This window comes from Psittacula echo, assembly GCF_963264785.1.
Source record: "Psittacula echo genome assembly, chromosome: 17".
In the NCBI taxonomy this organism is placed as follows: domain Eukaryota; kingdom Metazoa; phylum Chordata; class Aves; order Psittaciformes; family Psittacidae; genus Psittacula; species Psittacula echo.
In genome coordinates, this window is record NC_137753.1 from 3,809,439 (window position 1) to 3,931,334 (window position 121,896).

Here is a 121,896-nt window from a genome sequence, read left to right on the forward strand (position 1 = left end):
GCAGGATTAGCCCAGCTGTGTTAGGGAAGGGAGGGCAGCCCAGGGTGGGCAGGGGGGAGTGAGACAGGCAGCAAGAGTAAGTGGAAGTGACAGGGTCAGGCCGGGCCTTTGTCCTACAGCCTGATTAGAGAGTCTGCCCCCAGTTTCTTACACTTTGGGATGTTGTCGGACAAACTGGAGCTTAAATCTGTCAGAGCGCAGCAGAGATTGGAGTTGACATCCCGGGAACATATTCCTTGCTGTGCAGAAATCCAGCCCTGCTGGGAAAATGTAAAATGCCCATCCCAGCCCCCTCTGAGCTGGAGGAGATGTGAGCTCAACTTCTTCCTTCAGCTATGATGGGCAGTTGAGGCTGAGCAGCAGAGAGGCTTGTCCAGAAGCAGGTATCTGCCATGAGTGCTCTATGTCCGGTTCCAGACTGGTCTCTCCAGCTTCATCCACCGATGGAGGGGAAGTGCTGGAAGGCAGATTCTTGCTCTCATGCTGAAATCACCAGGCTGTGTTTGACGTGGTGGCAAAGGTACCCACCATGTGCGAGGGAGAACACAGCAGGAGATCCCTCTTCCTGCAGGGAATCTCAGAGTGGGCAGAAAAGCTCCTTTGTAGGCAGCGACAAGGGCTGAGGCTGCAGGGAGTGGAGGTGCCGAGGACTTCTTTGGCTGCTGTTGTTGAGGAAGACCCTTAGTAGAGGAGGCAGAGCAGGGAGGTCTTTTCCAGGCAGCATTAGCCAGACTCAAGCTGTGCACTGAGGAACGTGCTTTGCAGTGTTGTGGGTGTTTTGGCAGCCCTGAGTATGCTCCATTCCCCAACCTTGGGTTGCCTGGGGTGTGTGTGGGGCAGTGCCCAGGAGCTCCTGTCAGCCCTCATCTGCCTGCACCCTTGGGTAGCAGAGGGAACCCTTCTGCTGCAGGGCTTCTGAGCCTGCAACCCCTGAAATGACTGTGAAAAATATAAATAACCCTGAGGAGTGCATGCCCGTTCCTGTAGTTTTAAAGCAAGAATATGCAGTGGGAAGAAGAACAAAGACTCGAAGTTTTCACCTAGGTGTTGAACAAGATGAGCTGTGGGTGATTTCAGCCATGTTCTGGTGCATCATCTAAAGGTGTCCTGGCAGTGCGCTCTGGCTTCCTCAGCTGCAGTGTTTAATGCTCCCTACACAAGGCAGGAGAGAAAAGGGCCCCATAATCTTCTGAATTCATCCTTTAACTCTCACCATTGCTCCCTTCTGTTCCTCTTCAACTCACCTGGGCTGCCTTTCCTGTTACTTGCTTGGGAAGTTCACCACAAATCCCAGGCTCTTTACATGTATCTCATCCCTCTGGGACACTGCAGTTGGATAAGGACTCCTGCAGAGAGAGACCCTTCAGAGCACTGTGGGGAGTCCTGCCTGGAGCAGGAGAACCAGCACAGCCACTCCAGATGTTCCTGGACACAAGGCAGGAGCTGTATGGGATGCAAACCTCCTCCTGGAGCCTGAACTCCACTGAGAAATGCCTTCAGAGCTCCAGAGGTTGCAGAATGTGTGAAGGGGTTTTTCCCTTTACAGCTGCCTCTACTGTGGATGGGCTGGACTGTTTCCCAGCTGAGAGCATCCATCTATGGACCAGCATCTTAAAAGCTCTAGGATCTGGCAGTTGTTTAGGAAGCACCCCCGTAAGCATCAACCCCAACCCCAAAAAGAAAGAAGGAAAAAGCCTCTAAGATGAATCCAAGATAACTAAATAACGAGAGCACTGTCCTCTCCAGGCTCGGGTAGCTGCATATATGATTGTCAACTTGATGAAATCCCCCCGGATGTAATGAGCTGATTTTCTGCTGTTAATATTGCATCTGCTGATGAAGGATTCGTTAGGATAATGGAACGAAGCTAAAATATAAATGACTCGCTGTCAAGAAGCAGCTTTTGCTTGTGTTCTCCTGACAGTTCCTCGGCCATGGCGAGGGAGTTTTGTGTGCTCCGCACGCGTTCGCGAGGTGTGCGCCGTTATTTGGTGCTGCAGCAGGGACACACGTGTCAGCGCGTGTTCCCTCCCAGCCGTTCCCTGGTAGCCTGGAAGCCCATGGCATGTGCCCATCCCGACCGGTGCTCACCACGGCTTTGGGGACCCAACGGTGCTGCCAGCACAGAGCATCAGCCAGAGGAAGTTGCTCCTTTGCTGGGCTGAGGCTGGCAGGAGAGGTGAGGGGAGATGTGCCAGTGGGAGAGGATCTGTGCTTTGCTCCATGTCATTTTCCTATCTGGCGCGCTCCTTTTTCCATGCTGTTTTGTTGCCAGACTTCGGTGGGTTTTCATTCTGAACAAGAGAAATCAGTTGAAGTGTGTTAGAGAGTGGAACTGATTTTTCCTCACAAGGCTTTTAGAAATGTAGAGCATCATTTTCATTGGAAAAATGCAAAAAAGATTTTGATAGAAGTGATCTTCTAATTGCTGAGTAGCAATCTGACAGCTCTGCAGAGCTCCTCATGGTTCCACTGTCTGCCTGGAGAGATGGGGTGGGTTTTCCTTGCAAAAAGTCGAATGGAGGGGATCTCAACTTTAAGACACGTTTCACACACGTGGCCCCAGCAGCAGCTTGCTAATTCCATTCCAGGGCTGAGCGCTTGCATCCGAGCGGGGGCACATCTTGGTTATCACAGGAGGAAAACCTGAGAGTAGGTTCATAAGGATCTTCCCTGTCTTAGACCTGTGCATTTCCTAACAGCATCAACCAAACCAGAACATTGCCAACCCCTGTGTCTAAGGCCTTTTGGTGTTTTCCCTTAAAATCCATGTTTCTGGACACAGGAGACCCAGTGAGAATCTCAGGTTTCATTGTTTGGGTTCTTTTAGTTTTTAATCACATTTCCCACTCTTGTGATTACCAAGGAGAGAAGAAGAAAGAAACAAATCCTTGTAATGGCTCAAAAATGAAATTAAAAAAGCCTGGTTTTCAAACCACATTTTTCAGGGGATCAGATGTTGATCTGATGTTGATGAATTCACGTGTCGGGGATCAGAGCAGTGGGTTTGGGTCTCGAGCTGACACTCCAGATGTGCTGTTCTTCCAGAGGTGTGAGGTGGTGGTGTCCCGGCCCCTCTGACCTGCCCATCTGTGGTGGACATGAACACAAAGCCCTGCCTGGCCCAGCTCGAGTTGTGGGGAGTTCCTCTCACTTCTGAGTCTCTTCTCCTAGCGAGGAGCAGGGGTGGTTTAATGGAATCATTCTTCACAAAAGACCATGAATATAAATGATGGGGGAGGGAGGAGACACATGAATATGATGCTTGAAATGTTGCATTGAAACATGTTTGATGGAAACCAGCTTCCTGACAAAGTGAACTTCAGAGCGTGGGCCTGTGGCTGTGTGTAACGTCTATGGACCACTTCTGCAGCCCTTTTTGTGAGATCTCTTTGCTCTTCCTCATGCTGAACACTGCATGGGAGAACATTTTGAGCTAAAACATTGCTTTCCTCAAGATACTTGGCAGGAAGAAGAATCCTTTTCTGAGCAGTGTTCATCTGAAGCAAGCATAAGGAAAGGAGGGAGGTGGTGGAGGCACTGGAGGCAGAGTGCAAGGGACAATGAAGTCCAGGCCTGGCTGCCCTGTCCCTCTGGGATCCCTATAAAGGCAACTCTGCATCAGGACTCTGTTGTGCCAGGAAAGGCAGAGCAGGGACGCTTCCCAAGGGATTAAAGTTATTCCCAATGGAAAGGTGGTTCAGAAAAGGTGGAAAGCCTTTTGTGCTTGTGTGCTTTCCATTGCACAAGTTTTAAGGTCCTGGACTCACAGAGAAAGAAGCTGGTGAACAATTTGCCATTCCTTTGCTGCCTCTTGGCAATAGTAACAGCCAGTCCTGGGCGACTGAAAGTCATGAGCTGGGCTCCGAAAATGTGAGCTCATCCCTGAGGTTTGGAGATGCGGGTAAATGCCAAAGGGTATGACATCCTTGGACTTGTTTTCTGAGTCCTTCAGCCTTCCTGGGCTTTTTCCTGCAGAATTAACCTTGGCAAGGGGGAGGAGGTGGGCAGGGAGCTTTGACCAGCATCCTTCCCTCTTGGCATCTCCCAGGCTTTTTATACCAGTTGCTTAAAGGCAGAGAGCCAGGCCCCGAGCCAGCATAAAGCAGCACAGCTCCATGGTGTCAGCAGGGCCTCCCTGATGCACACCCATCGGGCTCTCCTCCCGGCATCCGGGAAACTCTGTTGAGGAATTTGGTTGCAAATTCAAGCACTGCTTGGCTGGGATGGAGCATCTGTGGCGCAGGACAGACCCCCTTGGCCCTGGGGCTTGTTGGTGTTGGGCAGGCACAACCTCCAGCCACCAGCCTTGTGGGGAAGCAGAATCCCAGGCTGGTTTGGGTTGGAAGGGAGCTTAAAGCTCATCCAGCTCCAACCCCTGCCACGGGCAGGGACCCCTTCCACTGGAGCAGCTTGCTCCAAGCCCCTGTGTCCAACCTGGCCTTGAACACTGCCAGGGATGGGGCAGCCACAGCTTCTCTGGGCACCCTGTGCCAGCGCCTCAGCACCCTCACAGGGAAGAGCTTCCGTATATGTAACCTGAACTTCCCCTGTTTCAGTTAAAACCCATCACCCCTTGTCCTGTTGCTACAGCCCCTGATGAGAACCCCTCTCCCCAAATCCTCCCCTTCGGTTTCTCCTCCATTTCCACTCTTGTCCAGGTACCCCCAGTGCCTTGCAAGCTCCATCAGCTCTTCCCACGTACTAGCTCTCTTGAGCCATCACTTGGAGCATAGATGTGAGTTTCTGTGTGTCACACTTAGTTTTTCTTCTGGGGTCCCCTGCTTCATCATTATCTTAATCACTGTTGTGTTAAGTTTCATGCTTCCTTTGACCTTTATTTTTGGCCTGGTTATGCTGTTTATCTGCCTCTGACACTTGTCCCCTGGTGCTATTGCCAGGGAAACCCAGCGCAGAGGCTTTTCCCTTTCCTCCCACCCCCTTGTCCCTTTCTGTTTAATTTTTTTTTCTTTCCTTTTTTTTTTTCTTTTTTCTTTTTTCCTTTTTTTTTTTTTTTTTTTTTGTCTTTTAACATGGTTTTCCTAAAAAGTTTTTTAATCAATCAAATTTGAGGCAGAAAATAGGCTTGGTCACGCCTGGTCCTTGGGTCGTGTGACACTCACTCAGGGTCCTGACAGCTCCTCAAAGGGGGCACCCGGGATGAGGAGGGAAGGGGGGGGGGGGCAGCAGCGCGATTCCCCAGGAAAGGGCCCGTTTCCATGGCACTGCTCCCACCTCTCCGCCATCCGCCAGCCCCGACGTGGGCCTGGGGCTCTTCAAAAGGGGCGTTGGGAAGCGCGTGCGTGCGTGTGGGGCTGGGGAACAAAACGGGAGGCGCTGGCAGCTGCTGGGGTTCTGTGGGGAGCTCATGGGGAGCCAGCGGGAGCGGCAGGGCCGGGCCCCGCGTAATCAGGAGCTTTGCATAAGTGCCCCATTTTTCATCCCCATCCAAGGCATTTGCTCCGGGAGAGCTGGGAGCCCTGATGTGGAGGGGTGCATCCTGGTGCGCATCCCTGGTGCGCATCCTCCGCGCTTGCTCTGCTCCCGCTACACCTTCCTCTGCCCTCCTCTCTGCAGGTTGGCAAGTGCCTCATCTGCAGCTCATGTCCCTCTGGCTATGGGAGAGCCTGGATGGTGAAGGGAGCATGGAGCTGGCCTCATGGCTATGTCCATGGTGCTGGCTCCTACCACAGCAGGATGTGGTCTCTCCATGTGCCTCGCCATCCCTGTCGCTTTCCCCTCAGGTCCCCCCTGCTCCCCTCACCTCTGCCTCTCCCCACCCTGCCCTAGGAGACCACTTGCCCTTCTGCAACCTTCATCCAAGGCTCTGTGCTGGGGGTTTTAAAGCCCTTCTTTCTCTTCTTCTTTCTCTCTCCTTTCGCTCTGCTCCCTCCTGTCCTCCTTTTCCCCATGCCCTTTCCAGTTCTCCATTTGTGCAGGGTCTTTTGCTCTCTCTCTTTTTTATAATTAATGATTAGTTTTAATTGGTTTGCTTAGGCAGCCTGACAGCAAATTAGCAGGAGCCAGCCCAGGGCTGCTGAATGCCAAGTTTGGGGACTGCTGTGCTTTACACATGTTGGGCTGGGAGGTGAACTCCTTGGGATCCTCCATCGGCACCTCTCCTGCTGCACTGGGCAGTGCCATAGCTCTGCTGTGAGATGAGGTCTGGGGCCTTTCCTGGTCCTGGATGCCATCAGGGAAGCTGGGACCAGCAGTGGATTGGGATCTACACGGCTGCTGTCTCCCATCCCTCTGTCCTGTGCCAGGCTCCAGCACTCCAGAGGTTTGCGATGGGCACTGAGCTGCAGGGTGGCTCCTGTCCCCTTTCTACTGCCCAGCACTGGTTTTCCTCCTCCTTTCTGCATCACCTTTATTGAGCTGGACTGGGCTATGCTCAACAGGCTTGAGCAGAAGGGGAAAGGGTGAGAGGCAGGGCAGGATTTCCGTGGGGAATGCTGTGCCGAGGGGGAGTCCTCAGGAGCAATAAGCAGGCAGCTCTACCCAGTGCTAAAAGGCAGGTAATGGGGATGGGGTGGGAAGGGGAGGGGGACTTTGCTCTTTTCTTCCTTCGCACTGATTTCCCTTTGCTTTGCTTTTCTTTTCTTTGCCTTTTTTATAGCTCCCATTTTTCTTTTTTATGAGAGAGAAACTGCAGGGTTCTCCCAGGGCTGGGAAGAGCACTCGGTCCCAGGCTGCTCCCAGCCAGATGGAGGGGGAGAGGAGGGGGGCAGTGGGCCTGTAATCCTGGCAGGAGAGTTTTCCTGGTTAAAGAGGATTGGGGATGGAGTCTAGGACATCTGAACATGTTTCTTGGGGAAGAAGGGGCAGACCATGACCTATTTGGGATGCTTCTTACCCTCATTTTCAGCACAAAACTTTGCTGAGAGCCCTGGCAGCCCTGACAGTGAGTGAATGTGGTTGGTTTGATTGTGCTACTGGTATTGCCTTGTAATGGCAGCCAAGAAAGGGGAAAGAGGAGATAACGGGAGCTTCCCTCTCCTTCTGCCCATGGGATCAAGCAGGAGGTGATAGCTGGGTGTGATGTGTGGACTCTATCCTGGGAATCTTGGGATGTGCTTCAGCTGCCCCTCGCTCTGCCCTGTTGGTTGTGTTGGTTCCTCTCCGTGTCTCACCAGCTTCTGCCCCTGCTCAGGACAAGTTTGGGACAGTCTGGGGACGTTTCTGTACCACTGCCCCATCCCTTCACTCCTGAGAGAGGGGGTGAGCTTGCATTCCTCTTGGCATCAGTGCCCAGAGAGGGGCCATGGGTCCAGAGCCCAGCTGGGCTCACAGAGCGAAGAGATGGGGTTTTTGTCTGCCTTTTGTTCTAAAACATCTACTCAGCAGATGACAAGGCCCAACTGTATCTATAGAGCAGCCAGGATATTCCAGCCCTTCTGCAAAACCAGGAATATTTGTCAGGCTGGTGGTAGTAGGTGGTGTTTCTTGTCCCAGACTATCTTGGACCTTCTCAGTTGTCCTTGCTTTAAGTGTTAATGGATGCTTTTGCCCTTTGTGGACACCAGTCCAACCATCCAGGTGAGTGTTAATATCTACATATGCCTTTTTATGGGATCCAGAGCACATGCAGAACTGAAATCAGAGAGATCTGGTGTCTTCCTGGGATTTCTGTCATAGAGAAACAGCCTTTTTGTCAGTCACAGAGGTCCCTGCTGCATTCCAGACTCATGAAAGATGGAAGCCAGCACAAAGACGTCTGCCAGCAGATCCGTGTGGTGTTCAGCTGTGAGTGCACTGGCAAACACTGTGCTGTGATACCTTGCTGCAGCCTGGCCCCATTCCCAAAGACTCGTACCTTTAGGGCTCACCCAGGTGAGAACACTGATAATGCACATACAGGCTGATGCTGTGGAGCAGCCCCAAGGCTCAGAGGCTTTCGTTGCAGTGCTCGCTTGTCTGTCCCTGTTCAGGACATGCTGCGCACACCCACACAGCTCAAGTGTCACTCCTCAGGCCTGATGTGACCCTCAAGAGGGTCCTTCATGTGGCTTTGCCGGTGTTTTGTGCCTTAGTTGAGCTTTGGGCCTCTGCAGAGCAAGGTTAGGGATGAGTCTTCTTTTCCTAGAGAGAGGGATGAGGGGGAAGTGTGGAAAAATACCTGCTAGACAGGCATTGAGACCTCACAGCTCATTTCACTTTGATGCGATCTTGCCTTATTCTCACAGCTGATGTCCCTGCAATAGCAGAAGATGCATTTTGAACTTCCATGTTCTGGGCACTTGGGAAGTCCTCCTTTCCTTTTGACACACACACACACACCCCCCCAGGAGGTGGTTTAAGACCCTTGTCCCTTTCTTGTAGGCTGTTTACATTTCACTGCGCTCAGTGAGCCAGAAGGGGCTCAAGGTGTTGGCCGTACACCGTACCCCTTCATGTGCCAACAGGACTGGGGCAGGTCCAGCTGTTTGTCAGTCCCATGTTGGCCAGTGCTGAGGAATAACTCATGCTCAGACCTTTTTATACCAGGGAAGCTTGGGCCAGGCCTGACGTGTGACCATGTGCCCAAACCCTGTGCAGTAGCTCCTGTTGGAGAGGCACTTGGGGCATCAGTAGAGACCTCACGGATGGGCAGTGATGTGGTGGCTCTATTCCCATCCGTGGGGCTGAGCTCACTTGCTTTGTGCCTTACAAAGTTTATTGCTGATACTTGATGATCAGGACAGTTTCAGAAATTGGTAGTGCCACTGGAACATCAGGTACTGTGCAACACTAAAGGAAGGCACAGCTCCTTCCTTCCCTGTGAGAGAAGCCATTCCTCTCCTTGGTGTCAAAGCTTATCCTTCACGTCTCATTTTAGAGATGTGGGGGTCAATATGTGACTTCTCCTTTGCAGTTCAGGGGATATGGTTCTGGGCAACCTGATCGAGTTGGAGATGTCCATGTTCATTGCAGGGGGTTGGACTAGATGACCTTCGAAGGTCCCTTCCAACCCAAACTATTCTATGATTGTGTAGCTCTTACAGTTGAATAGCAGCTGGGGGTCACCAGCTCTTTCACCATAGAGCTACAGGGGGGAAACTGAGTCATGGAGCTGAAAGATGCCCTTGGAGTTCCTGGAGTGACTCGCTGAGGTATTATCCCATTGGGGTCTTCAATTGCACATCCCATGTGCTGCCAACACAACCCATCATGGCAAATGAAACCAAGGGGAGCAGAAAGGCAGTGATGCCTCTTGCCCTGCCGTGCATTTGGCTTGGCTCGCAGCCCTTCCTCTCCTCTTCCTCCCCTGGCACCCCTCGCTGCCAGCACGTGCCCTCATCCTGGCTCGGCCGGCAGCTCGAGCCGGCTCCTTTAAGGCAGGCACAGCGGGAATTGTGTGCGGTGCCAGCCTGCGCTGCCAGCGCCTCTCCCGCTTCCCCCTCGGAAAGTTTCCTGCCCAATTGTTATGTGCGATCCGATCTGAAAGTTGCTCTCTAAGCTTCTTGTCACATTTTGACTTAATGAAGTGCAACTGGAGTGGGAATTGGGGTTCATCACGCCAGTCTCACTGCGCTCCCTTGTTGTCAGAAAACAGGGGCGGTTGGGGACCGTAATGCAACGCTGCAAGTCGTTATCATTCCGGTCAGTCTGTTTAACACAAAATTAAACAAAGAACTAATTAGTGCCTCATGAATTAATAAATGCGCAGTTGCCGGGTAGGAAGGGGAGGAAGGAAAAAAGGTTGTTGAAGGAAAGATACTGAAAAAGTCGAATTAGGATGCTGTGTCAAGGGGAAGGAATAAAAAAGAAATCTGAGTCCACTTTGGCGAAGAGTTTGGATCCATTGGTTTCCATGGGATAAGCTTCCCTCCTCCTCCTGCCTCCTGCTTGTCTGCTCTAGAGCAGGGCTGAACAGCAGGCACAGGGAAGAGGCAGCCTTTGTGACTAAAGGGAGCTTGTAAGGAAGACTGGGGGCAAACTTTTTAGCAGTGGCCGTTGTGACAGGACGAGGGGCGATGGTTTGAAACTCAAAGAAGGGAGATAGAAGGAAGACATTTTTGACACTGAAGGTGGTGAGGCCCTGGCATAGGTTTCCCAGAGAGGTGGTAAATGCCCCATCCCTGGAAGTGTTCAAGGTCAGGTTGGGCAGGGCTCTGAGCAGCCTCATCTCATGGAAGATGTCCATGGGAGGTTGGACTGGATGACCTTTAAAGGTCTCTTCCAACCCAAACTATGCCATGATTTCTTCATAGTGCTCCCCAGAAGCCAGAGCTGGGATCCTCAGGCTGGTAGCCACATCCAAAGAGCTTCATGCCCGTATGTGGGACCCAAGAGGCGTGAGGTGAAAGCCCTCCCTTGGAAAGGAGGAAGGCTTTGAAGATGCTCATGGGGAGCACATCTCTCTTTGTTCGAATGCTTTGGAGCTTTGTACTTTCTGGTGAGGAGCATTGTGTTGAGGTTGGGCCTGTCTCCAAAAGGTTCATCTCCCTCTGGCTCTGGCAGGAGCCAGCCCTTGGTCTCTTGACACGGAGCAAGTGAAAGGGGAAGCCCCATGGAGGAGAGCAGTGAGGCAGGGCCGAGGTGGGGAGGATCAGGCGGAGCAAGGGCGGCAGTGGGGTAAGCAGGGCGAGGGGCAGGGTGAGGTGACACCCATAGCTTTAGATTTGGCAACCCATTGCTCATTTTCTGGACAGTCCATGATTGCACAGGAGCAGTGTGTAATCCCAGATTAGCCGTGTCCCAGCAGCGCTCCCCCTGCTCCTTGCCCTGTCCGTGCTGGCTGTGCCTGCTTCCCGCAGGGAAGGATGCAGCGCAGGCTGGTGCTCACACAGTGGAGCTGGCTGTGTGGGCTGTGCCGGGTGCCCACCCAGCCACCAGCCCCGCTGTGCTGTGCCATGCCGAGCCGTGCCACGCTGCGAGCTCTGCTCTGGTGCATTGTCAGGCAGGGAAGCAGGCAGAGCTGGGGGAGGGAAGAGTCCATCTTTAAGAGGACATGTCAAGTACAATTAGCGTTATCTGTCTAAATATGTACTGGGAACACAGAATACAAGAGGAGGCCTGGCTGGCTTTAATGGAGACATATGCAAGGTCATATTGCCTCATACAATCCCCCAATCTGATTTGGGGATTACACATTCTAAGTAAATTGGCGTTATTCCTCTTGCATCATTGATAAGCTGCGGCCGAAAGAAGGGGAGTGAAAAAAACAACAGAACAACAAGTAAAAACTCAAACCTAAGAACTGACCGTGCACAGGGCGAGGGAGTGAAGCTGGGAATACGGAGTTACAGCAGAGAGCTGGGGAAAGGGGGAGAGAACAGGAGGGAGGGAGAGAGAAAAGAGCAGGACAGAATGGCAGAGACAGCGATGGAAAGAGCAAGGAAGAAAGGGAGAACAAAGGGAAGAAAAAGGTGGGAGAGGGATGAGAGAGCCAGAAGGACAGAGGGTGCCAGGGCGGGAGAAGGACCTCGAGTGGGGGAGCTGTTACTCCAGCCTGCCCTCAGCCTCCTGAGCACCAGGATTTGAGTGGGGAAGGAAGGACCCGGCTGCTTATGCACCTTCCTCACCCAAGGGGCTCCCTGCGCTCTGCGTCCGTTCATCCATCTGGGCTATCTCACCGGCTCCCTCCCGCTCTGGGTCCCAGCCAGCACCAGGCATCTCTCTCTGGCGCAGTGTGCAGGCAGCGCTGGTGCGAGTGACGGGAGGAGGCTTCCACACGCACCCAGCACCGGGGCCCCAGAGCCAAGTCCCTGCCCCTGCTGCTCGCCAAGGGGCTGAAGCAGGTCCCTGCGGGGTAGAGGGAGCTGTGCTGTGAGAGCTGGTGCACGGCACAGGGGCTGCTGTGTGTGACCGCGGCTTGGTTTCCATTTCCCTGCCACGTCCCAGGCAGTTGCGATGGCTGTTCTGGCAGGGCTGCAAAACAGAGGCTGCAGGAGTGGGCCAAGCACCCGTGCCATAGTGCGTGAAGCCGCTGTGTGCTCCCTGCCACCTTCCGGCCCTGGGAGAGGGAAGTCCCTGTCTGGCTGGCTGTGGAGCTCCCCTCCCACCCTGTCGGTGCAGGATAACCCCGTGCAGAAATCTCCCGGCACGGCTTTTGTGCTCCGTCACATTTTTGGAACATATGGCTTTAAATAATTCAATTTACTTTTCATGTGTTTTGCTGCGACTTCTTTTCCCCTGTCCCTTTTCTCTTTCCTCCTCACTCTCTGCATTCTCCAGGAAGGAAGATGCACAGATGAGTGGATAAAGGGGTTCAGTGGGACCCAGCCCTTCACCCCATCATCTTGTGCCCTGTTGGTGTGCAAGGGAGGCCTCTGCCTTAGCACAGTGGTGAACCTCTGGGAACGAGGGGTCAGCAGAGAAAGGGGGAATGTTGCAAAGGGAAAGATTTGGCATGGAGCAGAAGGCACCTTGCATGTGTGGGCAAAGTGTGGTGCGGATACCTGGGGAGCAGGATTCAGGCCAGGAATAGCTGCTCACTCCATGCCAAAATGTTCCCAGGCCTTGTTAAGAGGCTCATGCCCAGGGAAATGCAGGAGCGCTGTGTGCCCCGTGGCGTGCATGGCACCACATGATGCAGCCAGGAGCAGGGAAGCACTTTGTTCCTGTGCAAAGTCTGAATGCCCCATGCTGGTTCTCACCCCGCTTTTGTGAGTGTCTGTGCCTTGGCTCTTGGTTACATGTGCCCTGTGCGTTAACTGGGTCCTTTCTCTTCCCTCCCCAGGATGAAGTGAATTTAGAGCTAAAAACGAGGCAAGAAACCAGGCCTTGAAATCTCCGAAAGGTAGGAGAGACTTCAGACTGCAATGGGTATGTCACTACGCCCTCCTGGGTTCTCTTTTCCTCCGCGTGTCTCGCACACTTTATGGCTTGCTTATTGTGGCTGTGTCTGCACTGGAACTTCTGGCATCGGACCATTGTTCGTCATAAAGGGAGGTGAAAATGGAAGAAGGTCTAATGCAGACATGCCCTATGTGTGCCCTAGTCCTGTCTTTGTCTTTGTACACCAGTTGTTTGGGCACCTGGTTTTGTCTCTGTGGGATTTCCTTAGTGTCTTCGCTACTGCTTCTATCTTTACAGATAAATAAGTGTGTAAGTGCTTTGGTGATGAGGGTACCGCTTTGTCTGTGTCCATGTGGGCTGGTGGGAGGTGAATAAGGTCCTTTCACTGAATAGGATGCAGTCTCCATCTACTGTGAAGTTTTGCTGAGCTCAGTTCACATAATTTAAGATGGTGATGTGTGTGCTCTCCTCCTCCTCTGGCACATTTTTATCTGTTCAGACTGCAGCACCATGCTGGTATGATGGAAGCAGCTCTCTGTCTCCAGCAGAATCCTACATTTTCTGGGTTTTCCCTTTACCTAAACCCTCTTGACCTAACTTTGCAGTCTCCTAGGGCTGGATAGTCACTTAGTGCCTGTCTGGTAAGAGTCTGAGAGCCCAGAGAAATGAAAGGTGATTGCCTCTCTCAAAAGCCTTGTCTTCATGTGCTGGGTAACACAGTCCCTGTGCCCTCAGGTGATGGTCACTGAGAAGTCCCTGCCACCCAAGACAGCTCCTGCTGTCCTTGTCTCTAACAGAGGCAGCACAGGGCTCCCTTGTGTGTCACCCAAAGAGTCCCCACTCTCTTCCCTATGTCTCCACACTGGGAACACATGGGTACCACGCTGTACCCTCTGCAGCACCACCGAGCCCAGCCTCTCCCATTGCTCCTGGCACCAAGGCAAGGCTGAGAGCAGGCCAGGGCAGGAGTGGTTGTGGCAGAGGGGAAGTTGAGGCATGCTCTGCCCTGAGCAGAGGTGCCAGGAGCACTCACTGCTCTGTGTCAGTGCTCAGAGCATCTGTGCAGCAGTTGGGACCCCGAGCCCCAGCGCTGGGGAACCCATGGGCTGAGTCCAAGCAATACCAGAGGGGCCCGGGCGGGCTGGGGTGGGAGGGGGCCCCAAGCCAGTGTCAGAGGTGACCGGTGGAAGGCCAGTGTTATGTAAATACCACTGCTGAACATGGCAGGCCTGAATGGCCCTGCGCGTCCATCCATCATTGCTGGGGAACAGAAGCCTCCCTGGGAGCATGGGGGGCCGGCAGCGCGGGGCACGCAGACACAGGCAGCATGTGCCCTACTCATAAACTGTTTGTTTTCTTTTTGTCTCTCTCGTTTCGGGGCACCCCGCTGAGAGCAACTCTCTGTTTTGTCCTTGCAACCTCTCCTCCAACCTTCCCCCCACCACTCCAGGCCTTCCTTTTCCTCCCTCCTTCCCCCAGCCTGTAAAAAAAATAGGGAAGGGAAAAAAAAAAAGAGAGAAAGTGCCCAGTTCCCATTGCGGCTTCTTTCTGTGACTTCAAAGGCTCCCCATCATTGTTTGGGATCGGCAGGCAGTGGCCCTGAAAACGTGATCACAGCCGGGCACAGTGTAGGTCACCACCGAGCGCCATGCTCCGAGCGCTGAAAGGAACAGGCAGATTCTTCCCTTTTCATGCTTCACAACCCTGGTTACAGCGCTCTGCCTCGCCCGCGTGCTCCTCGCTGCGTGGCTATTCTTGCTCTTTTCTCCTCCTTTCCCTCCCTCTTTCTCTCAGCTCCCTTATTTCGCCATCCATTTGCTCGCGTTCTGCTCTCCTCTGGGCACAGCATCACTCACTCCTCACACTTTCTTCTCTTTCTTCTATTACTTTTCATCCTCTCTCCTGGCCCTTTTCTCCCCTCTTTGGCGCTATTACACAAGTCACTGTTCCTTTCTCCCTTTACCCTCTCCTAAAGGTCAGGCTGCAGGTTGATTTCCTAACGCTCCCTGTTCCTGTTCAGTAGCAGCCTTCCTCTGACATTTGCCCATGTTTCTGTCTTCCCCTGTGATATCTCATTCACTGTGCCCCAGCCTGCGGAGGTTCTGTAATCTCTGGATTAGCCCCAGAAGCCTGCAGTCCTGTTCTCCCTGCAAGGTGCAAGCTGACTGCTTTCATGTGCAGTGGGCTTTACTCCCCCAAAACGTCGCACAGCCTTACATGGGGAGGCAGCGCTCGGTGCCTGCCAGCAGCCTCAGCTTCCAAACTTGCTCTCGGGCTTTGCTGGTTACCGTGTAAGTAGGGTTGGTGTTGTGGATAATCTGTGAAGCCAGGCACTGACTTCAGATCCATCACAGGGAAACAGGAATCTTATAAGCCTCACATGGAACATGACACTGATGGTAGTGCTGGAGGGCAGAGTTAGGCAGGGGTAAGACAGAGTGAAGGCGGCCAGCAGTTTGAATGGGCGTCCTAGAATACGTTTGCAGTGGATCTTAACTGGGGAACATGACATTGTACTGAAACCTGGGTGTGTTGCGGTAACACTGAGCCACAAAACACCTCCAGTAACCCCTTTGGAGCAGAACAGGACAGGACTGTGCCCCTTCAGCACCCAGCCGGGGCACAGCCACCCTCTCCTTAGCCCCCAGGAGCAGAGATCACAGTGCTTGTGCCTCTGGTGATTTGTGAGGTTGTTTTAATGCCGAGGAGCCCACCAGGACTTGTCTCTTGCTAAATAGGCATATTAAGGAACATTGCAGCAGGGGTTATAGAGTAATAATTTGTCCTAATGAGCTGGTGTCACGTTCTCCTAGGCCGGGCTGAGTGTGAGCAGGAGCTGTGGTAGGAAGGGGCTGTGCTGGCTCTGACCTGTCAGCACAGGTTAATGAAGTATTACACTGCTGGGGGGTCAGGGAGCCATGGGGAAGGATGGGGCTCTCCGCTGAGCTGGATGCTTCTGGGAAATGCCTGTGCCCTGCAGGATGGAGCAGCAGGATGAACACCGGGACACCAGGATCTCCGTGCTGGGCTGGCAGCTGAGTGTCACTGCAGCCTCATCAAGCTGTCTCTGCAGGCAGAGGTGAACCTGCTGCAGGTGGGGTTTGATAGGGGTTTGTCCTCTGGCCTCACAGGACAACCCATGTGAAAGGAGGTGGGAAGAGTAAGAAGAGGTTTCTCCTCTGTTAAGGTGCACTAACACTGGCAGGGCTGAGTTCCCACACAGCCAGGCCAAAATTCCTTGGGACACCAAGGTACAGGGTCAGGCAAGTGGCTGGTGATGAGCAATGTCTAGCTGGGAGGTTTACACAGATGCCATGTCTTCATCCTTGCCTTTCTCCTTGCACAGAGTGTACGAACAGCCAGAGGAGGTTCTCTCTGTCCTTCCTGTTCCCTCTTTCTCCTCCCCTTATCCTTTCTTACGGTGTGCTGATATCCCCTGCATGGCAACTCTAAACCCAAGCAGTTGCTTCCATCCTTTCTTGTGGCTAGCCAGCCAGGGCACAGGAGAGTTCTGCCAGTCCCCCCAGTGAACAGTACTGAGGAGCAGGCTGGTGCTGCGGGTTGAGCAGGGCTCTGCACTCTGCAGGAGAGGACAGGAGAAGCCAAGAAGGAGGACTCCTGTTCCACCTGCTGCCTTGGGGATCCATGGATTCGTGGCGCTGTGGATCCCACTATGCTGGGCAGAACAGTGCCCTTGGCCACACCAGCGCCCTGCAGTCTGCAGCACAAGCTCCATATACCATCTTCCTCCTCCTCCCACTCATCTTTCTTTGCTCCTTCCCCCCTGCTTCTCTTTGCTTTCCTCTGTCTCCATTTCTCTCTCCCTTTCATCTACTCAGAAGGCTTTACTCCACTTCCTTGTCACCCTAATTGATTGCATTAACCTTTCAGCGTATTGGATTTCCCCAGCACCGTGCAGAGAGCACTGTGCAATATGCTTATAATCTGGGCTGTAATGGACAGGCAGCAGTCAACGAGCCCCTGCTCCAACAGGTTCTGCTGACAACTTCTTCTCGGGGAGAGGGAGCAGGAGCATTGGTGGGGGCTGCCCAAGCATGGCCCTCACCCAGTGAGCAGGTGCCACTGTTACCTTGGGAGGGGGATCCAGCTTGGGAAGCGGGGGGGAGATGTCGTATTTGACCCAATTCCTGTGATTTCTCCTTGTGTCTGAGCCCCCCTCTTCCCTGCCTGCTCTATCTACAGTTTTGTTCCAGCTGCTCAATACTAAATTAATGTACACTTTACATTTAGGCACTTGTTGCTAGTGACAGGATGAGAAGACAGTATCACAGAACCCACATGTTTTCAGACCAGGCTTGCCTTTGCTTTTTCCTTTAATTTCAGTGTAAGAGGATGTGAGGGAGGTGGACACTTTTCCTGGGGTTTCAAAGATAAAAGCGTAGGAATATTGTGCTCATGAGGAGGACAGCACCAGGATGCAGAGATATCAGGAGAGAGAAGCCCTAAATTATATGTGTATATATATATATATCTCAAGCTTGGCCTTGGCTAAATCCTTTCATTCCTGGTACCTTATTTCCCCCCAGGGAAGGCGAAGCTGTGATTTCACTACCCCATAAGATGCTGGAGTCTGCAGGAGGGCCGTGGGGAGACCTAGGGCTGTTGCCTCTGCTCTCTGGGCAAGGAAGGGAAAGTGGCTGCAGACAGGCAGTGAAGCCACACAGCCAAGTGTCACTGCTCACACTGACTGCGGGGCAGGAAATAAACCCACAGAGTCAATGGCAGGAGCATGTAGGTCCATTACAGGCCTGGCATCCTGCTGGTGCCCCAGGGCCAGAGCCCAGAGGTGCTTTGGCATTCCTTTAAAGGGCTGCAGTGATGGATCTGCCATGATCTTCTGGCAGTGGCCCCCCTTTAAATTATCCTGGTGTAGGATTCAGATCAGCAAAATGCTTTGAGCACCAGGTTGAGTTTTGCTAAGCCAAAGTCATTTAAATACATATTTAGAAGTTTCATTCAACATGGACCATAGGATGAGACCTAGATCCTTGTGAAGTCCTTTTATAACAGCATTTAGCACAAGGTGGGTCTTCATTTATGGCTGTGGCTCACAGTGTGACAAATAGCAATAGTGGAAGGGTTTCTGTAGGTCTTTAGCTCAAGAGTAACATCATGTTGTTAAAAGCAGAGTTACTCCTGCCTCGCTCACAGGTGGCCCCCTCTGCCCTGGGGATGTTTTAGGGCTGCGGTTTAGAAACCTTGGAAGCTCCTGGGCACACCAGGAGGGGACAGGGCTGCATTGTCAAAGGTAAAGGTAAATCCCCATTCTCACTGTTTTAGAAGGAGAAAAGGAGAAATGATGGGAGATGGAGAGAAGCAAAAACTATTCCAGGTGATCATACTGAAAAGTGGGTGACTCCTTTACAAGCCAGGAGGTAGTTGAAGGGAGGGGCTTTATTTTAAGTTAAATAGAGGAGAAATAAGAGCAGGAAGCAAAGGATGAGGAATTGGAAACAAGCGAGAGAGAAAGAGAGTGATGAGAGCAGCACCTCCTAAATGGAAGAGTAAACAGGCACTCGGAGGCATTAACTTAATTGATTGTTCTGCAACAGGCTGAACGCTGTGTTATTCTGTCACCGTGGCAACAACCCAAAAAAATTGTCAGCCTGTTTGGATGAAGTGAAGCGAAACATTCTCTAATTTGCGGTGATCCGGGTGTTTGTTTTCCTTCCGAAGAGGCGGGGGCTCCATTGATCTATTGTTTGCACAGAGCTGGTTTTTACTGGTGATATGGGGAAGGCAGGAGGCCGGGGGGGGAGTTGCGAGGCAGGTGAGGTGGGGGGGGGTCTCTGCTGTGTTTCCCTACATCTGCCTTTGCAGGGTGGCTGTGTGAATCCAGCAGGAACTCCATAGTAGGAACTGTCCCAAGGAAGGTTGAGGACAGAGGAAAGTGGCTGTGATGGGCTTGTGCCAGAGATACTGCTTTAGTCCTTCCTGTTCTTGTCCCTTCGGGCTCTTGCAGCTCCTTCTGTATCGCAGTCTGGTGGTGGGTAAGGACAGCTACACTGCCTCAGGGGCAAGAGCAGCTCTGTACCCCCTAACTCCCTTCCCAAATCCATGCGATTCCATTTAATGTGTGCAGACCTGTGCCTGTGCACACCCTGTGCTTGGGGGATGCATCTTTGCACATTCAGTGAAGGAGTCATGTTCAAGTTTCATCCCAGGACCGCAGCTGGGGTAAGATAACAAAGTGCCCACTTTGCCCTCTGTTACAGCAGAGAGATGAAATCCCTGAGCCAAAGGATGGGGGATTTTGTGCCCTGGGAGAGGCAGCCAGGTTGCTCCAAGGGGCTGAAGGGGGCAGGAGATGGGGACAGCCACAGTGGGAAGGGTGGATTGCTGCAGGCACAGCTTGGGTCAGACCCTGGGAAACAGTGAGGATGGGAAGATGCACCACAAGTTGGGCAGTGGCTTGTGCTGCATCTGACCATGCACACCCGGGGGGCGAGGAAGGAAGGAGCTCCTTAGGGACACAGCTCGCTGTCAGCACAGGCTTGTTTCAGAGTGAAATGTCGCTGCAGCACTCGCTTCAGCTGGGAGATGTTCAGTCAGAACGGGAAAGCTCGGGAGACCAAGGAACAAGCCCACGTGGCCAGGGGGGAGCAGCAAGGCCTTGGGCCAAAGATGTGATGCCAAGAGATGGGTGCTGTGGCGGTGGAGGGGAAGGCTGGCAGGAAGGTGCCTTGCAGGTCTGCAGAGATGGCTGAGAGCCAGTGGGAGGGTGAGTGGCAGAGGTGGCTCTGGGCCAGTGCAGGAGAGCAGAGGGTTTCCTTGTGACATAGGATCAGTGGGAGGGCCAGGCTGCTGACCTGCCTTGTGCATGGCTCTGCTCGGAGGTTCCACCCTCTCCTTTGGGGTTTCTGCACTCCCAAAGCCTTTGAGCACCCAGTGGGGATCCCCGTGTTTCCCATCCAGGCAGATCATCCCCATCACTCCCTGGCAGTGTCCCAGACCTGGCCCAGCTGCTGCACAGAGGCTGTCTGGTTGACCTGTAAGATTTCAGGGAGAGCTGTAGTATATGTTAGTGTCAGGTACTGGAGAATGGTCTTTATGGGGTGTGCAGGGGCAAAACCCCACAGTATGTTCCTGCCCTCTTCCTGCCTCCATCCCTGCTCCTGTTTCTGTTGTCTTGTGTGATTTTCCTCCTCTGTTTGGACCAGTTTTGCTTAATCACCCTTTTCCCCTTCTCTGCCTTCCTCTATTTCACTCTCTCCATCCATATTTTAACTCTTCTGCTCTGTTGCTCTTTCTCACAGTGTAGATGTGGGTGAGGACAGGAGACTCACTGGCGGGTGAGCAGCGTCCCCAGGCACTGTGTCCTGCCTGGGGATCTGTCCCTGTGCTCCCAGTGGGAGGGGGCACGGTGTGTAGGTGGGACAGGAGTGCTGTGTGTCTGCGGGGAGCAAGCTGAGCTGCCAGGGAAAGTTTGGTGGTTATGGGCGTCAGGAGAAGCTAAATAACCCTGTAACGGGTATGAAGGTGAATTCACGGTCTAGTGAGCACTGAAAATACGAGAGGGCTCTGAGACAGGCAGAGTGTGGAGAGGGGAATTCAGCTCGCTGATGGCTCAGGGCAGTGCTTCGTGTCTGGAGCGATGCAGGGACATGCTGTTGCCATCCACAGAACACCACCTCCTGCGGGCTGGCTGGGATGAGAAGAGTGCTCAGTGCTCCAGGTACAGATGAGGGATGCACACACTGACTTGGCAAGAGGAAGTCTGCACCCCTGGCCATGGACACACGTCCCCACAGTGCCCTGTGGCCGTGCACATACATGTGCAGACATGCAGACAGCCATGCCCGCACAGGATCACATCTCTGCATGTCCTCATCTGTGTGGATGCAGCCACAGCCTTACAAACACAGGGGTGCAGGCACTCACACCCCACAAATACAGCCCTGTTCTGTCTGCATCGGCTCGCAGTCAAGTCAAATTCCTCTCTGGTGTAAGTACACTCCAGTCAGGCAGCACAGACAGATTTATCCCAGCGTATCTTGAATGTCTGTTTGGTTACCTGCTGTGAGCAGGAGAAGAGTTGCAGGAAATCTGTTCTCCTTCCAGCTGGGAGAGGCTGATGCCTTGGGGTACCAGGAGATGCGCAGAGAGGAAACCCCCTTAGCTTTTCACCCGGAGCTGGTAATCTCCTTGCGCCGAATCCCCAGAACAGGGGAACTGCTTTTGAAGCCCAGCCGTTCGCAGAAGAGACTTTGATTAATTCGTAGTAAAATCAAGCAGCACTTGGGTGCCAGCACCACATTCCAGGGTGAGCCGGCGACCGAGGTGCGTGCTGGGCAGCTGCCAGGAGCCTGAGCAATGCCGGCAGAGATGGCAGCGCCATCCAATCCACAGCCTCTCCCTGCTTGGGCTTCACCATTATTAATTTATTTTTCTCCCTTCCTTGGCAAAAAAAGGGTATTTGGTAACGACCTCAAATTGCAAAATGCTGATGATTTGGAGAATGTGTCACAGAAGCTCCAGGGTGATAAAGGGGAGACGAATCCCAGCCAACAATCCGGCTCAGCCAGTTTGCCTATTTATTAAAGAAAAAGCCCAGATCATTAACTTTTTTGTTGTTGTTCTGTTTGCGGGCAACTCCCTGCTGGCAACTTTCGGGCGCCCAGTAAATTAAACCGAGTATCGGCCTGGTTGGGGGCAGCCCAAGCATGGAGTTAGAGCCGTGAAATGGGTTAGAAACCGGCTCTGTTTGCATTAGCGCATGCATAAACCCTTCAGGGTACCAAGGAAAAGTGCTCTCTGGCATAAAGGTGGTGTCGGAAAAGCCTCACTCGCTGCCCTGTGGAGGGTCAGGTATTGTAACCAGAGAGCTGAGCCTCACTTCTCCTCCCACTGCTTGTTCACACAGCTAATTGCCCCTCGACATGTCGCTGTGCCATGTTGGTCCCCGGAGAAGCAGGGCTGGAAGAGAGCATCTGTAGACACAGGCTTTGTTGGTTCCCCATTTGCCTGCTTGGTTTGGTTGTTGAATAAAGAGAAGTTTAGGGATGGGCTTGCCTGCTTGGTGCCTCTGTGAACTCGGAGAGTTCCCTGTGCTAGCAGGGAAGGGTGATTACATCCCCCTCCTCTGGAACATCCCACGTGTTCACTGAAGTAGTGCTTCAAGCTAAATCAGTTTGCTGAGGGCTCCAGCTTCCCTTAATTCAGTGTCAGGACCGGGCTTGCATGGCTATTATTCAAGAAGCTTTATCAGAAGCACAAAGCTAGCATCTGCCCTCCTGCTTCCCTCTGGGCATCACCAGCTCTTCTGCCCTGGGTTTGGCACACGGAGACTCAAGGGACTGCCTCACTGAGCCCATTTGCAGGCAGAACTCGTTTCAGCTCCTCAAGAGTCTCGGCTCTTCCACTGGCTGCAGGAGCATGGTGGTGGCTTGGATCACAGGCAGAGCAGCGCAGAGGTGCGAGAACCAGCTAGAACTGAGGAGCTGGGGTGGGAGAAGGGAGCAGAGATGCGGCTGAGATTGCTTCTCTTTCCTCTTTCAACCCAAGTGAGTTGTAATCAAAGCTGGATTTTAGGTTTTAATCTCAGTTGATGTCCGAGCTCTTTCCTTCAGAGGTAGCCACTTTCTTCCCTCGGCCTGGTTCATGTCCCTCCATAATCACTTCTCTGGTGAAGCCTGCCCAGACGCGAGCTCACGTGGGTGCTGATGGGAGGAGAAGGGTATTTTTCAAGGTTTCTGCTAGGTTTTTTTCTTCTGAAATACAAGGATGTGCAATTTTTTTAGTTTCAATTTAGCATTGGAGAATTTTATAATTTAGTAATTAAAATCTCTGATAGGCTTTAGAAATTGCAGCTAATTGAATTTAATGGGAAGATGATTTTCAATTTTATTTGATTACCCGGACCCCTGGCATTGGTATTTATGGGAAAAAAATGGGAAATGTGCTGTGTGGGCTAAGATGGCATAATTGAATTAGGGCTAATCGGATTTCTTCGTCATGAATTTCACTATAATTTTCCTATAATTTTCCATTAGATATCTAGTTTACAAATATTCACAAAGAAATGAAGCTCTTTCGGAATGGAGATTGCTGGCTAACAGGATTACAGGGACGAGAGCTCGGCACTGCCAGCCCGGGCTCCTGCAGTAATGCAATCGCTGCGTCTGCCTCACACTTACCACCCGCCGCTGCTCCCGCGCCCCCCGGCCCTCTGCCAGGGCTTCCTCTGGGAGCTTTGCTGCCTCTTCACCATGGTGTCTGTGTGCCACTCCAGTGCACACGTACCCTCGTGCAGGGACACACGTGCCCCCGCCGGTGCGGTGCGTGTCACTTGTGTGCGCGCTCACATATCCCTGTGTCAGCACTGGCGATGCTCACGCTGCCTCGTTGCACAGGCAGGGCCAGCCCGTGCGTGCTGCATCATGGGCAGCTCTCTGCGTGCACTTGTCACTGTGTGTTAGGCAGGAGGGGACACTTTGCCGTCCCTTCCTAGTGCTCTGCTGTAACACCGCTGAGGAGGCGTCATAGCCGGTTCCCACTGAGTGCAGTCCAGGGTCTCCTCTCTCTGCTCTTGCTGCCCATTTCTTACCTCCTCCAACATCTCACTTCCTTGCTGTCACTTCTGATGAATGTGTGTCCATCCTGCCTGATCCATCAGGGACAGTTCCCAACATCCCTCTGTACCCACCTCAGGGAAGCAGGGCTAACACAGCCTCTGCCTGTGATGGGGTAGGTATTGCAGAGTAATAATGTGCCAGGCTCCCTCTGCCTTCCTTCCTTTCTGCCTCTTGCTCCTGCCCAAGCCAGGTCAAATCCAGAGTGAATTTATGGTGACCATCCCTACTCCACAGCCTCAGATTCCTGTAAAATCCAGCCTGTCTCTGCTCATCCCCTCTCTGCTGCTTGCTGAGCTGCATGTTCAAAGCCTTTCCCCATGTGCTGGTGTCCCAGACCCATTCAGGACATGGTTGCTGGGAGAGCAAGTCATTACCCTGGGCAGTAGGTAGGGTAGCAGCTCCTCTCTACCCAGAACCACTTGCCATCTCCATGGCATCAATCCTTCCACGTATGTGCAGGGCAGAACAGTCTCTGATGACAATCCAGTCCAGGCAGCATCCTATAGTGTGCTGCAGCAGCCCCAGACAGGACCTCCTGTGTGTGTACACATAGGTGTGAACATGTGTGTGTGTGCGCATGGCATGTGCTCAGGTTTTGTTTGCTTCCGAGCGTGCCTGTGCAGGAACACAAGCTGGCTTGCAGCTCCTCTAGACAGAAATCACCTTTGTTTGGTGCTGGCCCTGTGCTCTCAGGGATGGGTCTTGCCCAGCCTGGGACCTGCCTTTGGGCAGTGGTTTCCCGGTGCCTCCAGAGGCCATCCCAGTGCCTGATGTGCTGAGCTGGGGCTCAGGGGCTCCATGGCACAGCTCTGGGCTGGCTCAGGGTGGCACTTGATGGTTTTGCAAGCAAAGCTCCTGCTCTTCAGTGCCAGGCACATTCCTGGTTGGATGCAGTGCCTGGGCAGGACAATGCCCTTGCCTCCTTGCCCTGAAATCCCCAGGCTGTACTTTTAATCGCTGTAGTGAATTATAACTAATTGTTAGTGCGTTCAAACCCTTGCCACTCCTTCCCCCTAAGTCTTCTGGGCCCCTGTGGAACAGGAGGACATGCAGTGTACGGTCACTGCCATAGGGCCCGCTCCTGGTACAGTCATTCCCTCTGGGCAGTGGTCAAGAGATGAGCAGCATTTGGCTTCCAGCTCAGGCTGTGGAGTGCCTGGAAGAGCAGCAGCCACATGGTGGGGGGCTGGTGTCAAAGTCTTTGGGTAAGGCCGAGGAGTAGTAAAGGGGAGAAGTGATCCTGGCGGAGCCCCACCCGGCACGCGGAGCCTCGGCACAGCGCTTTGGCAATGCTTTCTGGGTGCCATGTGCCAATAATGTGATTGAAACCGAGCTGAGAAGGAAGGAGGGAAAGAGAAGGAAAGGGAAAGAAAGCAGGGATTGTCTGCTCCTGCCGCCCAGGCCCCGAGGCCTGCGGGCGCCTCCCTTGACGAAACAGAAATCAAACAAAATTACAGAAATAGGGCAAGAGCATTTGCCTAATAGACTCCCCGAGCAGGAGCGGGAGCAGGAGGAGGAGCGGGAGCAGGAGCACGGCGCTGCCAGATCTGCAACCTGCAATCTGGGAGCCAGCGCCCTGAGCCCACATGAATCCAGAGCACGGCCCCAGGCCCCCGGGGTCAGCTCCAGCGAAGGAGGGAGAAACTGCCAAGAATATGGGCTGAGCCTAAAAAACAAAGGTAGAAGAGACACAGAAAGGGGATGTCCCACATATCAGCGTGAGTCACCCCCTGCTCAGCCCTGGCACACTGTCTGCGGGGAAAGCATTAAACTGTAATAATAATAATAAATTAATCATCCTTCCCCCTCCCATTGCACTTTTCATCTGAGGATCTCTGAGCACCTGGCAAACATTAATTACCGAGAGCTCCTCATGCCCCTGAGAGGGTGGGAAGGGACAAGGAGGGATCTCTTCATCCGCCACAGAAGGGCAGCTGTGGTTGGAAAGGATGGGGTGGCTCTTGCCGTAGCACATAACATGTTCAGAGCAGGGTGAGGGGTGCTGCTTGCCCTCCAGTGTTCCTCAGGGGTGCAGGAGACACTTGATGTCATGGTATGGTTGGTCAGAGCGGCTTTTCCTCAGAAAGGATCCCTGGAGGGATGGGGGAAGAAGGAGAGATGCTGCCCTAACGGTGGGTACAAGGATACCAAAGGAGCAGAAAGCTCCACAGCCTCCGAGAGAGGGAGGAACACACTTTTCTTGGGTAAGAGGCAAAGGAGGGAGTATGGGGAAATAAAACCGATCCTGTGACTGGAGATGGCTGAGATAGGAAATCAGGCCTGGCCCTTGCGTCAGCTGCAGGGCGTGGGCTTCACCTGAAAAAACACCTTGGCAAGTCGCTCCTGCAGGGAGGAGTGGGAGGGACAGTGGGAAGTCTGCGGAGGGGATCCTCCGGGTGTGTTTGGGTTGTGTGTGTGGGTTCATGTGTGTCATGGCGGATGGGTATGTGTGCATTTGAATGCGAGCGAGCACACAGTATCATTTTCTTTGCCGGGGTGCATATGCATGTTGCGTGTGCGTGCTGGGATGGGAGGGGTGGGGAGCATTTGTATACTGATGTGTGAACGTGCTCAGCTCCCTGCATGTAGAAGAACAGGTATGTTTAGAGGGGCTGTGTGTGTGCAGTAACACATCCATGTTACAGTGTGTGTTCTGCTCATAAGGAGTCAGGAATACAGTGAGCACAGCTCCCACTGCTCAAATACAAAGTTCATAGAAGTGAAAAAGGAGAAGTCCGGGTGACATGAGGTGTGGTGAACTATTAGGACCTGTCAGCAACCTCACATCTGGAAGGAAGCTTTGCGTCCAAACTGAGCTACTGCAAAGGCAGAGACAAACCAGCACCAACACTTCTGGTGCTGTCCATCGCTCACAGGGTAGGATATTCCCTGGCAAGTGCTGCAGAATCTGCCTTGGGTGTGAGGACCAGTGCAGGCACTGGTGAGAACTGTGGTTGACGTTGACTGGGCTGGCATCTGTGCTGGGGCCGAACAAAAAGCAGCCAGGCAGGATGCTGGTGGGAGCCATTGTGTGGTTAGAAACCAGGGGGAGAAGTCGGGGTGATGCTGATAACATTTTGTCCATCTCTTAAAGCTTGAGTGCCCGTATGGGATGGTGAGCTCCATGCTGGGGAGCATGGCTTGGCTGGGACTCTGCTGTCCTCACCCTGCTTCCAGGCTCAGAGGTCCCCATGTGGCTCCATGTCACTAGACTTTGTGTAGATTTTGGCCAAAATACTCGTGGTTTTCCCAAATGATCCCCTTCCCTCTCCCTTCTCCCTGCCCTTGGCCTGGTGCGCTGCCTCTGTGTGTTTACACCCATGCTGAGGTGATGAGTTGCAGTTGCAGTGTGGGGTCTCTGGGCTCAGGACACTCTCTGGGTGCAGCGTGTCCTGGTGTGTGGAGCCAAAGAGACCTGGGCTCCTTCCAGCCCTGTGACTAACCTGTCCGGTCACTTCCCTCGCTACTGCCTCAGTTTCCCCATCCGTGTAGTGGGGTGATGATGCTGGCCTCCTTTGAAAAGCACATTAAGTTCTGCTTATAAAAAGGATTTAAGAGCTGGTGAGTTCATGGACTGCTCCCCAGCCCCAGTGAGGAGCCCTGGCTCTGCCAAAATCCACGGAGCCAAGCGTGGTGTGTTCACAAAAACAGCCTACAACCTGCTCAAAATACCTATTTAATCAGGTAAATAATCTGCTCGTTTGTTTTAAAGAAAGAGGCTTATATCTGTGTTTACCCAACACGCCTCTCAGAACCTCCCTCGCATTCTTTGCTACTTAGAAAAATAAAGCAACAAAAAATGAGGAAATTCGCTGCAAAAGAAAAAAAAAAACAAACCCCAAACCACCCCTCCCGTGGGCTGCCTTCCTGCGGGGCATTGGGCAAGATGCTCTAACGCCGGCATTGTGACACCCACCGGCCACCCCGGCACCGGGCCCCAGCGCTACCGCCCCGACACCGGGGGCGATGGGCACCCCATCGTGTGACGGCTGCGCCCGGGGCAGCTCGCACGGTCCCTGTCTAACCCCGAGGGCTGCGGGTCCTGCCGGACCCCCCGCACCCCCGCGTTGGCTCCGTCCCCGCCCGCTACCGGGGCTCGTGTGTCCCGCGCTCCGCCAGCGGCGGAGCCCGCAGCGCCTCCCCGATGGGAGCGGGGCAGCGCGGCCCCGGTGCGGGGCTTCCCCGCGCTCCATCTCCGCCCCGCCCGGGCCGTGCCCGCCGCAGGTGACCCCAGCCCCGGCCCCGCACCTGCCCCGGCCCCGGCTGGAGGCGTGTCCCGCTGCCAGTGCCCGCCCCCCGCGGCGGCCGGCGCCCGCCCCCGGCCCCGCTGCCAAAGTGACTCGGGGAGGACCGGCACGGCAATGACATCAGTGCTTTAAACAACTTGTTATTCGGGAGCAATCAGCTGCAATTAGGTATTAATTAAGTATTATGAAAGTTGATTATTTAAGTGAATTCGGCTTTCGTCTCTCCGACTATGGTAAGTACAGCACAATTGTCCTTTTCCTGCCCCACAACCCTCTCCGCTCGCCGGAGCCCCCGCTCGGTGCCGGTGCCCCCGGTGCGGAGCGGAGCGCTCCATGCCCCGCCGCGCCTCCCGTCCCATCGCGTCCGTTCCCTCCGCCGCCGCCGCCGCGGGGCCGGGCGCTGCGGGCGGTTTCACCGGGAGCCGGTGCCCGGGGCCGCCGCCGCACCGAAACTTTTCCCGGCGCCGAGGCGGGTGCGGGGCCGGGGCCGGGCGGGCGCGGGGCGGCCCCAGGTGCTGCCGGGGCCCGCAGCCTCTTTCGCTTTTCTTTCACTTGTTAGACGGAAGTTGGCTTCCTCCGCTCCGCTGCCGCGGCCCCGGCCCCGCGGAGCCGAGGTGAGCCGGGGGCTCCGCTCCGCCGCGTCCTGCCGGGGCGAGGCGGGAGAGGATGCGGAGGGGAAGTTTCAGAGGGTTTTGAAATGATTCTGCGTTTATATTTGTTGTGAGTTGTGTGGGTTGTTTTCTCTTTCATTTCTTTCCCCTTCCGAGCTCTGGCGTCTCTCTGGTAAAGGTTGCTTGTCAGGTTCCTGCGCTGTCTAAATGAAAAGGAATTTAATTTATTTGGGACAAGGCAGTGTCAGATGAAGAGGCTGCTTATTACATTTAATGAGTATTGGTTGTTTTTTTTTTCTCCAACCTGGGCATATCTGGGATGGGTTTGTTTTTGTCCTTCCATGTGAGGTATAGGAGACCTCCCCCCACCCCTTCACATCTCGCAGGGAGGAGGAACGGTGGCCAGGCTGGGGCAATGTTTTGGTTTTAGATTACAGGCCCCGCTTCTGGGGCTGGGTGTGTTTTAGGTTGCAGCTTTTTGTGGTGCATCCGCTGGGTTTTGATGGGATATTGGGATGGGGAGAAGGGGTTGGGCTAACCTGGGTGTGGTGGTGGACAGGGCTCCATCGGGCTGGGGTGTGATGTGCTGGTGGGTTTTCCAGCCCTTGGCCAGATTACATTTGACAAAGTGAGTGAATACAGAGTTTGTTTGGAATCCCTTGGGCTGTGTTCCCTTACTTTTTGGGACCCTTCCCACCGCTTTGGGCCCGTATCTGCTAATACAGCCATACCCACTCCTCCAAAATGGTGTGAACCATTCCGTCCCATTTAAAACCTAAACGGCAGTGATGGGCCCAACAGGCCTGTGCTGGCGAGCTGCCACAGTCCAGCTAATTACTGCCGGAGCCAATGTATACGTGTGTGTGTGTGTGTGTTGGTGTTTTTAATAAGGACTAAGATGGTAATAAACTGGTTGATGATTGACTGGGCCTGAACTATGTACTCTGATGCTGTGATTGAGAGGACCATTTTGTCGCCGTTTATTCCCTTTATTTATTTATTTCTATCACTGATCCCAGGAACCGGGCGGCTCTCGGGATCCAGCCATGGGCATGTGGCTGCCTCCCTTCTGGATCAAGGAGCTGGGAGGCTGCGTGGGCAGCCCAGGAGTTAAGGATGTGGTGAAACTGCAGGAGGGCAAATGCTTTAATGAGTAATAAACAGTGATTTACCCCCGATCTCCATCTCCGGCAGCAGTGATGGGATCTGCAGGCAGCTGCCTCTGCCCTTGCTGGCCTGAACCCTGCCCACCCATCGCACTCCCTAGAAAGGGCCTGCAAAGCCAGCACCTTCCCCTTCCTTCTTGGAAGTGTCGTGGGTGCTCAGGCTTTCTGTATGTTTCAGTGCTCCTGTATGGGAACCTGGGGCCGCAGTAAGCCATGGAAATGAGGATCTGGGAGATCTGTTTAAGTCAGCATTACGGTCTGTGTGTGGGTGAACCCGTCTTGTCATGATCTCGAGGCAAAGACCTGCCCCATAATCACCACCTCGAACCCTTATCTCCTTGGGCCAGCTTATCTCCCTCAGTCGCTGGGTCTTGAATCCTCTCCAAGCCCTCGGGCTGGGGCTCCCCGGAGGCAGTGCCCGAGGGCTGCTCGCTGAGCTGCCAGCTGGCACAGGCAGCTCCAGAGGGGTTTCTTTCCCAGAGGGACTTGGTATGTGGGGTCTGAGGCTGCTCTTGCCGAGGGCTTTCTCAGCTCAGTCAGTCCTTGCGTGGACCTTCTAGGGCCAGAAGCTGTTTGTAGTGGTAAAGGGTTGGAAAGAATTCATGGACTGAGTCCGCACAGGATCATGGCAAGATGTTCCCTGCATGTGACTTTCTGCAAGTTTGGTTGTAAATATCTTGAGTGACTGGGCACCTGTCACTTCCTTTGGGAAACTGTTGCCCAACCTAATTATCCTTGGTATGAGATTACAGGAACTGCTTTCGGAATGGGGACCAAGAAACCTATGGTCAATAAGTGGAGAAACACCTCATTTTCCACTCACAGGGTCATTTGGTCTTTGTTTTGTCAAATCACTGTTGTTGTTTGGAACATCCCATGGATAGGAACGCCTTCCCTGGGCTGGTGCCAACTCTCTTTTCTTCTGAGAGTACAGCTTTTTGGAGAGACATTGGCTCAGTCAATGTTGGTGCCGTTCCTGTGCTGAGCTCATGGTCTGCAGCAGGTTCATAGGTGGTTCATTTGGGTGTTCAAGTCACTTCCTAATAGTCCTATGAGATGTTTGTTGGGTGGAAAGTGTTCAAGTGCTTAAACCTACCTAGTGAAGACTCTTCCTTGGGAGAAGGTTTTACCAGGGCAGGGATTAACCTTCTCATCGTGGTGTTAAGCAGGGCCCACGTACTGCTTGAAGAGCATGCTTCAAAGCTGGTTGGAGTCCGTAGGAGTGTTTCTGCTGCTTTGGCGCTGTAGAGAGATAACTCACAAGAAAGACCAGAAAATTGATTCCTGAGATAAGAAACTTCTGTTTCCCTGCCTGCATCTTCTCTTATTCTTTCTAAACCAGGTTTGGTACCCAAACAGTGGGGTCTGCTGGTGCTGCACCCTTCCACTGTGAAACACAAGTGCCTGGGAGGGGCAAAGGTTGGTTTAGGACAGATACTTCAGCTGGAAGGGATCAAGTATTTAATATGTAGCTTCCGTGTCATTGGTTTCTCTTTCTGTTTTCCTGGACTATTTATGCTTCCACCCAGAGTCCTCCTTGCTGCTATCGGAAAGGACTATCCGGGCTTGGAATTTATATAAGGGCTTTTCCTGCACAGCCTCGTCTGTCCCACATCTCATGCTGCCAGAGCTCTTGGCTGCCCTCACAGCCAGAGCCTTTGTGGTCACTTGGACATCAGATCATCCCCCCAGGCTGCTCTGTAGCCTTCAATTTAGGTTTCCCTCTGAAAAGTTGGATGAAAGTTCCTGGAAAGTAATGAAAAGTGCTGTGGGAGGTGCAGGCAAGCAGTGCCTGTGCTGCGTGTCCCACCTCCACCTGGGCTCCTTCCTTCCCTCCCTCCCTCACAGGGTTTGGAGGATGCGGCCGTTCCCAGCGTTTGGAGAGCTCAGGTGCCACCCAGGGCTCAGCTCCCAGAAGTGCTGACAGCGCGGAGGCCACGCTGGGCTTTGGGAGCACCAACGTCCTCAGCTGCACTTTGCAGAGCAAAAAGGGGGTAGAGGAGGCTTGGCTGGGAGCAGGGGAGGGGCAGAACCTCCAGCCAAGAGTCCCACGCGGCCCCGTCTCCTCCCCTCCGGTTCAACACGGACTGGATCAATTTGGACGTCTTCAGCAATAAAAAATGCCGATGTCGTCCTAATTCACCAGGCCCCGAGATGACAGCAAATTTACATTTTTTAATTAAACTAGCAGCCAGTTTTTATGAGAGGGGGCTGGGTTATGCAAATCAAATGGTTGTGTACGAAAGATTAGGAGAGTTTGGGAATAAATTCCACAAATGCTAATAAAAAAAAAAAAAAAGGAGGAAAGAAAATGAGAGGGGGGAGCGAGAGGGACATTGTTCCATTAGCCCCTTTTAGACTGATTTCCCTAGGGAGAAAGCAACGGGGGGTGAGAGATGGAGGCAGCTTTCAGAGACAGGTAAAATCCATTTTGAGGATTGAGAGCACCTTGGACCAGGACCTTGTTGCTCCCTGTTTCCTCTCCCAGGGCTTGCAGGGAAGGCAGAGGCAGACACCACTGGCAAACGAAAACTTGCTGGCTCCTTATCCTCATTCCTGCTTGAGCGGTGATTGCACAGGCTGGAACACCAGCCGGGTGTCTGCAGCCTGGTTGAAGATGTAGAGGGTGCACAGTGCTGAGCTGTCGGAGGGGTCATGATGGTGTTGCAGGAGGGTGGACATGGCAGGGGGACAGACCAGTACCTGGGTGGGCAAAGCCCAGGCTCTGGCCATGAATGAGTATGGGGGGCATTACACTGAGCTGCTCTGGATGGGGACCCTCTTGAGGCTGACAGATGGGACATGGAGCAGGGCTGGTCGCTGGAATCTCTACCCTGGGGCATCCCTCTCTTTTTTTGGGCAGCTTTTGCTTTGCTGGTGAGCTCCTGGTCCCTGGCAGGAGCTTGCTGGTTACACAGAGTAATACCCACCATGGGTACAGGGATGGGCTTCATTCCACATAGGCACAGGCTTTGTCTGCAGAGCAGAGTGTGTTTTGGAGAGGGATGATGATGCTCTTCCCTCCCCCAGCCTGAGGACCCCCTTGTTGCCCATCCATGGGGCTGAGTCCAGCTGTTACCTTCCCTTCCCAGTGCGTTAACCTGGCATCAGTCTTCTCCCCATTCTCAGGAGACTTCCCATCTTTCTTCGAGTGATGATTCCAGAAAACAGAACAGTTTGTCAAGCCTTTTTGAGAACAAACAGTTACAGTGAACCAAAACCATGCACTTTGTTCACATGAAATATGTTCTTGTTTAAGTTTCCCAAAGAATTCCGAGTTCTCATGGTGTTCGGGAGTTAGGTGTGGTGGCCAGGTACCGAAGCAATTGTTTGCTTTGCCATGGAGAAACACAACCAGAAAATTTCTGGAGGCTGGGAAACTGCTTAAAGCTTCCAGTCCTAAGGCAGTTTCATGCTCAGAATAAAAGCTGAACAACCCGTGTAGGTTGGCAAGAGCGAGCGAGGGGTGGAGAGGAGAAGATACAAGGAAAAAAGGATGGGAAGACTCAAGTCACTGGGTGCACTTTAGTGCAATCCCCTGAGGATTTGGGTGCCTCACTAGGGAATTTTGCCACCCGTTCCTGGTTTTGGGGTGTGAAGTGATGATTCACCTTGGTGCACATGTTTTCCTTTGGAGAAGGTGACATTTTAGCAGAGCCTCTTGTGAAATCAGTAAAAACACGGCGCTCCGGCGGAGCGTTTCTGGAGGTGTTCCCCACACCCAACACCTACGTCCCCGTCACCCTGTCCTGTACATGCACATCTGCCCCAGACGCTCGCCCACCTCCCGGACACTCACGTGCCCTGTGTTGGTGTTGGGCTGAACTTGGTGTTCTCCAAGTTGCTCTCTCAAGACATCACCTTCCCCTGCACTCCAGTTCTGCGTGCTTGCATCATTGTGGTGATGAGTGGATCTTTATTAGCAGCAAAAGAAGATCAGTATGGTCCATGCCCCTGTGTTAGGTGTCCCTGTGCGCCCACTGCTTCTGCAGTGTGTCCCCCGCTGTTCCTCCTGCCAGGAATGATGGCCTGGGTGGCGAGGTTGGTCCACAGGCAGGTAGGCGGTTGTATAGGGGATTTTTGTAATGTGAGTTTCTGAGCTGAACTAGGGCCAAGTTCAGCCTAAATCTAACAAAGAGAGCTCCAGAACAGGTCTTTGAGACGTGGCAGAGTCTGAGGATTTGGTGTAGGATGAATAAGTCCTAATCTATAAAGTGGGCATAATCATACTCCCCTGTGCAGCCCAGAGCCAGGGCTGGGCGCTTCGGTGATGGAGATAAGGGAATGAGGCCTGGCTGCTGTCCATGATGGGTGCTGGGTCGGGCAGGAACGCTCCTCCCTCCAGCCGGGGTGTGGAGCTGGGTGTGGGAGAGCCCAGCCCGCTCCCACTTCCCGGGAGCTCCTGAGCCATGGCACCCTCCATATCCAGCTGCAGCACCCGTAGGTCCAGCGTGGGATGTTGTGGACCCTCAAGGGGGGTTCTCCAGGACCTGGGCAAGGGGTGCTTAGTGGAATGGTACCATGGTGTGAGCCCCTCTCCTGAGGGTGGCTGGGAGGAAGAAGCAGGAACTTTTAGCTTCCATACATGGGAAACTGTCAAAAGCCCAGGTAGCAACACCAGCTTTTGTCTGGTATTTCCAGAAAAACCCGGCGGGAGCTGGCATCCCAGGGCATAATTTATTATGGAAAAATAAAATAATAAAGTCCCAATCCCTTTGAGGCCTGAGTCATAGAAGCATCTTCTCATTAAAGCAGCTCCACCTCTCCGCATGGTGTTTGCCAGCACCGTGCCTGGATGAATCCACTCCCCGAGCCGGCTCGCCCAGAGCAGCCCTCCTCCTCCTCCTGCTCCTCCTCCTCTCTGCCAGCGAACCCCTCTCCTCCAGCACCCCTTCCCCTATCTGGAGGAGCAGTTCCACATGTCAAGCCAACTTCTCCCTTCTTCAGGCCAGGGGGTTGTTTTGTTGGCATGTTTTGTAGACGAATGTCTTCATCTCTTCTCCCACCTTCCACCCCCTGTGCTATCAAGCTCCCTGGGCACGGCCCTGGCTCCCACATCCCCTTCTCCCGGGCAGCCACGTGGTGTGGAGGTGTGTGTGTGGTATCTTTCCATGGCTTGAAGCTCTCTTCCAAGTGGCCCTCTGCAAGCAGGGGAAGGAGAGGAAGCTGCTGCTGGAGTAATTACCATCTGCATGTCCCGAAGGCAGGCAGCAGATGTTAGCAGAGGAGGACCGAGTTGGAAGAGGGTGAGGGAACCGAGGCTGGGGAGAGAGGGTCTGATTTTTCCTCTTGATTGCATATGAATATTTGTAACAGAAGCTCGGTAGGACAAGAATCACAGTTTTCAAAGTAGATCCATGCGCTTGGAAACTTTGAGAGGAAGCTCCTTTGCTGGCTCTCGCTGTGTTTTCAGTCATTCACTCCTGCTTTTCTCAGCCTTTTTCTATGCTGCACTATTTAACTTTCCCTGCTAAATAGCTTTCCTTTATATCCTCCTTCCTTTCCTTATTCCCACAGACCTGCCATTCTTTGTCACTCTCCTGGACTTCCCATTCTGCCTTTGATTCTGCCTTGATTTTCCTTTCCTTTCCTCCCCCCCTTCCACCTCCCTTCCATTATCTTACTCTCTTTATTTTTCATTTTCCCATTTGTCTGTGGGCTGATATTCAGATGAACGCACTTCTTCCACTTAAAGGAGGTCATGAATATTAGGATTTTTCCATCAAACAATGAAATATGGCTCAAATTACTCTAAAGAATAGGGCCCTTTTCATAAACCACCTGCTGGTTCTTTTGAAAGCAAGCACAACCACTCGCCTGCGTGCTTCAAGCAGTTGTCTCTCATCTCCACCTCGCCAAGCTTTGCCATTCCAATTCCTCCTTCTGAATTTGTTGCTCTTGGTGGAGTGAGTCTGCTCTTCCCAGGCTGCCAGCACCCAACGAGTCTGGGTTTGAACAGGTTGGGGCAGGATGGTGATTCTGGCAGGATCCTCACTACTTTGAATGATGGTTTGCGATTGTGTTTTATTTGATTGCGGTGTGCTTGTTTGGAGGTTTTAGTTTTGTTTTCAACAGCATTTTGGTGTGAAGCTCATTACCTCTCAGCTTGACTGCAAAGGGGATTTCATATTCAGATGGAGATGCACAGGCACCCACCTTCTCCTTGTCTTGCTGGTGTGGACCAACTCCCTCCCCTCATTGTGAGGTGTCTGGCTCAGGCCTGGACACCAGCCCAGGGCTCTGGTTATACCCTGAAGCCCATGTGTACGCTAAGGCTGAGCTGAGCTCTCGTTCCAAACTGATCTATCAGGACTGATTGTAGTTCACTACTGAGGCTGGGGTGGAATTTGTCTGGCTCTTCCCAGCGACGTGAGGGCCATCCTGCAGCACCCCAAGAAAGAAGCTAGGATGGATCTGTGCTGGAGGTGAGACCCTGAGCCAGGCAGGTCCCCTTCCTGCTGTCTCCTTCCTCCCAGCTACGTGGCTTTGGAGAAGAAGCTGTGAAGCAGCGGCTGCAGACACCCTTGTCCTGAACCTCGGGAAGCCAGGGGTGTGCTCCATGACATCCTACATTGCTTGTGCTCTTGGCTCTGCCCTGCCTTTGCAGCTTTGCTGGTAGCCCATTAGTGAGGATGAGGAGGACCGTGGAGCTGTGCCCTGTGGGCCTGGAGAGCACAGGCAGAAGGGTTTGTGCATTCCCTTGGGAGCTGCCATGAGGCACGCGTGGGCAATGCCAGAGACGGGGACAGCAGAGGACACCAACTTGTCTCAGACTTGTGTTTTCAGTCCAGCCTATTTATAATCCTCCTAGTTGCTATTTTTTCCCCAGTTGCATGGCTGTGTCCTGTCCTCGCTATCTTCCATCTTCCCTGAGCAAACCTCGCTGTTTTCCACGTGCCTCTCCTGGAGGCACACAGCATCATCCCTCTGGGGCAGGCACCGCTCTTCTCCAAGGAGGCATCTCCTGGTGTTGCCGTGCTTCCAGGTGTGTGTCCCAGCCCTCTCCCACCCGGCCCCACGTTTCCCTGGGCACACACTGCATGCACAGCCTGGGCTGTGTGAGCACCGAGTTTGTTTTGCCAGGGTGACCTGTTTAATCATCTCATTTTCTGGTGGCCGTTTATTCCTCGTTTCCACGGTTACAGCCCCATTAAGAGGAGAAGCAATAAGGCAGCGAGTCAAACAGGTAATAAAAACATTAAAGCCATGTGCGCGTTGGGAGGGAGCAGCAGCACTCACTGAGATGAGACGGGCCCTGCCAGGGAGCCTGAGCACAGTGTGGGACCACCCCGTTCCATTCCCAGCCTCTGCAGGGGCCTCGCTGCCCGCACAGCATCCCACAGCATCCCACCCTGCTCCCTTGGAGCGTGCTGCCACTCGGGACAGGATCGCTGCTGCCAGCATGCATTTCCCATTGCTGTGCTGCCAGTGCAGAGTTGAGAGTAGCCAAAAGCACTTGAAATCAGAGTATTTTTGCAATGTATTTTATTCCAACTGTATTTTAAGTCTCTGGCAAAACTTGTAATGTGGGGTTTCTGCTTCATTACTGTGGTGCTGGTGGACCCAAACATCGCTCTGATCTGGGTAGTGATACTCTGAGGAGTGCAGCCCTGCAGACATACGGGCTTCTGCACAGCTCCTATAGTACTAACTGTTCAAAATACTAATGTGTTTACAGCCAGCTACCTAAACCTGGAACATCATGACAGTGGTTTGAGGCTTTCCTAGGTGGAGTATCTGTTTATGGAAGGGCGTATTTCTGCAACCTCCAGGAGAAGGTCAGGCTCCATGGAAACAGGATAGCTGGATCCGTGCTCCCTGGGCTGCCAGCAGGCGACTGTGAGGTGGGAGCTGTTCAACCTGGAGGATGATCCTTATGTCCATAGCTAGAAATGCAGGGAATGCCGTGGAGAGCAGCACAGCTGGGAGTTACCTCTCCTGCTGGGAGGAATCCCCAGATTCCTGTTCTTCCATTAAGAGCTCATAAAAGGAAGGCAGGAACTCCTCTGGAGTGAGGAGCAGGCAAAGAGCCCTGCTGCCTCCAGAATAAGGGAGTGCTTTCAGAGGAGCTCACTTTCCTCCAGGCAGTGTTCCTCAGGGGCCTTTGGTAGGTGAGAGCCCTTTGTTACTATATGCTTGTTATCCCAAACTTGACTTTGTTGGCAACGAATTCGTGGCCTGTCTCCCTTGGGAAGTCGCGGGCTGGATTAACTCTTGGGCATAAAACCATGACCTGAGTACAAAAGCCAGCAGAGTTACTTTTCCTTATCATTTCCCAGTGCCCATGGAGGCACTGGATCTCAGATGGAGGGATGTTAGCGAGCCAATTGACGTTTTTAATGCCTGTCTTTCATGTGAGGACCAGTAGCTGTCTCTGATGGTCAAATGGAGATTGAAATAAGAATCCCTGGACACCGCAAGCCTGAGGTTTGGACTCACGCTGCGTTGGCCAGATTCTGTTTCTTTAGGGTTGGAGGATTATCAAAATTGCCACCTGTGAGCAGTGAGGAAGGAAGAGCTCTCTGGAGACCTGCCCTGGGCTGGAGAATACAGACCTGGTGAGGCTGTTCTTTGTTCCAGCCAGTCTGTAGGACTGGTCTGGGAGCTGACTTGGTAATTCAGGGTGGAAACGATTCTCCAGGGCCCACCCCATCCTCTCTCCATGCTGATACATAGGGCCCCATCCATTCCTCGGAACGGGAAGAGGGATTTGACCTCCTTTGGGTGATCTCTGGCTACGCTGTGTATTACCCAGGGTAGCTACAAACCCTGATGCTTTATTCAAGCTGCTTATAAGTAATGGGCTTAGGCAAAACAAGCAAAGTGCGTAGTTGAAAACTCCCCTGCTCTGGGTGGGTTTGAGCTGCTGGTCACTGTCATAAAGGAGCTGATGCCCAAGGGCTGGAAGGGTTCTGGGCTTTGAATGAGGATGGGTTTCACTGTGGATGAAGAGAGGAGGTTAAATGTCTCCCTTATCCCTAACAGCAGAACAACAATATTCAGAAGAGCAAACAAGAAGAGAGAGCTAGAACCTAATCAGGGCAATGGAGTAAACTAAATCCGAAAGTGTTCCACCTGCAGCTTTCTCTGTGCAATATTCTACCCCATTACAGCCCCACTTTTGTGCTCTTTTTATGTATTTCTGGCATTGTTTTGGCCTTCATAGTTTCTCTCCCCCTGACTCTATCAGAAAGCATATTTGTGGCGAGCGTCTGTGAAAGGACCTGGCTTGCTGAGTAAATGTTCAACGTGGAAATGAGCCGCATGACCTTGAGGGGGGGGAAGAGGGAGGAAAGCTGAGAGAAATTCATAAAAAGCTGAAAAAGAAAAGAACAAGGAGGAGGGAGGGGAGAGGAGGAAAAGATAAAAGGCCCGGCCAGGCTGGATGTAGTCACACAGGAGAGGAATAGTCTTTCTTGTTACAGAACGTGGACGTGTAGGATTAGACATCTCACAGGGGCCCGATTCTCAGCTGTGCCGAGCACTGACACTTGGAAAAATAGGCCCATTTAAGGTGACTCAAGTTGGGCAACAAAAGTCAGTAGTCACTTTAGATCATCCTGGCCTGTGTTCAGAAGGGTGAATTCTGTCCTTGGCGAAAGGCCCAAGGGAGAGTTCTGTGTACTGTTCCCATTCCCAGAATAGGACCTGGGGTGGCTCCTGCACCTAGTGCTGGTCCTTTGGGGCAGAAACCACTGTTCCCCAAGAGGGCTGAGCCTCTGCCTGCACTCCCCTGGCAGGGGATAGCGGTCGCTGCATTGAACTGGGGTTGTTCTTCGGTGTGGAAACAGGGCCTGGATTGATCCATGGAGTTTGGGGGGGGATGTGGGTGTCTAGGAGAGGAGCTGGATGGAGTGAAAGCCCCTGTCCTCATTGCAAGGGTGGTGAGGAGCAGCAGTGCAGGTTTCCCCAGCACCCACAGAGTCTCTCTGGTGTGTGAGATGGAGATGTAGATACTTGCTTTTGGAAACTAGCAAGGATCTCGATCAGAAAACACCATGAAAGCACTGTTCTGAGGAAAACACATAGGGAAATTTGGGTAGGATCATGCTGCCATTGCTACCAGAGACCAAGATGTGAAGTCCAAGAGTTTGGGTTTCCTGAACTGGCTGGTTTGTGCTTGAAGGTTTTTACTTCAGTCCCACAGCTAGTCCTGGGTGATCTAAACTGGATGTTAAAATGGTGTTACAGGGACTGGAGGGAGATGAGCACCGAGTTTCTGCAGGTCTGTGCTTTTTTCTGTATGGGATGTTCTTCTTGCCGGTCCCATAGTGTTGTGATTACACTGGTACCGGGAAGCCTGTTGGTCCTGCAGCTGCAGCCATCAGCTCTCTGCTGCCCATCCATGAGTCACAGGAGGGATCTGGGTACCCAGAGATCTGCTGGAGCAGAAACCTTTGCACTGGTCACCAGGCAGCCGATGGCTTCTGCTGGTTTTGCGTTGTTTGAATGCATGAAAAAGGGTCAGAGGCGTTTAGGATCCCCTTCCAGCCATGTGATTGCTTCAGCTCCCCAGATTCTCTTCATTTCCGACAGGGAAGTCTGACTTCACTGGCATCAGCACTTCAAACCCACTGCTCACTGACAGAAGCATTTCAGAGTGTGGGGCAAGGGCTGTGCTGAGCCTTCATTTGTGTTTAAACAGAGCTGATTGCCATTCTTTGCTTAAAATAAAAAGAGCTACACTAATGATCTTTGCATACGCATCTTTACATGTTCCTTCCTTTAGGTGGGGGGGATGAGTTCTTTCCGTAAGCCTGGAAATTGCAGGATTAGGTTTTCCTGACTCGCATGGCAGAGCCCTGCAGTACGGAGGAGAGCTGGGTTTGATTTCTTTCCAGTTGGAGTGCATGAAATAGTGAGGAAAAGTCTTGTTTAGAGATGACCTCAAAATAATTCCTGTAGCAGTGCAGTGTGATGTCAGCCAGCATGCAGCTGGGTGGAAGTGCAGACAGCGGGGCACAAATGCCTGACACAGGGGAAAACCGGCATAAATACAAGCCATGCATCCAAGGCTTTGGGAGGAACTGGAGTAAAGTCACCAGTGCAGATGCCAGGGCAAGGAACTGTAACTGTACATTTAATAGCTTTGGATGTTTGCTTTTATGTGACAGTTGCTGTTCAGGCAAACAGATTGGAGAATTCCAGACTTGCATGGATTTCAGGGGTTTTATTTCTCTGTGTTCGGCACAGGACATGAGTGGGATGGGAGCACAGAGGGGGGTAAAGCAGCAGGAGGAGGGGTCCGGTGCCCTGCTCCTCCCTGCCCGTGCACCCTGGTTTACCCATGTGTGTTCACTGAGCTGAGCCTTCTCCTCTCCTCCTGTCTCCTGTCTCTGCCTTGAAGTAATGCATCCCCCAGACTCTGCTCCCCACTGCTCCTCGCGTTGTCCCGCGCTCCCAGGAGCATCCCCTGTCCCATTCCCATGGCTGCACATCCTCTGCCTCCCCAGCGATGGACAATGGTGCCTGTCACGATCCTGCTTGGTTAGGGAGCTCTGCAGCCCCTGTGCTGAAAGCCCCATCTGGAAAGCAAGGGGCTGTGTCCCGTGTTCCTGCCCTTCCTGGAGTCCCCTGCCTGGTTCCGGGCTCAGCTGAAGCTGTCCAGAGAGAACAGGGAGGCAGAGGCATGTTTTGTTTTCCCAGTTTATTCTCCAAAAGGAAAGCCTGCAAGGGGTGAGGGGCAGGCTCCTTGCAGCGAAGGTGTTAACAAATAGCAGGTGATTAAACATGACAAGCAGTGACATTTCTGTGTGGGGTTCTCAGTACCAGCAATGCCAAGAATGAAGCTATAAACCCTGACATTTTGTGTTATGCACTGAGGTTTTTAATAGACATCTTTCCCTCCCTCCCCCCTGTTTATTTCTTTTATTCCTTTTTTCCTCTGCTGTCCCTTTCTCCCCCCTCTTCCTGCCCCTCACCCTGCCCTGTCCCAAATGCCCCCACCTCCTCTTCCCATCCCTCCTTCCCTGCCCTTATCTTTGCTCTCCTGCTTTACCAGACCCATTTGTATGATGGCCTTCACTTTTCCTTTTGTTCCTCTCTTCCTCCCTATTTTCTTGTTACACTTTTCCAAGCGTTTTGTGGCGTCATTCCCCCCTTCCTTTACTTTTTCTCTTCCTCCTCTTAACTCCGGTCTCTGCCATATGCACACACGCTCGCAGTCTTTCTCACACATCCTCACTCCCACACTTTATTGCACACACACCACCACTTCCAGCACACTTCCCTGCTCTCCCCCACACGCTCCCGCTCTCTCCTGCACCGTCTCTCACATGCGCTCGCACTTGCTCTTTTCTTTCTGTGCTTCCCTTCTCTTGCTCTTCTTTGTCTTTGTTACTCCCTTCTGCTGTCATCCTCCCTCTTGTCTGTTCTTTTCCACTCTCTCCCCTTCTCCCTCCCTTGCCTTTCTCTTTTTGGGGCCTGATGTAATACCCTAACCATGGGCAGCCAGGCCAGTTGCTTGTCAGGGAGCAGGTGTCCCACCCCTGAGTGATGTTTTTGTTAATAGCACTTTTGCCCTGACTCAGAAGCCGGCGTTTTGGAGATGGGCTGTTGGGGTTTTTTTAAGGCCAGGAGCTGAGGAGGCTGTGCTTTTGGGAACAGTTGCTGGGTTTGTACCAAAAGGACTGCAACAGTTGTTCTGCTGAGCGAGAAACGTTGGAACAACTGCAGATTCCCTCTCTCTCTCTCTCTCCATATCTATCCAAAGGGCATTTGGAGGTGACAACCAATGCACAGGCCCCCTTGCAGCCAGCTCTCATTGGAGCCAACAGGCTGCTGCTGGCTCTTGGCTTTAGGGACGGTGCACTCGTGCCACCGGAGTTGGCCTTCTGTATGAGAAAAGAACTTTCCTTTGCCTTTGTATCTTCTCCTGATGGGGTTTGGGCACCAAATTAGCCAGATGAGTGACCAGAGCATTCAAAGACAGCACAGAGCATTCAAACACGGAGCTCTCCTCCGTATCATCAGGTCACCTCATCTCCAGGGCTAGGAAGTAATGGCCCAACTACACGATCTGAACATAAGAAAGTGGTCTTCAGGCACAGAAACACACAAGGGTTTGGGAGCAGTCATCTCCTCCCCAGTGCATGGCCTGCCTGGCTCACTGTGTGTAACCATGGAGAGGCCAGGGGCAGTGCGTGATGCTTCCCACCCGGCAGCATGCAGTGGTGTGGGCTGGCCCGTCAGAGCCTGTCTGCTCTGCTGAATCAGCCTGGCTGTCAGCGCCGGGCTCTGAACCCTCCCCATCTGGCTGGCCCCGGCGACAGTCACATTGCAAAAGCCATCATGAAACGTTGCTTGGGGACTTGAGGTATCTCCAGAGGCTCTTTGAGCTGCACTGGGATTCCTTCTCATCCTGCTGTGGGAGTCTCAGCCTCTCCCCAGGTCCTTGGGGAGGGTCCATAGGGAGCTCCTGGAGAATTACCACACACACACAGTCTGTGCTGGCCACATCTGTACAGGGAGCATCCAGGCCAGGCGAGAGGGTGGACAGTGAGGACAGGGGCTGGAGCAGTTCCAGTGTGCAGGAGGTCACTGGGGTCGCAGTGTAAAGGGCTCAGCAGGTATTTGAATGGGTCCAACCTAAACCGCAGCTTCAGTCCCAGGATTTTCTCTTCCTTGACTCTGCAGTCGCTCTGAAAATCGAAATACTTCCCCCTCAAGACCCCACCTTCCCATAAAAGTGCCTCTCCCTCCCTGCTCGCCCAGGTCTTATTGATCAAGCACCGCAGACGGTGGCTGCAGCTTCAGCTGCCAAGTAGGGCAGATCAATAGAGATGTGCTATGGGATTTTTTCAGCTGGGACATCCATTTGTTCCTTCTCCCCTCCCACCATCCGTCCAGGAACCAGCCAGCATCACAGTGAAAGCAGGTAGAGCAAAGCCCCATCTTTTCCTCTCACTTTGTCCTTCGTGTCCTGCACCACACAGCCTGAGTGTCCCCCCTGTGCCGGCTCCACGAGCCCCTCTCTGCTGTTACCAGTGGCCAAGTTCGCCCTTTTGTACACTGGGGCAATCCCGTGGGTCATTCCAGCATCGCCAAGAGCAGGATTTGGCCTTTATTGTTCGCATAGTCTTTTTATTTAACAAAGGCTTCTTCCCTGCCTGGATCCCAAGTACCTTCCCTCTGCCCTTCTCCCTGCTGTGGCCATCAGTGCTGCTGTACTTCCACAGATGGGGAAGACAAGGCACGGTGACTTGAAGTGACTTCCTCAAGGCCAGATTGGGATTCAGAGCCAGAGTTGAGGTTGGGAACCATGTTTTTGGCTGTCCTTTGCCAGTCCTTAGCCCTTTGTCTGTGGACCCAGGACAGTGCTGCTTCCCACAGGAGGCTTTCCATGATGCCCCATCTGTGTGGGTCCAAAAGCTGTGGGCTAGTTCATGAACCAGGGAACTAGAGGCAGAGAGGAGCAGTGGGGAGTTATGCAGGCAGCTTCCCTGCTCCGTCACAGCAGGAGAGAGTGGTTAGCTCATGTAAGATGTCCTTAACCCCTGCAAACCTTCAGCCTACCGAACCTCTGGTAGGTGCCGAGCGAGCACCGCTCACAGTGAAGTTAATGAAATGAGTGTTTCGGGGAGGGGGGGTTGTAGGGAGGCTCTGAACTGCACCCTGGGGCCCTGGGTTTATTAATGGTGACCTGCCATTAAAGACTAAAGTGCTAACCTGGTCATATTTAGCAGCTTTCAATGGTATCCCAGTGGCCTCCGCCTGCAATATCAACTCCTGCCTTCCCCCCGCAGCCCCGGGCCGGCAGGAGCTGACTCCAGAGTTTCTCTGCTACGATGAGTCTGGTGGGCAGCACTAAGGAGCCTCTGCGCTGCTGCCAGACAGATTTCCACCCCCTCCTGCTGCTCCAAGCAGCTTCCCCCTGTTACTGCCAGGTCTTGCCAGGGAGCGCTTGGAAAAGAGGACCAAATCCTGGCATCTTCATGACTTCCTGTACTCAGACAGAGCCTGGGGGTCACTAGGAGAGGGAGACGTGCCAGAGTGAAGCTTGCAGGATTTGGCCGTGAAGGGGAAGCGTGCTCAGGCTCTGGAGAGTGCTTCCACAGAGCTCGCCGGGAAAGGGCTGGCAAATTATCCCTCTGAGGTGGCAGGTTGGGAAATGAGGCAGCAGCTCTGCCAGACCCGATTAAAACAGGACTTGAGGCTCACAGCTTCAGGTCAGAGCAGGAGGCTGCTCTCCCTGCCTCTGTCCCTCTTGCTTCTGTCCAAGAGGGACTTGGAAAATCCAAGCATGGTGGGGGGAATGTCCCCCAAGGGACAACAGCAGTTGAATATTGCAGTGATGGGCACTTCAGAAAGATGCTGGGGGCTGCTGCTGGTCCAGGCAGGGTTCAGTGTTAGCAGAAGGAAATAAAAGCTCCAGAGTCTCCTTGAAGCTAATTCTGCTCTTGATGCCTCCCCAGAAGCAAGATCCTGCTGTGCTCTGTGTGCCAACTGAGATTATTGCCTTCCCTGATCACTTCTTCCTGGATTAAAAACTCAACACATAGTTTGCTGTGTATTAGTCCAGGATACCTGCTAGAAGCTCTGCATGGTGCTGACCCTGGCAGAGGGATTGGGCATCTCCAACTCAGGATGCTCAAGACAGGAGGTGGGGATGTGCCTGTCCCCGCACACCCCTGTTTAGCTGGGGGTGAAGGCACAAAGAGCGAGGCCATAAGGGATTTTCCTCTCTCCAGCAAGCCCTGTAAGCTCATCCTCACACCCCTGCCCTCCGTGTGGGCACGTTTGTCGGTGTGGGCTTCAGGCCATTCCCCATTGGAGCCAGCGAGGGCAGGGGCCTTGTTCCAGCGCAGGGCTCCAGCCTCCCAGCAGGACGAGTGCCGGTTTGGCAGCCAGGCTGGGGGCAATCCTCGCTCTCTCGTTTGGCTCTGTGCCCCAGCTGATCCGCAGCCAGGGCTTGCTGTAATCCCTACATCCTGTTGCAGGTCCTTAATCAGCTGGAGCCAGCCTGGAAAAGAAACAACAAAAACCCAAACCCCAAACTGTTGTGGTTAAAGCTCCCCACACTGCGGGGTGGTGGGGACAGCATTCCTGGGCTCCAGATGGGAGCCTGGAAGGAAGAGCTGGGGGAGATTGAGCTACCTTGCCAGGGATGGACACAGAGGAAAGGGCAAGTGTGTGTTTCTGATGGGGGTTCTCAGCAGGACCCACTCCTTGGTGTTCCCCTGCATAGAGGGTCTGGGTTTGAAGCACTGGTTCCTCCTGTTCTCCCTCCATCAGCACAGCCAGGGATGTTCTCCCCTTCTCACTGGGCAGGCTTGGAAACTCTCTGGGTTGTTGTTGAGTTGTTTTTTTTCCTGTTTAATGCATAGAGTAACACTGATGGGTCTGAACAGCTCCAGCCAGGCGACGAGGGGAAAGAATAACAAGCTCCTGAATGTCAGGCAAAATTATGGGCCATTGCTGTTTAGGGTGAGTCTGGTGGATTTAAGGCCTCTCTGTTCTATTGTCCCAACTGCTCTGAGCATTGGAGCAGGCGAGACACAAGTCGGGAATTTTATTGCAGAGCATGTGCAGGGGAAGGCTGGTTGGGAGCGCTTCCGGAGCTGAACAGCAGCGGTGGGGGATAGGGGGTAGTTTCTGTTGGAAAGTTGGTGAGATGTGATACTGGGAGAAGGTGCAAGGCTGAAGTCCTGGAGAAGTGTTCAAGGCCAGGTTGGACAGGGCTTGGAGCAACCTGGTCTAGTGGAAGGTGTCTAGGGGATGAGTTTTAAGGTCCCTTCCAACCCAGGTAGGTCTGTGAGTCTATGAGAAGTGTCATCAAGTACAGCAGAGAGCCCCTTTGCTTCCTGCTCCTTGTCAGGGTTCAGCTCATCAAACTCCCCAAGTCCATCAGACTTGGTCTCCATCCATCAGACCTTGGCTGCTTGTCCTGCTGCCACTCTCTTCCCTGGGCAGACCCTGCTGGTCCCCAGTCTGCGTCTTGTGAATACACTGCTGCTCAGCCCCTCATCTTCTCACCCATCTCTTGTGGAACACGCAGGGAAGTAGTTTGTATGGAAGACAGTCCCTAAATGTGTGTGTTGAACCGGGATTAGGGGTTCTGGTGCCTTCTCTTGGATTGCTTCTGGATGGTGCTGGTGATGTAACCAGGGCTGGCATCATGCTCGTGGCCTGCCATGTACTGGGGGAAGGGCCCAGATGAACAGTGTAAGGGAACACAGAAAGGATGAAGACACTGTTGTAGAGCAGGATGGAGATGGGTCGTCCGTGGGAAAGCAAAGCCTGCACGAGCCCTGTGCAGGGTGTTCCCTGAGCTTCCAGATTTTGGCAAACACATTATGTCCCATGCCAGGGTGGGGAGGAGTTGCAGGGAGTAAGGAAGCCGTTCTTGCCTGGCTGTCTTCACAGGCGTTGAGGCTCGGCAGGGTGAATTCTTTGCTTCTTTGGGGCTCTTTTTATTTGACCGGATTAAAAAGCCTATTTGAGTTTCTTAAACCATTTAATCTAAAATCCCCAGGTAGATGCGCCATTGGATTCAGTTTTAAGCTTATAAACAAAATAGGTCTGTGTTTGTCTCTTCTTCGTTTTGTTCTGAAGCAGCAAGGGTTTGACCTGTCCTCCCTGGAGACCGGGGGGAGTGGTTGGGCTTCTTGTGCTTATCATAAGCACCTCTGGAGCTTTCCGAAGAGTGGGAAGGTGCAGAGACCAGGGCGCCGGTGTGACCTTCCTGCAGCTCCAGGTTCAGTACCTACGTGGAGTGCTGAGTGTACATAGAATCCCATTGCTCTGCAAGTAGTGTGGGGAGATGGGAAAGGAGGAGACCATAGGAAATTATGGGAAATAGGAGGGAACATGCTGCAGTGTGGTCCGCTGGAGTGGTCTGGGTAATTCTCTCCAGTTCCTGTGGTACTTTGAGAGGAGCTGGTTCTGCTCCTCTGCTCCAGTGTGCCCAGCTCCTTTCCAGGGTTTCCTCCTGCACCCATCCTCTCCACCTGCTTGGAGTTCTTGTCTCCTTTCCAGCTCTGTATGGCTTTATTGCTGCCACTCCCTGCTCTTCTGAGGAGGTTTCATGGACGTGAAGCCAGTTGGGACTGCTCTCAGATCAGCCCAAATTGGGGCAGTCCATGATTTGTGTTTGCAGGAGAGAGGTGCTAAAGGTGCCTACAGGAGCTACAGGAATGTCACAGCTCCATGGTCCATGGTGCCGTGTTTCTGACAGTGGCTGGCGCCAGATGCTCCAAAAGAAGGTACCAAACCCCAGAGCATGCAGATGTAAAATGATCTGCCCCTCTGTCCCCTCGATGCCCTTTCCATGCGTCCAGCAGAGAACAGCTCGAGTTAGTGATGCCTGCATGGATGTGTGGGATGACAGTGGCAGCGCTCGGTCCAGCCCAAGTGGGAGATGTGTCCTTTCCACATCCCATCCCCACTGCTGGCAGCCACAGCAGGGATCCCAGCAGAAGGAAGCTGTGTGCTGTCCCAGCTTCCTTGTGCAGCCATGGAAATGCTGGTTCCAGCATGGTGGGAAGAAGGCCATGTGGGCAAGCTGTCCTCACCTCTCATGGTCTGTGCTGTGAGCAGAGAGGCCTCCCAGGTCCAGGGCTCTCAAGGAGCTGCTTTATGAAAGGGGATGGTGGGAACAAGACTGCATCCTTCTCCTCCCCCCCTTCTCCCAAGGAGCGGAGACAGACAGAGGGGCAGGCATCTGTCCGATGGCAGCTTGGATAGGAGGGAGCCCTGTTGGCTTTGCCGAGGGAGCCTCTTTCTATATGGAAATGAAGAATTTAGGCTAATGGAGCTCAACCATCTCTAATTTTGCGATGGCAGGAGGATTTTGATTGAAAGTAATTAAGCAAGCTAGCTGTAAAATTAATTAAAGCAAAAGGGGGGGATTTTTTTATTGGATTGGATAGCGATATAGCGGCTGTCAAATGGGGGACGGATGGGGGTGACCTGAATTCTCTGCCCTCCCTCCTCCCACTCGGGACGTTTATGTCACTTTAATCTCCTTACAGCGGCTGGTGTGCATTTGTTTGAAATAATCAAGGAAATATGGTCAGAAATTGTCAGCTTTCAGATCTAATTTACCTGACAGCCCTGCGCGGACCAGTAAGCCTCTGTGTGCGTGTGTGTGTGGTGCATGCGACTGTGTGGTCACGGAGGACTCCTTGTCTCCTTTCTCCCCCTTTTCTCTTCGTCCTGTCGTCTCTTGATTCCCAGCAAAAAATACTTGTGGCACATCTGGGACCACCCAGCTCCTCCCAGGGAAAAAGGAATAAGTTTGGGATTTTTCCTGCGGTCCTTTCTCCACCCCCAGCTCCCGTCACTGCCTCCTCCCAACCTGCTGCCTCATCCTTGCACCATAACCAGCTTTAGGGTTTAGGCAATATAGGATTATGGGGAGGTGGCTGTAATTCTTTATTCCAGATGGCTGGCAACTGCTAAACCCACTGTCACAAGTACCGAGTTATAAAAATACTTAAATTAGGCCCTTTGTTTCTGCCCATGTCCCTGCCAGGCAGCTCTTCCCATGTCCTACCGGGAGCTCGGCTTGCATGGGACAAGTGGGGGACTCGAGTCAAGACTATAATGATGCTGGGGAGAGGCTTTGGACTCACACCTACCTGGATTCCCTTGCTCAGCTCCATCTGCTGCTTTTTGCCTTTAGCACTTGAAGAGAGATGCTGCAGTAGGAGCTAGGCATGGCTTGGTGTGTGTGTGCTCCCTTAGCAGGTGAAGGTCCTGATCCAGGGACATAAGAATTATGTTATCATACATCTTATTGGGGGATGCACACCTCGGACACAGACCCAGGTTTCCCCTCTGGACCTAACCCTGCAGGTACCTGTGGACCTGAGCTCAGTGTGAAAGAGACTGGGGAAGGAGGGAGGGCAACTGCTGTAGAGTCAGGGTTCCCTCAGACCTGCCCTGGTGCCTCACATCTGTCCTGCTATGTTGGCTCATAGGGTTATTATTTATTATTTATTATTGTTCATTAAGTGCTGACAGAGTTGGGGCTTTTGTTTGTTTTGTTTGGGTCTCCATTTAGAGGCCTTTGCTGAGACAGATTTCAGTGCCAAGACCTCAGGCGCTTTTACAATTACAGCCCGTGATCCTATTGCATTGTTTATGTAATGACTCTCAATCCCAAGGGATTCTGCAGCCTTTCTTAGACCCAGCACCCAGCACCTGGCAGGGAGAGCGTAGGACAAGTGCTGGTCCCTGGTGCCAAGGAAAAGCTCTGGGCTTTACGTGCTAGGGGACCATTAATACGTAGACAGATCAGGCGGGTCTTTGCTGCGAGGATCCACATCCAGGGAAGCTGATGAAGCTGCTTCAGAAGGAGGAGCTGATGATTCATCCCTGCCACAGTCTGCGTGGTTGTGGGGTGTCTTGGTGGCTCAGACCTGGCTGTTGGGGTTCTGCAGCCCTGCCAGTCTGTCTCCAATACAGTGAGCTGAGTCTTCATGGGCCAGCTTGTGTGACCCGTCCCCTGCGTGTCCCAGCGCACCCCCAGCCATCGCAGCACTGGTCTGAGGCTTTCAGCCTGTGATGGAGGTGTGTGGGGGGCACCTCAGCAGCTCTGTAAGCTGTTGGACATCGGTAGGACATGGTCTAGTCCATGGCCAGCTGCATGTGGCTATGCTGAGGTGGGTGATGAGCTCATCACCATGATTCCCGTGTTTAATTCCCGCTTTGCCACCAATTCGCTTTGTATCTGTAGCCATGCGAATGCCTAGCTTTGTGCCAGTGCTTCCTCATCAGGATAATGGGTATAATTAGGCTTCCCTGATTGAAGATAGCACCCAATGCTCAGTGTGCTGGCAGGGTTTTCCCTTTTGTTTAAAAGTCCTTTCCAACAAAAGGAGGTAAGACCCGATTCTGGAGTGCTGGCTCCCAGACTGTATTCCAAAGACATGCAGATTAGAATCTCTGACAGTATCAAACCCTTTTCTTGTGGGATAGGGCTGCCCTGAATGTTGGCTTCCCATAAACCCCAGCAGCAGAGTTAGGTGAGGACCAAGTCCTTGGAAGCCCTCAGTCTCCTCTGTATTTAGCAAAATGTGGGGATTGCAGGTTGTGGAACTTCTGGCCTTCTGTGTTAATTACAAATATAACAATGTAATATCAAGAATAGACTAAATAATTTCATGGCCTGTTAACCAGAAGAGAGCCTGAATTCTGGGATGTGGACCAAGCTACCGCTGATCACGGTGTATAAAGTCAGTGGTGTTTGGAAGAAGGGTTGGACTGTGGTGGTTGCTTCTGTAGATTGCAAGACCAGATGATGAAGAGTGCATTAGATAATTTTCTAACGTAACATTCCCTACAGGCAGTTACTGGCATTGCTGTAGAGGCCTCCTGAACGACGTGTTGGAAAAGGAAGTGCACAGGACAGTCTTTCTGCACTGTGAAAATATTTGAGACCCCCATGCAAAGCTGTGCTCTGTGCTGACTCCCAGGCTCCTCAGACATGGCCGAGGAAAATGCACGTGAGTGCTGACCTGGGGGCACCTTCTCTTGTTCTCTTTGCACCTACTTGTACCTGTTCAACATACTTTCCCTCTCAAGCACTGCCACTCAAATGAGTCTGGAGAGACCCTGACTCCAGCATAGCAAGGAGCTGGAAAACATCCTTGTAGTTGGGTGAATGGGATGGAGAGTTCAGATCTGGGTGGTGTGGCTTTCTCTCAGGTTGATGTGAGTGGCAGTGGAAAGGCATAAGCTCAGTTCTGCCATCACTGACATGGTGTCAGCTGGGAAGATGATTCTTCTGAGCTTAGCACAGCGACATGAAGCATAAGAGCAGCCAGAGAGGGATCAAGCTGGGTGGATCTGGAAGGGGAGAGCTGTGGAGCAGCCAGAGGGGGATCAAGCCTGGTGGGTCTGGAAGGGGAGAGCTGTGGCACTGGGTTGAGAGTGTATTTGATGTATTGATTTTGCTTGCTTGTGCTCAGGACTGGAGATCTTCAGTCTGTGGGGAGGGAGAGTCCTTTGGAAAGCAAATGGGCAGCTCAGCTCACATCAGTGCAAAGAAACCTTGGGAATGTGCAAAGAGATCTCCAGGAATGAGGCATGGTAGGGACACTTTTCCTGGGGAGCAGTTCAGGCCATAGAGCTGCTGGCTCTCACACAGCATCTTGCTCCAGCACTGATTTCTGGATGCTGTTCCTGTGCATCCAGCTGGCTTGGGGCAATAAGGGGAAGGAAAAGCCAGAGCCAGTGGCTCAGCTGATCAGGCAAAGGCTGCCCTGCCTGGCTAGCAATGGATTCAGGGGCCTTGTGTAGAAACTGTGTCAAGGGCAAGTCTGCACAAGCCAGTTACTGTTCATTTCCTTCATTTCCCAAGGAGGTAGAAAAGCCACTGAGAAATAAAAATGTGGCAGTGAAAGGTTTGGGGATATGAGGGCATAGTGTGGCTGGGCAAACAAGGCTGTGTTTGGTGATGTATCTGTCATCCCATTCACATCCCTGGCAGCGGGACCCGAGGACCTCATGGGGATTCAGGACAGACTTTTGTGTAGACACCCTGAGCAGTGAAGTGGGTGCTGAACGGAGCACAGGGCAACAAGTGGGGCATGGAGAGGCAAGTGTCACACTTGCGGATGAGCTTCTGGGGCCCAGTTAAAACACAGCTGTAAGGGAAGCGGGCATCAGCATGTCTCCCACTCAACCTCTCCCTTCCCTTCTTTCCATCTTGCATCCTCCCTGGGGCACCATGCAGGTTGATCAGTTTGCACCAGAATGCAGTAAAATCACCGAGGTTGCCATGGTCTTGGTTTCATTAATTCTGAACCCTATATGCCAGCCTCTTGCCCTGTCTCTCACTTGCAGGGCTGTCACTGCCAGGGCAGGCTCACTTTGCTTAGAATTGTTCAGGTTGGAAAAGATCTTTAAGATCATCAAGTCCAACCATTAACGCAGCACTGCCAAGTCCACCACTAAACCATGTCTTACAGAGTGGCCAAGTGTGCCTGGGCAGGGACTCAATGTTGTTTGTGATGGGAGGGCAGGAGAAACAGAGTAATCAGGATCCCTTCTCAATATTCATGTCTGTTCTCCTGTTGGTGGGTATTTGTCAGTAAGTGATAGTGTTGAGCTGGATACCACTGAGCTGCTGGAAGAAGAATGAGACTTGTTGACTTGGAGGAGCTTGAAATGTGTCTTTGCCCTGCAGTGCCAATATAGCAGCTGCAGAAACAAGCTGGTTAGTTCTCCATTGAGAAAGCAGAAGGCAGAGTTCTCCTTACTACTTTGGGGACTGAAGAGGAGGAATCCATTTGATGGACTTCTCCAGAGTCAGCCCTGTGGCATTTGGAGTATGTTTTCATTGCAGAATGCATTTGCAGCACTGAGCTGGCAGGTTCACCTCCTGGAGGTGTGAGCGGGCACTTGGGTGACTGCTGCTGGTGGGATACTGGGGTTTCTGTGGTCATCTGCTGTGGTTGTTCATAGAGCTGCTGCAAGCTCCATCAGCAGCAGAATCTGGGAAGATTTTCCTCCTCCTGCACCCCAGCAGGGGAGGGAAGGGAAGCTGAGGGCAGGTTGGGAGTAGCTCGTGCTGAATGGGCTCCACATGTGTCCTTGCAGCAGTGGGGCAGCTCCACAGCCTGGGTGTCCCAGCACCAGAGTTGAGGGACAGCTTTATGGGAGAGGGCTCAAGGCAGCACTCCCCAGGTTCACTCTGCACAGGAGATGCACCCTTACGGAGCTGTCTTTTTATTTGCAAACTGAGCAGTTGTACTGGAAGAGATTTAGCAAACATGGGACTGCACAATGCTGTGTGTACTGAGTCACACATCAGGGCTAGAGCCAACGAGCACTGTGAGCTACTGAGGCAAACATTTGAGAATAGTTACAATAGGCACCAAAAATATCTTCAAATGAGATCTTTCTGCATTGCTGCATGTTGGGTAACAGGGAGGGCTGACAACCTAAGCTTAAACTCTACCCACATGCTCTAGAGCTCATCCTGGGCAAGGGAGGTGACTGGGATGGGAACAGAACAGAAGGAAAGCAGTCATGTTCCTATAAAGGAAGCCCCGAGCAACCAATTTCACATAGGTTGGAGAAGTTCTGCTCTGGTGGGAGAGACAAGGTTGTGGTCCTGCACAGCGAGATAGGTTCTAGTGTGTGGTGCTGTGGTCCTGGTTCTGACTGCGTTTCAGGAGGGAATGACTCCAGAATTCCTGTTGGATCTGCAGCTCAGAGCTCCCCACATCAGCACAGGGCCAGGGCAGGATCAGTCCCTATGGGATGTCTTCTGCTATCTGGTTTTAAAGCTCCCAAGCAAGGGGGCTGCGCTTGGGTGCTCTTGCAGAAGCTCTCCCTGTTGCAGGGTTTTCTCAGGGGTTTGCTCTGTGGTTGCTGTTTCCTCTCTGCCACTCTCTTCTAAAGTAAAGGAGCTACTTCCCCAAATCCCAGGTCTGGTTTCAGACACACAATTCCCCAAGCTCAGATTCTGGGGACTTGTGCATCTCAGAGAACAGGGAGGCTCTCAGGGCGGTGTGGCACAGACACAGGTGCAGGGCTGGTGGTGAGCACCAATTCCAAGTGCCCTGTCAGCATCCCCCCTTCCCTCTCACCCTTGCTTGCTGCTCTCTGCACCCTGGTGCTGGGATCATACCTCTGAGCACACCATCTCTCCCACTGGTTTTGCAGGCGTGTTTTCTGCCAGCGCAGGGCACTGAAAAGTGCTGGCACTGCCAAAAACCCTGTGTGCACTACGACTCCCCAAACATCCCTTTATTTTTATTGTTCTGTTAATTACTGTTTAAACTTTAATAAGTCACTTCGTCAGGAGGGGGGACCTGCAGTGAGGTTTCTGTGCAAACACTGGGCCCGGCAGTGACTCTGGTGTAACATAACCCTTTATACAATGTGGGAATGTTTAGACTGTAACAGAAACTTGTTATTTTAATGACAGTTAAAGGGGGAAAAAAAAGAAAGGAGCGAATGAAAAAGGGAAGCAAGTTTGTTGGGGAAATGGCTCATCTCAATCTCTCTGTCTGGCCTCTTTTCTCTTGGCTTTAATGAGAGCTGGATAAGGAGGTTTTATGGCTTCTGCTGGAGCAAGTCTTGTTCCCAGAGATGCCCTACACCAGGCAGTATGTGGTCCCCTCTGTTCTGCAGGGTAAGGCTAACAGCAGAGAGATGCTGATGAAAGCAACATGGCTTGATTTTGCTCAGAGGCAGCAGCAGATGCCTAAAGCCAATTTGAGCTCAGTCTAATTATTCTGACCCACACAAGAGACTTTCCCCTTCTATTCAGAGCTTCTTCCACTGCTGAAGCTGTTAAGTAGCTATGCTGAAGCAGATGCTGGTGTGCCATAGATAAGAGGGTCCAACATCCCATGGACAAGTGGACCTTAAAGCTAGAATTTTCCTTACTTTGACTGGTCACCACTCAAAAGGAGGAACCATTCTGGTTATGAGAGGGGGGAAAGGAAGAGGGAGAACCTGGCTCATACTCTCGACTGGATGGATGGAGGGTTCACAGGCATCCTTGTGTTTGGGTTGTGGCTGCTGACATCTGTATTGCTTTGAGGTAGTGGAGGGTGCCTGTGCAGTGGCGGATGTCCCTGCACCACAGCACTCAAGTCACCTCCAGGTTTGGTGCGGCTATGTTTAGCACTCACTATAGACAACACCATATAGAGTGATATATATGATCTGAAAACCTTCAACTCCTGCTGACCTCTCTGCTGCTACAGTGAAATCCCTCAAATCTATCCTGAGGAGTGATGCTAGACCTGGAGATGGGAGATCTCCCCGCTTTTTCCTGACAGGTTCCATGTTTCCCCCTCCCCACACTGGTCCTAGGCAGTGCCAGTCCCCTGGGCAGCACAGAACTTTGGAGGGGTGGTTGGAGGGATGTGGGGTGTAAGGAGCTCTTGCTGGAAGCAGTGTTTCATAGCAGTAACAACCTTGCTTGGGTGCCAGCTCGTTGCCAGGAATCCTGTTCCTTCATCCAGAGATCCTCTCTTCTCTTTGCTGATTTTCTGACCAAAACAAGCCTGGGGGACTTGCATTCTATAAAGCTTTTTGATGAGGGCGAATGCAGGGTGGAGTGGGAGGGGATGGAATCATGGACCCCCAGGGACTGTGTTTCCCCAGTGGGGGAGCATGCAGGGAGCAGGCCAAAACAGTTCACGCTTTCCTGGCCCGCTGCTGGGTTGTGATTGTTATTGATTGGGTTTGCTGTTCTCGGCACTTTGTGTTTTTCCAGCTGAGCATTGGCTTGCCCCTTGGTTCTTTATTTTCTATATATCATTTTCCCCTCTGCTTTCATTCAGATACCCACAGACATCCCACACGGGGCAGGCTGTGGATGGGGTGAGCCTGCAACCAGGGCTGCGCAGGCTGGGAGCATGCTGGGGTCTGTGTAAGGTATCAGTAGCACGAGAGCCTGCTGTCAGTAGGATTAAATTCGCAGGTCTGTGTTATCTCGGGAAGTGTGGCATACAAAAAGGTAAAGAAATCTGCTCTTGTAGAAGAACCAGCATCAGGGCTTCATGTTGAAGCGAATCATAGGAACAAGCACAGGGACTTCCCACGCTTGGGCTCGTACAGTATGTATCTGGCTCAGGGTGCATAAGCCCCAAAGACAGAGGGCCAAGGGAACTGCTAGCTGGAGAAATAGTTTTGTTTCATTTCCAGTGTGTGGTTGGGATTCCAGACCCCACCAAGCCCCTTGTATTGGCCATTTCAGCCGTGTGTGCTCATGTCCCTCCTCCACGGAGCTGCGCCTGCTCACGGGGCCAGTCCCTTTAGGAATGGCATTTTCCAGGTTCTTATGTGAGGCTGAACATGTCCCAGCTGCAAAAATAACCAGTCTATATACCCTGTGGAAGCAGGAGCAGCAGCGACACATCTGTCGGGTCTGGGCAGAGCCAGCTTGTAACTAATGCCCCAAAGGGGCATCGGGCACTGCAGGCTACTTGTCAGTGTGCAGAAACCCAAAATAGAGACCTTGGGGAGGACCAGCCCGTTGGTGGGGCGAAGCTCTGCAGTGGGCAGAGCAACTGATAGCTCTGGGCCTTTGTAGGTGGGTTCCAGCAAGACATTAACATTGACTGGCTGCTCTAGACCAGCTGCGGGGCACCACCAACCCCAGAGCCGCATCCCCCTGTCCCCTCTGTGCCCCTCTTCATGGCCGCTGGGGTCACTTTGGTTGGAGAGCACAAGCTGAGCTCAAGGATAGAGCCCCCTGGACGAAGCCAAGGAGCCACTGGATAAAAACCGCTGAGGTTTTCCTTTTCTGTACAGCGCGTTTCCCTAAATTGCCTTTGACTGTGTGCATCGCTAATGAAAGTTTATGCCCTTGTTAGAAGGACAGGCAGGTCCGTTCCAGTTAGGGCTGGGTCTATCCTTCTGCCAACTGCCCTCCCCAGCACACACACACACACACACACACACACTCACTCACTCCCGCTCTCCCTGGTGAATAAGTGGAGGCTGTTATAAAAAAAAAAGGGAAAGAAAAAAAAAAAAAAGAGGAGGGGAAAAAAATTTCCATATTTGTGGAAGTTGCTTTAAAAGCATTTTATCATGTCATAAAAAAAAGGGAAAGTACTCTCGGAAATTGATCCTGCACACGAGCCCATTGGACAGAAGGACGTCGGGATGTTAATGGCTATTTTGCTCCAGGGTGGCTTATTAAAAAATTTATACATAAATGCTTAAAATTGCATAAATTATTAAAAAAAAAAAAATAGTAAGCAATTTGCAATCCCGATCCACTTTTCCTCTTTTTTTTTTCCTATCCCTCCTCATCCTTTTCTTCCCTTCTTTCTTCCCCCTCTTCTCACCCGTGTCCCCTCCCTGTCTGCAAATGCGATGTGTCCAAAATTGTCCATGGATGTGTGTAAAATAAATAGGGTTTTAAGTGTGAGCCGCCAGTGGCCAGCGGAGCCGGCTACGAGGGGGGAATAACAGCAAAAAAACAAGAGAGGGGAGAAGCAAAAAGAAAAAGAAAGAAAGAAGTTTGGATATGATGAGTGTTTCTCGCAGGCGTGGAATGTCACCCACATATCCTGGAGATTGTACTGGGGAGGTTTATGATGGTTTCCCATTGATTTGTTTCCCCGACGCAGCTGCCGACCTCTATTGAGGGACAAACATAATCAGCACTGACGCAAATTAGATGGTTATTCGTTTTGAAAATTGACAGAAAAACAATAAAAAAGATGAAATGCTCCCAAATCAATAGATATAATGAAATTCAAATAATCCGAGAGATGAGGTCTCCATGGCAACTGATAATGTGGAAAAGAAAACAATTTAATAAAGGACAGACACACTTTGAAAACAGATTGGGCAAAGGGAAGGCGGGGGGGTGAGGGAGCAAGGGGAGGGGGCCGTGGGCTGGGTGGCGGTGGGAGGGGGCAGTGAGAGGAGGAGGAGGTGGTGGGGAGCCGGAGCCTCTCCGGTTGGTTAGCGGTGCCGTGGTGAAGGATCACTGTCCATCCCAAGGACGCTTGCCATAATTAAGAGAGGCTTTCGGTCCAGAAAGTGCAGATTCAGGTTTTAATACACAAAATTATTTCAGGAGCACTGAATCGGAAAGTCGTTTGTTATGACCTTCCTGAGAGGCCTGGAGCAGGGCATGTTGGAGGCGCGGCGGCTGAGCCAGCTGAGTTATGGCATATTTGTGTTTTTATAGTGCGGAGGGGAGGGGGGAACGGGGGAAGAAGGTTAAACAGTATTTACAGCTCAGTTGTTTTCAGAAAGGAAAGAGAAATAGAGTTCATGAAAAGATGCGAGTGGAAGAGAGGGAGAGATCCCCTGCCCGGCACACACACTCCGCTGGGATGCCAGCTCCAATGAGACACTCACCGATGCTCTTTTTGCCTTAAGGTGTGAGGTGCAGCTGGGCTGGGGGTAAAGAGGGGCTCTGTGGTGGGATGGGGAGCGTGTCTGTCCCTGCTGCCGAGCCTGGCTGCAGTGTCCGGCTGGGAGCCCACTGTCTCCTCATTCCAAGCTGCAGAATAAACCGCTCCTGGCACGCGGGCTTGAGCTGAAAGCGTGTGTGTGAGTGTGAGTGCATGCAGGGTGCTCTGCCTGTGCGTGTCTGCATGTGGGCTGTGTGTCTGTGGGTGCTCGGTGCATTTGGGGCTGAGCAGAGCTGAATGCCTGCGAGTATGCGCTTCTGGGGAGGTGCAGTCACTGTACACCCGGGTGTACCATGGTGTGCGGGTGTAATACTTGTGCAGGCACAGGTACATGGATGTTCGCGTGCATTAGCATGTGTTCTGTATGCAGGCTGTTCCATGAGCATGTGCGCAGACATGCAGTTTGTGTGTGTGCTGGGTCATGTATGCCTCTGCCTCCTGCACGGCCTCATATTTGTACATGTGTGTGTTCACTGTTAGTGCTAGTGCATGGATGGGCTCAGGACACGAGAGGTGAGAACATGAGCCTTAATGACCAGAAGAAAGAGCAGCAAAAGGCAGGACAGAGAACTGGTGCGGTGTGAGCACTGGGAAGTGAGGGGTGAGTGTCCCTCCCATGCAGCTCTGCCAGGACTGCTGAGTTGACAAGCTCAGGGATGTCCCACTGCTTTCACACCAGAGCTCAGCTCTCCTCTGGCCAGCCTGTGAGCCTTTTCCACACAAACAGGATGGACAAGTGTTCCTCCCAACTATGTTGCACAGTATTTGCAGGTGCCAGGCATTTCCAGGGATTAAAGAGCCCCTGAACTCCCAGTGCTGCATGTGATGGATGCTCTTTGGGTTCCAGAAAGACTCCCAGCCCCACTTGGGGTTCATAGAAACCTCTAAGAAATCTGAGTGTCCCCTCTGCATACCAAGCCCAGAGCATTTTACCTGCTTGCATACAGCTCAGGCAGCGGTTGAGGGCTGTGGGGAGGATGTAAAACAAGCTGCAAGGCTAAGATGCTGAAGTTTGCCCTCTGTCATGCAGCTCTTGCTGAGGTCTCATTTCCCTCATGTGGGCTAACACACTGATTTACTTTGCAGGACCTTGAAAGACCACAATAATGAACTTTTCCTGGCCCTGTGTTTCTTAGTGATGCAACAAGCATTCAGGCTCCCAACTCCCATTTAGCTCCTGACTTCCCACTGCAATTAATTAGGAGTCTGCATTCTTTGTTGGGTCTGAGCTTAATAGTGCTGAAAGGGATTGCAAATTGCTCTTAAACCACCTACCAGCTACAGCCAGGGTTTGGAGGGACCCTTGTTTAGGAGGTGGCTCACTTAACCCCTGCCCTTGATTAAGGATTACTCTGAGCCCAGCCTGAAGCCAGGGAGCTCCTCTCCACTGACTTGGGTCATGGTGGGTTTGGATTCTTATTAAAGATAGTCACCAAGAGGAACTGATGAAACTTTGAGCAATTCCCTTCTGAAACTCTCATTTTAGAAACACATTGTCTCTCCCAGGCCCTTTTAATTCCCCAATGTCAGTGCTTACAGCTAAGTCTGGTTCTCTCTTTATCACTTCGATGTTTCACTGCCCCATCTCCTTCAGCATTTACAAAGGGGTTTGTGCAGCATTTCAAAGAGGCTCATGTCTTGGCCTCCTCTTCATTCCTTGGGAGCTGGATCCCATAGCGGAACCTGCTCCAGAGGCTTTCCCAGCCCTCTTTGCTCTCCACCACCTCTTCCCTCCCTCTGTCTGCATCCACCCTGTACCCCTGGCACAGCACCTGCAGCGTGCATGTGTGTCTACAGGAGGTGAAGTTAGGCATTATGTTTGCATTTAGTTGCCCTGACAACATGTCTGGCTTCATAGGGAGTTTTCCAAGGGCCACAGCCAGCCTGCAGGGACCCGATGGTGATGAGCTATCACTCTTCACTCTCCCTTTTGCGTCTTTCCCCTTGGTTTTCTTCACAACCTGTGGGGAGATTGATGGCAGGATTGTGATGTAGATGTTAGCAGTTCTGCTTGATTTATAGAGTTACTTAGGCTGAGTGAGGCCACTTAGGCTCCTCTGGATAGTAAACCTTTTAACTGGACTAAAAGAATTAATAATAAATAAATAAATAGGGCAAGGAGGAGAAACTGGATCAGAGAAGCCAATCCTCTTGGCTTTATGTTATCTGAAAGGAAAGACTGAAAACAGAAGGCTCCCAAGGAACAGCGAGACCTTGCTCACTGCATTAGGCTAGAGCTCTGAGAGCAGGTTTTCATGGGACCAAGAGGAGGAAGCTATTGAAACATCTTATCCTGTATTGACAGATGAACTAGAAAATTGGCAGTGGGACACAAGGAGCTTTTGAGCTTCAAACGATCCTGAATCACTGCTTCTCCTCTGCTGTGACTTGAATTGCAGTAGCACTTAAAATTGCAAACAAGATAACTGGGCCTGCTAAGTTGGGCAAGAAACCTTTGACCATCTGCTGAGATCCAGCAGGTTAAGGGCAGAATGGGAGCCTGGGTGATGTTATTTGCCCAAAGAAAAGAAGTGGGTTCATAGCAGAGCAGGGAGGAGAACCAAAGTTCCTGACTCCCATTACTTGCTTTTTTCCCCTCTTCTTTCCATTCTGCTCCTTTCGTTAATTCTGGAAGTTCCCTGTCTTGCTGCTATGCAGAAAGAGGGGCTTATTTCTTGTCCTTTGGAGGGTCAGGGTATGTCAGTGCAGAGCAAGGCAAGGGAAGGGCAGAGGCAAGGAGCTTTGTCTGGGCACTTGGTGGTGAGCAGCAGAGCCTTGGCGGCTCTCAGAGCAAGGAGGGGTGGACAAGATCAAAGCACGTTTAGGATCATTTTTGCGATCTGCTCAGGAAAAGGTTCAGACGTGCGTTACTAAAGAGCTGTGAAGAAGGATTAGTGCTGTCCTTGCTCGCAGTTGAAGCACTTTCCCCACCAGCTGTGCCAAATGCCTGTGAAGAGCTGGTGGAGCGGCAGCAGAGCAGGTCAGCGGCAGGTGAGGAGGCAGCGTGGAGGCTGTCGTGGGGCAGGGTGAGCAGGACGGGGGCCGTGCAGGCTGGGGTGGTGCAGAGGGGAGGGGTCTGAGGTGGGAGATGCCGCTGCGGCAGCGGAGGAGGCGCAGTGCCGGTGTCCGTCCTGCTCTGCTGCCTGCAGCCGGGCTCTGCTCTCCAGCGGGGACTCTGCGGACTCTGGGAGGACTTTGAGTTGCAGCCCGTTGCACCATTGCAGCAGGAGAGGCTGTGCCTGAGCTGTGCTAGGGCCAGCTCACTCCTAGTGTGAGGTCTGTGCTGCCTTTCTCTCCCTGGCCAGTGATATATGGCATAAATTAGGCCTCTGAAGGGGGATACTGCATCCTTAAGAAGAAATATGTCCTCATTTTTCTTAAACACCGTTTGCACTGAGTGAAATGTTTAGAAGGGACGCTGAGGGATAACTTTATTTCTTACTAGGGAGTTCAGAGCCGTTCAGTTAAACCCATAAAACACTGGGAGTAGGGAAGCTGACAGCCTGCCCGTGCATTAGAAAAGCCATTACTCATCTAAGGGAAATTCATCCCATGCTGGAGCTTGGCGTTACCAATGGGGTGGTCCAGGGGAGGACACAGGATCATCTCCCTTGGCCATCTAAGGGGTCAGCAGGATGCTGAGAGGTGGAAAAGGCTCAGTAAGAATGCAGCACAGTGACAGAGTGCTGATGGAGGTCTCAAAGCACTGAGTAAACATCCAGCCCACAGGGTGGGTAATCATCCTCATTCCTCCTCCTCTGCTTGGGGAAACTAAGGCATGGAAACCTGGGGAGACTGATGGTTACATCACGGCTGGAAACCAGGCTGGAAGCCAGCGCTCCTGGCTTTTAACCTCCAGCTTCAGTCTCTAAAACCAAATTCCTTTCCAGAGCAAGAGTGAAAGTCAGGAGCCCTGACCCCCTGCTTCGTGTTTACTGCCAGGCCATGTTCCCATGGTGGATCAGGAGTCGTGGCTCCACTTTCATTGCTCTGCTGTTCAGCCCTTTCTTCCTAATGGGATTTAGAGAATCCCCTGAAAGATGAAGGCAAGGTCTTCTAGGTGGTGTTAATGGGAATTCCTGTCTCGGATGATGGTTGGTGGTGCAGTGGGCTGTGTTACAGGTACGGCTGGGTGACCTTCTGCTCTCACACAGGCACCTCGCCAGTGCAGGCTGTGGTTGTTCCCACAGCGGGGACAGGGCCACAGGCACCCAGTGTCACAGCAGACAAGGCGTCAGCCACCAGCAGGGTAGGGACTTTCTGTTTGATATTTTATTTTGGAGGCTTGACACCAAAAGATTTAATATTTGTTTGAAATGAGAAACAGTTCTCAAATGAATCTGGAGAGCCTGGGAATTAATGTCAGCCCCCCCCTCCCCTCCCTAAGCACCCCTCCTCCCCGTCAGCTCAGCCCCCCCCTTTCAATTTCTGAAGCCTGCTGATTTGAATATTTATAAATATCAGTAAATTATTTATTGTAGCAATCTGCTGTGCCATTTCACCAATCGCCGTTAACACTTTAGGGCTCGCTCTTCAGGAGGACGAGGCTGGAGGAAACGGGCACCTGGGGGCTGGGAGCACGGTCCGGGGAGGGCAAAGCCGCCCTGGCCGTGACACCAGGAGGGGTTCCCTCTGCATGAGGCACAAGAAGAGTTGGGGGTGTCTGCTGGAGGAGATGGGGACCCTCTGTGCCCTGTACTAGGGGACACTGCAGGGGGATGCGGGGTGAGGCTTGTGTTAGCACAGCAAGGCAGCAAGGATGGGCTCTTTGCTGCAGCACCCTTGCAGGCTTTACCCTGCGCTGTGCAGGGACCTCACTCTGGCTTAGAGCCCTCTTTGCTTGTAGTTTGTTCCCTTGAGGAGGAAAATTCCTCTCGGTTTCTCCTGTCCCTTTCCCTCCTTCTGTAATTACACTTCTGCGCTGAAAATACACACCATTCAGAGATGATGTGGCTATTTTCTGTTGAGGGGAAGGGGGGGCTTCCTGTGTTCATGAGCTCTTCTCCTGGAGAAGCCCCAGCAGCAGCCCGGTGCTTCCCCTCCTCTCAGGATATCTTCTGTCATTCCCTGCCCAGTGTCTGTAGGCTGCCCCTCACCGTCACCGGAAAATCACAGCTTAACTCTGCGGCTGAGAAGGCTGAGCAAAGGGAAGCAGGACAGGCTGAAGGGAACTGGTACTGGTCTCTGCTCCTTTGGGTCAGGCTGTGGGAGCTGGAAATAGGGAGCAAAGTGGCCTCTTGTGTGGCTGGAGGTGTCAGTGTGGCAGGCAGGGGAAGGTCAAGCAGTGCTAAATGCAGGCAGGCTGCACTCTGACATGAGCATGAGAGCAGAGTGCCCGGCTTTTCCTCCACCGTTTACGCACGGGGTGTGTGGGGAGATCCCTGAGGGCTTTGGGGAAGCAGGGAGTGTGTAAGGACACCCTGGCTGCTCGCTTCATTTCTCCTCCCACGTCTTTGATTCTCCTTCTCCTCCTTGGCCGTTGCTGAGCTGGAGCCTGTCAGGTCCGACTCTCGCACCGAGGGCTTCCCCGGCTTCACGCAGACGTGCACAGGCGGGATCCATGGTTGCAGGGCAGAGGAGGTTGTTAAAGAGCCTTTGTGAACTCCCCAAGGTCAGCCAGAAGAGACGGCATCCGCTAATCCAAGGTCATTTCCTGGGCTAAAAGCAATAAAATGTTTTATTGATAAAATGAAGAGGGGAAAATACACACTAAATCCACTCTCACGCATTGTGGGCCATACCCGGGCTCTTGCTGCCTTTGCCTTTGCCCTGGCCCTGTCTGGGATAATGCACAAGGTTTTGTGCTGGAATGGAAATGTTTTCTGGAAGGGGCTGAGTGTTTGGCTGCATTCCCTGCCTTCTCCTGGCGTGTGGCTGGGCACAACCAGGGCCTTGCTCCAGGGAAGCCCAATGCCCCATCAGCCTTCTGCTGTGAAGATTTGGCTCTGTCCTAAGCTCCAAACCTTTGGCTCAAGTGTAAAGGGGCTCTAGGAGCATCCTCACCCAGTGAGCCGTGCTGCCCTCCCTGTCTGGGGCTCCCGGTCAGACTGGAGTCTCTCCAGTCAAGCTTGCACCAGAGTGGTTAAAAGAGAAAAGGACTGTGCAGCATGTCAGCCCTGCTTCCTCCCCCTCCCCGCCCCAAATAATACTGTTAATAATTAATCGAATGAGAGCTTGCAGCTCCTGGAAAGCTGGCACTGGGACCTCCCTCTTGAACGGAGCTGCTCAGCTGGGCTTAAAACTCTTCAATAGGAATATGAAAGCTCCATCTGTTCAACGTACCCGGCCCTCTGAAGTGACAGTGCGCTGGCCCTCCCCAGCCAGCACCCCTCTCCCTGCAGCACCGGCCCTCCTGCCCCTCTTCTCCTTCCCCTCCTCTTCTGCCCCTCCTCAGCCCCATCCCCATCCATCGAGGTCCCGCCTGTACCCCCAGCTCTTCCCACACCACTGAGCTCCTGCACACAGCCAGGGCCCCTTCTCCTCCACCATGCAGGCTGGTTCATCCAGCTCCCACATGCCCCTATTTTGCAGCCAGGACCCTTTCCCACCTCTGCCAGGCTGTGTGTCTTCACTGAGCCCAAGCCAAAGCCAGACTTTGGTTGTCTTTTCCTTTTCCTGCAAAGCCAGACCTTGTCTTCACAGCAGCGTTTGCCCCTTGTCCAGGATGCCCTATTTCTGTCCATGCTGCAAAGCCGTTCATTTCCACACATGCTGTGCCTCCCTCAGCCACTCTTCTCCCTTGGGGGGAAGCAGAGCTAAGCCGTGCCCACCGTGGAAGCTCCCCACTGTGGAGTTCATGGCAGAGGAGGTGCTGCTTCAGGCACTGCATGGAAGGAGAGAGCCCGGGGCTGCACACAGGGCACTGCAGCACAGGGGGTGCAGGGGAAAGAGGGGCAGTGGGGACAGAGCTGGGCTTGTGAGCACTTCAAGGGGGACAAGGCAGCAGAACGGTGAGGTGGCTTTTGTCCTGCTCCTTGCCAGGCCTGGTTGTGACAAGCTGTAGCTGTTCTTCTAAGGGAGGTTTGCTCTCGAGATGCCACGGGGCTGGGTGCGGAGCAGAGGGAGCCGGTGTCCCCTCGCAGGGTGTGGGGAGGGGGCGAATGGAGTAAACTCCCGGTGGCATTGTTTTCAGAGGAAGCGCTCAGTGTAAATAGAGCATGTGGGAGAGTTTGTCCTGGGCAGAGATGAAAAGTCCGTGTGACAGGCTCAGGTTATAAACGGCTTCCTCAGATTGATGCGGAATCAAAACATTTCTATTTAGACGAAGAAAATGAAGGGGGATGTTTACTTAGCCTGGAATCTTTAAACAGTGCAATGGAGACGCAGGGTGATGTGAGGTGGGGAGCTCAGCCCGGGGGCAGGGAGCCTATGCCTGGCTTTAGGGGTTCAGCAATCCCAACCCTGGGTAGATACAGGGGTCCTTCATTCAGCAGCTCAATTCCTCACCGTCTGCCCGAGTGAACCAAACTCAGGTGCTCTGGTTCCCTCTCTAGCATCCCTTTGTAAGGTGAAAGCATTTGAAATTGTCTCTTTCCCTTCTGCTTTTGAAATTGATAGGCTAAAGGAGGGAAACAGAAATGTTGATATAAGTAGATATAGGTGATGTTCCTCCTATTCCATAGACAAGGAAATAAGGCAATGGAAGGATAAAATGATGTGCCCAGGCTTTGGAGAGTTGGTTGACAGAAGCGGGGAGTTCTGCTTTCCTGCAGCCACATGTGCATAGGTGGGATGGAGATACCAGAGAGCCCTGGTACTGCAGAGCATATCCCACCTCTGGAAGGTCTCTGGGAGGTTAGTTTTATAGATCAGGGAACAGGTATGTTTTCAGAACTTGCTTCACATTTAACTTAAACTTCAGGAAAAGATTCCCAAAGTGTTAAAGAGCAGAATTGCAGTGCTCCAAAAAAAGTCCCAAACACTGGAGAAGGGACAGGAAAGATGTAGGGGGGAAAGGCAGGAGCTGGGGGGGGCAGAAGCTGGGGAGGCAGAGGGGCAAATCCAGGGTGTGTGAGATGGCAGGAGGCAGGAACAGGGACGGAAGACAAGTTGCAGGCTCTCTGGAGTTGCTGCGTACGCGGCAAGTGCAGCCTCGGGAACGTCTGTTCCTCTCTTCCTTTGAATAAATATTTATATATTCATTTGCCGGCTGGTGCACACACTTGGCTGCTCACCTCCAGACCAGAATAATGGGACCTGCCCTCACTGCAGAAAGGGGGAGGGCAGCGGGGATTTGGGCTGCCGCGTGTCTGCCTCCCAGTTATCTCCAGCTGCGAGCGGTGCTGAGCTCACCCGTTCAGCAGGGCTGGGGATGGTGGGAATGGGGAATCACCAGGCAGAGCTCAGAGCGGTTCAATGCTGACCCCATTCCCCAACCATGGGCACACACCCTGGGCACCGTGCGGAGGCACCGTCCTACCCACCCGCAGCCACCGAGGCTCCGCTGGCCCTTCGCCCGAGCATACAGGCGGGAGCTGTAGGTGTCCTGGCTGGGCTCCAGTTGGAGCTCACAGCAGCCTCCCGAGATTCCCTCTGTGGTACCAGTTGCACATAGGATCGGCCTTCACTTTCTGCCCTAAATAGAGTGGGAATGTGATGGGAAGGGAAGGTGCCAGCACACAGAGACTTTTGCAGCTTGATGGGCGTCTGCCGGTGCCCATCTGTATGCGTGAGGACTGCGTGCGTGTGCGGGGGGAATGTGTGAAAGGGGAATGCGTGGGGAAACGTACGGGAATGTATTTTTGGGGAGATGGGGCTTTTTAACCCGTACGTGTATGACTGCACTCGTGGAGCGTGCCAGCACATACACACAGCTCTTGAACAGCTCTGATCTCTAGGTGGGGAGGTATGTGTTTGGGGCAACGTGTGCTTTCTCTTTGTGAAAGCATGATTGTACATGGGTGTTAGTGCCGGGGGGGTGGGCATTTGGAAAGCAGAGGAGTTTTTTTGCCTCTGTTTGTGTGTGGGGCTGATAACTTTGTTGGGGGGGTATTTTTCTTGCAAACCTTGACAGGGAAGCGTGTCTGAAGCTGTCAGGAGTTTATGCTAAGCAGCCACTCTCTGGCTCTTGGACAGCAGGTCTAAAGTTTCAGTCTGTTTGTATTGGGCTGTCATGTTATGGGATTAGGGGCTGTCATGATGGCTTCTGGATGCATTGTAGGGGGTCTGATTAATCTCACTGTGCTTCTCTGGAGCAGCACCTCTGTGCTGGTGACAGGGAGGTGCGGGCTGAGCTGCCACGAGGGACGCGGGTGCAGTGGAGGAACCCGTTCTCACCTCTCGAGGTCTGCAGACGGTTTCTGTTTGCTCTCTGGCTGCTCTGTCAGCACGAGGTAGAAGTCCAAGAGGAGGTTTTGGAGGGACCTCCAGCAGTGTCCCAACAGTAACTCCAATGCAGTGGTAGTGGCAAGTGTAGCGACACTGTGTGCTGGGGAAGAGCCCGGCTGTGTGCACGTTTCTTGCCTTGGGACCTTTAACCCTTCTTAGTCTGGGTGCCTGTCAGAGGTGTCATAAATAAAGAGGGGAATGAGACAACACAGCTGCTTTAGAATCAGTTTTTTGCTTTTATTTGCAAGTGAATCTTGCTAATTGTTGGTACAATAATTATGCAAGTGACTCTGATAGGAACCATTTAGTTCAAGATTCTGCGTGACCTTGAAGTTAAGACCTTACCTTCTTTCTCCCCCCACTTTCTCTTACCCCTCCTTTACTAGCTGTCACATATGAATAAACTACATTAAAATAACAAACCCACACTAATTAGCTGATTGTGCTGGGAAGTGTGAGAGCAGAATTTCCTGTGTGAGAGCAGGCAAAGGAGCCTGATCAAATCATACCAACCCGATTTTCTCCCATACCACTGCACACCAGTCTGGTGCTCCAGTGCATGGACTTAGAGGGGTTCATGGCCTCGGTACTGGTTCTTTCTGGTGCATACTGGTTCTCTTCTCTGAGATTATGTGCAAACTCCATTCAGGGAGTTCCTCACCACCCCTGGCTTAGGCTTGGGAAGCTGTTTTCCCTGCTGCATGTGGTTGGGTGCAGTTGTGGCTGGTGTGGTTTTGGCAGCCAGCACATCTGGGATGGAGCTGGGGACCTAAAAGCGGGTGGTGCTGTGGTCTGAAGGGAGAGCAAGCCAGGCTTTTACCAGCGCTCATACCCTGCCTGAACCAGGAGCAAAGGCTGGTCCCTGCCTTGTTCACCTGCCTGAGATGTTTGGTGCCTTTTGAGCCCTGTTCAGTCCCAGCATAAATACGTGCCTCTTTCTTGAGGCATCTTTTAGTAGTAGAAGGTTCAGAACATGCCCCTCACTGGGCTCTCCTGGCTGGGCTTCCACTCAGAGCTTAGGAAAGAGACGGCAGTCCCACGTCTCAGAGGATGACACTGGCCATGCTTGAAGCCCTGTTGGGCTGGGACCAGCCATTTGCTGTTTGGGTTCAAGTTGTCTGATCCCACTAATGCCCTTCTCTGCTTCTTTCCCCTCTCTCTTTCCAGCTGAAAGAACTATATGCACTGACGCAGCCCCAGGAAAACCCACAATGGCTGCCAAGCGCAAAGGCGGCCTGAAGCTAAATGCCATCTGTGCCAAGCTGAGCCGCCAGGTCGTCTTCGACCACGGGGGAGCCGAACAGGCACGGGCAGACAAGGGCCCGCAGCGGGAGAGCAGCAACAAGGACCTGCCTCAGCCCGGGACCAAGGAGCTGGGGTCGGAGTTCTCAGATGGACTCAGCCGCGTGCAGAAGATCGAGGAGGACAAAAGGAGGGAGGTGATTGAGAAGTGGGTGAACGGGGAATACAATGAGGAGCCCTTGCTGGGGCGAGCGGAGGGCAAGGAATGTAAGGAGAGCGCGGAGGTGCCCCCCGAAGGGGTTTACATGGTGCAGCCCAAGGGCTGCAGCGACGAGGAAGATAACGGGGATGAGGCGGATGCTCTGAGGAGCTCGCAGGATGGCAACTTCTTGGATGACAGGGATTCAGATGGGCCAGCCTTGAAGGACGATGCCTACCGGTCCTCCAGTGGCGAGACGGGCTCCAAGCTGGGGGGAGGAACTGCCTCAGGTGAGTCCTCTGCCCCTTCCTCCTCCAGCTCCAGGGTTGTGTTATCTGTGGGACAGACAAAGCCATTGCTGTGTCCATGTAGATGCTGTCTGCATCAGGCAGCCGAGGAGGAGGGTGAAGCCTCGATCCCCTGGCAGAGTCCTGGCATTCTGCTTTTGGGACCATGCTGAGTTTGCTTCTGCTCCAGCCTCCCCTTCCCAAGAGGGGCATTGGTGAGGGTGGATGTAGGAAAAGCGATCCTACATCCCTTGGTAGGTTAGATCTGCTCCTGTAGACACCTTCACACCATGTGGATGGAGATCGCTGTGGACTGTGCTCATGGCGGGGGGGGGGACACAGCGGCCTTGTGGTGCTGCCAGGGCGGGGGGCTCTGGGCGACAGGGGGCGCTGCGGCGCGGGGCCGCACCTGAGAAGGCGGGCGCGTGCGGCCGGGACCAGGTTCTGGAAGGAGCGGCGGGAGGCGGCCGGTGCGTGGCGGCTTTCCATGGGGAAAGGGTGGGATGGGATTGGACTGGACCGGACTCGCGGGGGGAGGCTGAGCCATGGCACGGCAGGACCAAGGGAGCAGCACATCCCGTGTGGATCCTGCTGAGCCCCGGCTGCCGCCCTCAGGTTCTGGGCGCTGTGGTGTCAGCGAGCTCGGAGCTCGTTGCCCTCAGGCACTGCGTGCCCTCATCACTGATCCTGGTTGCCTACCAGGCCCCTTCTGGGCATAAATAGGAAGCTGTAAGGGAGCAGTCCAGCACATAACCCGTCACGATCCCTTTTTGCTGCCGGGTGTTCCCTCATCTCGCACTGAGGGGCTGCTGCCCGCCATGGCAGTGCCTCTTTCCTGAGGCAGCTCGGGCTGGAACTGGTAAAACTGTGGGGTCCAAACCTTTACATCCCTATTTCTTCGGTCTGGGGTGCCAGCCTGGGTGCAGCTGCAGGGTGTTCTCTGCGGGCTCTCTGTGTGTTGATTTTCAGATAGTTTCTACCTTATTTTTGTGGTTCATTCCCTGTGAGGGTGCTCAGAGAAGCTGTGGCTGCCCCATCCCTGGCAGTGTTCAAGGCCAGGTTGGACACAGGGGCTTGGAGCAACCTGCTCTAGTGGAAGGTGTCCCTGCCCGTGGCAGGGGTTGGAACTGGATGAGCTCTAAGCTCCCTTCAACACAAACCATTTTATGATTCTAAAACTGAATTCAGCTAGAAATGTTGGGAAAAGCCCCAGATGAATTCCTCTCAGGCTTTCTGATAGCCAGGTTCCCCCCAGATTGATTTTGGGGTGTGTATGAGTAAGCTAAGCTTCGGTAAAGGCTTAGGGTAAATTGAATTCTCTCCATTAAGTCAGAGCAGCTCCCTCCCCGATTTGTCACTCAGCTGGGTTGAATCTGTAATAGAAAGATCTCCTCCTAATCTGCTCCACCTGCATGCACCCCTCCCGTGATCTCAGCACTTTGTGAATCCATCAAACTTTCCTCCTTTTGTGTGCGCGCATGTTTTCCTCCTCCTGTTAATAATGCAGCCGAAGCTCATCGCCGTCTGTCCGTTCCCCTTCTGGAGAGGCACATTCTCTAGTCTTCACGAGTTCAGTGGCAGCGCACATAATTATGCATATAAGATATAAACAGAGCTGTTTAATTATCCTTCGCCACATCAGTGACAGAGTAATTAACAAACATTGCAAGATCAATGAGGAAAAGTGTGACCTTCAGTTTCCTTTGATAGGAAAGCCCTTGTCGTTCCCAGACACAAGGTGATTGTGCCTGGACTCTGTTTTTAGTTTGTTTTAATCCCCCCACCCCATTTACAGCTTTTATTTGCTACGAAAACTAAAAGGAGGGAAACTTAAATATAAAAAATATGTTACCAAACTGGGGAAAATCAAAGGAACTGAGGGTTCGCACTGGGGTAAGGGTTCTCAGTAAAATGCCTTTGTAGGGCTGTATTGTCAAAGGATTATGCAAAAGTGCATAAGCGCTCATGGGGGGCTGCAGGCTCATTTATGTTTAAGGCAGGCAATGGCACATGCGGCGTCCAGTTTACATATACAGCCCCATGGGATTTGACTTGCAAACAGACGTGCTGCTAGGTCTTGAGCGTCTGTTTCAAGAACCCTGTTGTAAATGTCGTTCACAACATTTCCCTGGAAAGCACAAACTGAAACATCCCTTGCTTTGGAAAGGACAGAGTTCTTTGCCTCTTCTGCCTTTTTCTGTCAGTGTTCCAGAAAATGGATTTTAAGCTGTTCATCACTGGGTCCTCTCAGACCAGTTTATTCCAGTGAGATCTGGAACTGCCTATACCAAAAAGGAGGGTTTTTTTCCTGGGAACTGGGGGTGTCACAGGAGGCAGGCGGATCAGAGGAGAGGAATACAGCTCTTCCCTCCTGGTCAATGCGGCTTCAGGGGAGTCATTGCAGGAATGTGGTTTTGAGGGTTCTGAATGCCTGTGCTCCCCCTGAGGACATAGAGGATACAGAGCTGGCAGTGCTCAACAGCACTTAAAATTGAACCCATATCTCTTTGATCAGCTGGAAACTTGGGTGAAAAGCAAGAGCCTCACAGGAAACCAGTTCCTACATCTGACTGGCTTTCTTGGTCTGTAGGGAAAGTAGTCCTGATTATATGGGGCTGAAGGGTTCCTGCTTCCTGGAGTCCTGGTGTGTACTCACACAGCCTGCTTTATGGGATTTCAGCTACTGTTAATGCCTTTCTGTAGTCTACTGCCAAACTCCTGCCACCTTTGTCAGGGTGAGACAGTGAAGCTTGTTGTGCATGAGATAGGAGTTTGCAGAGACTTGGTCTATGCTGTTAAATCCTCCTGCTTTGAAACAAGATGGAGGACATGCATGTATGGCCATCGCTGTTCCTTTTTCTGAGCCCTCTGGAAAGAAGGGACTATGAGTTGGTGCTCAGTCTTGTCTTATGTGCCTCCCTCTCTGGTACAGCTAGGAAACACGTTCAGGAGTCACAAAGCTGTTGTCTATCAGCAGATGGTTGTCAGAAGCTGATCTGGACATGCAGATATGTTTCTTCATTCATTCACGCACCTCTCCTGCCCACTGATCGACCCATGCTTCTCTACACACATTTATATATAGCGTTTAGGTTTCCCAGTACAGTCTGTGACAGAGATCCCTTTCCACAATCTCACTGACGCACACATACCCAGGGAGATTTTCCTATACAGTCCCATGTTCTTTACTCTGTTACACAGTGGGCTAAAGTAGTCACCAGAAGCTTTCCCCTGTACAAGCTGTCAAAGTGCTTCTTTCTTTTCTTAGCCTGTTGGCTAAGTGTCTTAGAAAGGGAATATTGGCCCTGTTTTTGACAAGGTGAGGGTTTCTCTTCATAATTTCCTGGGGAGACTCCACTTGGGAGAACATGCATGATGACTGCCAGTTTCTATAGTCCCCATGTCTACGTGTTTTCCCTCCCAAGCAGAGTAAAGGACAGAGCCCTGGCTGGGATGTCCCATCCCCCAGTATCCAGACCTTGCACTCCATTTGGGCTGTTTTGCTTTTCCTTCCATATATAGTGTGCTGCTGCAGGCTATTTTTAGCCCCTTTTTAGCTAGCTTCGGATCCTTTGTGATACGATAGCTGCTCTGAGACACACAGATCTGTGCTCTTTGGCAATGCCCACAAATGGAGAGCAGCGGCAAGGGGAGAGGGAGCCCTTTTATTATCACAGAGAAAAGGAGAGAAAAATGCAGTGCAGGGAGGGGAGAGAAAACTCAGAGGCAATGCTTCCTGTGGCTCCATGGCTTTGCGCTTCTCACTGGCATTTGTTTCCCAGCCAGTGTCTTGCTTAACTTTTGTCTGCACATGGGTATGAGGAGCGTTTTCTATTAACTAGGTAATAATAATTACCCCTTTGCTGTTGTTTGGAAAGTATATGTGGAATGAGTTGACTGGGTCTCATACCATCTCTGTGGTGAGAGAGCTCCCTCTCTTAAAGTGCCTCCACTAGAAGAGCCTCTAGACTTCTGGTTAGATGCAAATAAGTGAAGGTTGTCTTGGCTTTAGGGGGTGTGTTGGTGGGCTTGTGCTGAGATGAGTGAAGGTGCACTCGGTGGGTAGTGAGTAGTGGGAACTGGCTCAAATGTGGATGCGGTAGGACTGAGCAGCAGTTGATCAGGGAGGGTATTGTGATCATCTGCAGCCGAATTTGCACAAAGGAAAAGCAGAATGCAAGGTGTTTTGGCAGGAGTGAGAGGATTAAATCCAGGATAGTGAATCCTGAACTCATGCTCAGGCTTTGCAAAGCTCAAAAAAAAGGTCTGAACACTCCCCCTTTCCTTTAATCTTAGGTTTTGCATTCAATTGTTTGCACCAGTTGAGGTCAAGGCACATGGGTACCAAAGAAAGGTACCCATTGGCTGGGTTTCAGGGCAGCTGTTAAGGCTAGTAAAAATCACACTTAACAGTTTAATTTCTTATCAGATCTTCTCTGTGGTATTTTTCCTGCCATTGCAGTTTGGCACAGGCTGGCAAGAGCTTTTCTGTGCAGCACTTGGAAGTCAGGAGATTGTGAAGGAAGCTAAGGGATTGTTTTACAGGTCCAAAAAGAAAGGAAAAGCAGAACAAGGGAAAGCAGATTTAACAGAAACAAGGAAGTGTTAGACTCAGTAGGGATTTCGTGAGTTTAATCACTTTTGTTGGGCCATAGGGTTACACTGAAATGGAGGTAAAGAGAGAAAAAGAGGTAAAAAGGAGAACTGCTTTAAGGCAAGATGAAATTATTTAATATGTCTGTGTGTGAAAGATAAAGTTGATGGCTTTGGTAAGGTGTTGGAAGGGCCACAGGAGAGGGTCAAGTGGGGAAGCACAGGTGAAATGATCCTACCTGTGAGGATGGAGTAAGACAGCCTTTCCTAGTGTTTTTCTGCTGGCAAGTCTTGTTACTGGACACTGTGGGGCATGAATCTGCATTTAACATACTTTAAGATTAGTAGTGACCCATGAGGTTGTGCTACAGAAAGCTACAACCTGAGCCAGACAGTGCAGGGGCATTGTCACCCATCCTGTAACTAGGAGGGTGTTTATTCTGAAGTCAGGCATCCCAAAATCCCATCCAGGATGCTGGGCCTAAGTGCCCAGAACTGGAAGGTCATCTGGGGTTAAACCAGGTCCCATCACTTAGCAAGTGTGTCTTTGTCCTGCTTCAGGCATATTCTTTGCATTGCCTTTCTAACTTGCCGTGTACATAAGGAACTAATACTGCAGCACTTCTGCCACCTGAACACAGTTCTACCAGGCATGAAATGAGAGTGTGACCTTTATGGTCTTGCCCATCTTAGTGCCCAGTACAGGCAGTCTTTTCCTCTGTATTGTCCTGTGGAAACTGATTTGTGGAAGCTGAACTTTTGCTCATTGAGTGGGTCTTGTGTGTATGGAAATGCTCTCGTGTATGTGCATGCCTCTGTGTATGGCATCATTGGCTGTCAAATCCTCCAAATCCTAGGGCTCCATTTTTATGCTTTGGATCTGCTCACCTATTCTGTGGCTATGCCTTGGTACCTTCCTTTTCCACTATGTATCAAGGCAGTGTTGATTTGGTTTGAGCAGGACCTAGTGCCCAGGACCTCCATTCTGCTGCTAGTGTATCTGCTTGTGTTGGCTCCTTGTAAAGGGGTGTGCTTGCCCATGAGAGCTAGAGTGAGTGATTGGAAAAGATGACGAGGGAGGTTTGAAGGACTCCTGCACACAGTAAATCTTTACGCTGCAGGAGAAAGTGAGAGGGAGAGGAGGAGGAGCGCTATGTCAGACTGAAGCCTAAATGAGTCCAAGCTGGCACGTCAGAGTAATCTTTATTTCCTCCTTTACACTGATATTGGGTGACCTCCAGATGTGTGTTCTTCCCCTCCTGGTGGCCTGTGAAACTGCCTGAGGGAGTAGGGAAGGGAGGAAGGGAGGGAGAGACCCAAAGGACAGCTTTTGCTCATTCTTCCTCCCTGTGATCATGTTTAGGTAGACTAACCCCTTCCTGCCCCTTCCCAACCCAGGCTCCAGAGAACAGACTTTCTCCCACTCTCTGTAGTCCACATCAGGGCAACATCTCTTTCTGTCCTCAGTCCAAACCTGGATGGAGAGAAGACTGTTCCATACCTATTTTGCACCTGTGTGGACTTTTCCCTTACTGGAAGTTGTTCCTGGTTTCTTTGGGAACCTGCCTGTAGGTTACCACAGGCTTCACTGAACTGTGTCCCCTTTTTATGTGGAGACCAGTAGCTCTCCAGCTGTTGGGATTGAGAAGGAAGAGCTCTGACAAAATTGTCAGGGAAGGGAAGGACTTCAGCAGCAATGGGGAGCTGTCCTTTCTCTTTGTCTTGCCTTCTCTTCTCCACTCCTTGCCAAGCTTCTCATGCATGTAGCCTTTGCTGCTCTTCACTCACCTTAATTTGTCTGCATCTCTACTGCTCTCCTTCTCTACTCTGCGCTTTTCTGTTCTGCCCTTCTCCTGCTCTACCCCATACACTGTCTTGCCCTGTCTCCCTTATCCATCTCACACCGTGCTGTCCAGCCTGCTCTCAGCCCTGCTGTTCACCAGCACACATAGCATATCTCACGTTTCTGCCCCCCCCCCGCACACGCAGATGTTCTGCCATCTATCTTCTGTGCACCTCCTTCCATATACAAACACACACAAGGACAGAATTGTACAAACCTCGGCATATTGGCATTGGTCTCACTTCCAGTAAAATTACTTTTTCTTCATATTAGGCCAAGGCAAGAGTGCAGAGACATTTATGAAACTTTGTTTAATGTACTGAAAAGCCATCGGCTAGAACATTTAGGAAATTGATTTTCCTGGCATTGATGAACTCTTTTTATTTTACCCCAGTATTAATTACTTTTTTTTTTTTTTAAACAAATTAATTTAAGAGTCGTAAAACCTAACAAGTGAGCCAAACGTCAGTAGATCATGTTCCCCTCTCCCCTTGCTCCCCCTCCCTGCTACTACTGCTAGCATAGGAGGAGAAGAAATATCAGTGCCTTGTATGACTCTCTTACTTTGGTTCTCTGCAGGAGAAGCTTCATCGCTGCGAGATTATGCGGCCACCACCATGAATGAGTTCCTGGGCATGTTCGGCTACGATGACCAGAACATGCGGGATGAGCTGGCTCGCAAGATCAGCTTTGACAAGCTGAACGCTGCTACCTCAGAGGCCCCTGCGACTGCTGCCTCTCTCCCTGGTGAAGATGCCATGAGCAAACGGGCCCGCTTCTCCAAGTATGAGGAGTACATCCGCAAACTGAAAGCTGGAGAGCAGCTCTCTTGGCCCATGCACTTGGCCAAATCTGAGGAGTTGGGCTCCAAGCTGGGCAAAGAAACTTCCTCAGTGCTGGCACAGCCCATTCGGGTGCCAGGTGCAGATGCCTCCATGCTGACGGAGACCAAAGCCACCATCCTGCCGCTGCCCTCTCCCAGCAGTTCCCAGATGCAGGGCCTCATGTCACGGGCCTCCAAATATGACTTCTTCATTCAGAAGCTGAAGACAGGTGAGAGCATCAGGCCACAAAATGGCAACACTTACAAGAAGGCCTCCAAGTATGACCTAGAAAACGTCAAGTACTTGCACCTTTTCAAGCCTGGAGAAGGAAGCCCAGATATGGGAGGAGCCATCGCCTTCAAGACAGGCAAGGTAGGCCGGCCTTCCAAGTATGATGTGAGGAACATTCAGAAGCTTACTCCAGTAAAAGCTCCAACACCCAGCCTGGCCCCTGCTCCCCTCACCAGTACCCCCAGCAGCACTCCTGTGGCTGGACCAGAGCAGTCCGTCTCATTGCCATTCAGCACTCCTGAGTACCTGAAATCGACCTTTTCCAAGACAGACTCCATCACAACTGGAACAGTCTCTACAGTAAAGTAAGTGGCCTCCCAGTTTTCTTTGTCTTAGTGGGGGATCATCCCTGAAGTCTGTGTGTGGATCAGTGGGCAATTCCAGTTTGTGTGATGAAAAATACTGCATTGTATGTGTGATGTTTCTTTTTGCTCTCTGTTGGAGTGTGTGCTGCTCTGTTGCACCTTACATCTCTATTTATTTTATTGGCACTAAGGATGTAGGCTGCCATCAGCAGCCACAGCCATGACTCTAGAGCCTACTACTCTATGTTTGTATGTTAAAATGAAAGTGAAGAAACAGTGCTGTCAGCACTCTAAGGTCAAAGTTGTAACTACTTCACTTTCTCCTTCTTTGGGTTCCCCAGGCATCTAGCTGTGTTTGTACTAAAACCTTATTCTTGCAGCTATTTAACTCAATGGCAAAACTGCTGACTTTACTGTTAGCAAGATGGGGCTTTTTGTTTGTCCCAGATCTCAGAAGACATTTTGGTGCCTAATTCCCATCAATTTTCATAGGAGTTACGCACATACAACTTCTGTGGGGCCAGGCCTGTGTCTTCTCAATTTGCTTGTTCCTTGCACAAATAGAGGTGATTCAATTACCCCTCAGACTGGGCAAACTCATTAGCCCAATTACCACTAATAACCTCCTACACATGTTGCTGGCAATCTGCAGTGATGCCATTGAGTGAATGGAGATATCTCAAGGCCTTGCCAAACATTGGATTACTTTGTAACGTGACTTCTAGAGGTGGTAGCTGTAGAAAAGCTACAAATGCACATGAGGCTGCAAACAGAGAGGAAGGGAGGGACTTCTCTGCTTTCTTGTCATGGTTTGGATTTACTTGTTTCTTGCTGTGAACCTGGGATTGTTGTGAGCTGTGAATCCCAATGGGGACATTTGTAGTAAGTCTAGGACCTCTGTCCTGCACTTTTGTGGCAAATGCCATTACACACGTCCTACTACTTTGTCCCCTGGTAATTGGGAAGGCTGTTTTATGTTTAATATGTGGACCTTGGGCTGTATCCTCACTTGAATGTTCTTTGCAATCTCAGGCAAGTCTGCATTCTCCACTTCCCGTGTTTCCCCACCTGGAAGGCAGAGCTAATGATACTTGTCTTCCATGTGCAACAGTCATTTCCCAACTGCCTGCAGACAGATTTGGGAGCTCTATGGTTAAGGTGTATGGGAAAAGGCCAAGGATTATTAACATTTGCATCCGGCCCCTGCTCAAGATGAGCCCTCTCTGTGCTCCAGATGGCAGACAAGGACTCCTGTTACTAAAAAACAAGTGTTGTAAATATTCCTGTAGGCACAGTGCCTTGTTGTGATGGGTGACTTGGCCAGGGTCTGTGTGGCTGAACAGTGTGCAGGATGTGCGGGATGCTCAGCTGCCTGCAGTTCAGTGGCTATCCTAGAACTGCGCTTGAGTGGTTGTGTGCCTCTTCTTATCTGCTTTGGTGCTGCACTGGGATCTCAGTTTTCTTTCTTTCCTCTTGCTCATGTCTGCTGCCTGCAGGTGTGGGTTTGCAGCACCATGGTGGTCCCTCCTCTAGCCACAGGACTTCCTCAACTGGGGGCATTGTGATGGGGCTGTAACAGGAATGGAAACGTCCATGGCCTTCAACCTGGCAGTTCCCAGTGTTCTGATCACACACGAGAGTACAGAAGGGGATCCATTCTCTTTCAGGCTGCTTACTAGATACAGGCTTTCATGACAAAAGAAAGCAGCCCATTAGTTGTACTTGTGGAGGAAGTGTGAACTGTGGTATTTGGGACCTGGCTTTCTATTTGCAGTCCCCACTGGGACCAGATAACCTGGGAGGAATTACCTCTTACTCTCACACATATGCACGTATGCCCTAGCCGTGGGTTTAATTTCTCTGACATCTAATGCTCTTAACCTTCCCGGAACTAATCTACCTACTTCAAGTGAACTCTCCGTGAAAGTGTCCTTGTTTAAACCAGGGTACAGAGCTGTCATGGGTAGGAGTGGAGGTTGGCCTTGGGCAAAACTGAGAAGGAAGGACACGTAGAGTCTGCCTGGGGTTGTGTTGGTATGCCAGTGGCTCTTAGGTAGGCTGGAGCCTGGCCCTATATCTTTTTTTCCTCTTGCTGAACTCACTGAGGATGTAATTTTTGTCTTCTTCCTGATGATGTTAAGTAACCCCAGGCTTATGTGACAGTTGGGTGCGGTTGGGTTGGGTTTTTCTTCATAAATACCTTTGCTGCCCATCTGTTGGAGTTGGCGTATCTGTGAAAAAAAGGTAGTTAAAGCCCCATCTCTGGTGCTGTAGTCAGCTTGCTGGTACCAGCTAGCAGTACATGGTGCCTAGTGGCCACAGGAAATGTGCAGCAGCTCACAGCATGGCTGAAGCACAGAGACTCTTCTTGATGGCCCTTCCACGCAAATAAGGGCAGTGTTGCAAGGTGCTTTAAGGAAGTGTTTGTTTTCTTGTGGCCATCACTTGTTTCTTTATAGGTATTTAGGGGTTTTCTGTGGAAGCAGATTTTCATGGTTGGCCTTCTCAGTGTCTCCAACAAACCAAATTGACTGTGGTTTCCTAGGAAAAGGGTACAGGATTTGAAGGGCAAGGAGGAGGGAGGTTAAACGTATGGATGGCTTTGCTGGGTACTCTTTCCTGGGCCCTCTCTCCAGATGTGTCAGTTGTGTGTGAGAGAACCAAGCAGCTTAGGCTGTGCCCTGTTCCTGCCTGCTAACCAGCTCTGCCCTGTGTATTTCTCATTAGGAATGGATTACCCACTGACAAACCAGCTGTCAGCGAAGATGTAAACATTTACCAGAAGTATATTGCCAGGTAGGCAAAACTCTTGACTTTCTTGGGGAGAGGGCTGGAAGAGGGTGGAGTGGTGGTGGGAGAGATCAGGTCTTGTCCATCTGGATCAAGTGGTTAAACCAGTCATTGGCACTTCCATTTCCCTCTGGCATCTGTACTTGCTCTGTTCTCCTGCTTGGGAGAGCAGTAGCTGTGAGAGGTATACAAGCATGCCAAGAGCATGCTCAGCTCCCCAGAGCTCTTAAACCGTGTGACAAATAGTGGAAAAATGTTTCACTGCAGAAGCCCAGGATTTAAATGGGAGCACTGTCTCTTGACTGTTGTTCTTTCTGTCCACTGCTGGCTGTCTCCAGCTTTTTTCCCTCTACCATGTCCGGTGACTGCAAGAGGCAAGCAAACAACATCTCACCTTTGAGAGTCTAGGCTGGAGGAATTCAGAAGTAACTCAGGGTTGGGCAGGTCTTAACATGAGTGTGGGATGTTTATCCTAGAAAACTTTTCAGCTCACCTATATGAGAAACCCTCGCTGAATAAGGTGCAGACTAGGACACCTTATCACAGCTGTGGGCAGGCTTAAGTCAGGAATGAGCAATGCTGAGAGGGAGCCCAGGGCTGTTGTGGTGAGACAGAGTAACATCATGAGAGCCAAAGGGACAGAGGAGATTATTGCATAACACCTTCCTGTATTATAGCTCATGGTGTAAAGGGTCCATCAGCCTTTGCCCCCGGCCTGTTGAATCCTCTGTCTGTATTGTGAGAAAGCTCACTGTAGAAGCCCCTGATATACAGAGAAGCAAGGAAGCACTTCTCTCCAGAGATAAAACTGAAGGGTTTGTTCCCACTGTGGGCACTTAATAACAAGAGGGGAGGGAAATACGTACTATGCTTTCCCACCTTGCCAGATCCAGCGAGTCTGCCTGTGGGATGCAATCTACTGCTAGAAAGGTGCAAGGGGAGATCTTGGCACATGAGCAGGGGAAAAGGGTGGGAACAGTGCTCTCCCTAGCTGGAGAGTGGATGAGAGGTGATTTCCTTTCCTCCCTTTTGCCCAAATCCCTGATGTAGGAGGAGGGGACAAATGACCACATGGGAAGAGAGGACAGTTGCACCACCACACACAGTTCCTCAAGCAGCAGTGCCTCTAGTGAATGTGGCAACTGATAGTCTCCTGAGAGAGCAGAGGAGGGTTTAAGCCTGTCTTTGCATGGGGCAGAAGGAGCAGCACCCTATTATTGCTGAGATTGCAGAGGAATTGCAGTGAGAACCTGTCCCCAGGTTCCACCCTCAAGCAGAGAATCATAAAACGGTTAAGGTCGGAAAGGACCTTAAGATCATCTAGTTCCAACCCCCCTGCCATGGGCAGGGAGCCTCATCCTAGACCATGTCGCCCAAGGCTCTGTCCGGCCTGGCCTTGAATGCTGCCAGGGATGGAGCATTTACCACTGAACTTCACCAGAGATGTACATAAACACTTCACCCACATCCACTTTCCACAGCACGCTGCAAGCCCCCTCCCCTGGGTCAGGCAGGTAACTGAGGGAGGCTTGTGAGATAGCTAAGGGCCACCACATCCTGCTTAAAAAGCTCCCCAAGCCGCCTGTTGGCAGCACAGCCACTTCCCTTCAATTTACACACCATTTTAAAAACAGTTTAAAGCTTTAAAATCAAGGGGTGGGGGGAGAAAGACACGACACTCTGTGTCTGTACTGCATAATTAGCTTAATGAGTTTGCCAAAGCCACTGCCAAAAGCTGCCCAGGGATAATCCATTCTCTCACACAACAAAACAAAACCTCTTACTTAGCTAGTTTGGGTTGTGTTGTTTCCCTCCCCCCCCCCATATTTATAATTAAAAAAAAAAAAAAAGAAAAAGAGACCACAGAAAAAATTATTATTATTATTATTATTATTATTAGTGCCTCAGCAGATGGTGCTTCTGGCAGCACTTGCTTAAATATTTATTTCTGTGTGGGTTTCCTCCCCCCTTGTCATTGGGGTGGGGTTTTTTTTCTTCCTTCTTTCACATCATTACAGGGTAATGAGTCTGTAAACACTCAAAGCATGCTGACTGCTTTATTTATTATTTTTATTCCTATTTATTTATCAACTCTTGCCAGATCAAGACTAGTTCTTTCTACCCCCCCCCCCCCCCCCCCCCGATTAAATCAAGAGATATATAGAAGTGAACCAATTAAAGTAAAGAAAGGGGAAGGGGGTGGTCCTGGTGAAAATGAATTTATGTGCCTGTGTGGACAATTCAGGGGTTTGGATTTGCATAGCAGTGTGATTAAATGGCCTGTGAGCTTGTTTCAGGTGTATGTGTCTGTTAGTGTGCATGGAAATTGTGGGTACGTTGATGTAAATGAAGGGGGGTGTTAATGTACCTTTGAGTATGTGCATGTAAATGTGCGTGTGTGTATGCGTGGAAGTAAGTGTGTGGTGTGTAAGCTTTCCTGTTAGGAAAAAAGCTAAACAGATGCTGTGCTTTAAAAATTAATAGCTTTGAACTGTTTCAAGTGTCAGAAGAAACGCAGGATAAATATAACCCTTTAGGAGCCTAACCTCACAGCCTGAAAGAGCAGAATATCCCCTTTGTGCTGTGCTTGCCACTTCCCTCCTTCCCCAAGCACATGGTTTGGTAGCACACTTGCCTCTCCCTTCCTGCGCTGTATACACCACACACACCTTTCTGTGGCACATGGAAGGGAGGGTAAGAGTTTGAAGTGCTGGAGTGCTTGTTTAGTTGTTTGCTTTTAAAGCTGAGCCTGTGAGCTACTCCTGCTAGGATGCTTAAAGTAACTTATCCCATACCATTGGATTTCTTCATTATCTTGCCCTTCTTGCACTGCAGTTGGCATCTCTGGTAATTTTGTGTCCTCACTTTCAATGATATTTGAACTGCTTTGCTTCAGAGGTGTTTATATGTCAGCAAGGTCTTTATCTTCCTCTTCTTTCTGCCTGGCCTGTGCTCCTCAGTTCTCCAGGCCTTCACAGCCCTTTGCTCTCTTTGCCCCCTATCATCATTGGAATAGGGAGGAAGCTTTCCACAGAGCAGTTTCTTTCCTTTAAAGCTGCTGGCGGTGCTGCTGACATAAAGCCCTGAACCAGCAGGACCAGTTGGTTCGATCTGCTGCCGAGCTGTATGTACCTGGTTAATGGCACAGTGACTAAGGCTGCTGCCTGTATCCTGTACCAACCTCACAGCAGCCCCAGCACTGAGCAGTAATCTCTTCCACTGCTTTCTGCTCCACACCTTTGTTTGTGCAGCCAGCCTTGCTGTTTGCCTTGTGGTTTGTTTCTTCTCCGCTGCTGAGGTTTGTTCCAGTTTCTCAATCACCTGTTCTGACGTGATCCTGATTTCCTGCAGTATTTCTTCTCCTTCCCCAGGGAAAGGCATGTCTGCTCCTGGCATCTGTCCCTGTCTCCCTTTGTGAATGCTGAGGCAAAGAAGTCATTTAATTTTTTAGCAATGTCTATCTTTTCTGTCAATTAAGTCCCCTTTCCATCTCCTAGAGGCCCTGCTGTCTCCACAGTTGACCTCCTCTTTTTTACTGTGCTTCAGAAATACCTTATTTAGTCCTGCTTTCCATCCCGACTTTCTCTGTCCCGTAGCTTAGCGTTACCTCACCTTATGATGATCTGTAATATTCCCTGCTCCTGCCCCATTCCTTGATGGCCCCAGGACATCCTCACTCCTCTCATTTTTTTCCGTTTTACCCATTGCCCTTCCTTGTTTCTTTCCCATGCCCTTTATCATATGCACTCCTGCTGCGTTTAGCACTAAGTGACGGGAGGAACCTTTGAGGAACCTTTGAGCAGATGGTACTTTATCTTTGAATGTTTCCCCTCTGAGTCTGCTTCTCTCCACTGCTTTTCCCTTTCAAGCTCTTCAGCTCTTCCAGGGTCCTCTCGAATATACATCAGAGAGTTCATTGCACTGGATCATCCCCTTTTGCCAGTTACTTGTGTGTCTGTCAGTCACTACATTCTATGTGCTGTCTGTATGTAGGTATTAAATGGCATTTCTGCCTTTCTGGGGATTTTTCCACCCTGTGTGTCGGGAGTTTCCAAATCTGCTGGGTGGAATGCTTGGTGGTGACCTGCACAAATGGATTGGGTGCATGTTGTTGGCTGTTGCTTTTTGTGTCCTACTTTTAATGGCACTCAGAGGCAGACTGAAAACCTTGGTTTTTGCACTGCACTATTTTTTGTTGTGAGTAATTCTGTATCCACATGGAGAATAAAGATTAGCAGGGCTGTTGTGCATGGGAGAAGATGCCCTCACAGGGCTGAGATGCTCTGGCTGTAACGCTTCCTTCTGCTCCTGTTGATCCATCTCACCTATCTTTCCATTGATCTGTCTGTCTTATTGAAAGTTCCTCTGCAATCTTGCCATGATCATCTTCTATCTGTGTGGTTTAATCTAATCCACTGGTTTGCAGTCTTCTCTGTAGTGTGACACAATGCTGTGATTAAAAAAAAGGTAAAAATAATCTTGAGACAGAACTCATACAATTGAATGCCTGAGCTTTTCTGAGGTATCTAAACTCACACAGGAGTATTTTAGAATTGTATGATATTGAATTCAAGGAACCCTCTTTTCTTACTCTGCTCCAGGTAAGCAACTTAGATAATGGAGATGAATTTAAAAGGGAAAGACAGATTAGGGAAGTACAAGACCTGAATAATCCTGTTCAAGATGCATCTTTAAATAGTGACAACTAAGAAGAGGAAGGCTGAAGGGTTACCATCTCCTTGGAGGGGATAAAGGAGATGGGTTTTAATGCCATAAACATGTGGAATGAAATCAGGAATGGGACTTAATTTATTTGTACCTTGTTTACATGCACTACTCTCAGGACACTGTTTTATTCTCTTTCCCTTTTTTTCTTCTGTCCTCCTCTCATGTTTGCAGGTTTTCTGGCAGTCAGCACTGTGGACACATACACTGTGCATACCAGTATAGAGAACATTACCACTGCCTTGACCCTGAGTGCAACTACCAGGTAAAAGAATGGTAAAAAGTTACCAGCACAGCTACCTGAACGTGAAAGGGTACAACCCAGGGGAGATGTGTGTCCTCCTGTGCTTTTCTCCCCCATACAGACATGTGCTTCTTCACTTTTCAAGGGCAAGATACATTTTGAATTTACTAGAACCCTATTTTGTTCCCATTTAACCCAATCTAACACCATTTAACCAAACTCAAACCACTATAAAGAAGAGCAGAATATAGATCAGCTCAAATCAGTGGGAACTACTCCAGATTTGTATCGGTGAAATTCTGCTGTGTTACAAATTGTGCCTGAAACTAAGGAATGCTGATCTGTTAAGTCTGTCTCTTTCCCTCCTGCTGCCCGAGCGACATTGTAGCAGCAGTACCTGCAGCAAAACACCCAATAAGACCAGCAGCAGCCTGGGATTTGTGGGGAAAGCGTGGGGGCAGGAGTGTGCGGATGCTGTAATGACTGGGAGAACTGCCAGCGTAGCCACGTCAGGCCAGCCCCGTCACATGCTGTGTTTGTTTACCCTCTTCCCAGGTCTGGGAGTTTGACACTGCCATTTCTGTGGTCAGACTGCGTGTGTCTAAGTGGGAATCCCAGAGCTTGCCTCTGCTGTGCATCAGACACAACTTCAGCCCTACCCCAGGAGACCTTTGGGTCTCAAAGGAATGAGTCTGACCACAGCATAGGAAGTTGATCTGGATCTGCTGAGCTTGACTGTGGGTTTCTATTGATTAAAGGAGAAGTTTGTCCCTGGGATGCATGTAGTGGTCCTCCTAGCCCAGCATTTGGTAATTGAGATGAGTTTGTCCCAACTGTGACATGGATATCTCTGCACCAGAAAGAAACACAAAGGATGGAAAGACAGAAAAACCTATTATTATGATTGGCCTCATGATTATTTCCTAAGGAGTCTGGAAGCTGCTTGCGAAGGAGCTGTCTGGTCTCACAGGGAATAAGGATTTAGGCTGCTTTTTAAAATGCAAATTATTTTATGGCTGAGATATATTTTAGAATAAGTAACGCTCTGTAATAAGTGGGCACAAATTAAGGGTGATTGGCAATGGCAATCCTGGATGTACGCCCTGGGAAATCTGACCTCCTGCCTCCAGGGGATTCCTGTTGAAATCTATATCCATATATTCCCGTGCCAATACCAACAAGATTGATCAGGATTGATATTATAGGAGGAAAGAGTGGAAGCGATAATCATTTGTTTCCTATGAGGGAGACTGGAAAAGTTGTTAAACATTAGAATACAGGCCTTTTCAATTACTCCTCAAAATAAATGGATATTGATTTCTTCAAAAAAACCCAGATTTACTTTCCCACCTTCACTGTTAAATATTGATGTCTGTGGGAAATAGAAATGAAAAGCTTCATTTTAAAGGCACTTAGCCTGCTCTGGCAGTGGGGTGCCCCTTCATTACTTCAAGCAGGTAGAGGATGAAAAGGATATTCTGGTCATACGGATTTAACTCTGAGCTCTGCTGCCATCTTTTTCTTTGACTGGAAGAAACTTCTATGTCCCTGTGTTCCTAATAAAGCCATCCTACCTTGTAGGGGAGGCAGGAGACTTACAATGGGAAGACACTGTAAAAGAAGCAGAGTGGTTTTCCCAGTTTCTAGCCTGACATGAATGTGGCAGCCAGTGTCTTGCTACCCACTACACTGAGTGATTTGGAAGCTTGGATTACTCTCCTGTAGGCTGCTTAGTTCACTGGTTTGCTTTCTAACTATAGCAGTTCTTGAGATAGTAGCAGCTAAAATTATGTTAGAAGAATTGCAGTCTTAAAGCTGCAGGGAGCATATTCAGGACATCACCTCAATGTCATGTTTACAGCTTTTCACGTGTATATACTTTACCAAGAAGATACATACACACAATTCCTCTTTAATCTGACTCTCTTGGGATGATTACTGCTGAGCTTTAAACTCCTTATACGTTAAGTTTATTAACAACAACAACAAAAATCACCCTGCCCCTAGGATTACTCACCCGCTGCCATCACGTGTGTCTCACTGTCTGTCTCTATCTCTCCAGAGATTCACTAGTAAACAGGATGTGATTCGGCATTACAACATGCACAAGAAACGAGATAATTCCCTCCAGCACGGCTTCATGCGCTTCAGCCCCTTGGATGACTGTAGCGTGTACTATCATGGCTGCCACCTGAATGGGAAAAGCACACACTACCACTGCATGCAGGTAACTGCTGGGTGGGGACTAGATGGCAGCACACGAGGCAAATGAGGAGCCATGGTTTGAGCTATGTCCTTTTTGGGGTGGACTGAAAGGATTCTTGAGTTCTGGCAGCCCGATGCCTCATATTCGACAGCAAGGGGGTGTCGTGAGGTGAAGGGGTGCCATTCATAGCTTTTCTTGTTCACTTCTCAATCAGGCACCTCTTTGAAGAGTCTGTGCTCTATCCTCACTGCACTTTCTCTGCCCAACATTGGAAAGAGTGAAGGGAGGCACCATGCTGTTTTTAGAAGCCGTGTGCACACAGTGACGCAAAACAGGTCTCAAGGTTTTCTCACAGTCTTGGACTTTACTTGTTCAAACAAGTCCTGTTCTCTGAGATTCAAGGACCTCTCTGCAATGCACACTGTCTCTACTGAAATCTGATTGAAATCTCCCTTGAAATCAGACTTTCCTGTGACACATCTGCTCTTTAACATTGGGTTAAATTCCTCCATAATCAATTTCTAAAGTAATTGAACTTTAATGTCACATATCTAGACTTAACACTCCTGGTTCTCCATCTCCTTCACCAGTGGTACTTGTCTGTGGTGTAGGCTGGGATGTTGTTTCAAGAGCCAGCCAGGCTTCAACAGCAGAGCTGGAGTTGCTGCATAAATGTAACTGTGATACCTTTAACTGTTTCTAGACACAGACACACCTGATTGTTTGGATCTTTCCCTGATTGTTCTTCAGATTAGTGGTTTGATATGTACTTGTTTCATTAGAATTGGGGTCTAAGTGACTGCCATGAGAATGTACTGTGGTTACAAACAATAATCAGGCAACCCTTGGTGAAAGCTTTTCTGTCCTGAAAAACTCAGGTTTTGCTTCCCGTCATATCCCAGCAGTTTAAGACCCCAGTTAAAGTCAGAAGGCCTTAATCACATGCTTAAATAGTTTGCTGAGATAGACTTCAGCATATGTTTAACTTGAAGTCAGGTAAGCTTTCTGAAGTCAATGGGGCTTAAGCACATACTTAAATGTTAGGCATGCACTCAAGTACTGTCCTGAATAGGGGTTGGTTTAAGCATGTGCTTACAACATTTGATAAATTGGGAACTTCATGTGCCTTTCTCTTGAGGACATTTTCTGCTGTGCTTCCATATTATTGATTGTTTAGTTCCTTCAACTGAGCAGGATGGGATTTGTTGAATTGTATTTTTTAGAGTACAAGGAATGTTTCACAGGTTTAAGTCACTCCGAGTTCAAATAGAGACCCTCATTTCCACAACTATATATGGCTAATTCCATCCTGTGCCCACTGCCTTCCAGTAAAATAATGCCCATGTAAGCAGTGTCTTACAGGAAAGGTGTCTGAATATAAACTCCCAATTAAAGAAAATCCTGCTTAAATGGCAGAATTTGTGCCATCCATCTCATGGGCTTCTTTTTTTTCTTTATGTCCATAATTGGTGTGGATAAAATGCAGTTAGTTGTTTATATGAACTGACATTTTTTTTAGGCTTTAGCACCAAGAGCTGCATTGCAAATTATTCCTAAGGAGGTTTTTGTTTAATTCTTTTTTTTAATGCCATGCAGGGTCTGTCTTTTTTCAAGGTGTCAGTGCAGAGAGAGAGAGGCTCTTTTATATTGGAAATAGCTGGAGATCCTTGTTATTTTTTTCTTTTCCTGGGTATTTGTCACCGGGTTTGTTATTGCCTGTTTGAATCAACCTGGGCTGAACTAAGAGGTGCTGTTTTCGTTCTCTTCACTTCTGAGATGGTGCAGGCATTGGCACACGTTGTGCTAGAGAAGAAGAGGGAAAAAAAATCCTCCCTCAGCAGGGCTGAGGACGTTTTCAGATTCCAGGGTGTTTTTACTCAATATGGCAAAGTTGCCCGCTTTGCCCAGAGGAAGGCAGGTTTTCAGCATTCCCTCCTTGTCACACCATTCCCATTTGCTGCACGAGTTTCAAATTATTGGAGTGGTAGTGTTGAACAGTGACGGGGGAGAAAAGGCTCTGGTTTGCTAAGGTCAGCTGAACAGAGGGTTTATGCTTGGCTAGAACGAAACCTGTATATTCCAAGCTCAAAAAGATTTGCCTCATGTTGCAGTGCCCTGCCTTACCTCCCAGAAGGACTAGAGGTAAATAACTCATTCCCAGTCAACTTTGTATTCCCCAGATAGGTGAAACTCCTCTATTTTATTCCGTGTTGCTCCATGATACCAAAAAGTAATGGCATATGTCAGTGTTCCTTTCTCCTTAAGAGCAGGAACCCTGTTTACTGCCTCCCTAAGCAGGCCTGATTATCTGTAGCTGGTCTTTTATCCCTTTGCATCCTCCCCTTTTTTTCTTACTGTTTCATGCCCAGAAAATTGTTTTATTTATTTATTTATTTCACAACTGCTCTATCAGTCTTTAGATGGGGGATTAAAGAGATGACTTAATACTCCTAGGAGAAGCACACAAATGGAAGTATTAAGTGTATGTGTGCTGCCCATGTGTTTATTATTGCTGGTAATAATGATGGCCTGTTACAAGGCTGTGCTGGTGACTCCCTGTTTTGGCTTGGGGTAGGTGGGTTGTAACAAGGTCTACACAAGCACCTCAGACGTGATGACCCATGAGAACTTTCACAAGAAGAACACACAGCTCATCAACGACGGCTTCCAGCGGTTCCGTGCCACGGAGGACTGCGGCACTGTGGAATGCCAGTTCTACGGGCAGAAAACCACTCACTTTCACTGCAGGTGAGACAAGCAGGAACCCTGCCTCAGAGTTGTGTGGTCTGTCTGCCACCTCCTGCCCAGTCATAAATTCAGGAGTAGACACAGGGACTCGATTTTCCCTGCCGTGACCTTCTCAGCACTGCTCTTGAGAGAACTCATGTTCCAGGGCAGATGGGATTTCCGGGATCTTGCCACAGAGCATTTGGAAGGCAGGAGTGTGATCTGAGATGGTCTGAGGAAAAGGGTACCCACTAGAAAATCACAGAATCATTTGGGAACTATCACAGTGCTCTGCAGAGTTCAACTGAAGTAGGCCATTAATACACTGCTAATGGCACTTCCATGCTAGAGTTCTCTCCAACCAACAGTCAGCCAGCTCATCCCTTTCAGGGCCAGACTCTGCCTTCTGTACACAAATGCTCTCCTATTGATTCCTCACATTCGCAGGTAGAGTAGGAAAGCACAGTTTGTACCTTAGTCCCCTTCAGCTGGTGTTTTGGTTGGAACTTTTAGTGGTGGGCAGCTACACCCCAAAGTTATTGTGGCTGTTCCTCAGAGTGGAGCGAGCTTCCCAGGTCTCACATGGCAGCATTCTTGCTTGCCTGGGTGTCACAGGTTAACCCACGTAATGCTCCTCATCCCTTTTGCTGTCAGGGCCATTATCCTATGCTGATCCTGGTCCTTATCCAGGAGGGAGACAGGTGACAGCAGTTGCAGTCCTAGCATTGTGCTCCTAGCCCACACAGCCAACCATCCTCTCCTCCTCAATGCCCTTGCAGGCGACCTGGGTGTACATTCACCTTCAAGAACAAGTGTGACATTGAGAAGCACAAGAGCTACCACATCAAAGATGATGCCTATGCCAAGGATGGCTTCAAGAAGTTCTACAAATACGAGGAATGCAAGTATGAGGGCTGCGTCTACAGCAAGGCCACCAACCACTTCCACTGCATAAGGGCAGGCTGTGGCTTCACCTTCACCTCCACCAGCCAGATGACCTCCCATAAACGCAAACATGAGCGCCGGCACATCCGGAGCTCGGGAGTGCTGGGCCTGCCTGCCTCGCTCCTGGGGTCCAAGGATAATGAGCAAGAGGAGTCCAGTAATGATGACCTTATTGACTTCTCCGCTATGAGCTCGAAGAACTCCAGCCTGAGTGCCTCCCCCACCAGTCAGCAGTCTTCCGTTTCTCTCATAGTCCCAGCTGCACCTTCCTCTGCTGCTGAGCTCGCTTCCTCACAGGCCAGCAAGTCTGCCAACAGCATGACACCAGCCACCAAGATCTCTGGCCTGCTCTCTCAGGCTCTTCCCAGCAATATACCCTTGGCCCTGGCACTCTCCAACTCAGCACTTCCTGGAACAGCTGGATCCTTCTTCCCCATCATCCCCAGTCGGGTCTCTACACCACTTCCTGCCAGCTCAGCTAATCTGATGACTGCTGGTTCTTCTGGCACCAATCCAACATCATCTGCTTCTACAGATTCCTCATCCCAGGCCATATCAGGATCTGGTGATCCAGCAGCTACTTCTCCAGCTCCAGCAGCATCTATAATGGAAAGGATCTCTGCTAGCAAGGGATTAATCTCTCCTATGATGGCCAGGCTGGCAGCAGCTGCACTCAAACCCTCTGTGGCACTTGAAGCAGGTGAGTTACCCTCATCAGTTGTGCTAGTGGTGGGAGAAAGAGCAATGCCTGATGACCTGGAGAAGAGTGAATGAGGAGCCACTGTGTTGTCTATGGGACAGGAGGTGGAGAGGAGGTAGTGAAGGAACATAAATGTGAGAATAAATTTGGTCATGTCCAGTTAACCCCTGAAGAGAGCAGTCTTGGCATGGTTTCCTGTGGAATCTGGCTATACCCACATGGCTAGAAGAGAAGCAGGAAATGCAGCTTTGCCCACAATAGAGTAGGTTCTTACCAGATCTGAAGAGTGTTGCCATGTGTATTACCTACTTTGCTATAGGCTGAAAATAGAGAGGCACTGCATTAAAAATGGAAATTAAGAATAAGCTTGGCCAAACCTTGCAGCCCTCTTCCGCAGAGTGTCGAGTTTTAGCTGGGCCTAGTGGTATTGATCCTGTAGCTCATTGCCAATTTCTGACCTGGGGGTTTGGTTCTGTGCTGCAGCTCTGGGTTTGGAGGTGGTGTTGGTACATTCCACCAACTGGAGCTTTCTCCTGTTCAGTTCTTGCAAGCTGTGCTTCTCCTGATCTTAACAGGCAGTGACACTCTGAGAGGGATAAAAGATGGGAATGAGAAGTCCCCTGGGGCAACCCAGAGCTCTTCCTGCTGCCACCTGGACGTGGGGCAGGTCATTGCCTGTGGCCAGCCCTGCCAGCAGGGATGTGGGCTCCCTCAGAGCACTGGGTACCTCCACAGTCTCCTGCTGAACATGGACAGCTCATAGTGGGCAGTGTGGGGGAGGCTCTGCCTGGCAGCACCCCACAGCATTGGGCTGCCCCAGAGCCTCCTTCCCTGCTGGCCCACGGGGATGTGAGTGCTGACAATGTCCCCTTCGACCCGAGAGCAAATGAGGGAGTAGGACGAAGTGATCTGATTAAAGAGGGAGGGGAACTTTCACATACTTTTAAAATTATTATTTGAAAAATGGTTTCCTAAAGCAGAGAAAGGTCATTGAGGGGACTATTTTCCTTTATTTTTTAATAAAATGCCACTTGCTGTCTGAGCAGCAGCTCGCCGTCAGCTGTACTGCCGGAGGGGAAATTAATATTTTAGTCACTTGGGGATTGTGGAAAAAAGCTCTGCAGACATGTTCCTGTCAGCAACTTTTTTTCCCTCCTTTTTTCTTTGCTGTTCTTCCTAATTTTTTTCCCTTTAATTTGTTCTCCCCCCTTTCCTCTTTCTTTCTCTTCCTTTAATTTGAATTCTTCTTCCATAGGCGCAGCACTAAACCTCCTCCCCAAAAAGAAGAATTCCCCCCCTTGTTGTGAGGACACTGTGCTGGCGGTGGCTTGAGCCAGGCCCTTTGGCTGTCACCTCCGATAGCCCCGACAGGCAGATGCTCCTGCTGGGCAGGCGCAGTGGCCACCGCTGTCGCTACGGCAACGCTGGGATTGGGGACGGGAAAGGGGGCTTGAGTAGCAGTCGAGAGCTGCCACATTGCCTCAGCATTAACAGAGTCTTTAATAAACGCTTAAGAGGCAGCCCCGCAAATTAGTTATGACAGTTTGTGCAGAGAATCAGGTCTCCCCCACGCTCCTTCCGCCCTTCTCCTTTAAAGGGCCCATAGCCTGGACAACTTTGACATAATTTTGCAATAATTATCACTTGAAGAATTTCCATGCTGGAGTGGACGTCAGAACCCATCATGTCAGCCTGGCAATAAACGCTGACCAGCAATCCCAGCACTTCCCTCCCCCCCGACACTTTTTCTTTGCTTTTCCCATTTATGCACTGGTGTTAGTGATTTAACTTCTTTATTTGCCGTTGTAACCTCATTTTAGACCTACCTTTTTCATTTAATTTTTGCATTTAATTTTGGTGTCTTTCTTGAGCAGGGAATGGACAACCAGCAGCTCCCGGACGGTTCAACCCAGTTCAGGTGAAGCAGGAACCTGTGGAGGCCATGGGATCATCATCTGCCACTAGTCAGGAGTCCTTGCAGGAGCACAGTTTGGACCTGAGTGTCAAGGATCATGGGTGAGGGATGTGCACAGAAATCCTTAACACTTTCCAGCATCAAGCCCTAACAAGTTTCCATATGTATAATATGAGGGGACATAAAATGTTGATGAAAGGCAATTTCACAGTGCTGAGTTGGATGCACCCAGATTGGAGGCAGGGAGGGTTTCTTTGCTCCCTTCAAGTGTATGTTCTCCAGACTCTTATTTGGGGCTCACAAACACCTCCTGACTTTTTGACAAGAGCCTCACCTCTTGTGCTCCCCTCTGAAAAATGAGCTACTGGCAAAAACTTCCTTCACGTAGATATTCCTGCTGTTGTCATCAAGAGTTGATCAAAGGCTGCTCCAATAACATACTTTAGCACACTTTTAGCAGGAGCTTTGATTCAGGTCTAAGAGATGCACCTGCCAGAGAAATTGGACACACAAAACTACTGGGTGTCACTGACTTGGGTCTGGGTCTGGCATGTGCTCATCTCTAGTTACGCTCATGAATCTTTGCACTTGCACAAAGCTGAATGCAGCTAGCTCAGAGTGTGTCCCAAACATCCCTGCTGAGAATAGGAGTGTTTGGGGATTGTCCTGTGTGGAAAAACTGGAGAGGAACTGAGACTGGGGATAAGTGAACTTGCTCCACTTTGACCTTTGTATACATTCTTTTCCATACTGTATTTAAACAAGCCTCAGTTTGGGACCCCAGCACTTGCAGTCAGCTACAAGTATTACTGGTGCATGCCAAGGTTGTCTTTCAGCATGCTTAGCTGTGGCCATAAGGATTGTTGCCTTGCCTTTTCTGCTGCCAAGGGGGCTTGTGTCCCTGATGAGCTGCCTGTTTCTGAAAGTTCTAATGGGATGAAAAAGTAAAACATGGGGTGGGTTCTGAGTCAGCTGGTAAAAGTGTGGACACTGGAGGAAGAAGTCTGGCCTGTTCAATAGCTGAAAGAACTAAATTCTGCAGACTTGGGACTTTCTCTCCATCTTGGCTATCACAAGTAAAGGAGTTGGGGCAGCCCAAGGGAGGGTGGGCATCATTCTCTTCCTCCAGATGTAGCAGGTGAGGAGTGAGGCAGCTTGAAGGGAGAAGGATTAATCTCGGTGCTCACAGTCCCTGTGCACATCTTAACTAAACCCTGTTGGTTTGTGTGTTCCAGTAATGAATCAAATGGCCACACAGTCTCGGCAAATTCATCTCTTTTATCCTCGCTTATGAATAAGGTAAGAGCCATCCATCAAACGCCTTTCATTCCCCCCACCACGAGAAATTAAAGCTGTGATAGCGGGGGGGGGGGGGGGGGGAGATGCGTTTGTTTTTTAATGTTTTGCCTCTAATAAGATGAGTTTGTACCATTTAAATTTTGAGACCATTTTTCATCGGGTATAATTTCAGAGCCACTGCTTACGAATTAATTTAATGAACTGGCTGAAGAAATATATTGCAGCCTCTGACACCTTTTTTTTTCCCTTCATCCTTTCAAGACAGAGGAGGATCTGAAAGAGTAGTTTTTTAATTATTTTTTTCCCCCATTTTTATTTCCAGAACCTGGCAACTTCTCTCTCTCTTTTTATAGTCCCTCATTTGGTTTATTTACTTAAAACCATTTTCTTTCATTGGGGGAGGGGGGGGAAGAATCATTTGCTTTTATGAACAAGAAGAAAAAAACTAGAAGTTTTGAACCAAAATCATCAATTCCTGTCTCTCTGTTGTGAGTAATGGTGTCCAACAGAGCCCCTTCACCATGTTCTGGAATATTTATTTTAGATAATGCACCGTTTCTTTTTCCTTACTTTTTCCTTAAATTATACATCATCTCAAATATATATTTCCCTTTCACATGATAAATTCTACTGTACCAAGATTAATTTTGCTGTTGTATACAACTGCCGTGGAGATGAGGGCAGCCTTTGAGCCATGCTTTAATATTCTACTGTGTGATGGGTTTTACAGGCATAACTGTTGCCATCCCCTTGGCTTTGGGCATTACATGTATCAAGGCCATGTAACCCTCAAGAGAGGCTAGAGTGACTTTGCCTAGTAGTCTCTTCCTCCTTTCTCTCTTATTTGATCACTCTTTTTTCCCTGTGTTATTTAATATCTGCATTTATCCTTATGTCACTGTCCTCCCCCACTGGCTCTCTGTTATACTGGGGTTTTGATACTCCCTTTTAATCTTAATTTCTTACTCATTCCTGCATGTTTTCCCTTTAGGGATTCCAGATACGCAGCTCCTCCTCTAGTGAGTAAATCTATTTAGTAAATCTGCTGTCTGGGGTCTCAAGTAATTCTGAAGACCCCAGCTCAGGGAAATTCTTTCAATAGCAACTTCACTTGAAAATCTCCAGGAGAACAGGAGATTTAAGTATATGCTTAGAAATAAGGGTTTGTTTGTGTGCAGCCCTGCATAGGATTCTTTATGTTGTGCAAAAGAAGTGTAGCACAGGTACAAAACAAGAATCCTTCAGGTTTGTTCCTTTTTCAAAGGAGGAGTGGAATTAACCGATGACATAAACCAGCAAAGAATAGAGCCCACTAATTCTGGGAGCCTATTCCAGGGCTAAGGACTGCAGAAATCAAGCTCAGCATGCTCAGGAACACATCACACTTGCTTCTTCCTTTTGCTGCACACCGTTTCTGTTTGTGGAGGAATCCTTCACAATTCATCTAGGAAAAAAAGGCCTTTACAGAAATTGAATGCCCAACGAGCTCCAGTGGAAACAGACAACCTGAATTTCTGACTCCAGCCGTAAAGAGCTGCAGTCTCCACACAGCAGCAGGGGCTTTACCTTCAGGGGGCATTAAGAGAGCCTCAAATAGCCAGGGTTCCTGTAGCCTATTGCTGTTTATTTAGGGGGCTGTCAGGCTTAATTAACTGGTATTTATAAAGGGCTTTGAGATCCTCAAGTGGGTGGAGTTTATAATGCAAGTGTTGGGCCCCATCCTGCATTTTATTCATGCTGTGAAATTCACTGTTGTTACTGGAGGTAACTGAGAGCACAACAAAGCAAGAAAGGGTCTGAGAAATCGTGCATTTATTCAGAATGAAAGTTTTTCTCTAAACACTCTTGAGTAACTTCTTTTTACTATCCTGTACGTCATACACCTGGACCTCAAAACCTTCTCTGTGTAGAGCCTATTTGAAGCCTTTCACACAATGCAGGCTGTGAGTCCTGCTTTGTGGAGGATGTGTCCATTAGGACAAAGAGCCATAATTCTGTTATTGAAGTTAGTAAGAATTTTTCAGGAACTTAAGTGGAGCCAGAATTTTTTCCCAGTTGAATGGGATTTCTCCCCCTCACTCCCAAACATACCTGATAGTCACTTCAAAGAAGGAGACATCCTTGTGGCTGGGATAAGCTGACTAAATAAACAAGGGCTTAGTAGTTCTGTCACTAGCTCTGTGCTAAGAAGAGACCAGCATTTTGTAGGAGCTATACAGGGCTATTAATGTTGAAGCCTGCACACCTCTTCCATACTCAGACAGGGTATGTCTCTCTTCACCTCATTTTATCCATGTATAAAATAGACAGGATGCTTCATAACTTCACACAAGAGCCATGAATATTAGATGGGCACTGGAGTACTTCATGATAGTTGGGTGGAGGATGTGTAAGAGTGAGGTGTTATTAAGTTTTGCTGATGCAGTTGAGGCAGTCTGCACAGACTTCTTGTCTTCTCTCTTAATCTTTGAAGACACAGCTTTCCATGGGACAGTCGTGGGGGTATCCAGAGTGGTAGTGTCCACGGCTGTGTGCTGGGCTTGATGCAGTGTCTGTCTTCTTGTTCCAGATGTCCAAGAACAGTGCCAGCCTTGGCAACCTGCTGAACATTAAGACAGAAGGAGATGGCAGCCAGGCTGGGACTGGAGAGCCAACACAGTACTTGGGCAAGGCAGTGAAGGCACTTGTCCAGGAGAAGCTCTCTGAGCCATGGAAGATGTACCTGCGCCGGTAAGGAAAGCATGGAACTGGGAATAGAGGAAAGGGAAAATTACTTGCTTTGCAAAGTGTCTGGCTCGTTAGTTCACACTTGAATGCAGAGTTCTCTTGGATTTAAAGGCCTAATTCTGTGATACGCTTATCACCTTCTGGAGTCCATTCGGTCCTCAGTCCCGGCCAGCTGCAGTAGGTGTTAATGTCCTGTCAGAAATAACCTGTACACATAATTTTACAAAGGATCTTGACAACCAACTATGAGCACAGATCTTCACTGTTGGCCTAGGCTGTTTCTTGAGCTCCTCTTTGTGTCCCCAGCCTTCAAGTCCAGGAGACCCACAGCAGCTGTTGGACCATGTTGAGTTACTACGCACAGATCACAGAAGCCTTATGCTTACTGTGGCATTTCCTCTGGTCACAGGAGTAGGCCACTGAAACAAAATCAGGAGTATAAAGAGTATGGGAACTGGAATGGTTTCTGCTGGTTTTGTTGTAGACAAGGAGGCTTGAAAGGAAAATGGAACAGATACAAAACTCACCCACACACAGACACATGCACATACATGCCCAGACAGACACATGCTTTGAGCATACACAGATACACCCAGGCAGACACATATGGGTTTGTGCTCTGACACAGACTGTTGCCTACAAATGCCCGTGGACACTTTGTAAATCCCAGACTTTAATGGAGAAGACTAGAAACTTTTCTGGTCCCTCTGCCCCTGGCCAGTGTGAGATCCTTCCCTGTAGTTCATTTGCATTTTGTCCAGCTGAGTTGTAATTATGCCAAGTAGTGTGGCTATTTTCTTGTCCCTGGGAGCAGTATTCTACCACATGGTAAGTCTCACTGTCACGGTTTTTTTTCATGGAATACTGCCTGAATTTCCCTTTTTGTAGTCTTGTTGCAGTCATCCTGGTTCTATCCCCTTGAACCACAGCAAATAATTTCCTCTCTGCAACTGGGGTTCACCCCCTTCACATAATCACAGACTTTTAGCATCCCATTTACCCAAGCTTATTTACTTCCTTTAATCTAACTTTGTAAATTAGTCCCTTCAGCCTGCTGATCATGTCATTGCTGTTGGTATTGGTGCTGTGCCCTGAACGGGTGCAGACCCAGACTACTGGTCCTGCATCACCACACCAGACCTAACAAGCTTTCTGCCCCCATATATGCAGCTCACAATTGCGCTACCTGGTTTGCATCTATACTGCATAATGTATATGTATCATGTTTACCAACCACCGTAACACAGGATTGCTTTTAATGATCTCCTGAGCCCCCCATGCATAAAACCACCCCCACCCCCAGATGTGTTAGGTGCGTGCTTCCAAACAGGACTCTTGTATTCTGAACATTCTCCCTTGTCTTGCGAGGCCTCTCGGTGTTATTTTTCTCCTCTTGCACTGGTGTTGCCAACTCCTCCCAGTTTAGTATCATTTGTGAATTTCATTAACACGCTGTTTACTCCTTCTCCTGGATTACTAATGAAGATGTTAAATAAGCTCAGACCTAACCCAAGTCAGCCATGCGGTGTTCGCGGGATAACTCCTCCCAGCTCAGTGCTGTTTGTCATTAGCCTTTGTTTATGGTCCTTCAGCCAGTTTGCAATCCATGAGGTAGCATTCACATCCAGGCCAATTTGAATTAATTCTAAGCATATGCAAGACTGTATCAAAATGCTTTACTAAAATCCAAATATATTGCATCCCTTCATCCACTAATTTTGTAATTCTATCAAAAAAAGCAATTAAATTTGTCTGGCAAGATTTATTCTTTGTAATCCTGATGCTGTTTATTGCTCATGGTTCCTTTATCCTCTAGATGTTTAATGATTTTCTCCTCCCTCTTAATATTTGTTCCATTACTTTACTGGAAGGAGAAGTTAAGGCTAGAGGTACGATAATTGCCAAAGATCACTTGTCTTTTTTCCCTCTGAAAGAATCAGTATCCAGATTTTTCTATTATTCTTTTTTGTTTTCAGTTTCCCGTAGCTCCCTCTTCTCTATGGCTTAAAAACCAGCAAACAGAAAAGCAATCAGTTTGGGAGTCAATTTCCATTGCACTTCAGGACATACATCATCCAGACTGGCTGCTTTGTGCATATTTGTATTGACCAGTCCCTTTATCTGCTCTTGTAGAAGGTCTTCACTTCATCCCTAGTTGTCTGCTTTGTCTTTAGCTTTCCTGTCCAGAGCAAATTTCATAAAGGAGCTATTTTTGGCCTCCCATTTTTACTGGATCTTCCTACTAAGTGCAGTATCTCTTGTCCCTGATAAAAGCACCCCTTTAGCCTTCAGTATCTTGGTTTCTTATCTCTTACCATACCTTTACTTTCCTTGATCTTCCTCCTGGAAGCCTTAACTAAGTGCATGTATTCTATATCCACTGACCTTCCTTCTCCAGCACGAGGTTTTCCTCCTTTTCCTTTACTCTCAAACTGGTAGAAGGCCCCTCCTGGGACCACACAGGCTGCTGTTTGTGTCTTGCTTTCCTGCTCATCAGAGCAATTGTAGTTTGTTGTATCTTAATTATGCAAGATTCCCCTGTTAAGTTTCAGATCCTTCCTGCCACTGCTTTTCACTTGATTCCTAGATTCCCTGTGATTCTGGAGTTTCCTGAAATCACGTGTATTTGTGCTACTCTTATTAAGTCCAGAGCATCTCAGCAGTGGATGAGCAGTGAAACTACGCTTAGTTGGTTTTGCCCTCTTGACCATTTCTTCCATGATGATGAGAGGGGTATCTTAGATGATGGCTTCTGCTCTGCTGTTTGCTTTGCAGGGATGTTTCTTAGGTACTTCAGGGATTGTGCTTTTCACTATTTATGGATGATACTTCATCTCTCCATCTGTGTAGTACCCTGTTGTTTCAGGGTGGAGGGTGGGTGGGTTCTGGATCTAGATTCCCTTGAACCTCTGCTGTTTCTTCCCTTTTGCTAGTGCTGGTAAATTGAGAAAGAAAACAAAAGACCTGTTTTACCTGGATTACCTTTACTAACCTGTGATCGTTCTCAGAGCCGTGGCTTTTGTACATGGATGCTCAAGAACTTAATGGTTTTCAGGTTTTGTTTCATAGTTCTGTATTTTGCTCACACTAAAATGGGAGTTTCTTGGTCAAGTCCAATTGGAGAGAAATTAGTTTCTTGTTCTGCATGTTCAGATCTGTGTAACAGGCACTAACCAAGCAACAACACCAGCAGTTTGTGCCGCAGGAACAGTGGCATCAGAAACACAGTTGTAGTAGAACTGAAAACCAGAATATGTCTGTTCCAACATGGCTTCTCTGTTGGGCTCTTCCCTAAGATGCTTGTCTGCTTTGGGCAGGTTTGGTACCAAGGACTTCTGCGATGCACAGTGCGACTTCCTCCATAAGGTGCACTTCCATTGTGTGGTGGAGGAATGTGGGGCCCTCTTCAGCACTCTGGATGGAGCCATCAAGCACGCCAAGTAAGTAGCAGAGTCTTGGGAAACCTTGGGAAAACTCTACATCACACACACTGCAGGACAAGAGAGACCTTCCTGAGTAACTCCTCTGTTCAAGAGCAGGAACATAGAGAGTCCTAAGGGCAGCAGTTTGGGCATCCATGTGCTTCCTGTGTAAATGTGCTCAACTAAAAGTTTTGCAGAACACCATGTTCTCTTTAAATTTGTTTCACAATAAATGTGTTCAACTTGCGAAAAAGTGTTGGCAAGGATGAGAATTGGACATTTGTGTTCTTCCATAGCCTACTTGACAGACCATGTGTTCAAGGAGACCCAGATTTCTCACAGCACACATATATACCATCCAAAAAAATATATGGGAGGGGGAGGAGCCTGTAAACCCAATCATTGTCACTGGATATAGACTTTTGTGGAGTAGACACCTCCCCATCACTGCAGTGTAGAAAGCATTTTATTGTTCGTTGTCTTGTCATGACAAATCTCTCCTAACAAGTTTTCCCTAACCCTTGGTTTATATAGTTTTAAGAGTTCAAAGCATGTGGATAAGGATCTTGAAATGAAGCAGTCAAACTGTCCAGCCCAACAGCACCCTCCTCCTCACCTTGCCATGTTCTTGTACTGTAAACCCTTCATCATTTCACATTGTTTTGGAAGCAGCAGCCAGCCCAGTTTGGTAGCCAGACATGTAGGTTAGAGAATACAGCCTGTGTTCCAGAGGCTGGACAGCAAGCTCAGAACTCCAGATGTCTCTTGAGTGAAGAATGAATTTAAGATACCCTCCCACAGTTACAGTGAGGGACTAGCAAAGGAAGAGTGGGATCCTGGAAATTCTCCCCGTTGTAGATTTCCATTGCTCTTTTTGCAGTTTTCACTTCCGAACTGAGGGTGGAACTGTGAAAAGTAACTCCGAGTCTCCCTTCTCAACCACTGCTGAGAATAAGCCTTCACTGGCCCCTTCATCACCATCTGCTACTTCTGTCACCATGGCAAGCGCTCCAGCCCTCGATGTGCCCACTCCAAGTCCAACCACCGTGCCCTCTGCCCCCACACTGCTAGCTTGGAAGCAGCTGGCTTCAGCTATACCCCAGATGCCTCAGATCCCAGCATCAGTGCCTAACCTGGCAACTTCACCCTTGGCAACGACTTCCCTGGAGAACGCCAAGCCTCAGGTCAAACCCGGATTTCTCCAGTTCCAGGAGAAGTAAGTTGTAGATGCTGCTTTCCTCCTTATGTCCTCTCCAGCCTTGCAATCCCCTCTGTACCACTCCTCAAAGCTGTAGTGCTACATCTGTATTCACCCACTGAGACACCTTCTGTCTCTCTGGGCTTTATCTCACAGCAAATTTACTTGTACAAAGTCTAGAAAATGCCTTAGTTTTCCTACGAGAAAAAGCAGGATTGATGGATATATCTGGGAGTACTTTTAGGTGGGAGCTTAGAGGAGAAAGAAACTTGCTGAGATACCGCCGAAGCCTTTTTTGTACCTCAGAAGAGGTGCACAGAAATACAGGAGTCTTTGCAGTATTTTTGACACTGAAGGCCACAGAGGAAGCACAACATCTTCAAAGTTTTCAGCATGCAAACCTGAGTATCCCAATGCCAGATCTTGCTGCAGGGACTTACTGTGAGTTTCTGTAGTTGAGCAAAAATCAGTGGGCAGTGGAGAGCTCAGTTACGCAAAGGTGAGGTGTTACTGCAGCAAAGTACACAGAACTAACTAAGAGTAGATGTTTACAGACAGCTGAAAAGGGAGGTTGCTGCATTTCTCCTGGGTTTGTCCCCAGTAAGCTCTTCCTGGGAATGCCAGCTGGAACTCAGTATAATTGACCTTCACTTACTTATTTCAGTGAAGAAGATGGGGGGGTCAGGTAGCGGAGGGGGCACAAGTGCTTGGACTCTGATTGTCAGGAATGGGTCTCACAGCAGCTCAGGGAATAGGGAGCAATTCTCCCTCATTTCAGATCTCTCCAAGTTTTGCTGTCCTGGCTGAACTTCTGTACAGGTGTAATGAGTTGCTTTAAATCCTGTGCCTCTGGTTTTGTAGTGTTGGTTTACAGAGTAATTCACAGGGGAGGTGTCTGGCAGAGGAAATGTACCTTGCTGAACTCCTTTTCAAACATTAAAGAAGTTTCACAGTGTTGGTGTTATTTCTGTTGCATAGATAGAAAGAAAGAAGTTCTGTGGTTTACGCCGGAGTCCAGGCTCGGCTTAGGCATTGCTGCTTAATGATTCAGGCTGCTGGAGTCTCAGTCTCAGGGTCATGTATTGACAGTCATTTGCTTTCAAAGAAGTGTATTAATTCAGTTTCACATAACTGAGTAGGTATCATTTGGTGCAGTGCTTGGGATCCAAGAGATCAATGTTCACCTGCCTCTGATCTGACCTCTGTGCAGCCAGAAATCCATGGAATGGGGGGGAAGTAATGTATCAAAACCATTTAACTAATTAAATAGGCCACTGCTGATGGTGTCTATCAGGGGAAGCCCTGGCATCTTGCAGTGTGCTTGCCCAAGAGTTTCATTTCAGTTAGACAAAACTGAGATGAGAGAAACTGTCTGAATCCACTGAGGCAAATGTAGGCAGAAAGGGAGAAACAGCATCTGTGTGGATCTTGAGAGCTTTAAATTGCAAGTGTGGCCCTTGGAGACTACAGCACCCACCATACACTGCTGTATTTCAGTAATCTCAATCAGGAAAGTGCTCTGGCTTGGTGGAATTGCAGTGGCATTGCCAGCATCAGTTTCAGGAAAGAGGAAGGTGGTTGTGGGCAATCTGTAGGCCATGTTTGGAGCAGAGGCTTCAGCTGGGCTCCCCCTGAATTAAATTTTGGCGAAGAAACCAATGTGTGAAATGAGTGAGGGTGATGATGGGGTGTTGGATGTGTTCCAGTGATCCCTGCCTGGCAACGGACTGCAAGTATGCCAACAAATTCCACTTCCACTGTCTCTTTGGGAACTGCAAGTACGTGTGCAAAACCTCCGGCAAAGCAGAATCCCACTGCCTGGACCACATCAATCCCAACAATAATCTGGTGAATGTGCGAGACCAGTTTGCTTACTATTCGCTCCAGTGTCTCTGTCCAAACCAGGTAAGAGCAGTTCAAAAGCAATGTTCCACCCTGAAGTATGTGTGTGGGAGAAGAATGAGAAAGAGCAAGTAGACTGCCCAGCAGGAAGTGAGGTGGAGTGTCTCATTCCTGGTCTAACTACAGAACCATGGAACAGGCTAGCAAAATGTTTGGTTTCTAACAAATTGCAGGTGCTTGGATGTTTCCTTGGCTTGGGTGAACTGGACAAGGAAACTAGAATGATCTGAGACACAAAATGAAATACAATAAAAGTCTATGATGAATACCAGCGAAAGCCACAAGTTAGGGTTGGGGTATCTCAACATAAAATAATGCAATACGGAAAGCACAATGGCAATACAAAGTACATGACAGGGAGCATGGCTGTATTGCAGCTTGTGGAAGATAACATGGATGTGATCTAGAGTATGAGTTCAGGGCTCTCTCATGTCTCAGAGGGACAGCATCAGTAGCAGCGGATGGGAGTGCATTTGGTTTAGACGTGCTTAAAATGACCTGTCTGCTCCTCTCCAGCACTGTGAATTCAGGATGCGAGGGCATTACCACTGTCTTCGTCCTGGCTGCTACTTTGTGACTAACATCACCACCAAGCTGCCCTGGCATGTGAAAAAACATGAGAAGGCAGAGAGAAGGGCAGCCAACGGCTTCAAGTATTTTACCAAGCGAGAGGAGTGTGGCAGACTGGGTGAGTTGTCTCCTCTTCCCCCATCATCTTCCTCATGTGGGCTGTCCCATGTCCCGCCTAAGAACACTGCGAGTTAGAGCCTGCAAGTTATGCTTAAGGTGTATTTGGTCATTAAAGAGAATGAAACAGAAAGCAGTTCCTGATCTGCCTGAGCTGAAGCGTATTTTCCCAAATAGACCCAGTTAAATGCGTAGAAATGACAATATAGAGGATTTTATATACATATATTTGTCTGGAAGTACAGCTTCCCCTTAGCTTTAGCTTTATAGCTCATTGTCAAGGCCTGTTTGTTTGTTTGGGTTTTTTTTTTTTTGCACTTTGTAGTCTTTTGGGCCTAATACTTGTGTTGGGTGGAGTTTAAGAGTGCTTTTAGCAGTAATAAAAAGCATAAGGGAAAATCTTACTCTGATGAATGCCTTGTGTGGAAGTCTTCCTACATCAAGAAGGCTGCTGCTTTGCCTGATTCCAGGCAGCTTCAGATGAAAACTTACTTTATTTTTATTAGCCATTGCCAGGGCAGGACACTGAATGACAAAGGGCAAATAACCAGAGATTGAGGTATGAAGAAGAGCATTCCATAAACTACTCCTCTGAAGCCATTCTCCACAGCCAGTTGTGAGCAGCAGGGAATGCAGTGCTGTGTCTTTGTGCCGGCCTCCCACCACAGCACGGCCTAAGGAAACACCTGAGATGTGGCACAGCCTCACACTGTGGCTTGCCCACTTGCCAACACTATTAGCAGCAGGGCAGTAGTTATTAAATCCGAGTGCCTCGAGTGTAAAGCTGGTCAAACACACAACAACAGAAAGTAGAATGCATTCCCAGGGAGGTAGCCAGAGCTGGAAGCCAGGGCTCTGAACTGGGGGGAATCCCTAAAGAGAGCCCCTGCAGAGCTCTGTCCTGAGCTGCCATGGTTCACTTAACCCTTCATCTTGTGTTTTGGCTTAACAGTATCACAGATCCAGCCTGTTGGAATTGAAGCTGGAACAAACCAAGGTTCAGAATAACACTTCTGGGTGCTGTTCCCTCCCACTGCAGAGAAACAGCCAGAACCAGACTTTTCTTTTCAGCTTGCTTTTCATCAAGAATTTGTACCCAAATGGCAGCTTGTTTGTGGTAACCAGGGTACTGAGTGTCAACATGCTGCGGCCAGTACTTACCAAGGTCTTACTTGTTCATGTCAGTAGATTCAGCAGTTGCTGGTATTTACTCAACTTTAGGTGTTTCAGGTGATAGCAAGAGGTAGACAAAGCAGGACAATGATACATGACACCCAGCCTACACGGGTGCCCTGGCAACAGGCGAGCCTTCACCTGCCCTTTGCTGATAGTGTTTCAGTCCCGCCAGCACTGTTTGTTCTCCATCCCAGAGAACAGCACAACGGGATGGGGAGGGCGAATGAGGTGGTGCTGTGGGGGAGTGCAATACCTAAACAAACATAAACTTGGCATGTGCCTAAAACACTAAACATGGGCTGGGTGATCCGGGAGCTGCTTGGCTGTGCATGTGTCAGCAGTGTTTAGTTTGGGGAGCGATGGGGTACATGCATCCAGCAGTGTGGACATCTGCCTGTAAGTTGGGTTGCCGTGCCATAAACATGTTTAGCCAGCATATGTTTTAGCCTTTGCCTGTTTAGATACAGGCAGCACGATGGGATGGTGTAGTCGGATGTGTTTGTGTAGGTCTAGATGGCTATATCAGCATGTAAATGCATGTCTGCTTCTCTGTACATCTCTAGGCTTTTTACGTGTGTGTATCTATATATATATACACATCAGGTGCAGAAAGCACTGGCTTGCTTTAAAGGCTGTGAATGTTTCAGAACAAACATATACAATAGATTTTTCTTTAATAGAATCATAGAATAGTTAGGGTGTGAAAGGACCTTAAGATCATCCAGTTCCAACGCCCCTGCCATGGGCAGGGACACCTCACACTAAACCATGGCACACAAGGCTCTGTCCAAGCTGGCCTTGAACACCGCCAAGGATGGAGCATTCACAACCTCCCTGGGCAACCCATTCCAGTGCCTCACCACCCTCACAGTAAAGAATTTCTTCCTTATTGTGCATGTATAAGTATCATACACACATGTATGGATGGGGAGGGAGAAACAGATAAATGAAAAATACCCACATGTGTAAGTATGGGGGGATGGGTGTAGCTACATGAGTAAAACTGAGCCTGTCTGTAGGTCTGTACAGGTCTGTACGGGTATGGCCAAGGGATGATGGAGAACAGACAGAACCTGATAGAGCTGTGTTTTAACTATAAGAAGCCATTATCTGTCAGCTATAGAGTGTGGCTGTTGAGGATTGTCCATTAATGAGATACACAAACTCCCGGCATGCATGGCATGATCCACGAGGCACAGAACGTGTCACATACTGGATGCCAGAACCCATAGAAATTGCTTGTTGCTGAGTAGCTGCCCATATTACACAACAAATTTGGAGTGGCAGTAAACACTTCCTGGCTCGTTTCTATCTGACCAGAGAGTATACACTGTCCACAGTCAGCACTGTTGAGACTGAGAGCACAGTTAGAGGAAAAAAGAGAAAAAGAACTTTTCATTTCCAATCTGAGCATGTATTTTTGATTGTAACCTCCACAATACAGTTAAATATCTTGGTTCTGTTCTCTTTGTAAAGGAAAAGGTGCTAGCTAAGATTGGAGAGTGTTAGGCACTAGTAGACGTGATAGTAATGTTCCTTTCTTTACAACAAAATGAAGAAGGATGAGACCAGTCTCACTTTTTAAACCTGTGTACACTGTAATGCTCTCCTGCAGTTGCTCAGCATGCAAAATACCATGTTTTGTCTCATTCAAGACTGTTCCTGAAGAACCCATGACCACTGATAATCTTCCACTAGAAATCCATGTAGCAGCAGCCCTCTCCTGTTTCCAGATCATCTTCCCTACAGTCCCTTTCCTTCTTGATACCTTCCATGTACTACATATACACTTCTGTGTTTGCAGGTTGCAAATACAACCAGGTGAACAGCCACTTCCACTGCATTCGTGAGGGCTGCCAGTTCTCCTTCCTGCTCAAGCACCAAATGACATCCCACGCCAGAAAGCACATGAGAAGGATGCTGGGGAAGAACTTTGATCGTGTTCCTACTCAGGTGACTCACTAGTTATTTAAGCTGTAGATGTGCATGTAATATTGGTCCCTTTGGTTGCTTGCTCCAGAACTGCCTTAGACATTCGTACCCAGACTCTCTCAAATGCAGATAAATATAGCATTGGGGGATGCAGCTGAGATACATGAGTTCACCCAAGGTACCTTTACCTGGTTGGACTGCACAATAAGAGGAAGCATAGACATCAAAGCATTACTTAGTGTAAACAGCTTTTCCTTGTGAATTATGGAGATAAAAAATGGAGAACACTAAAACTACAACTTGCCCTCCCTCCCTGCTCTCTCAATATACACCAATTGGCTTATTAAAATAAAGTGCTTAGGATGTGGAAGAATTGAACATGCTGGTTAAAGCAAACATTTCCTGTTGCACATAAAGACTTATTTGCTGCTTCCACCTAGGATGGGAGAAATACCAATCTTGACATTTTTCTTCCCTTATTGATTTGGAGTTAGTTTAGGGCGCTCCTTGTCCTCTCTCAGGAAGCAGCAGAGTGATGCAGTTGCATCTTCTCTTAACACATAACTGAGAATAGTCCAGCAAACAAAACAGGGATAAAAGCACAAATCAGAGCATGTGGCAAAGCTAATCAGATCACTGCTCTGCCTTTCTGCATTCAAATGTTCTACTTCCAGTTTTCCCCATGCCTTAGTGGTGAGTTTGGCTATCCAGTGCTGCTGGCTACCTCCCTATGTAACCAGAGATGGCCAGGCCAGGCCAGAGCAGCTGCGCGTGACCACAGCACACACCTCCATCACTGGTTTCAGCCTCTGTGCCCCTGTTGCAGTGTCTCAGCATGCAGGTATTAAGAGAGTCGTGTCTGCAGTCATGTTTCTAGTCTCTAAATGCAGCAGGACCTACACAGTAAGGTAAAAATGCCAAGATTAACACCTCCTGTTTTTGAATGCATCGGAATCCACACACCAGGATGCTGGTGCCAAGATTAACGCTCCCAGCCTTTGAGCACATCACAATTCACATACCAGGAGCCATGTGCCAAGTTTAATGCTCTGAGCAACCAGGGAAGGAGGATTCATGCTCCCAGCCACTGTGCCATGGGTTCCACTCACGGGCGTGTTCCAGCTATCCCTCCTGAACTGTGACAGAGGGAAATAAACGTGCAGACAGATGGTTTTGGTCTTGGCATCTTGCTTTTGGTGTGAAAGTCCCCATCCTGTGTTCTTGCTGCAGGTTATTGGCCACACTCCAAGAAATGAAAATCTTCCCCAGGTTGGCAGCATGGCGCCCAGCCCAGCCTCATCAGGAACCCCAGCTTCCTTTCAGGGACCCCCAAGCATGATGGACACTGAAACAGATGAGTACATGGATTACACTGGCTGCAGCCCTGGGGGTATCTCCTCTGAATCTTCCAATATGGACCGCAGCTGCTCCAGCACTCCAGTGGGCAACGAAAGTACATCAGCAGGTAAGAGAGAAGGGGTGAAGTGAAATGGATCCTCAGTTGCCTGCTCTCTCTCAGCAGATAAACTCAGGAAGAGAGGCCAAAGAACAATTGCACCTTAAAATATGACCTGTACCAGCTTCACAGTAGTGCCTCATACTAACCTGGCTCCCTCCACCACTTCTGAGAAGAGATCCATCAAAATGAGCACCTCAAGCATCCATGAACTAACAGCATATCTTTTCTCCCCTGAAGAGAGGTTTTTATCCTCTGTCTTGGATAAGAGGATTTAAAAGAAAAATAGTTCTGGGCCTCTTCTGTACTTGGCATTTCCCCTGGTATCTTTATGTATTTCCTTGTGCAGCATCTGAAGTCAGGCACTTTCCTATACAATTGAGGTACAGAAAGACTGTACAATAGCAAATACTGTATACACAGGGGAAAAAAACACTACCGCATCTTCAGAAAGCAACACATAAAAGCAGCTCACTGAGCTCCCCTGCTCCCACTCTGTGCACTGCTGCTCAGAAGAGACCTCCATCATCCCCTCTTTTTGCTAGGATAATGTGTAGCCATCTCCACTGCCCTTTGTTAGGGGGTTATCTTCTCAGCAGTCAGATAGATTTTATGAATTCTGTTATCATCTAGTGGTGATCCAGGGATCTCTTAGCTGCCCTTCCCAGCGTTAAGTGTTATATTCTGCATAGGCTGCCTCACTGAGCTTGCTTTAATTTTGTAACATTTTCCTGCTTTTCTTCCCATACCAGTTAGATAAAGGTTATCCTATACCTGACCATGTGTGTGAACCCTGCTGGGCCATGACAGTGGTTGTCCCATGATATTAAAGCTGCTCCCGAGTCCTGGTGGCACAGTGGTTCCTGGCACTCTGTCAGTAACCGTCTGGGACACAGCCTCCAGCTGCTATCCAGGGAGCAATGCCACCCGCCCAAAGTGTAAGACCAGCCTTGCAGCTATTAGTTGTATGAGCTGGCACCATGTACATGAACAAGGAATTTCTCCCCCCATGCCACTAAAGCCACCCTACCTTGTGCAGAGACAACCCTCCTCTTCCTGATGCTGTCAGTTCCTCACCTTCTGTTTCTTCTCCGTTACAGTTCTGTTTCATACATTTGTGAATGTATTTTCCATTTTCATCATATTGCTTCTGCTCTTGGGTTCTCATTTCAGTTCTTTTGTTCCTTGTTTTGGTTTGGGGTTTTTTGTTTGTTTGTTTGTTTTATTTTTTGTTGGTTTGGTTTGGCTTTTTTTCTCCTTTTTTCTGCTTTTTTTCTCTCCACATTCTCCAGGCTGCCTGGGTCCTTCTACTGCTACTGCTGCTGCCGATGATGGTACCCATACTGCACCACAACCTCAACCACCATCTCTGCCTCCATCTTTCTCACAAGCCCTGCTTAGGTCTCCCCTTCCCACCCTCCCCTATCTCTTCTCTCCATCTTGTCTCTCATACTCTCTGCTCAGTGCCACTCTTGGATCCAGCAGAGGCATTGTCATGCCTGCCACCAGCACCACTGGGTTTTCGCCCATCATTGCCACTCCAACTCCAGTAAAAAGTGACGTTCCCTTAGTTCAGGATGCAGCAGGTAACACTTCTTTGCTTTCTCTCTTGGTGTCCTCTGCCCATCTCCTTCCCCACTCACCCTGCCTGTGTTTTCTCTGCACCTTCGGGTCAGTAAAAAACCATACATCACTCTGTGTCTTATTTAACTTTATCCATGGCCCTTCCACACCTCTCCTTTTGTCTGCTGACACAATAGCCACAGCTACAAAGGATAACCCAAACCACAGCAAACCACTGAGAGACATCAGGTATCCACCTGAGAGAAACTGCCACCAATTCCAAATGATGAGAAAAATCTAACAGAATGCAAAGTTAACATGCACTTTCAGCCTCTTGATAACAGCAGGGTGGCCATAAAGGAAACTTGCTCATGCAGGATTAATGGGACTTGGGATTCTTGCTTAACTCTTCCAGGCCACCTAACCCCATACCTACCATAGTCTGCTGCACATAGCAGGTAAACGTCTGACAAGGTACCCAGTTCCCCTGGTTTTATTGATCTTTTAAGCTTCACTGCTTCCTATCCCTACATGAAGCCATAAAATTCAGGGCTGCTCTCCTCAGCACCAGTAACAGAGTGAGGTACAGGCAGTGTCACTGTGATGACATCATCAGACAGCTCAGGCTGTTTCTCACACTGTTATTTATCTCTGCTCCTAACAGCTGCAGAAAACCCATCGAGATTTTTGGTTTTAAGCTGCCATGTTTCCCATGTGTGACTAAGATCAGAGATGTCTCAGGCTGGGGATTCTCATTCCAGCTGGGAATGGTTTTTAGGGTGTGTCTCGGTTTTGGCTTCTTTTCCCAACTCCCAGCTCTTTTCTAGTTAATTAAGGGCATATTTGTGCTTAAAGTTCACACTGAAGAGGATTCTGGCAGCCTACAAATGTCCCAGTCATTTTTCCTGCCAGTTTTAGTAATGAGCAAATTCAAGGTAAATGGTTGGGAGTGTGGCTGGAGGAACAACTCCGCTTTGAAGGTCATGGATTTTACTCATGGATTTGGCAGGAGAAGGATCCTTTGCCCTGTCCGGAGGAGTGTGTTCCAGTGAACAAAATTCACAAGAAACTGTATTTTTGCTTCATTTTTAGTTCAGTGATTTGCATGAACGTGAAACATTCTAGGCTTGTGCTGTGCTTTCCTCTAATGATACACTTTTAAGTTTCTTTTCTTTCTACCTTTGTATAGTTTTGTGGATGTTTGCATTATTAATTAGTAGTTGAAAAGACCAGCTTACGGAATGCACTTACCAATGATAATTGCTTGGGATTACAGTTGCCGAGGCTTGTAAATCTTCAGTTGGGTGCTAGGGACTGGACACTGTCTGGTGGCTAAAGCAGGAGGGTGTACCAGGTTATCACTGCTCTTTCCCATGCCCTTGTGCTGAAACTGCCTGTCTGAGGAAACAGAATTGGTTTCATTAAGTTTTAAGCCCATCTGTTTGAACTGGTGTAAAAGCTGGGCAGACACATTGAGCTTATAACAAGTAAAGTCTAAATTATACTTATTGCCCATGCAGAGTCTTTCCCCTAAGATGGCTTATCGCATATTCCTGGCTGGAGTCAGACAAGATGAGCATTCATACAAGGATAAAAGACTTGATGATTTGGCTGTAACTGATTTTAAAGAAGGGGTTGATCTGGATAGCAGTGGTTTGTCCAGGCAGGGATGTGCTTACACTGGTGCCCTGGAAGCAGAGAACTAGTTTTTACAACACCAGATGTTTCTGGGGAGAGCAGAGAGTTAATTGCTCACAGATTCTGTAGCTAAAGCTTGCTAATTTAAAATCCACAGTGACAGGAAGTTATTCTTTCACTGGTAGCTGGTTAAATTTGCCTTAACATGCAGATTCCACCAGCCACGTGCCACTAAGGTCTCACCAGGGATGCCCCAGGCTGGTGTCTTTACTTGCAGCCCGAGCAGAAGTGCCATGGAATGAATGGGTGTGGAAAAGTCTTTTGTTCCTTGCTTATCCTGCAGTCTGTATAGCCCAGCCATGCCAAGGGCCACCAAAGGGATTAGGTTGCTGCTACCATTTCATTGCCTTCTACCTTTCAGTACAGCCCCAGTTTAACTTCTGGAGGCTTCCTTCAGTGATATCCTCCCGTTCTCTGGAAGGGTTGTCTTTGGAAGGGCCAGATGTGGCAAAAATAGCATTCATCACATTTAATACCTGCTTATCAGCCAGAAAAGAAAACAATTGTACAACAGTCAAAGAGATGAGTGTTTCTTCAGCTGCCTAGACAAGGATGCAAGCTGCTCTGGGTTTTCAGGCCTCAGGCATTGTGTGTCACAAATCATGCCTCTTTTTCAGAGGATGGCAGTTTCAGCATGAGGAGAGGCAAAACAACAACAACAAAAAAGTCTGTTTTAGTTTCAAGCTATAATTTCCCATTACACTCACAGTTCTGCACCTGGTGAGAAATTCTTGCCTCCAACCTCGTCTGTGCTGCATGTTGATACTGGAGATTGTGGTTTGATTCTGGAAATAGCAAGCAGAGAAGGAAAAAAAGTTAATAGATATAATGAGGTCGAGTCCTTGATGTCAGCTTGATCCTAGGGGACATGAGCACTAGCCAGTTATGCTGGCCCCGTGAATGAAAGTGGAAGATGGATGAGGGCTCTTTATTTACTAGGGGCATCATGTGATTTTTGAGACCCAAGGGAAAGCTGCAGAACTGGTATTTTCTCTCAGAGTCCACTGGCTAGTGATGATGAGAATTAGCCCCATTGAACATCTGTCCATCTGTCTTTCTAAGTGCACTCATCGTAATATGTAGGCTCATTATAGTGAGGGATGTTGCAGTCTCCTGGCCAAAGTCCATCCTATTTCTATAAATTCCCCCCCTTGCAGTTTTAATCACGCATGGGATCCTTCCTCACTTCCTGCCTGTCCTTGGCAATTGCAGTGTGTTACAAGAGCCTGGATAGGGGATAGTACACATATACCAGTTTTTAGCATGTTAAACTCTTCTGCCGCTTTAGTCCAGTTAACACACCTCAGGCCTTGGACTGGAACAAGCCAGCTCCTCTGTATTAAAGTCTGACTTTAGGAAAATAGGACTAGAGATTAACTAAGCAGCAGAAGAAACTGAGAGAGTAACAAAACAGAGAAGCTATCATCAGCATTTGCACAATATCAGGTATACCGGAGCACCAGTTAGAGACAAGGTGGGATATGCTGGAAATTGAGGAAGTGATGTCCAACAGGCATCAGCCAGCCCACATTCCCAGAGTTCAGGCTTCTTTAGAGCTTTTGAGGGCTGAGCCGCTGGGTGGGATCACATGCAGCATTGTGTGCTGGCAAACACAGAACTTGACAGGATGGTTGGGAGATGAAGAGAGACCTGGCTGTCAGCAACACCACTCTTTGCTTTTTCTCCGTAGGGAATACCATCACTATGCCAACTGCCTCAGGGGCCAAAAAGCGTTTCTGGATCATTGAGGACATGTCCCCGTTTGGCAAGCGCCGCAAGACTGCATCCTCCCGCAAGATGCTGGACGAAGGGATGATGCTGGAGGGATTTCGGCGCTATGACCTCTACGAGGACTGCAAGGACTCCAGCTGCCAATTCTCTCTCAAGGTTACCCACTACCACTGCACGCGGGAGAATTGTGGCTACAAGTTTTGTGGCCGTACCCACATGTACAAGCACGCCCAGCATCACGATCGTGTTGACAACCTGGTATTGGATGATTTCAAACGCTTCAAGTCTTCACTGAGTTGCAACTTCCCAGACTGTCAGTTCTCTGGCAATAGCACACACTTCCACTGTCTGCGCTGTGGCTTCCGCTGCACTGACAGCACCAAGGTGACAGCCCACCGTAAGCACCACGGCAAGCAGGACGTCATCAGTGCTGCTGGCTTCTGCCAGTTCAGCTCCAGTGTGGACTGCGAGGTGCCTGACTGCAAGTACAAACTCAAGTGCTCCCACTTCCACTGCACCTACCCTGGCTGCAAACACACAGTGGTGGGCATGTCACAGATGGACTCACACAAGCGCAAACATGAGAAGCAGGAGCGAGGGGAGCTTCCTGCCATCTCTCCTGGCCCTGAGGGCCTTGCCCACTCCACTCTTGAGTACGACATCCAGAACTCTTCCATCAACCTGGACAGCTCTCTCAACCTCAGCACTGACAACAACAGCTCCCTCTTCTTCCTGCAGAATGCAGCTGGTGTGGGCCTCAATGATTCCCTGGACCTCAGCAAGAAGCAGTCAGAAGTCACTGAAGGTCCATCACCGAGCAGAGCCGGGACTGCACCTCAGGAGAGGGGGGCAGTGGCATCTGGCTCTGGTGATGTGGAGGACGAGGATGACTCTTCCCAAGAGGATGAAGAGGATGATGAGGAAGAAATGAATGAAGAAGAGGAGGATGATGAAGAGGAGGATGACGATGATGATGATGAAGAGGATGATGAAGAGGAAGACCTGAACACAGATTCCGAGGAATCGCTGCCTGACCCTGAGGGCCTGGCCGCTAAAGAAGATGGAGAACCAGAGGAGGCTGCTTCTTCCACAGACCATGGCGATGCTTCCAGGCCACAGGGCGAGCAAGCCCTTACTCCAGCCCCAACTCCTGCTCCAGCTCCAGCTGCTGCCCCAGCCTCTACTGTCGCTCCAGCAGCTTCTCCTTAATCTTAGAGACAACGGTGGCAGTGGTTTGGTTTTGCTCTTACACAGAATTACTAAGAGGACCCCATATGAGGCAAGAACAAAGATTGGGATGGCAAGTGAAAAACAAACTCCGTGCCACGCACACGAGAGAGAGAGGAAGGAAGGAAACCCACGCTCCTCCTCAGGCCCCGTAAGAGACAGGTTGGCAGCAGGACTGGTGCTGCATCCCTTCATTCTGCAATCACAGAACATGGGGCAGGAAGCAGCATGAAATACCCTTTTATATGGACATGAACCTTGAGGGTACCAGCTGCTTTTCCTTGCTCTGTGCATGGTGCGTGGGGCCTGTGCCCATCTGGGGACCCTTTGTCATGGGTGGGGCTCTATCCCCCCATTTTCCTTTCTGGGTTTTGTTTTTCCATGTTTTCAGTTGTACGATATTAATAATAATCTCCACTTCTTGGAGGGGGGTGGGTGGGAACAACAGGTAATGAATTTTAGAACTATATATTTGTGTGTGTGTCTCTCTATATAATGTACACACACACACACATATATAACACGCAAGGAATTGGTGTCACAAAGACAAGTAGCTCAGCTTTGCGGGTGGGAAGGAGGGGTGAGGGGTGTTTGCTCTCTCTCTCTCTCTCCACCCCTCCCCCCTTCTTTCTCCAGCATTAAATGAATGGCATCAGGCAGCAAGGGTGGGAGTGGGTATTTATTGTCACATAAATGAGGACGCATTAATGAATGAGCAGGGGTGGGAATGGGACACTCCTCTGTTCTTCCAGATCCTTTTTACTATTAATGATAATAATTTTGAATGCTATTTATATTGTAAAACTTTTCTCAGTCTACACTTACTTTCTCCGTAGGACACCTCTCCTCATCCCTGCTGTTCTGCCTGTAGGGAAGTTAGCTGAAGTAACTTGGGAAGAGCACAGCAGGCGGTTAAAGGGTCTGTCACACTGGAGGACTGGGGTTAATCTGCCATCCAGTTCCATCTCATCCCAACTCCCAGGTGCTTCCTCTCTTTTGAGGGTGAGGCGTTTTTGTGGTGCTTCAGTATCCCCATCTCAGGAGGTTGTGAGCTGACACTGTCCCGCGGTGCAGCACAGGGAGCACCGTGCTCTAGTAGAGCATCCTAAGCCGTTAAAGCAGCCTTGAAAATTACTTGCTCTCTGACCAAGCAGTTGTGCAGTGACAGGTATGTCCCCGGTCCCCAAGCCCTCATCCCCAGCCTTTCACCGCAGATGGGCAAGCCTGTCGTCTGTCTGCATGGACTCATAATGTTCTGCTGACTCTGGGAGAGGGCGAAGGCACTGCTGAAGAGGGAGGCAAAGGCAGCACACGGTCAGGACCCCACTGTGAGATGTTCTGCTCAGACTGGGGGGGGGGGGGTGGGGGGGTGTCTCTTTTGCTCAGCTCTGGGCAGGAGGGGGGACACTGCTGGTCTATAGCTGTTGGCCCCATCATGGTTTTGCAGCTACAAAACATGAGGCTGCTGCAACCCATGCAGCACTGAGAACTGAAGATGGGGGAGATGCTAGCTGAGGGCAGGTGTAATCCAGCTAAGAATTAAAGTGTTTCTGGTGCCATGCTGACAAGTAGGGCCAATAGCTTGGGCACTGCATAAGCAAATGCAACTGTACTGTGTTGAAACCCACCACTTCCAGTGACTTGGGCTTCCCCTGGTGATGAGCTCTTCCCTGCTCTCTTTCCCCAGCCCAGGCTGGGAACACACACTACAGGATACTGCCTGGACTCTGGCAGGTGAGACGGTAGCTTTAACTTGAGTCTGAGAGCAGGCTTGTCTCCATACACCTGGGCTCCAGAAGGACTAGCTGTATGAATTAACTGCTAGTTATTTCAGTGCCACTTTGTAAGTATTCCAGCCTAGCAGAAGGTTCCTGGTGTCTGAAGTTTGTCCCTTTCTAACATAAAATACCTACTTCTTTTTTTCTAACACCATGCAGGCCCCCCCAGCTCCAGGGGATCCTGTTTCCCCCCTTAAACAGAGAAAGGCCTCAAGAAGTTTAGGTTGGGGTTTTTTCCTCCCTTTAATTCTCTCCCTAAGGACGTGGTGCGGCTCAGGCCTGGCTCTAAGGCAGCAGCTCGGCTGTGTCACTGTGGGGACAGAATGTGCAGAGAATGTTGCAAAATGCAAGGATAAAAACCAGCAGTTGTACAGTATTTTTCCTGTAAAGGTTATTGCTAGAGATAGAACAAAGGAGAAGCCACGACGCCAGGGGCTGGGGGTCGCCTGCCTTCTGGCCAGCCCTTAGATACGGTTTATTGTGTGCAATTCATTTTTTCTCTTCTTTTTTTCCTTTTTTTTTAATTTTTACTTTTTTCCTTTGTTTTTCCCTTTGATGTAGTGTTTGTTTGGAGGGGGGGCAGGGGAGGGGGGGTCTCAATGCTATGGGTTGAGGCTGACTTCACCCTCCCAGCACTGAGCGGAGCTGCACGATTCCGACTTTTAACTTGAATTTTGTAGAGATGAAACCAATGGAAACAAATGAACTATTGTTATTGGTAGGGTTTAGTTTATTTAATTCTTTTGGAGTTCTTTTCCTCTGTCAGCTATTTGTGTGGCTTTTGTTTTTATAGGGGTTTTTTGTTTGTTTGTTTTTGTTTTGTTTGGTATATCCCCTGCCCTCCGCTGTGTGTTTTCTAGCACAACCTGATTCTTGACTAGGATGAAGCTCATGTTCCTGGGGCAGAGTGAGGAAATGAGGTCCTGGAATTTCTACAGGGGATGGGGCAAAACGATTTTACTTTAACAGCATTTGCCGCAGGTTCTGTACATTTTTCCCATAGTCAGTACTTAGATAGTATGGTGATGGGCTCCAGGAGGAATCCTTGGATGTAAAACAAGCCGCATCTTGCAAACCAGATGTGTTTATTCTGTACCACTGAAGTCATCGTGTGTATCAGTGACTTCTGTGGGAGCAGGATCAAGCCAACTGGCTTGGAGACAGCATCCTGCCAGGTTTGCACAAAACCTGCCTGGGAGGTGCTAATGCTGAAGGCGAGGGGGAGGCTGGTTTCAGTGGCGAGGCTCAGGGCGCTCTGGGCCACTGGTTTCCCTTCAGGAGAGCCAGACTGCTTCCTGGCTGGTAGGAGCTGGGAACCGGCACCGTGACACAGCAGTTTTACCTCTCCCCTTTCGTATCTCACCAGACTCCACTGACTCACTGCACAACAGTGGGAGAGAGCAGAGGTATGTGGAGAAAAGGGGTAACAGACCTACCGGTAGCTCTGCCTGCTCTGGCTGGCGCTGGACATTCCTTCCATCATCCCGGTGCAACTCACCATGATCCACGCTGACGGGGCCCTGTTTCACAAGTCCTTCTGTGTGGCTCAGCGTGCCAGAAGGGCCTGTGTTGATCTATGCACACCATTTTCTCCCCCAAGGCATCCTACTTCTTGACATCTCAGCCTTTCTCCCAAACTTTTATCACCTCTTCTCTGAGAGCCGGCACAGGGAATGACATTTCTTTCCCAACAAGCTACTGCTAAATGCTACCCCGGCGCAGGGCCTGGCCCCTCACAGGACAGTGGCCACCCAGCAGGTTGGCCATACCCCCAGAGCACATCTTACTCCACCTTCTCCAAGTCTTGTTTGTGTAAATCTCTTCCTATGTCTCTATTCACAACAACAACAAAAAGTCAAGAAAGTTAAACCCAGCTTTTTATTCTGCCTTGTGAAGGCTTTAATTCGGCAAAACTCTTAAGCAGATGCTGGCTGAAGGGCGCAGGTTTAAGCCCAGGCTTAAGTGCTTTTCTGAACAGAGGCCTCAACAGCACAAAGATCCCTGTTGCAGTGAGGTGGGTTTGCACTTCAAGCAATCATATCAATAGGACTGTTAATACAACGCTATTGTGCTTAAAGAATGACAAGGGAAAGAGAGGGCGAGACAACAGCCTATGAGGAGGGGGAAGAGGAGGGAGGAAATGGAACTGTTCTGTCCAAACCAAGATAAAACCCAAACAAAATCAAACCTTGAGAAGGACCCTCCTGAGTCTGCTCCCATTCACTGCTGAAGAGCAAACAAAACCATGAAATCAAAAACTATTGACTATATTGTTCATTCTAGCCACAAACTCAACTGGATTCAAGTCTGTGTGGAAGGAATTTTGTAAAGAAAAAAAAAAGAAAAAAAACTTAAAAAAAAAGAATAAAAAAAAGTTTTCCAATGTAGCAAAAAAAATAACTTTAAAAAAACAAAAATGACAAAAAAAAAAAGACAAAGAGGGAGGATTCTAGCCTTTTGTAATCTCCATATTGCACACTAGGACTATAAGCCATTGCTAGCTCATTTTGAATTTTAAATGTGTAATTTTTTTTTGGTTTTCTTTTGTTTTGTTGTTGTTTTACTTTTTTTTTTCTTTCCGTGGGGGAGGGGGGGAAATAAATGCTTGAACCACCAATGCTCTTTTTAATGTTTTATAAATATGTATGTGTATATATATAAATATAAAAATAATATGTATGCACATATATATGTGTGTGTGTATATATCTATATGTATATACATATATATAGATATATAGATATATATATAGGTTTTGAGACAAAAAAATGCAGAAAGTGAAAAAAAAAAAAAAAAACCAACACCCTAACCAGGATGGTGTGCTCTGATTTACTTGAATCTGGTCTCTTCAGCACCTGCGTTATTAAGAACTGAATATTTTTCCACTTGAATTTAGTGCTATTAGAAATTTAATATATGTGTTTTATTTATTTGATTTTTTTTTGCATGACTGATGCAAGGTTTGACATTTTCACTCAATAAAAACTGGAAAAAAAACCCCAACGTTTTAAGCGATCAAGTTGTCTTCTTCATTGAGGAGGTGGTGTACTTGTCTAAGAGCTAACAAACAAGTCTTGGAGCAGTTTGGGTCTTTTAAAGCGTAGTCAGGGCCCTGCACCCATCAGAACAGCCCATTTTAGCACTAGTGCTAAGTGCAGTGAGAACTGAGTGCTCTTGATAGGACTCCGGCCTCAAGCTTTCTAAGCAGCCCTATAGTTGTATTTGAAGTGCTCACCAAGGCCCCTGGATAAACCTGCTTCACGATGTGCTAAATCAGAGATTGACCTTTACCCTCCTACCTCGGCCTACAAACTCCGGGTGGTGATGGGGATCCATGGTGGAACTGTGCTTGCTATTCCTGCCCACTTGAAACCTTACAGTGACATTCAAAGCCCACTAAATCAATTACAGTATCGCCCTAACAAAAAAGAGATGAGGAGCATGAATGAAACATCCTATCTGCATAGAAGGGGTGGGGCTAATAAATCTACTAATCTCCACTAAAATGCAATGTGAAGCTCTGTGCTTTGACAGAACTTAGCAAGAACGTGTAAAGCTGTATGCCGTGCGTCAAAGAGCTGAAGGAAAGCATTCCTTACCTGGCCACTCCATTGCTTTTTCCTGCTGCAGAAACTTGCATACACCGCGTGCTTGCAAAGTACAGCGACTGCCATCTGACTGTTGTTCAGCAGGAGGGTGTCCTGACAGCCACAGTGAGACAACACTGCTTGGTACCACTGACCCAGCAAGCGTGGGTGCTGACTGTAAAGGAACAACAGATTAGATAAAACCACTGCACGCTCAATGCAGCTTGTCCCCAGCATTCCAGCCGACACTCTTCCCAGACCTGGGCACTTCCACACTGGAGGTGGGTTAGAACAGGCTTTTATCAGCTCTGAACGAGGCAGTAGATCCAAGTTAGTCTGGGGACTTGGGGCTGTTGGGAAGAACACTTTGTGTGCTCTAAAGCAATTGCCCTCATGGTACCTGCCAGATACCAACATGTCCCCAGGTACTCACCCCTTGGAGGAAGACCTTGCCAGCACATATCCCAGTGGTCTTCATGGAAACCTGTCCATGTATCAAGACATAACTGCACAAGAGCTGCCCTGTGTTGCCCCCCCATGCTTTCCACCCTGCCCAAAGTTGTTCTTCCACTGGTGAGGCACAAACACCCATGTGCAGCCACAGATCCGTACACATCCAGCTGCCTTCCCAGTAAGGCTGGGCTTGAGCGCTGTGGAAATGTGACTGGTGCTGCCCCAGCAGCAGGTGTCTGGTGACTGCATCCAACCTCGCTCACGGCCTCTGCTGTGCCAAACGAACAGCTCCTGGCATGAAACACTGCTCTTTCCTCATCCCCAACAGCACTTTGGCAGGACAGGCAGCAGAGCAATGTCAAAGGTCCTGTGTTACCCAAAGAAAGCAAAGACAACCCCTCCCGTGTGGCTCTTCCCCTCCTAGCTCAAAGCAGCTGTGTCTTTGCACCTGCCACCCATGAGAGCACCCAGGAGCAGCAGAGCAGCGCTTGCCAAGCCTGATGCATTGGCAGCAGCTGCCTCCTTATTAGCAGAGAGGATTAGACTCCTCTCTCTTTCAAAGCCCCCTCGTTGCTCTGCTGCAGCTCCCAGCCATTCTGTTTTCAGATGTCATTATCCGAACATGCTCCTAATCCAACCTTGGAGCACAGAGGTTTGTCCTCACTGGAGCTCTGCCCACAGTACATGGGGTATTCACATGACTGC

General features: G+C 50.0%; 1 protein-coding gene across 1 annotated transcript; it reads left to right on the plus strand.

Annotated features, from left to right (window-relative positions):
- Positions 1-27,749: 27,749 nt before the first annotated feature.
- CASZ1 (castor zinc finger 1) lies at positions 27,750-115,355 on the plus strand (the record flags this gene model as incomplete). The annotated part of the gene is made up of 19 exons (XM_080631271.1): positions 27,750-27,798; positions 68,687-69,250; positions 76,263-77,103; positions 79,831-79,899; positions 84,793-84,883; positions 86,925-87,089; positions 89,644-89,816; positions 90,575-91,440; positions 93,315-93,456; positions 94,591-94,654; positions 97,224-97,384; positions 100,699-100,821; positions 101,684-102,019; positions 103,708-103,906; positions 104,420-104,591; positions 107,571-107,719; positions 108,929-109,163; positions 110,447-110,740; positions 114,106-115,355. The coding sequence occupies 19 exons, from the start codon at positions 27,750-27,752 to the stop codon at positions 115,353-115,355; spliced, it is 5,943 nt and encodes a 1,980-aa protein (XP_080487397.1).
- Positions 115,356-121,896: the final 6,541 nt, after the last annotated feature.